A 119,976-nucleotide genomic window follows, 5' to 3' on the forward strand; every position below is an offset into this window, starting at 1 on the left:
GTAATTAGCCATTTTCCTCCCAGTATAAACATGTAACACAGAACTTCTCAAGTTAAAGAAAGTTTGAGACCTGACCTTAGAAAACGTGCTGATTTAGAAAAAAAAAAAAAAAACAAAACAAACAAAAACTAAGCTTAGAAATGGTTCCACATCACATATAATCACTATTACTCATAAAACTGAGATATTCACCATCACCAGACTGTAAAAGAACACACAGTTCACAGACATTCTCAGAAAAGCTTTGCCAGAATGATGAGTTCCAGGTTTTCTGCCATTTCCCAAGCTCCCAGAAGTATCAAGAGCCAAGAGGTTTAGAAATGCAGCAATCCCAAACACCACACTATGGATTAGGGACAGGACAAACAACATCCAGGCTGGAAAAGTGACCTATTTATCAGAGCCCATCCCTGCAGCCTGCCCCAGTCAATCCAGGCTGCTCTCTCCCCTCAACACTTCTCCTTGTGCCAGGAAGGAATGGGATGCTGTGCAGATTTGGCTTCATTTTTAATTATTATGATGATTATTAAAGCTGTGACATGGTTAGGAGTGTCAGCTCAGAGAAGGGAGCGGGGGGTGACACTTGGAGTGAGTTAAAGAAGTGACAAAGCTGCACTTTTGAGCAGCCAGGGATTCCCCAAGCTCTCCCTCCTCCCCTTCCCAGTATCTTGAAATCAAATCTGCCAAGCCAGCATTAAACCATCCATCACCAACTTCCCAAAATATGAGGGATTACTGCTCATTAAAGAGCCTCCCCACTGCAATGCACAGGAGCATCTTCTGCTTTCCAGGAAAATCCACTTTTTGTGGGCAGGATGATTTTAATTTCCTCAGTTTGCTTTTCCAAAGCAGTGTCTGAAGGACTGGGCTAAATCTCCTACACTTTGCTTTTAACAAGTTACCTCCACAAGAACTTTGACACCACTGGCTTTCACTTTCCTCTTTCCCCCACATGCTCCAGCTATTTATTATCTTCTATCAGAGCTCAGAATTTGCTGACATGACCTTGTATTTAGATTAAGTCAGACACAAATGCAGCATATTGAAAATAAGTTCTTACCAGTTTTTAGAATCAGTTCTTGAAAATCCCCACTATGTGAAGTTCTAACACACTACAAATTATATTATTTACAGACAGCCCATGCAAAAAGACAAAAATAAAAGCTACTCTGAAAGACACTGTACCACAATCTCAGTTTTCATCAGTTAAGAGTTGCTAGACTGGCACTGAGCTCTGGTTTAGTTTTTATTTTAACCCCACATTCCTCTTTAGTCGTTTTAGATGAAAAGCCACCCAGGCTGATTTAGTTAACAAAACTGTGGATAACACGATTGGTTTCTCCAGAAAGAAAATATATTTAAAAACAAACAAATGATAAACCTCACAGGGTGGCAGATGATTTGTGTTGAGATGCAAAGTGATTACAACTTTGTGAGAACAACTACATGACTTGTAACACCTCCAGAGCTCTGAAGTGATGAGGAGCATTAAATCCTGACAAAATAAAAAAAAAAAAAAAAAACCAGAACAAAAGGAGTCACTCCCATATTTCAGGTAATTTACCACCATAACAGCATTGAGCAATGCTGTTCAAACAGAAATAAATGCTGATGTTTAGAAATATGACAATCTACAGACGTCTGAAGAGCTCAGACACTCTCAGCTTCCCTCATGCAGGCTGTGACATTTCACATTAAATATTTGAGGCCACCAAAGGGGGGGGGGTGACAGTCGGGGACGTTTGTGACACACAAAAACAAATCAGCAGCGCCCAGGGTCAGCGCCGGGGAGTTCAGCCAAGTTCAGAAATCAGACACCGCGCTGCCTGTGACAGCGCACAGCTCAGCCCGAGCGCACATTGCCACCTGTCCTCGTCCGCAGAGAGCTCCTGGCTCTGCAAGTCCATGAAAACACCTCCCCGACGGACCCAGGGAGGAGAGGAGGGGAGGAAGGCACCGAGAGCCCGGAGGGGACCGGCAGGTAACTCCTGTGGGGCTGCTCACACCGGGACACGGCCGGGGGCCTCACCGAGGCAGGGGGACACACACAGGCTGTGACACACCGAACGCAGAAAGGGGCATGAAAAGAGTGGGGGCCGCTGTGGGTGGGTAAAAGCCAAAGGAGATGAGCGGAGGGGCTCGGTCCCCTGAATGTGAGGGTAGCGAGATTGCCCGGAGAAGCTGTGGCTGCCCCGTGCCTGGAAGCGCTCAAGGCCATGTTGGACAGGGCTTGGAGCAACCTGGGATAGTGGGGAGGCTTCCAGGCCGGAGGCACCGGGGAGCGGAGATGCCGGAGGGCTGCGAGGGCGATGGAGGGAGCAGAGCCCGACAGCGAGCAGGGGAGGGGAGACGCGGCCGGTGCTCGCAGGGGGTGTCAGCAGCACAGGGCGGGACACGGACCCGCGGCCTGCGATGGATCCCAGCGGGAATCCCGCGGGAAGGGGCGCGGGAGGCACCGCAGGGCGGGCAGGGCTGTGAGGGGAAGCCCCGGCGGGGCCGCGGGCCGGGCGTGTGCGGGGGGCCGGGACCGGAGCTCCCGCTCACCTCAGAGTCCTCTTTGGCCTGCGGCAGCGCGGGGAAGGCCGGTTTGGCGAGCTCCATGGCCGGGCGCTGTCCGGGCGGGGCAGGACCCGGGGCAGGGCGGCTATTTGGGCAGCGGGGCCGCGGGCTCCGGCTCGGGAGCGGCAGGAGATGGAGGCGGCGGAGGAGGAGGCGGCGGCGGCGCGCTCAGCCGCTCGCGCCCGGCCGCCATGCTGCTGCTGCTGCTGCTGCCGCCTCTTCTTCCCTCCTCCTCCTCCTCCTCCTCCTCCTCTTCCCACCTCTTCCTCCGCCCCCTCCTCCCCCTCCTCCTCCCAGCCTCCCGCCCGCCCCCGGGCCCCGCTCCCCCGGCCCCCGCCCCTCTCCGCCCCGCTCCGCCCTCAGCGCTCTGCCCTCCCCTCACGGGCAGCTGCCGCCGCCGTTCGTTTAAGGAATCTGCTCGCTAGCCCTAAATTTGGGCTAATTCACCCCAAAGTTTCAGTAATGGACGCTTCGCCTGTTAGCAGTGACCAGGGCCCGGCTGGGAGCGCCTCACGCCATGGCGCGGCCACTGACGCTCCCTGTCGCCGTCCCCTGACATTGCCGAGGGCTCCTTCTCCTCACACGCCCGCTTCCATCTTGGCTCCATCGCTCATGGGAATGACGCTGCTGCCTCACATTTTAGCTGGCAACGCCAAGGGGGTCATCTCTGAGGTTTGGAGTCCCCATCCCTGGAGGTGTCCGAGGAACACCTCAGTGGCCTCGGTGCTCTGGGCTGGGGACAAGCTGGGGATCGGTCACAGAAGGGACTCGATGATCCCAGAGCTCTCTTCCAATGAGCTCTGAATGACTCTGGGATCTCCAGTCTTCTCCTCTTGGTGTAAACGATGCCCTCAGACACCTCAGTGTTGGAGCAAGAACCTGTTTTTCTGCTTTTTGAGGTCTCATGCCCTGAGAATTCCAGGAGAGCTGGAGAGGGACTTGGGACAAGGGATGAAGGGACAGGAGCACGGAATGGCTCCCACTGCAGAGGGCAGGGATGGATTGGGAGATTGGGAATTCCCTGCTGTGAGGGCAGTGAGGCCCTGGCACAGGGTGCCCAGAGCAGCTGGGGCTGCCCCTGGATCCCTGGCAGTGCCCAAGGCCAGGCTGGACAGGGCTTGGAGCAGCCTGGGACAGTGGAAGGTGTCCCTGCCATGGCAGGGGGAGGGACTGGATGGTCCTTAAGCTCCTTTCCAACCCAAACCATTTTATGATTCTATGAGATTTCACTTTAAGCTGCACTTTTTCTTTCCTTTGCCTTTCAGTGAACCAAAATTCTACACTGGAATTTCTGAGGGAAGCTTAGACAAAGCAAGCAAACTCAATGGGTTGGTTCCTTAAATAAAATTGGAAGTGTCCTTTTGGAAATACTAGCACTGGAATTTTAGAGTCTCAATTTTTATTTCTAGTGCACCTTTCTGCTGTTTTTACTGAATAAAACTTTGAGAAACCTTCAACAATCACATTTCAGCAACCATTCCCTCAGCTAGAGGCTCAGCTCACTGTTCACATCACCATTCTGCTCAGAAATGGACTTTAATTTCATGTTCTCATTGTTCCAGGCACATGGGCTGTACGAGCTGCACTCAAAGGTTGTTAAAACTAAACCTGAGATTTGCATCTTTACATTCCTGACACAGCCACAACAAGGAGAAAGGTCTGTAACAGCCATAGAAACAGGGAAATATTGTTGTCTGCCCTGCTTTAACTGTTCTACATCTTACATCATCTGTTTGATCTGTGATGGGAAAGAAATAAAACTACAGCTGTTAAAATTGCCAGGGAGATGCTGTGTGTGTTTCCTGGGAAGTCAAGAGCTAATCTAATGTACTTGCCTGTCAGCTGAGCAGGCCCAGGATAATCCAATTAGGATAATTAGAAGTAGCCAGAAGTACAATTTAGTGCATTGCTGCTCCAGTCCCATATTCAGGTGAGCTGCACAGTGCAGTGGGTCTGTGTGCACCCCTCGGGGTGGAACTGCTTGGAAAATAAAAATAAAAGTAAAGCAGATGCCCTTAAAACCACCACCACCTTGTTTACTTCTTGTAATAAATAAACACCAGCTCAGGTAAATCCTATTTCCAGAATTCAGCAGCAAATGAGTGAGCCCAGGTGGGCAAAGAGGCCAAGGGCACCTGGCTTGTACCAGGTGTGGCCACAGGAGCAGGGCAGTGCCTGTCCCCTGTGCTGGCACTGCTGAGGCACCTCCAGCCTTGGGGACAGCTCTGGGCCCCTCAAGGGAAGGGAATGGAGCTGAGGAAGGGTCTGGAGCACCAGGAGGGGCTGAGGGAGCTGGGCAGGGGCTGCACAATCCCTGAGGGAGCTGGGCAGGGGCTGCAGAATCCCTGAGGGAGCTGGGCAGGGGCTGCAGAATCCCTGAGGGAGCCGGGCAGGGGCTGCAGAATCCCTGAGGGAGCTGGGCAGGGGCTGCAGAATCCCTGAGGGAGCTGGGCAGGGGCTGCAGAATCCCTGAGGGAGCTGGGCAGGGGCTGCAGAATCCCTGAGGGAGCTGGGCAGGGGCTCAGCCTGGAGCAAAGGAGGCTCAGGGGCCCTTGTGGCTCTGCACAGCTCCTGCCAGGAGGGCACAGCCGGGGGGGTCGGGCTCTGCTCCAGGGAACAGGGACAGGAGCAGAGGGAACGGCCTCAGGCTGGGCCAGGGCAGGTTTAGATTGGATATTAGGGAAAATTCCTTCATGGAAAGGATTTTTGTCCAGACCCCACCAGTCCCTTCTCTCTCCAAGGGTTAGGATGCCTCTGTTTGGTAGAGCAGGCGCAGGACTTCAATCCTTACACCAGAGAAAAGTTGCTCCTCCAACTCAGAAGATACAAAAATTCACCTCTCTGTGAGAGCTACACACAAAATCCACCAGGATAAACAGATTTAAACAGGTTTTATTCATAAACTGTTTGGGGAAAGGAGATTTACTGATATACAAAAAGTCAAGAAATGAACTGACTTTCTTCTGTTTGTGAATCCCTTCAGGCACGTTTATAAATTCCCACCATAATTGCTAAGAGAACAACACATCTCCACACATTTTTACTGAGCCTGGGCTGTAATGAACATTGCATTTCAGAATTGTACAGAAAACACACTCCTGTAGCCAACTTGCAACTAGCATTCCCAAAATTACTAGCTACATGCTACACAAACACCTTACAATGATAATCAAGAGGTACATTATTTCTCTCCTTTTTTTTTTATGCATAAACCCAGTAGGATGTGTACAATCAAATCACAAATTCTATGGTTAATTTACACAGGTTTGTAGTCAAGCTTGGACTCCAGCTTCTTGGAATCAGCCACTTTCCTGACAGCTTTCATGAAATCTTCCTGAACTACGAAGTCATGATCAGCACGGATCGCAAACATCCCTGCGAGGAGGAGTTAACAGTGTGAAGAGACACAAAATGAAGTTTCACTGAAATTCAAATGAAAACTGACCCAGGTTACACTACCTACATGACCTTCCCATGTCCTGGATGTTGGGAACAGGAGGGAATTCACCTTTCTGAACTAAGGGAGTACTAAAAAGAAAACTTGTTTAAACTCTGAGTGTGTATTTACTCAGCTTGCCCATGCAGGCAAACTCCAAGTGCACAAATTTTCATGTGAAAAAAGCATAAAATAACATCAACTCTGCAGGCACATGGGTACCAAGAGCCCTGAATTCTCTCCAAAAAGGAGAAAAATTGGTTGAATCCCTGTTTCTGGAATGTATCTGGTTCTAATGAGACAGTGGGACACATCAAGATCAGCCAACAAGTGGCTGGCTCAGATCAGCTCAAGTGAAATGTTCCAGCAGAACATTTCTGAGCTCCTGGGTTTAATCCACAGAGGAACAGCTCCAAGTTTCAGCATTATCCAAGATTTAGCACATCCAAATGAAGAGTTAAGGCATTACCTGCTTCAGTACAGACGTTTCTCAAGTCTGCTCCGTTGAAGCCATCTGAGAGCTTCACGATTGCTTCATAATCTGTTCACAAAACACCAGCACCCGTTAGGAATAAATCACCCTCCCCTTAGGGATGCCAATAAAGTGCACATCCAGCTACCAAACTTGGATTTCAGTGCAAACAGAGCTGCCCATTGGGCTGATAAATTAACTGGAATCAGCAGCTGTATCAGCCCTCCATTAAAACAGGAATGCGTGGCAGCCAAGAGCTCATGTTATGTAATTAAATCCCAAAGTTACCAACTTGTGGTTACAAGAATCAACATGAAGTGCAAGAGTTCCATCAAGGCAATGTTCTTATCACTGAAATGCTGTAAAAGCCCAGAAAACTTCTCTCCAAGTGGTCATAACTCAGTCCCTTTCTCTTCCAACAATCCATCTACTAAAGCCACTTAGTGTCTTAATATATTAGGCCTGATGTTTTATGCACATATATTTGCTAAAAGAGTGGCCATGGTTATAATTCAGTGGAAATCAATTTCTAAACCACTGCTGAGCCTCCAGCAAGTCCTGCTTTTTGCAAGGCTGCTTATTAAAATTATTAAGTCCCTGGAAAACTTTTCAGTTTCCCTTCTGTATAAAATTCAAAACATTTGAATTGAATGTTTTTATCTCAAGAATCCAAAAGCTCCTAAAGATGAGTAGTTTTTCAGCTGTATTTTAATTCCATGTAGTACAATGTCAAATAAAAAATTTATTTTCATAATTGGAAAGGTAAAAAATCCAAGTGAGGGGAATGAACAAGGCTGAACAGTGCAAGGTTTGTGAGTTTAGGGTTTTCAGCAGACATCAGGGTTGAAGCAGGAGAATCTCATGCTGGAACCTGAGCAAATCCTTATCTTTGGATTTTAATCCAATTTCCACCTCACCCTGCTGCTAAGTTCAGGCCTTCCTTTTGCAGTATCAAAGCTGAGCATCAGTCTTTCCACATCACCTGCAGGAATTTAGCAAGGACCTGACACCTCAGTTTGCTGAACAGCAGAAGGAATGATCCCACTGCAGTGCCAAAGACATGAGAAAAGGATGAAGGAGAATTCAGAATCCCATAATGGTTTGGGCTGGAAGAGACCTTCAAGACCATCTCCTTCCAACCCCTGCCATGGCCAGGGGCACCTTTCACTTTCTCCAAGCCTCAGCCAGCCTGGCCTGGAACACTTCCAGGGATGGAGCAGCCACAGCTTCTCTGGGAAAACTGAGCCAGGGCCTTACTGTCCTCACAGAGAAGAGTTTCCTCCCGCTATCCCATCTCTCCCTGCCCTCTGGCAGTAGGAATCCATTCCCCCTAGTGCTGTCACTCCATGCCTTGTAAGAAATTTCTCTCCAAGAACTTTACCTCAGGCTCATGATCTGCTCTGGAGCTCCTTCTCTCCTTAGCCTGCAGCCACGTGCAGGTTTAAGCCAGCAGTGCTGCTAAGAAAAGCAGTGGCCAGCCCTGGCCCTCCCCGAGCTCCCTCCTGCTGTCCCTGAGCTGAGCTGACTGGGATCAGCTCCAGGGGCTGCAGGAATCGCTGCTGTCAGCACACAGGGGTGGGGGAGCCACGGGGCCCTGCTGCGCTCCCAGGCAGCCAGAGCTGCTTTAAAGGCAAAGCCCAGCCCCAGCTTCCTCCAGGAGAGCTGCAGGAGTCACTGTGAGAGCAGGACTCTGGGCAGCTCAGAGTGACACAGACCTTAAATCAACTGTCCCCATTTCATCCTATTATTCTCCCCTTACACTCCTGAGAGAATGATCCACACCACTACCAGACAAGTTTTGCTTATGCCATCTCTAAACTCCAAGGTTTCTCCCTGATTTTTAAAGATTGTTGTTTTCAGACTCCTTCATGAGCAATATTTCTTTCATTGAGGGGTGAATGAAAACACTCTTTCCTTGCACTAAGCCATTCCATTAGAAACAGGAAACTGCCTGATGAGAACCTTGTTGCTTTTCCAGTTTCCAGCTGGGCTCAAGGGTTTATATTCAGTTTTCCTTTTCAAAGACTTAACAACAGTTTAATCAGGATGCATTTTAAAATAAAACAAGTAGAATTCCAAGAGGGGAAGTTGTGTGGGCAGTGTAAAGGTGGGAATACACTCAGAATCCCTGAACAACTCACCCTCTTCCCATCCCTACAAACAGCAGCAGGAATGACACCCAGGGAACTTCTACTTACCTATCTCACCATGTTTAGTGATAGGACCTGCGTGAATCTTCAAAATATCTAATCTGGCTTGTTCATTTGGTAGATCGATATCTAGAAAGAATTAGAGCTTCAATGAAAGCAGAAACCCACAATTCCCAGGGATTACATCCTCCTTGCAGCCACTGGGAAGCAGGAACTCACGGATTTTTCTATCCAGCCTTCCGGGCCGCAGCAGGGCAGGATCCAGGGTGTCAGGTCTGTTGGTAGCCATGATCATTTTAACTCTGTGCAGAGTGTCAAATCCATCCATCTGATTCAACAACTAACAGAGAACAGAATTTTGGTTTTCAACAACCCCAAATCTTCCCAGTCTGATTTGTTTTCCTGCCTAGGTATTCTTCCTCAAGATTAAAAGCTCTGAAGTAAAAAAAAAAAAAAAATCCTACAAGGCCTTGAGCTCCCTGAATATTCCATCCCAAGCAATGAAGAGCTTTGCCCAGAGAAAAGGACATTGAGCAAAGCTGAGCTCAAAACGTGAAACACTTGACTAAAACAATGAGGCAAAGAAAATACTGCAAGGACTGAAGGAGCCAATGGCTGCCTGACACATTTGGATTGTAGTGCACCAAGGCCAGGACATTCCAATTAGACTTGAAGAACAGCCTCAGGAATACTAATCCACACACAGGAAGGCATTTCATTGTGAACACTCAAAGCACTTGCTCTTTGATCACAGTGATTTAATTCTCTATGGAAGGCAGACACATTCTTTTGAACCAGGCAAACTGTTTGCAAACACAGGCTAAGGAAGGTTCCCATTAGCTTCAGAATTTCTAATTGTCACCAGTGGTTTTAATATTCTTTTCACACAACCCAGTTTATCAAAGCAATGAATACAGAAACAAAGAAATACAAGTGCTCCTCCTAGCTTTGAAAATCCAACTGCAACAGTTCAAAAATGTTACAGACTGTCTTTGGGACTAAAAGAGACAGAAAGGGGGGTTCTGCAAACCTTCAAACATGCAGGGAGCAGCAGTAAGCAAAAGAAAATATCCCAAATCATTTCAGCAATTTAGAAAGATTCAATTAGTCTCCACATTGAACTCATGGCTGAGTTACCAGGATGTGCAGCTGCCTTTTGTAAAAGCAGCACTGAGTTCACTTCTAGTTTATTAACCCAGAAAAGGTTCTGCAAAGCCAGATCCCAGGTAACAATTCACAGCTGTACTATTATTTAATGTGGCTGTGCAGGCCACAGTCAGGAATTGACACTCACCTCCATCAGAGTCCTCTGAATTTCTCTATCAGCTGACGTGCCTTCGGAAAAGCGGCGCCCACCTGCAGCACACCAAACCCATCAGTTCTGCTATTTGATTTCTGCCTTTTAAACGGGGGGAATTGGCTTTACAGCTGACTCCAGCCTTAAAAGGAGAGCCCAGCCACCCCCCAGGCCAGGAGCCTTACCAATAGCATCGATCTCATCCATGAAAATGATGCAGGGCTGGTGATCTCTGGCATAATTGAACATCTCTCGGATGAGCCGAGCGCTCTCGCCGATGTATTTGTCCACTATGGAACTGGACACCACCTTGGGAAGGACACAGGAGGATGAGGAGGCTGGAGAGCAAACAGAGCCCAGAGGTGTGGGGGCAGTGCCATTACACACCTTGAGGAAGTTGCAATCCAGCTGGCTGGCAACTGCTCTGGCCAAAAGGGTTTTTCCTGTGCCTGGATAGACAAGAGATTGAAGCTGTTTAATTACTGACTCAACAATGCCTGCCAGTGACTTGGGAATGAGAGAAAAAAGGGAAAGGGGAGGAAAAGGGAAAGGGGAGGAAAAGGGAAAGGGGAGGAAAAGGGAAAGGGGAGGAAAAGGGAAAGGGGAGGAAAAGGGAAAGGGGAGGAAAAGGGAAAGGGGAGGAAAAGGGAAAGGGGAGGAAAAGGGAAAGGGGAGGAAAAGGGAAAGGAAGAGGGAGAAAAATAAGAAAGGAAAAGAAAAAGAAAAAATGGAAAGGAAAACAAAAAAAAAAAAAAAAAAAGAAAAAAGGGGAAAGAAAAAAAGGGAAAGGAAAAACCAAAGATGAGATGAGAGAAAGGAGAAAGACGAGAGAGAGACGAGAGAGAGACGAGAGAGAGACGAGAGAGAGACGAGAGAGAGACGAGAGAGAGACGAGAGAGAGACGAGAGAGAGACGAGAGAGAGACAGAAGAGACAGAAGAGACAGAAGAGACAGAAGAGACAGAAGAGACAGAAGAGACAGAAGAGACAGAAGAGACAGAAGAGACAGAGGAAAGGAAAAAGAAAAAAAGAGAAAGGAAAAAGAGAAGACAGAAAATAGAAAAATGAAAAAGAAAAAAGGAAAGGAAAAAATAAAAAGGGAAAGAAGGAAAACCAAAGAAGGCTCTTGCCACAGTCTGAAAACAACAAGCAAGCACTTGTTGCCCTTTGCAGAGACTCACCAGGGGGGCCGTAGAGCAGGCAGCCTTTGGGAGGGATAATTCCCACACGCTGGAATAATTCTGGGTTTGTCAGGGGCAGTTCAATGACCTGTGAAGGGACACACAGCAACCTGAGCTCTGAGTTTTAAACAGTTAATGATGCACATGCCAGCCTGTTTTTCATCTAGCTGCATTATTTATTGGCAGCATTTTTGTGTGAGAAACAGTTTAATAAGAAAATGTGAAAGATCTTATGGATCAATTCACTCCCTTGCCTTGGCTCTGCAATTGCTGCTTCTCTCAATGCTCTTGCTCAAATCACATCCCTACTGTCCTAATTTCATTTCCCAGAGCAATCCTGATAGTTTTTGAGCAAAATTCCTGTCTGCTTTGCTGGCCCTGCCACTTGAACTTCAAGGCACTCCCACAGCCTAAAGGGTCCTGGATCCTTTAAACCCTCCTCTCTAAAGGATCATCTTCATTTTAATCCCAGTCCAAACACTTCAAATGACACATGAAAAGCACTGATCTGAGAGGATCCTTGAACAGCCCCAAGGTGGTTTTGGCCTGCAAAGCTTCACTGAGAGCATGGATCAGGATCTGATGGGGGTTTGAGGCACTGGGTACCTCCCGTAACTCTCGGATTTGTTCCGACAGGCCTCCGATCTCAGAGTAGGAAACATCTCCTGGGTCCTCATGGGACATGTTATAAACCAGTGGATCCACTTCCCTGGGCAGGTATCTGGAAAACAAGAGGTAAGAGGAGATATTTTTATTGTGTAGACACATTTATAAATTCATAAAGTTATTCCCACAAATTGTACAGCAATATGAACATTATTTCTTCTCTTCCCACCTCACGTGCTGAAAAACCAGAAAAAACCCCAAACCTAGCAAACCTTTAAAAGTTATAAAACACAGCTTAAAATATGGCTAAAAATACAGTAATTATTTTTCTAAAGAAAAACCAATTTCTTTTTAAATCATATAAAACAGATCCACAAGTCTTCCCTCAAAATAACTGTCCCTACTTAAGCGTTGCTTTGCAGAAAATGTTTACAAAACATTGCAGAAGGGATTATTCAAGCCTTTGTGTAATGTTTGACAAAAAGAGCAGAATCCTACCTCATAATAGTCAGAGTGGTCATGTCCAGAGCAACTCTTGTCCCTGGCTTCAGCTTACTCTTGTCAAGCTAGTCCCAAAAAAAGGAATGCTGTTAGAACCCCACTCCAACACAATCCCTGATTTTAGCCAAAATCTTCACTGCAATTTGCACTCCTTGCTCCATCACACACAAGAAAAACCAAGGCTACAGAGTGACACACCAAGCAGTCATTAACTTACCTCCACCTCTTTTAAAACAAAGACTGTTTTCTAGTCCATCATTAATTTTTAATTTTACTGCTGTCAATCTGACTGCAGCAGTGGGATCTAATCCTGCCCTCTGCTCCACACAGGAACAGCTGTTTCAGAATAACTAAAGAACCCTCACAAAAACTTCAACATTTTCCTGTGCCATTACTTCTCCTCTTTGAAGTCAGCTGTTCAATTATTATCTTTCACCTTGGATGCCTCCTCTCCTGCCTCAGCAGTTTTTGTCTGCTCATTCCATCTTTATGGGATCTTTCAACACATTCCAGTACACTCTACTCAATTTTGCTGGAATTAAAAGAGGATTTTGACAACCCTTTTCCAGCACTGCTGGAAGTTTCCCATTGTCCCTGCTGGAAAACGTGTATAATTTATAAGGTCCCCTGCCACGTGGGTCCTTGACCCTCTGGAAGGGTTTAGGATCAAGTTGTCCCCCCTCTCTTACTGCAGTCACTACTAAGGTCCCTTTCCAGCTTCCTTATCCAAAGAACTTTACAACACCTTGGAACTCTCTCAGATTCAACTCTGCCCAACAGACGGAAATTGTTTTGCAGTGAGAAGAAAACAAAGAGAAACCACTTGACCTTCTCAGCTAATGCACTTGAGATAGGGAAGTGATTTTTGCTCCCATTTAAACAGCCTTGCTCTCCTCCCTCCTGAGCAGCAGCAGCTCAGCCAGGAGGGCTTTGATCAAAAACTCGTCCTTCTAGTCCAGGAGAAATTGTTTGTCTTTGATATTTTGACATTTTGAAAACAATCAAGGTTTTTTTTTTTTTGGTTTTTTTTTGTTTGTTTTTTTTTTTGTTTTTTTATTTTTATTTGAGCCTCTGGTAGCAAATCAAGGATCTTTTAAGATAAAAGAGTGTTTTTAGTGAAGAATAAACCCCAAAGTGCTGGTTCATCCAAGGACAACCAATCCCTTAGGATTCAGCTCTGTTTCAACACAGAACATCAAGATTACCTCACATGCCCCAGAGTGGAATTAAGTTTACTTATGTCCCAAAATTCTGCAATGAACATCAGTTTCTCTCCAGAAAGAGGAAAAAAAAAAAAATATGGATAAAGATAATGGCTTTAGACAGACAGAGAGTAGGTTTAGATGGGATTTTCGGAAGGAATTCCTGGCTGGGATGGTGGGGAGGCCCTGGCACAGGGTGCCCAGAGCAGCTGTGGCTGCCCCTGGATCCCTGGCAGTGCCCAAGGCCAGGCTGGACTGGGGCTTGGAGCAGCCTGAGATGGTGTAAGGTGTCCATGCCATGGCAGAGCTGGAATGGGATGAACTTTGGTCTCTTCCAACCCAAACTATTCCATGATTAAGATATATGGTAAAATAATATTAAATCTAAAACTCAGCAGCATGACAGCAACAGTCACAGCACAGCAACTGTGAAATTACACAATCAGTTTTCATAATAATTAATTTTCAGAGAGTCCAAAATCAGGCAAAAGGACAGAGTTTTGACTCAATAAAAATCATAAAACACATGCAAGGTCCTGGGAATGCTGTGGATTATTTTGTCTCCACCAGAAAGTTTCACTGCTACCACTACAAAGGGAGAGGGGAGCAGATACCAGTGTAAAACAGTGGTGTGCACATTAAAGAAGGAAAAACCTCTCCACTGAGGACCCAGTGGATGAAAAACAATGCTAATATTCCACAGGAAAGCAAATTTTAAATGAATATTCACAGAGATCAATTACCTGACGGCGACAGCCAACCACGTATCTTGGTCCATTTGTGGCCTTCACAATGACTGGAGAAAGAAAATTAGAGAAAAAAACCAAATTTACTCAATTTACCCTCTGAGCTGTGATTCTAAATTATCCAGATTGTTTTTTGCCAATAATCTGATCACCAACACTTTAATTCTTTACTTCTCCATAATTTTAACAAGATTTAAAATTTAAAAGCTTATTATTTTGTGGCTGCCCCATCCCTGGAAGTGTTCCGTGCCAGGCTGGACAGGACTTGGAGCAGCCTGGGATAGTGGGAGGTTGGAATGAGATGTTCTTTAAGGTCTCTTCCAACCCAAACCATCCCATGGTTCCATGATTTTCACAATCTCAGAAAATATAAGAATTCAGTGTACTCACACTTCTCCTCTGTCAGCTGTTTAAGAACCTCACCAACAATCTGTAAGAGAGGAAATACAGCATCAGCCTCAAGAGAAATTAACATTGCAGGACTCAGACACCCTGTAGCCATCCCCAACTCATCAGTTTTACCTGGACTGTTCCCACTTTCTCTTTCTTGATGCTAAAAATGGATGTAAAGGTTACTTCAACAGGCAGCACAGGCTGCCAACACCTTGTTTGCCTCACGTACCTGCCCAACGCTCTGCAAGGCCTTGAGATCATTTTCTGACTTCTCATACTGCTTGGTGAGCTCTTTCAGCTGCTCCCTTACTAGAAGAGGAAAGAAACACAGGATTTTGGTAACCTTCAACCCCACAAGAGCACGGGACCAGACCCTTTTCCAGCAGCAAAGCTGCAGGCAGAGTGAGACTGGGAAAGCAGTAAGGACCCTTGAGCTAATGTGGAGAAAGGAATGGAGCTGGGGAAGGGGCTGGAACCCCAGGAGAGGCTGAGGGAGCTGAGAAAGGGGCTGGAGAATCCCTGAGGGAGCTGGGCAGGGGCTCAGCCTGGAGCAAAGGAGGCTCAGGGGCCCTTGTGGCTCTGCACAGCTCCTGCCAGGAGGGAACAGCCGGGGGGAATCGGGCTCTGCTCCAGGGAACAGGGACAGGACAAGGAGAAACAGCCACAAGCTGCACCAGGGTAAGTTTAAATTGGATATTTGTAAGAGTCCGTGTCTATTTAGTGCAATACAACAGATATTAGGGAAAAATTCTTCCCGGAAAGGGCGGTCAGTCACTGGGGAAAGGCTGCCTAGGAAGACAGCGGAGTCTCCATCCCTGGAAGTGCCCAAGGAACGGCTGGACGTGGCACTCAGTGCTCTGGTCCATTGACAAGGTGGTGACAGCCACAGGCGGATGTCGCTGATCCCAGAGATCTTTCCAAACCGAGATGACTCCGTGATTCTGTGACCCTCCGGAGCTCTCCCAAGGGTACCGGGACCCAGCGGCGGCGCCGGCAGCGCCCAGCCCCGTCCGCCCCCCGGGGCCCGGCCAGGCCCATGACGAAGCGCGGGCAGCGCCGCGGCCGCCGCGCTCCCTCTCGGCGCCCCGCGGGGGTCTCAGAGACGCCCACCCGCCATCCCCTCAGGGCCCGCCGTGCCCGCGCTCACACTCCTTGAGGCGGCCGTCGATCTCCTTGTGCTCCAGCAGCTTCTTGCGGTAATCCTGCAGCGCCTTGTCCCTGGGGTCCGCCATGATGAGCAGCCGCCGCTCATAGGGAATGCCGGGAAGGGCCATGGCGGCGGCGCCGGCCCTCAGCGCCGCGCAGCGCCCCCTGCCGCCGCGGAGGACTGCGGCTGTCGCGACAGGCGGCCGCTGTCGTGAGGGGCCGCGAGTGTCACGAGCATCGGCTGCGATGGGCACGGGCTGTGCCAGGCTCAGAGCGTGGGTTCAAGGGCGGCCGCGGAGTGGGGGTAGAGGAGGTGCGGGGAGACCTCATGGAGCTCCAGGAATGGTTTGGGTTGGAAGGGACCCTAAAGGTCATCCCATTTCCTGCTGGGGGCAGTTTGTGGGACGTTCCTGATAAAAACGAGAGCAGGCTCCCGGTACTAAAGTGCTTTTAGTATTTATTATAAGAAAAGGAAGCCCTGAAGCAAGGGGACCCGCGGGCCGGGCAGGAGCGATCCCTCAAGGATGGAGCAGCGCCGGCTCTGGGGCTGCTCAGCAGCGATGGCCCTGATGGAGCAGCACAATTCACTGTGTCAGAAGCTCCTTTTTATCCTGTTTTTTGGTCCCTTTGGATTGGTTTCTTTTTGGATCCTTCATTTCCATGAAGGTTTAAGGCACTTGATTGGCCCATCACAGTTCTGTCCAGGCTGGATGGTTTCGCTTGGGGGCTGGTGCACTTCACTGAGGTGTGTTATGGTACCTGGAGTACCTTATTTCTCATAACTACCCTTTTAACCCCTTCTACAATATAATAACCAAAGGAACAGTACATGCTTAACCATCTATCAACTATTTAACAACAGTTTCCAGGCTATTTTTAACAATTCCCAAGGCAGACCAACAGCTGCTGTGGTCTGGAAAATCCCACAGAGCCTCACTGGGGGTATCAGAGCAGGACAGGGCAGGCAGAGGCCAGGCTGAGAGGGCAATGGCCAGCAGAGCAAGGAGGGATGAGCAAGAGCTGAGCTCTGCAGAGAATAAAGTGACCAATGTCAGCACTGCCAGCTGGGAATGAGGGCTGGGAGGGACAAAAAGTCACCTTTGTCCATCTGGGCAAGATAATGGTCTGAGAAAAGCTAAAAGCTATCTCCTGTCACAGAATCATGGAATGGTTTGGGATGGAAGGGACCTTAAATCCCATCTCATCCTACCCCCTGCGATGGGCAGGGACAACTTCCACCATCCCAGGTTGTTCCAAGCCCTGTCCAGCCTGGCCTTGGGCACTTCAGGGATTCAGAGGCAGCCACAGCTGCTCTGGGCACCCCGTGCCAGGGCCTGCCCACCCTCACAGCCAAGAATTCCTTCCTAAAATCCCATCCATCCCTGCCCTCTGGCAAGGGGAAACCAAGAAAAACATTGGGGTTTCATTCCCATCCCCATGGCTCTGCAAGGGCCCTGAGTCACAGAGCAGCTGCTCCCCAAATCCTGCTTTACCCCTGGAGCTCATCCCAAATGGTGTGCCAGGGAAGGCTGGTGGTGCCATGGAAGGGCTGTTGGCTGGTCAGTGCCAGGCAGGGATCAGACACCTTCTCCTCACGCTCTGCCTCAGAGTGGAGCTACTCTGGGTGAAACCTGGAAGGTTTGGTGTCCTGGAATCCCAGACTGGGCTGGAAGGGACTTTAGATCCCATCTGATCCCACCCCCTGCCATGGCAGGGACACCTTCCACCATCCCAGGCTGCTCCAAGCCCTGTCCAGCCTGGCCTTGGACACTGCCAGGATGGGGCAGCCCACAAACTAATAAGCTTTTGTAATTTAAATCTGCTTAATGATTTTGAGGAGCAAAGAATTAAAGCATTGGTGATCAGATTATTGGCAGAAAAACACACTGGCTAAATCCAAACCACACCTCAGAAGATGAATGAAGTAAATTTGTTTTTTCTCTAATTTTTTCCCTCCAGTCACTGTGAAGGCAAAAAATGAACCATGATACAAATGGACCAAATGGTTGGCTGTCACTGTCAGGTAATTAATATGTGTGAATATTCATTAAAGTTGGCTTTGGTCTGGATTATTAGCATTGCTTTTCATCTTTAGTGGGGTGAAGTGTTTTTTTCTTCTGTAAAGTGAACATCCCTGTTTTATATTGGCACCTTCTCCTCTGTCCCTTGGTAGCTGTAAATTCCTGGTGGAGACAAAACAACCCACGACACAATGGGGACCTTGCATGTGCTTTATTATTTTTGCTAATAAAAATTTGGATCTGATCTTCATCTGTCAGCCCTTGGGGCTGGGGGTTGCACCCCAAATCCCCACTGTGTGACTATGAAAAATGACCAGATAATACTGGCTTTTGCATTTATGCATTAGATTTTGCATGTTGTTAGTGATTATAAGTAAATTATTGTTATTATTAAATTAATTTATTATTATTAAAATAAAAGAATTATTATAATTGGTTACAATATCAATTATAACTCTTTTTAGCTGCTTGTTAATATAATATAATCTCTATCAGTTTAAGTATGCACAAGTATTGCTCACAGAAACAGTTGTGAAATATAATATCTACGAATATAATAGAACAGAAATAGAATATCTATGTATCACTTATGGAAATAATGGTGAAATGAATGTATTGTTCTATATGTGAAAAGGCTTTTGTGTAACTAAAACCAGTGTAAGGCCATCCACTGATCAACCTGTCCAGGTGACAACCATGACACAAACCAGAGCAATTAGAGAGTACCATGTTAAATTTAATTTAATTTAATACTAAATCCTTATCAGAGAATGTGAACCAGCAGGATGGAGACAGAGAAGAAATAAAACACATTGACCTGACAGCCAGGGTGTCATGCAGATGACCCTGAGTGTGAAGAAGTCAAACAAAGGAGTTCCCAAAGCATCAGAAAGTCTGAAAGAATGTTTGAATAATGCATGAGACACATGAATATGCATGAGACACATGAATATGCATGAGACACATGAATATGCATGCACCTCAGCACGTAACAGGATAAAGATACCCTGGCTGTACACACTGCAGTGTTCTTTGGCTGTTGGCCAGGAGCACCCCAGCACTGGAAATATTGTTCTTTTACCATGTAAGAAATAGATTTGAAGAAAATTTTTAAACCTGATCAAAGGTTTTTCTATAGTATGTATTTGTATATAAATTTTAAAGTAAGAAGTATTAATTTAGAAATGTTATAGATAGGAGAGATACTCTTAAGAGAGAAATAGAAAGAAGTTTTAACAGACAGCCTTACCAAAAAAAAAATTAAACACTTTAGAAAAATAGAACTATGAAAGATACATTGTATTAAGACCCACAAAAAGTAATTTTGAATGATTAGCTTTAAAACATTTACAGGATGGTGGGGCCAAGACTGATAGGCCAAGAAATGCTTATAGTGTATTATAGAGTGTAATTAAGAAATATACACTGTAATATAATATAACATAGCATAACGTAATAGGTACATTATATATACATATAATAATACACATATATTACTTATATTATATTATATTATATTATATTATACTAGGCAATTAATATAATATAATATAATATAATATAATATAATATAATATAATATAATATAATATAATGTATGTACATTATATATATATATAATAATAGCGTATTATAGAGTGTAATTAAGAAATATACACTATAATATAATATAACATATATATTATAATAATAGCGTATTATAGAGTGTAATTAAGAAATATACACTATAATATAATATAACATAGCATAATATAATAGGTACATTATATATACATATAATAATACACATATATTACATTCTATTACATTCTATTACATATATTTTTATATATAGTAATAAATAGAATAGAATAGGACATAATATGTACATTATATGTACATATAATAATGCACATATATATTATATTATATTATATTATATTATATTATATTATATTATATTATATTATATTATATTATATTATATTATATTATATTATGCAATTAATATAATATAATATAATATATGTACATTATATATACATATAATAATAGACATATATTATATATAATATATATCAAGTATATTATATAATATATATCAAGTATATTATTTTATTATATATAGTAATTAATAGAATAATATATATAGTAATTAATATAATATGACTAATATAATATAGTATAATATGTATATTATAGTGCAATTAATAAATAAATAGCTTCTGATTGTAATAGCGCGAATTATAACATCTGCATTATCTCACCTTTCAAACGAAACTAAAAATAGAATAAAACTTTTCAAAACGCCTCTGAGTAAAAAAAAAAAAAAAACAACAACAACAACTACAAAAAAACCCCAAAAGCCTTTAATCCGACAAGGCGGATAATGATTGTCATTACCATGCCATTGTTATTACCCGTTCCAACCCGGACCGGCGGAGCGCTCCGTGTCCCGCAGGCGGCGGCTCCGTGCCCTCGCTCCGTGCGGCTCCGCGCGTCGCCGCCGGGCCGCGCCCCGGGCGGGGCGGTGCGAGCGGGGCGGCCCCGCCGAGCTGCGGCCCGGGCGCGCACGGAGATGGCGGCACCGATGGCGATCGTGCTGCCGGGGCTGCGGGCACGGCTCGTCCTGCTGGGGCTGCTGGCGCTGCCCCGCGGCGCACAGCCGAGCTGCTTCTGCCAGGTGGGCACGGGGGGGCAGCGGGATGGGGCTGGGCTCGGGCTCGGTGGGCAGGTCGGGGGTGCCCAGCGTGGGAAGGGAGTGGAGGTGCTGGGGACAGCGCGGAGGAGGGCTCGGAGATGCTCCGAGGGCTGCGGGAGCTTTCCTGGGTGGAAAGGCTGCGAGAGCTGGGCGTGTTCATATGGAGAGGGCTCCAGGGAGAGCTCAGAGCCCCTGGCAGGGCCTGAAGGGGCTCCAGGAGAGCTGGAGAGGGACTGGGGACAAGGGATGGAGGGACAGGAGCCAGGGAATGGCTCCCAGTGCCAGAGGGCAGGGATGGATGGAAGATTGGGAACTGGGAATTCCTGGCTGTGAGGGTGGGGAGGCCCTGGCACAGGGTGCCCAGAGCAGCTGTGGCTGCCCCTGGACCCCTGGAAGTGTCCAAGGCCAGGCTGGACAGGGCTTGGAGCAACCTGGGACTGTGGAAGGTGTCCCTGCCATGGCAGGGGGTGGGACTGGATCAGCTTTAAAGTCTTTCTAACCCAAACCATTCCAGGGTTCTGTGGTTCTCTTCCATGCCGCCTTAACTGTCTTCTCTCCCTGCTCCCATCAGTAGAGGGGAGTGCTCCAACTTGTTGAGCATTTCTTCCCCGGCTACCCAGGTGCCTTTCTTGAGATGTTTCAGGGATATCATTGTTATCTCTGGCAGCTGCTTCATCCCCTCTCCTGCCTTGCTGCTCTCCCAGCTCTGCTGTCCAGGATTCTCCTGCCACCCTGCCCTGCCATGCCCAGGTGGGAGCTGGGCTGCTCTGCTCCCTAAAACTCCTCTGGGGTTAATTCCTCTTGTTGTGTGCCAGGGGTGTCACTGTGCACTCAGTGCAGCTTCTGTTGAGGTACAGAAATGAGGGAACTGGGTACAAGCCTGGTTTTAAGGAAGAGATCACTCTGCAGTTCCTTCTGACAGCGCTTTGCACAAGCAAAGTGGCTGCCCCTGGATCCCTGGAAGTGCCCAAGGCCAGGTTCTTCTTCTGAACACATCTCTTCCATCCTACTCTGAGAGCAAATTAGTCCTTTAGTCATTCTGAGGAAGCACAAAAAAAAAAAAAAGTTTCTGCTCTACACGACCTGCTTGTAAGAATATTGCATCTGATTTCTTAGAGGTTATGATGTGACAGGTTGGACAGGGCTTGGAGCACCCTGGAACAGTGGAAGGTGTCCCTGCCCATGGCAGGGGGTGACATAAAATGGTTTTTGAGGTCCCTTGCAACCTGAATAATTCCTGTGATAAGCACATTTGTAAGATCAAGGAGTGAGGATGTCACAATGTCTTTAGCCCCTTTTTTTGGTTGCCTTTAAAAACAGGAAGTTTTTGTAAATGCTACTCTTGCTGTATTAAATTTCTAGTCCTTAAACATGCGTCAGGAATTGAGAGTAGAGAAAGAAAACAAATGGAATTACACTCTTGGCTTTGGCTTTGGCTTCTGGGGAGGCTCTTGACACTTTCAGCTTCCTGTGGAAATGGTAAATAAAAGCTCTGGTGATAAAGAATTGAAAAACATGCCTTTAGATTCTGGATCTCTGCAGGGTTTTTCCTTGCAGCTTCCTGTAAGCAGGGAGGTTTGAATGTTGAGTCAGGAGTGTGGAATGGGATAAGGAGCTGTAGCCACTACCTGAACTGGCATTCTGGCATGGCAGTGACTGCCAGGCTCTTTTCCTTGGGCTGGAGGAGCTGGTGTGCTGCTCTGAGCACTGCTGGGTTGCTGCAGTGCACTTTGCATTCTGTGGAGCAGCCTGGTTTTCCCTACAAATGTTTAGGGCAGGGTTTTTTATTACCTTTAGGAAAAGGTGTCATGTAGGGCAGCATTTCTCAGCCTTTGTAACCACCAACCCTTTTAAATCACACCTGAGGGCTGCCTCATCTTTTGGTTAAAAATAATCTGCTGATCCCCTTGGCCTGGTGGTTTTTATTGGCCACCAAAGAAAACACAGGGCCAGCCTTCAATGATCTGGTTTGCCCTCCTTTGTTTAGCTCCTTGAGGGCCTGGTACAGCTCTGGGTTCCTCCTGTGAACCATCTCCTGCTGTCTCATGAGATGCAGAAGCCTCAGAGTGGGTGACTGGAAGAGCTCTGACTTGTCTGCCAGCCTGTGCTGGGACAGGTGACAAGGGCCACTTCTGGGAGTGCTGCTCCAGCAATATTCCAGGTGCTGACTTCAGCAGGCTGTGATTCTGGAATGGGTGTTGCTCTCCTGTGTGCCTGCACCCAGGGCAATGCCTCACCTGCTTTTTGTCACTGTTATTTTACCTCCCTTCCTTAGAGACCAAGCAGCCCTGAAACCTTTATTAGAAACATCCATCTCTTGCTACAAACACTGGTGTTTCAAATACTGCTTTCTTGCTTCCCAAGCTCTGATTAACATTCCAATATCAAAATCCCCTCAAATTTTACAGGCAGCTCATCCCCCCCTCGAGATATTCTGTTTGCATCACAGCTTTAGTCAGCCATGGATGTCTCCTGTATATTCCTGGTAATTATTGTTCATTTGCTGTTTACAGGCTGATGCAGCTGCATTAAGGATGTGCTGCAGGTGTTTGGCAGAGGGGATTTTGTGAAGGTTTCCTGTCTGCCAGAGGGCTGGTTGCCTTTGGGAATGTTTCTGTGGGCAGGATGCTGTCATTAGGGGTGAGTCTGACCATGGAGAGTTTCCTCCCTGGGCCCTGGGCAGGTTTTCAGGCTGTCCTTGTGTTCCTGTGGGATTGGTGTTCACTCAGCAGCCTCTGGGGCAGGGATTCATTCCTAGCACAGTTCCCATTTCTCTGGGAAAGGGGAACTCTTCTCTCTTCAGGAGGAGTGTCCAGGTGGAGAGAAGCAGATCTTGGAGGTACATTCTGCCTCTGTGCTCTGGTGAGATCCCTCCTGGAATAGTGTCCTGCTCTGTGCTCCTTGCAGACAGGAGGGACATGGAGCTGTAGGAGTCCAGAGGAGGCCACCAAGATGATCAGAGCAGCTCTCCTGTGAGGAAAGGCTGGGAGAGCTGGGATTGTTCAGCCTGGAAAAGAAAAGACTTCAGGGTGGCCTAATTGTGACCTTCTTGTACCTGAAGGAGATGACAGGAAAGATGGAGAGAGAGGATGCACAAGGGATGGAGGAACAGGACACAGGGAATGGCTTCCCATTGCCAGAGGGCAGGGGTGGATGGGAGATTGGGAATTGAGAATTCCTGATGTGAGGGTGGGAGGCCCTGGCACAGGGTGCCCAGAGCAGCTGTGGCTCCCCTGGATCCCTGGAAGTGCCCAAGGCCAGGCTGGACAGGGCTTGGAGAGCCCTGAGATGATGGAAGGTGTCCCTGCCATGGCAGGGAGTGGAATTAAATGGTCTTTAGGCTCCCTTCCATCCCAAACCATTCTGGGATGCTGTGACAGCCCTTCAGGCCCTGGTTTGACCCCATCCTGAGGCTCCCACGTGAGATTTGCTGCTGTGTGAGTTCTGGGAAACCTAGTCCTTGTTTTCTGGGCAGAAGATGGGGACAGAGCACCTGGAGTGGCAGATGAAGCTTCCAGGGCAGGTGCAGGAGTGGCTGTGCTCAGCTGGCTGCCAGCAACCTGCTCCAAGTGCACTGGAAAAGATGAAATAATTTCATAGAATCTGGAAGGGACCCACAAGGATCATGGAAGTCCACTCCTTTGTGCCAGGAGACTTCTGCTGAGGGAGCAGGGAAGGCATCTGCTCACCATCAGCCTGGGACTTGTCCAGAGGAGCAGGCACTGCCAGGGAAGTTGGTACAGGCTAAACTCAACCCCTCAGCCTCTGTGACATTCCCTTCCCTGTGCCCTGTTGTGGCTGTGGTGGGAGATGCAGGAAAAGTTCTCCTTCTTTCCTGCCTGGCTGTGGTTGGAGATGCAGGGAAAGTTCTCCTTCTTTCCAGCCTGGCTGTGGTGGGAGATGCAGGGAAAAGTTCTCCTTTCCATCCTGGCTGTGGTGGGAGATGCAGGAAAAGTTCTCTTCTTTCCAGCCTGGCTGTGGTGGGAGATGCAGGAAAAGTTCTTCTTTCCAGCCTGGCTGTGGTGGGAGATACAGGAAAAGTTCTCCTTCTTTCCAGCCTGGCTGTGGTTGGAGATGCAGGAAAAGTTCTCCTTTCCTGCCTGGCTGTAGTGGGAGATGCAGGGAAAGTTCTCCTTCTTTCCTGCCTGGCTGTGGTGGGAGATGCAGGGAAAGTTCTCCTTCTTTCCTGCCTGGCTGTGGTGGGAGATGCGGGGAAAGTTCTCCTTCTTTCCTGCCTGGCTGTGCTGTGGGACACAGCGAGAAGAAATCCCAAAATCCACTGCTCAGGGGATGTTCCTGTGACACTCAGGGCAGCAGAAGGAGGTGGGAAGAGCAGCATGGAGGAGAAGGAGGCTGAAGCAGAGGCCAAACCCAGGGATTGCACAGTCCCTGCTGTTGGTATTCCCAGCACACGAGGTGGAGGTTGGATTTTGGGGTTGTGGCACCTCACCCTGGAGCTCACTCAGCACCCAGAGCCACTCCTGCTGCTCTGTCCCACTGGGACAGCCCAGCCCAGCCCAGCCCTGCCCCTCAGCCTCCTGCCAGCTTCTCACACCCAGGGCAGGTGGAGCAAACCCCTCAGCTGGGTGATTCACGGTGCCAGCAGGCTCATGGCACATGTTGGGGACTGGGTCCATCCCTGGTTTATCTCAAACAGCTGCTCTCCTTGGCACAGGCTGAGGATGTAGGTAAATATTTTGTGTGTGGGGTGGGAGGAAGTGTTTTGAGGTACCACCCACTGCAGGGCACGTTTGACACAGAGCTCAGCGGCTCTGGCAGCAGGAGGTGAAGTCCCAAACCAAGGGAGGGCTGAAAAATGGGTTCTGGGGTGGTTGTGGAGCAAGAGGGAACCTGTGAAATGAAGACAGGTCCTGCCAAATGCTCTGGCACTGCCACTGCCCTGAGTCTTAGGTTCTGGGGTGGTTGTGGAGCAAGAGGGAACCTCTGAAATGGAGACAGGTCCTGCCAAATGCTCTGGCACTGCCGCTGCCCTGGGTGTTGCAGTGGCTCAGCTTCAAGCTGTTTGCTGGGGCATCACTGGGGCTTTCACCAGGGCTCTGAGGAGCCTCAGCTCTTGGTGCTGCTTCTCTTCTGTACTCCTTTGGCTGTAGGTTGTGCACACACAGCCTGGGGAAATTGCCCATTTTTACCCATTCTGACTGAAATCCTTGGAGGAAGAAAGGTTGAGCAGATGTGGAGTTTTCCCAGCACCTTTCCCTTTGCCCCTTGCCCCCACAGGTGTGTTCAGGGTGACCCTGAGGCTGATCCCACCAATAAACTGGGGTTTGGAGTGCTCCAAAGGACAACCCCCATCCAGTCCTAAGGATTTGGGATCATCTGCAGTGCTTCCTGGTGGGGTAGAGCACAGACAACTTGTGGAAAAATACTACAGTGATCTTATCCATTAATGCATTTATTTCCAGCTCCTCTTGCACTGTTGTCCTGGTTTCTGACATCTTTTCCTACTACTAGAAGAGGACAAAGTTAGATTACAAGACTGCAGCTGAAGCCTCAAGCTCAGATCTTTCAGTGTATAACTTTCATGTAATTTCAGTCAAGAATCTTTCTTGTGTGTAGTTCCATGCAGTGTTCAGACTGCAAACTGATTTATTTAATTGCCCTGCAGGGTATGCCAACCAAATAAAATTAAGTCCACATGAGCTGCTGTCATCTCTTTTGGCTTGACAAGAAAAAAAGTGATGTTAGTTTTTCATCTCTGGATTATATTCAGGATGAGGTTGGTTCTGGCTTGAATTGGTCACCAGACATAACAAAACCAGACCTGGTCCAAATGGTGCTGCCAGAGGGAGCATTGGTGGGAGCTCCAATGTTCCCACTTTTACAGGGATGTCATTCCTTTGGATACAGAGAGCAGCTGAAGATTATCCCCAAATCTTTTTTTAGGTCACTTTTAGACCCAACCTTTAAGCTTCCTGCCTTGAAGGATATCAAGATTTCAGGAAATAAAAATGTGGTTGGTTAGTGCCTGTGGTTTGTTGTTTTGATGTGTTTTCTTAAATGTATATATAAATTTGCAACAGCTTTAAATTGGGTAACTGGATTAGCAAATTGCTGCTGTTTGTTTTTACGAGGGTGATTCAGGTGAGTGGAAATCTTAAATCACTGTTAATCTTCATTACTGTGCAAAATGCAGGACAGAATTCAGTAAATGTGTGATGGTGACACACTGAGCTGCAGTGTAAACACTGAAAATATGAGTGAGCCTCCAAATCATGCTGCCTCAACAAAACAGAGTTGTTCCAGTGGGGTGGGGAATTCTGGCTATTTTTTCCCCCACCTCCCCATTTCATGTGACTCTGTGCTCCATTTCTGCATCCTCCTCTCAGCTCCATTTCCATGGTGGTAAATATAATTTTATTTAAGTTGTTGTGTAGCTCTTGTTGAGTTATGAGGAGCAGCTGAGGGAGCTGGGCAGGGGCTCAGCCTGCAGCAAAGGAGGCTCAGGGGCCCTTGTGGCTCTGCACAGCTCCTGCCAGGAGGGCACAGCCAGGGGGGGTCGGGCTCTGCTCCAGGGAACAGGGACAGGAGCAGAGGGAACGGCCTCAAGTTGTAACAGAGGAGGTTTAAATTGGATATTGGGGAAATTTCCTTCATGGAAAGGGTTGTCCAGCTCTGGCACAGCTGCCCAGGGCAGTGGTGGAGTGCCCATCTCTGGAGGGATTGAAAATCTCTCTGGATGTGGCAGCTGGGGAATGGTCAGTGCTGGGGTAGTGGTTGAACTCAGTGATCTTTTCCATCCTGAATGATTCCAGGATTCTCTGATTTCCCCAAGGACTCACTGGGGGTGTGGGGGAAGCAAAACTACTTCTGTGTTGAGCAACTTTGTAATCTGCCAGTAATGGATGTGTCAGGAAACCACAGCTGAATTTGTGCTACTTCTTTCTTTGTTTGGTGTTTTATTTTTCCTCCTTCAGGGCTTGCACAAAGCCTGTTGAGTTGTTCAGGATGATGCAAGAAGGATCCATCAGATGTAGAACAGATGTTTTTGTGCCAAATGGCTCTCTGAGGCCAGCAGAGGGACTGCTGCACTTAATCACAGAGTCATGGAATGCTCTGGGTGGGAAGGGACCTTAAAGCTCATCCCATTCCACCCCTGCCATGGCAGGGACACCTTCCACTGTCCCAGGCTGCTCCAAGCCCTGCCCAGCCTGGCCTTGGGCACTGCCAGGGATGCAGGGGCAGCCCCAGCTGCTCTGGGCACCTGTGCCAGGGCCTCCGCAGCCTCACATCAGGAATTCCTTCCTAAAATCCATCCACCCATCCCTGCCCTCAGGCACTGGGAGCCATTCCCACTCCATCCCTTGTGAATCCTCTCTCCCTGTGTTTCCTGTCAGCTCCCTCCGGCTCTGGGGGCTGCACTTGGCTCAGCCTGGAGCCTCCTCTGCCCCAGGTGAGCACCCCAGCTCCTGTCAGCCCTTCCTGACAGCAGAGCTGCTCCATCCTCTGCTCACACTCATGGCGGTCTCCCCAAACCACACCAGACCAGACCAGACCAGACCAGACTGAACCAAACCAGACCAGACTGAACCAAACCAAACCAGACTGAACCAAACCAAACCAAACCAGACTGAACCAAACCAAACCAAACCAGACTGAACCAAACCAAACCAAACCAGACCAAACCAAACCAGACCAGACTGAACCAAACCAAACCACACCGAACCAAACTAGACCAAACCGAACCAAACCAAACCAAACCAGACTGAACCAAACCAAACCAGACCGAACCAAACCAAACCAGACCAGACTGAACCAAACCAAACCAGACCAGACTGAACCAAACCAAACCAAACCAGACCAAACCAAACCAAACCAGACTGAACCAAACCAAACCAAACCAAACCAAACCAAACCAGACCAAACCAAACCAAACCAAACCAAACCAAACCAAACCAAACCAGACTGAACCAAACCAAACCAAACCAGACCAAACCAAACCAAACCAGACCAGACCAGACCAGACCAGACTGAACCAAACCAAACCAGACCAAACCAGACCAAACCAAACCAGACCAGACCAGACCAGACCAGACTGAACCAAACCAGACCAAACCAAACCAAACCAAACCAAACCAAACCAAACCAAACCAAACCAAACCAAACCAGACCAAACCAAACCAAAGCTGATGAACCACAAGGACTTTCTGTGGGGCTGGCATTGTGGCATTGTTGCCTAGCTGGTGCCACATACAAACTGCAGCTCTAGCTCCCTGTTATCCTCCAGGAGTGGCTTCCTGAGGCTCATCCAGGAGGGCCCTGAGCTGGCAGCCTGTGGCTCTCAGCAGCCATGTCCATTCTGCTTAAACTTAACTTGGCTTGCTGGGAAAAGGAAAGAAAATGATGAATTATTTTATTCTCTGCAGTGTTAAAAAGTCCTGGCTGAGTTGCTTATATTTGTTATACGTATAGTTGTTTATATTTAGTTGTTATATTTGATGTCTTAGTTTTGGTGTTGTTGATTGTGATTTCATTGTTTTTCTCTCCCCCAGGTTACTGGTTATTTAGATGACTGCACCTGTGATGTAGAAACCATCGATGCCTTCAACAACTACAAACTTTTTCCTAGACTGAATGAACTCCTGCAAAGTGACTATTTTAGATACTACAAGGTCATTTTCTCTTGCAAGAATTGTATTTCTTTGTGTGCTGCTGTCTTTTTTTTTTTTAATTTCCTATGAACTTACTGCTGATCTTTTCAAAATCAGACACCTGCATTTTAACCCTGATCTTTTAAGAGTGCAGTCAGTCAGTTGGGGGAGAATCTCAATAAGATGCAATGTACTTTTAAGAGGATTTCAAAGATATTTTCTTATCCATTTTTGCCTCTTATGCAACACATTAATGAGAGGACTTCCTTTGGTGAGCTGTGATTTAAAGATGCTGATGAGCGGTGATCCATAATGAGAGGATTTCACATGGAAAACCTGCATTAGTTCCAGACCCTCAGGTTCATTGATGGCTGTTGCTGCCAGACATTCCATATTGGATTGGATTCCATGAGGTGGATTCTGCTCCCATTCAGTCAGATTCCCTTTATGCCCCTCTCTTCCAAACCCACCAAATCCTGTTAAATGATGATTGTTTTGGAAGAATGGTGCTTGGTACCAACTCATGAAAGAGAAAAATTTGGATTTGTTAAAGAAGCTCATGTCCTTTCTCTTTCCAGGGTTGGGATTTGTGACAGAATGACTGAGATTGGTCTGAATGAAGCCTTGAATCCTGGAATTCCAGAATGGTTTCATCCAGTGCCACCCCTGCCATGGCAGGGACACCTCCCACTGTCCCAGGTGGCTCCAAGCCCTGTCCAGCCTGGCCTTGGGCACTGCCAGGGATCCAGGGGCAGCCACAGCTGCTCTGGGCACCCTGTGCCAGGGCATAACCACCCTCACAGCCAGGAATTCCCAATTCCCAATGTCCCACCCATCCCTGCCCTCTGGCACTGGGAGCCATTCCCTGGCTCCTGTCCCTCCATCCCTTGTCCCCAGTCCCTCTCCAGCTCTCCTGGAGCCCCTTCAGGCCCTGCCAGGGGCTCTGAGCTCTCCCTGGAGCCTTCTCCCCTCCAGGGGAACATTCCCAGCTCTCCCAGCCTGGCTCCAGAGCAGAGGGAGCTCTGGCCCTCAGGACATTCTGGAATTATGGAAATGTGTGTGTGAGAAAGCCCCAGCAGAAAGACCCAAGCAAGGATTAAAAGGATTTAAACCTGTGCTGATAACAAGGTTGTGAGTGATGTTGTCAGTCTGGGTCGCCAAGGGGGTTGCTGGTTGGAACAAACAAGTGCAGAACTTGGGTTTCTCTTGGAAAAATGGGGAGTGGAAGGTTGGCTTGGCTGCAGGGGGAGATGTGTTACTGATGGGTGATGTGTTATTTGCAGGTAAACCTACAGAAGCCTTGTCCCTTTTGGGAGGACAACAGTCACTGTGGAATGAGAGACTGTGCTGTTCAGCCCTGCCCCTCTGTAAGTACCAAATCCATTCTTTTACCTTTTTTTTAATTTATTTAACTTTTGCAGAGCAAGAGGAAACAGCAGACAAGTGACTGAATCTTTATTCTACTTACAGCAAAACTGGGGCTCTGATGGATCTTTCATGGGTGCAGCAGCACTGGTGGCCATAAGAAAGGCCAAAATCTTAAATTCTGTACTAATACTAATTAAAGTTTCAAGGCAGATTTTAACAGCTGACCCTCTGCAAACAGCCAAAAACTTCTCCTGGTCTTTTTAGATTTTTTTTTCAATTAGTCATTCGTTTTTAGGGCAAATCCATTCTTGATTTTGTGTTAATTGACAGAATTTGTTGCCCATGAGCTGCTCTGTGGTTTAATTTTGGCTAATGAATTTGTCTCAGAGCTTTCCAGGCCTCTTGTAGGAGAAATGGTTCTTTGAGCATCCCATTTCCAAGGGCACTCCTGTCCCTGTATCCTGTATCCTGGACAAAAGGGTTTTGTTCCCTCAGCTGTAAGAAAACACCCTGACTGCAGATGCCTGCCCAAAACCAGGGGGTGAGAAGGTGAGGGAGTCACAGCTTGGTGGCTGGTGGCCCCTTTGGGGACATTTCATGTTTTGGTGTTGACAGCCAGCACAGACTGTCTTACTCCCTCACTCTTGGGTTCTAAAATGGAATGATGAATTTTTTATTTTTTTTTTTACACCTCAAAATAGCCCTAAATGTTGTTTAAATACTTTTTCTTCCTTAAAATAAAATCTATTTTTGGTAGTGATTATGAGTAATGTGATGGAGTTCTGTTACAATTACCTAAGTTTTAGCTGAAAGTTGTTCTAATTTTAAGAACTGACTGTCCCTGCTGTTCTTAATTATTTTGATTTAGGTCCATTTCATCCTGAAATCAATAAAAATAACTCCTATTGCTTAATTTTTCTTTTTACCATCACGGTATTTGCTCCTGTAGAAATGGTTCTATTGCCTTCCTACTCCTGGAGAAAATGAAAGTTGAGGAGAATTTTGGGGCTGGTTGTGTGGGGCTGACATTCCCTGATGGAATCAGATGGAATCATGATGGATCAGAGGGAAGTTTGGAATGTCTTGAGTCAGGGGCTGGTAGATGAAAAATATGAGGAGGCACCTGGGCTCCTTCCAGGAAGGTGATGCCAGACCTGGCTTCCCCAAACTCCTGCTTGGATAAGCAAAGCAGAACCTGATGTAGCACCTGAGGAAGGCTTCAGACCTTTGGAGAAGAGGAATCTTGCAAAAAATAAAAAAACAACAAAACAAAACAAACAAAAAAAAACAAAATCAAAATAAACAACTAGGAATGTTTCTTCTCCTTGGTCTGGGGAGGAGTGAGGAGTTGGATGTGCTGCAAGCTGGGCTGAGTGTTGTGGTCACCTTGTCACCTCTGGCAGCTGTGCTGACACCCCAGACCTTTCCCAGAGATGGGGCTGAGAGGTCTCACCAGCCCCACAGGTGGCACTTGCTTTGTTTTGTCTTTCAGGATGAAGTCCCTGATGGAATCAGAGCTGGAAGTTACAAGGTGGGTGTGGCTGAGCACAGAAGGATGAGGGGGGTTTGTTTTGTGGTCCAGTTTTGTGCCATAGAAGTGCCAAGGTTGGAAAAGACCTGGAAGGTCACGGAGCCCAGCTGTCACTGCACCAGCCCCATGTCCTCAAGTACCACATCCACGTGGGTTTTGATCACTTCCAGGGCTGGGAAGTGCCCCACCAACCTGGGCAGCTCCTTCTAATGCCTGGCAACCCTTTCCAGGAAGGAATTTTCCCTAATATCCAATCCAAACCTGCCCTGGCCCAGCCTGAGGCCGTTCCCTCTGCTCCTGTCCCTGTTCCCTGGAGCAGAGCCCGACCCCCCCGGCTGTGCCCTCCTGGCAGGAGCTGTGCAGAGCCACAAGGGCCCCTGAGCCTCCTTTGCTCCAGGCTGAGCCTCTCCTGGTGCTCCAGAGCCTTCCCCAGCTCCATTCCCTTCCCTGGACCCTCTCCAGCCCCTCAAAGTCTTTTTCTGTCATGAGGAATCGCAATCTGGCCCCAGGCTTTGAGCGTGGCTCAGTAAATGTCAGGATGTTCTTTAGGCTTGAATTTTTACTCTCTTCGAGTGCTTGGAGAGCACAGAGCCTGTGGGGTGGCTGTACTGGGGCCAGGTGTTCTGCCATCTCTCCAGGAGTTGGTGTCACCAGGCACACAAAGCTCCCAAGGCAGTGCCAGGGCTGCCCCGAGTCCCTGCAAGACTCGGCAGCATTGCACAAACCTTTGGGACATCCTGTGCAAACACAGGGGGGGCTAAATCATGAAAGGCTTTCTGGGGCTTAACCTGTGTTAATAGTGCACTGAAGGCTAACTAAAACAGAAAAAAAAAATATTTTTTAATCCTCATCCCTCCCCACCCCTTTGCTTTCCAACCCAGTATTCAGAAGAAGCCAACAGCCTCGCTGAGGAGTGTGAGGAAGCCAAGAGGCTCGGAGCCGTTGATGATTCTTTGAGGTTTGACTTCTTTTGCCATAATCCTTCCTTGTCCTGAAGGAAAGCTGGGCTCAGAGCCCTCTCTGAGAGGTTTTCCCCACGTTTTTTGCAGCAAGGAAACACGGCAGGCAGTGCTGCAGTGGGCACAGCACGACGACTCCTCGGACAGCTTCTGTGAGGCTGATGGTATGGGCACCTGGCAGGGATGGCAGGGCTGCCATGGGATTTGAGCACTTCTGCTGAGCTTTAAATCATGGAATGGTTTGGGTTGGAACCTTAAAGCCCATCTTATTCCACTCCCTACCATGGCAGGGACACCTTCCACAGTCCCAGGGTGCCCTGACCAGCCTGGCCTTGGGCACTGCCAGGGATCCAGGGGCAGCCACAGCTGCTCTGGGCAGCCCTGTGCCAGGGGCTGCCCACCCTCACATCTGGAATTCCTTCCCAATATCCCACCCATCCCTGCCCTCAGGCACTGGGAAGCCATTCCCTGTCTATCCCTACAGTTCCTGAGTGAGAGCTCCTCTCCCACTTCCTGTAGCCTGTACAGATCCTGGAATGTTGCTCTGAGGGCTCTACACAACCTCCTCTTCTCCAGCCTGAACAGCCCCAATTCCAGGCCAAAGTGCAATATTTCATCTCAACAGCATTTCTGCTCCTTTCCACCCCCCGTGACCTCAGTATTTTGAAAATAATACACCAATATTTCTGAAAAAGCTTCCTTGCTGCTCAGGGCCTTGCTGTGTCCAGCAAGGTGGGGCAGAGGTGGCTGGATCAGCTTTGGAAAATATCATTTTCCCTGAGAAAATCCTTGTCCCTGAGGCAGCTGTGCTCCACAGACATCCATTCTCCTGATGCTGAGTACGTGGATCTGCTCCTGAACCCAGAACGCTACACTGGCTACAAGGGCCCCGATGCCTGGAAGATTTGGAACAGCATTTATGAAGAAAACTGCTTCAAGTAGGTGCTTTGGGGGACCAGTTCCACAAACCTGAGGGTGCTGGATTGTGCAGAGGGGCAGAAATGAATCCTCATCCTCCTCTTTGCTCCAGTGCCTGTGCAGGGTGGGATGCACCAGGGACAAGTCATGTGGCTGGCCCAAAAGAAGAGAATTGAGTTTTCCTGCCTGTTTTTTCTAAAAAAAAAAAAGGAGAAAGCACCACCAAACCCCACAGAAACCCACATTTTGCTCTATCCTTTCCCTTCCTGAGCAAAGTTAAAGCATGGAAGAGGATTTTAGATCCCCTCAGGCTGTTTGAAGTAGCTACTTCTGCTCTGCTGCTCTGCTCTGTTTGTGCACACAAGAGACAGTAACTTATTTACATCTCTTATTTAAATTATTTTTTTTCCTCCTCCTAGGCCTCAGAATGTAAAAAGACCTTTGGCATCTGGCAGAGGTGAGTCATTTATTTATCTCACTAAGTGGGTTAGTAGTGAACTGATCCCAGCTCCAGGAGCAGTAAATGTTCCCTGGGCTCCTTCTCCTGCTGGATCAGAAATATCTTGTAGCTCTTGACCAAGTGTAGAATTTTGTGGCACCTGAAGTGGGTTTTCCTAGCATCCATTGTGAAAAAGGAATGTCTGATCTTCCAGTCCTGGAAAATGGTGAGTTTTGGAGGGGCTGGGAGCAGGACTGACCCCTGAGCTCTCCTTGGCTCCCTGGTCTCTGAATTTGGCAGTGCCAAAGCCCCTGTGATGGGTGGAAATGAGAACCTGGCTGGATCCTCCATGGAACCACCCAGAGAGCAGCTCTGCCCTGGAGCCAAGGCCAGGCAGTGTCAGTGAAAGCAGGGAGGGGGTTTGGGAGCAAGAGATCATCATCACCCTCCAGCAGCACCCTCTGCCACCAGCTCCTCATTTCCCCCTCAATTGTGGAGCTGTTCATCCCCTCCTGTGACCCTGGTGGGAGGGGTGGCTCTTCTCCTGCTGAAGGACATGTGCAATGTCCCTGGAAATGTCAGCTGTTACTTCCTTTGCAAATATTGATCCCTCCTGCACTGCTCAGGTTACTCAGCACTGTTCTCATCGGTGTCCTCAGAGCTGCACTTGGGGTTTCTGTGTTCAGAACATCTCCAAACCTCCCTGGAGAGGATCCTTCTCTTGTCAGAGCAGTGCTTGTACTCTGGAGCCTAATTTTGGTTGTGTGTAATGTTTTTATTCTCTTTTTCTCTCTCTCCCTCCACCACTTGTGCTTTTTTCCCCCAGGAGATGATGGAGGTGAGTGGCACTGTTTGTTTTTACTGCTAACAGAAACAAGTGGGCTGTCCTTATCCTGCTGTCACAGGCTGTGCATCAGATAATGCACCTGGTTAGCAAAATCATTCATCAGGCAAACCAGGAACTGCAGGCATGGCATCATAGGAAATCCTGAGTGGGATCACAAGGATCAGAGTGCAGCTGGCCCTGCACAGACCCCCCAGCAATCCCACCCTGGGATCCCTGGGAGTGGTGTCCAAGCACTCCTGGCAGCCCTGGGGTTGTTCCCATTCCCTGGGGAGCCTGGGCAGTGCCCAGCACCCTCTGGGGGAGGAACCTTTCCCTGATATCCAACCCAAACCTGCCCTGGCACAGCTCCAGCCCTTCTCTGACAGGTCCTGTCCCTGCTCAGCAGAGTGGAGATCCCTGTGAGCTCCCTGTCCCAGCCCATCCTCATGTGAAGGGTTTGAAAAGTCCAGCAGCACTTTTTTAACAGCACAAGTCCAGTCTGAAGGCAGTCACTCGAGTGTGAGCAGCCTTTGGGAACAGGAATTGTTCTGTGTTTTTTCAGTGCTCATTACTGGGAAAGCTTTGAACAGATTCATAATCCCAAATTGCCATTATCTGGAGCAGTAGGAGAGGGGTGCCCAACTCCCTCAGGCCCTGGGAAGGGCTGTTCCCTGCAGTTCTCCATTCTCCACAGCATTTTCCTGTCTCCAGACCATCCCCAAATCCTGATCTCCAGATCCCTTCCCTGCACAGAGCAGGGACAGTGAAACCCTGACTTGTGGCATTCTGCACGCTCGGTTGCACTCTGTGGTTTTTTGGTTGGTTGGTTTGTTTGTTTTATAAAAATATCCCTCTCCCCACTGTGGCCAGAAGAGGAAAGCAATCCCTGATCCTTGTTTTTCCCTGTTGTGCCCCCCCAGCCCCCTGGGGAAAGCCCACGTGCTGTTTGAGCTGCTGCTGTGCCGTGTTAGAGAAGCATCACTCACAAGGGTGGGCAGGAAAACTCTTTTCATGCTCTTTTAATGCTCCTTTCCCAATTTCTGCAAATTGGAGTGGGCTGAGGGTCCTCTGGGGCCAGCCTGGAGGTGGATTCAGGGCATCAGGCTTGGGCTGTTCCCTCACTGATGTGTTTTCATTTCTTTCCAGGGCACACATTTTACAAGTGGCTCAAAGGTAATCCTTGCTCTCAACGTGGCTGCTCCTCCTGGGATGGACAGGAAATGGGCAATGCTGGGATTAGTGGCCACTCTCAGTGGGATTCGATTCCTACCTCACAATCCAGTGAGTGCCTTCAGTGTCTTAAACTGCCCTTTTCTTTGCAGGGGTCTGTGTGGAGAAAAGAGCTTTCTACAGGCTCATCTCTGGTCTGCACGCCAGCATCAACATCCACCTGAGTGCCAGGTACCTCCTGCAAGGTAAATCCTGCTGCTTCCTGCCCCAGCTCTCCTGCCTCACTCCTCACTGACACCTCCCTGGCTCTGCCAGGTGCTGCTTGGAGCCTGTTTGTGCTCTTCCAGCAGCCAGCTGGTGTAACAGGGTTAGGGATGCAGTTGCCTCATGCTTCTGGGTCTGACAGCATGTTCTGTACCAGCCCTTCCAGCAAATATTCCCTCTGTTCTTCCTCCAAGGTTATTTTGGAGTGAGTTTCTATTGGGTGAACAAACAAATAATTAGCTATTAGTAGAAAGATAGGAATAAAATACTAATTCTAAAAGTTAATTGAACAAAATAACTTTAAAAGACCTTAAACCTTTGTGTCTTGTAACTTTTTAGTACCTTTTTCTTTGTACACTAAGTCTAGTATGTAAACAACATACTAAACTATTGATAAGAGAAAAAATAAAATTGATAAGAGAAAAAAATAAACAACAACCTAACCTGTAACTTTTTATTACCTTTCTCTTTCTACATTAAGTCTAGCATGTAAACAACATACTAAACTATTGATAAGAGAAAAAATAAACAACAACCTAAAGACCAAAAATACAAAAAGTCCCATTTGTCTCTCAGTTCTACACAGAACTTTTTAGGGATCTCCCCATCAAAGGAACCTTTGGGGGGTTCCCACAAAACCCCTGCACCTCTGATGCCTTTGGGGTTTGTTTCTGTCTCAGATTCGTGGTCGGAGAAGAAATGGGGCCCCAACGTCACGGAGTTCCAGCAGAGGTTTGATGAAGTTCTTACCAATGGGGAAGGGCCCAGAAGACTCAAAAACCTCTATTTTCTGTACCTGATTGAGCTGAGGGCCCTGTCCAAAGTGCTGCCCTTCTTTGAGCGCCCTGGGTTCCAGCTGTACACCGGCAATGAGAGCCAGGATGCAGAGATCAAACACCTGCTGCTGGAAATTCTCCATCTGGCCAAGTAATTGCACTCAGTGCCTGGGGACAGTGGCTCGGCCACCATCCCTGTGTGCTTAACCTGCCATGTAAAGCTCCTAGAAAGGCAGCTCTGGCTTCTTCCTGGAGTCATTTGTGCAGTAGGATCACAGAAACATGGAGTGGTTTGGGTTGGAAAAGGGCTTTTTAAAGGTCATCTAGCCCAGCCCCTTGCCATGAGCAGGGACATGGAACCAGTAGTGTAGTTTTGCTGGGAACACATTAATAACATCTGTATGGAAATTGCAGAATTTGGGTAATTAGTCCCACAGTTTAATTAGTCCCATGGTTTAATAGCCTTGGCTGCATTTTGGATTTAGCAGAATTGAATTTAATAACTGCCTACGTGTTAGCCCTAAAATTGGCTACCTGTGTGACTCATCTGTGGGATACCAGGCCTGGCTTCATGTTTGCAACAAAAAAAAACCATCCTAAATATCTTGGTAACAGAGGTTTGAGCTGTTGGATGGAGTTTGGAGTAAAAGGAATAGAAGATACTGGAACCAGACAGAAATGGGTGTCTCCTAAAGTGATCAATGTTTGATTTATCTCATCACCCTCCTGTGCTTCTGTCTGTCAGCACTGAAATTGCTGAAAAAGTCTCCAAGATGAGATGCCAGCTCAAATTGGAAGAGAAAGTACAATCAAATACAAATTGGAATGCAATCAATACAAATTTGAAGAGAAAATAAAATCCCAGGGTGGTTTGGGTTGGAAGGGGACCTTAAATCATCTCATTCCACTCCTTGGGAGTGGATGTCAGATTAAAACACCTCTGGGGATGTCCAGTGGCTCCCACCTGTGTTTATGCCCACCCCTGACTGCAGCCATACATCCAAGGAGGGCAGAAATCAAACTCTCAGCATTCCCTTCCAGGTCCTTCCCGCTGCATTTCGATGAAAACTCCTTCTTTGCAGGGAATAAAAAGGAAGCTGCTAAACTAAAGGTAATTCCTGCCAAGGACCCCACTGCAGGAGGCTTTTCCTACCTCAGTGCCACTGAATTCCAGGATTAATTCAGATTAATACTTGGAAGGAGCCCTAATTAGTGCACAACCATGAATGTCTTTTCCCCCCAGGAGGAATTTAGGCTGCACTTTAAGAACATTTCCAAGATCATGGACTGTGTTGGCTGCTTCAAGTGTCGGCTGTGGGGGAAGCTGCAGGTGAGATTTGTCAGCAGTATTTGGGAGCTCTGGGGCTGGGATTGGCCCTTGGATCCCAAGCAGGTCCTGGATAGAGCTGAGGGCTGCTGATTGCTCAGCTGTGCAGGGAGCAGCTGATGGGAGCCTGCTCAGCCTGGGGAGCTGGGGTGAGCCAGGAGAGGGGAGGGCTGCAGGGCCTGGCTGCAGTGGAATCCTCCTGGCCTGTCCAGAGGATGCTGCCCAGGGAGGTTTGAGTGCTGCTGTTCAAGGATCCTCTTTGATCCCTGCACAGACACAGGGCTTGGGCACAGCACTGAAGATCCTCTTCTCAGAGAACCTCATCGAGAAGATTCCTGAGAGTGGCCCTTCCTATGGGTTCCAGCTGACCAGACAAGAAATTGTGGCCTTATTTAATGCCTTTGGAAGGTGAGTTTGAGACTTTCCCCTCTGTTTTTGCATAAACTGCTGTGTACATCCAGTTTGAGCTCTAATTTCAGGCAGTTCCCAGCAGTTTTGGGAGAGACTCTTGCTCTGGTCATAGTGTGGTACCAGGTGTTGGTATGGAGTACAACAGTTGGAATGATTTAAAATATTCTTTATACTCTGCATTTCTGTAAGGAATTCAAGGAAGCATTTATGCTAAGATACAAAGAATTTAATCATTTTTAAGGAACTGTGGGACTGTTTTGGGAGCATTGTCCCAGGCAAGGGCTGCTGTCCTTAAGCCTCTCCCCCAGTTCATGATGGCATTTTTAACTGGAATCCATCAGTCCAGCCTCTCTGGATGAGGAGTTTTGGTCAGAAAAGGAGGATAATGAGGCCTTTGGGAGGGGATTTCAGGACACTCTGGTTATGCATGAGCTCTTTGTGATGTTGAGAGACCAGGAGTTTCTGGCAAAGAGGATTTTCCAAGGATGAGTTCCTTAACATCCTATTCCCCTGTGATTCCCAGTGTTTGCTTTAGAAAGAGGCAGGGGAACAGTGAAGGGCCTGGTTGTAACCTCAACCTAATTTAGCTGAATTCCAAATCTTCTCTTCCCAAGAGCTGCTTGAAGCTGTGCTGGATGCAGCCCCTTTCTCCCAGATTTTAAATAATTCACTACATGAATGTTGCTGTAACATTTCCCTTCTGCTTTCCTTGCACACAGGGTTTCAACCAGCGTGAAAGAACTGGAAAACTTTAGGAATCTCTTACAAAACATGAGATGAATTCAGTGGAGAAAGAGAGATTTGAGGACAAACACCATCATTGCACCCCTCTGACCATGGAAACCACTTGCTGGGCCTCCTGTCCCATGATTGTCTGTAACCTGCTGAGGAGATATTTTATACAAGGGAAAAAAAAAAAAAGCTATTTTTTTGGTATAAAAATGGGGACTATATGTAAATTTTATTTTATATATTGGAAGATCATTTGGAATAACTCTTTTTGAAATATTGCTGTGCTGTTTGAAGATGGATCAGACCCATGGCCTTACCTTTGGAAGCTGGAGGTGGGGCAAGAACTGTGCCATTGAATAAATTTGGGGGAAATTCCTTGTCTGCTCCATCATTCCAAGCAGCCCCTCACTCACAGTGTGCCTACACCAACTTCTGCTGCATGAAAAAACAACTTCAAGGGATTGTAGGAGCTGCTGCTGTCCCAAGGTGGAGTCCTCTTCTTCAGAATTCCTCTTCTTTTAGGAACAGGCAGTTCCTGGTGCTCCTTCCAGCCCTGGTTGCACCATCCAACAGGGAGAAAGGACAGGTTTGGGTGTGGGCAGTGCTGATGGAAAACAGCCCCCTCCAAACCTGGATCTGTGTGCAAACCCCTCTGCTTTCCACCCTGAAATGTGGGGAGAGCAGGAGAAGCAGCCTGGGCTCCAGCTGAGCTGCTGCTCCTTGGCTCAAGGCTGTGTGGGTGTGGATGAAGCTGGGGAAGGAATAAAGGAAGCTCCAGGTCTGGAGGTGCTGCTGGGTTTGGGGGAGGCAGTCCTGGAAAGGACAGAGCACAGCCCCTGGCCAGAAGTGTCAGCTGGGACGCTGGTTTGAGCACATTGCACCTCACAAGATGGAGACACAGGCTCAGGCAGAGCCTCCCTGAGCTGGGAGGGCTCCACGAGGGTCACAGAGTGCCCAGCCCAGCTCCTGGCCCTGCCCAGACCCCAACACTCCCACCCTGGGCACCCCTGGCAGCCCCGGGGCTGTGCCCATTCCCTGGGCAGTGCCAGCACCTCTGGGGGAAGAACCTTTCCCTGATTTACACCCAAACCTGTCCTGGCACAGCTCCAGCTGTTCCCTCAGGGCTGCAGCCAGAGAAACACCAGAGGATAAAAGAAACCCCCTGTGCCACCCCCAGAGCCCATCCCAGAGCAATCGGATGTGCCAGGTGCTGGCAGGGCACAGGGGATCACAGGGCCACACCTGGAGCTGGCTGGGTCACCTGGGAGCCATCCCAGCACAGAAAGTCCTTTTTTTGTTGTTGTTTTTTAAATTTATTTCAACAGAGTAGTGCTTGGTTACAATTTAGTGAAGAACAAATAGGTACATTCATTGGCCACAGCTCCTGGGGCAGCAGCTGCTACCCACCTGCAAAGCCAGAACACTGTTAAACCATACAAAAAAAAAACCAAAAAAACAAAAAACAAAACAAAACAGAAACAAAACAACCCCACCAAAAAAAAAAAAAGTTTAATGAAAGGCAACTATGCATTAAAAAAGTCCTTGTAACTTCTGAGCTATAAATGACTTCAGTAAAACACAGGACCAGCCCCAGCAGGAGCTGTCAGTCCAGACAGAGGAGAAAACCCAAACTTGGCCACTCGCTCAGGGGCCCATCAGCAACGAGGCTCACTGCCCTGACCTGCCCTCCCAAAAACCCAGGAAGATCATAGTGTGGCTGTGTGCTTCAGTGCAAGAGGAACAATGAGCCTGTAGCCCTTGGTTTTTGTAGGTTTTTTTTAATTATTCTTTTTTTTTTCTTTTTTTTTCTTTTTTTTTTTTTTTTTTGCACTACACTCCTTTCCCTCCAAAGTAAAACTTAAAGTGCTCCTAGTGCTTTGGAATTTAAGCAAGAACAGGGGCCACGAGTGTCACTTGCTGTCTTTGGAGGCTTATGGGAGCAGAGGGAAGGGTGACAGTGCCTGGCCCTTCACCAGCTTTGCCATAAGCCAAGCAGGGATTGAGATGGAGCAACCTGTTCCTGCCAGGAGACAGGGGAGCAGCTGGGGTGGACACTGGAGCAAGGGGTGTGCTCAGAGTTCCCAATCTTTGCCTTCTCCAAAAAAGAGCCAGGACTTGCTGCTTTTTCGGGCCAGCAGGAGGCGAGCAGGGAGAGCACAGGCCACACACGGGGACAGGGCAGTGGGACAGACAAGTGACACCGAGCTCAGCACAGCCCCAGGGGTGAGGGGGACAGGCTGGTGAGGAGAGGATGCCCCAGGCTGGGGTTGCTCTCACAGCTCCCAGCACAGCATTCCCTGGCTCCCAGTGTCACACTGGGGAGGTTAAAAGCAGTCCCAGGGTGGATTTGCCCCATGGTCAGAGCAGCTCCTTCCCTGCACCAGTGCCTTTATCCAAAGCTGCCCTGCTCATCCCCACAGCTCAGGGACAAGGCAGGAATAACACCAAGCCTCATCTCCAAAGAGCCCAGGCTAGGTCAAACTTGGCTATTTTGGTTAAGGAAAGACAGAGGGACCTGACCCAGCACTCCCACCCTGGGAGGCCCCAGGTCCACATGGAGGGCAGAGTAAGGAGCCCAAGGATCAGATCCCTGTGGTTTCTGCCCCTTCCTTCAGCAACAGCAACGTTCCACAGGCAGCCACACACCCCCTGCACCTCGGTGGGGACCCAGCAGTTCACATTCACTTCAGGTTAAAACTCTTGGTTATCTGCTAAATGCAATTTAATACTGAGGGGGACGAGGGGAGCCCCACTGTGGGCAAGGAGGAGGGGGAGCAGGGCTGCTCCCAGCACCCAGGGGTGCAGCAGCCCTGGATTCACACACATTCCTGCACACACACTCCTGCTGAGCCAGCTCCAGCCCTGTCCCTCTGCCGCGGGCCAGCGGGGCCATCACGAGGCCAGCAGGAACAGTGACCTCCCTCAGCTCTGAGCCACAGGCCCGGGTAGGACAGGGCAGCAGCCAGGTGGGACCAGCAGGCAGGGCAAGACCCCCCGAGCCCCAGGGCCTCACCCAGCCCTGCCAGGTGGGAATATGGCACAGAAAACTCCAGCATCCAGCACCGGGGGCCCTGCCCAGACAGAGCTCCCCGCTCCCAGGGATGCAGAGTCCTTCAGGGAACACATCTCTGCAGAAGCCAGTGCCTCTCCCAGCTCTGGATGTGCAATTAAAACAGTAACTAGAACAGTCTCAGGCCAAGCACGGCCCGAGCGAGATTCGTTCCTTCCAAGTGTGCAGATAAAAGTGCAAATATGCATTTGATGTTTCTTTTCTAGTGAGGAAGCTCTGGTGCATTTAGCTGCCAACATCTTGAAGACCAGACCAAGGAGAAAAAAAAAAAAAAAAAAAAAAGCTTCCAGAGAAGTTCAGCTTCACTTTGCTACATGGTACCTTAAAGTCACAGTTCTCTGACTGAAGTGCCTGCAGCCCCTGGGCTCGGCGCGCGCGGCTGCGGCAGGTAGTGGAATGTTTGTGTCATGAGTTAGATGCTTCAGGGGGAGAGGAGGAAAAGAGGAAAAAAACCAGGTTACAATCCTATACATGAGTGCCACTCTGGGAACAGAGAGAGGGAGCCTCCTCAGTTGTGTGGGGCAGGGTGGGAGCTGTGCTGGTGCTGGTTGATCTCCGAGCCGCCGGCGGCGCAGAGCAAGGGCGCGCTGTCCGCGGCGCCGTCGGTGCCAGCCAGGGAACCGTAGCAGCCCGAGCACTGAGGGGTGGCCAAGCTGCAGGAGAGACAGAAAAAACAGACTGAGAGGTGGCCAAGCTGCAGGAGAGGCAGAAAAAAAAAAAAAAACAGGCATGGAGGTTTTAGGGATTAATAATTTGGCTCCTCCAGATTCTGCTCCCAGCAGTGGTCAGGAGGTGGAAGTTTGAAGATACAATATCTCCGAGAAACTTGGCTTTGATGAGACAGCTACAAGCAGAAGAGCACCAGGCCCTGCTGGTCAAGAGGAGCCAGAAGCTCTGAACTGCTCTCTACACCCCTGGGCAGCAAGTGAGGTGTGGTAGACAGAAGAATTATAAATGAAAGGCCTTATGAAATCAAATTGCCAAAGCTGGCCTGTCATTTCTTCTCAGTGCAGCTAACAAGCAATTTGCAAGTTGCCATGTGAAGCTATTTTGAGAATCAGAGGTTCCTTTAACACAAATCTATTCTGAGGATGAAAAACAAATGCACCTGTGTAAATAATAAAATTTGTCCCATGAGAACCCACAAAGGAAAAATGTAAATATATGTAGAGAGAGAAAATTTGATAGACATATACAATAGCCCTTACTGATCAATGAACTGGGTTTACTGCATTGCTGACCAATTAGGTTTAACACAGTGCTGATATTTCCTACAAACATGAGCTTTGTGAATAAGGAATTGGCTTTCTGCATGAAGGAAATGGAGTCTCAGCTGATTTATTCCAACACATGGTGACCCCCAAAGATGTGACCAACGCGAGATGAACAGTTTGTCACAAAAAAGGTGAAATGAGCCAAGCTGACCCCAGGACTGGGTGGCAAGACAGGATTTAGAAATGAAACATACAAAGTCATGAAAGGAAGATGGAGCTGGCCAAGAGTATGGCTGAGGTGGGAGCAAACAGCAGTGAGAGGACACACAGCACATGGACACAGCCACCAGCAGCACCGCTGGCTGCAGGATCAGCACAAAAAGAAATTCAAGCACACACGGAACAAGCAAAGACAAGAGGCAGGGGGTGAAGTGGAACCCGGGCAAAGGGGCTGCAGAGGGTGTGGAATGCATGGAAATGAACACAACTCCTGGGAGAAAGTGTGCACCTGGTGAGAACTAAACTGCGAGTGGCAGAACACAAACGTGGTCTCCAAGCCTCGGGAGATACATGGCCCAAAGGGAGTCCTGGAAGGTGAGGCAGCCTAAGAGCTGCCAAAGAGACAAGGGCCCAGCAAATCGTGGGGACAACAGTCTCAAGAACCGTGGTGAGTGAAGTCACTGCTGAGGGGAGGGGAAACAAGTTGCAGAATAGAAAAGTGATGTGGAAATGACACGTGAGAATGGCAACTGTGTGGTAACATCACAGAAAGAAAGGCAAACTGTGAGTTAGAAGAGGCAAAGTATGTTGGGAAAAGGAGAGAGAAAGTACAATAAGTATACGCTGACAGCTTTGTTACTGTCTTGTGTGGTCATGGGGCTGGTCCCTGATTAGGTAAATGCATTTAGTGGATTGCTCTGGCTCTGGGACAGTGCCTGTGTGTGTGTCCCTGCATGCAGATGCTCAGGAGCACGCAGCCCCTGTGTCAGTCATTTCCTTCTATCCTGGAGCTGGACACAGCAGTAGGGGCAGCAAGAGTCAAACCACGTGGAGAAACCAATGAAGAACCAGGAGCCCAGAACCAGAACTTAGTGGTGTGCTTGTGCAAAATTACCTCGGTCAGGATGAAGTTACCCCCCAGATGGTGCAGACAGGCGGCCATCTGAGCAGGTCTCATCCTCCAGCAGAACTCAAACTGCAGGACCAGCAGGACCAGACAGTATTTTTGTAGCAAAGCTTCTTTCCAGACCCAGTGGTTCCACCTGGGCTGGGCCCCTCGGTTGGCAGTCCCCTGTGGAACTCACAGACTCCAAAACAGGAGAGCTGCGGGTGCTTGGTGCCTTTTGAGAATTTTCTACATTTGTAGACCAATGTAGAAAAATGCGTGCAGTTTTTAGGGTTTGTTTTCTTGCCTTTTCCCTGCCTCTTTTTCAACCACAAGTGTTTAGGGGGGAGAACAGAGGTGCAGTGGCACAGGATGATGCCACAGAGTTTTCCATTCCCTAGCTGGTGGTGGCATGGGGCAGCTCAGCCCTCCTCCCCCTGTGTGGGGCAGTGGCTGGCCATCACTTGAGATCAGCTAATCTATATTTCATTGATGTTCATCTAAGAAACCTATTATACATGGCTTGGCCACTGCACCTCTGTTCCATTTTTCCTTTTTTTTTTTTTTTTTGTTTTTGTTGTTTGTTTGGTTTTTTTTGTTTGTTTGTTATATAAAACAATGTCTAAGGGGCTTACTAGAAAGTGACTCTATAAAGTATTCTTGAAATCTATATTCATGCACATACAAAATCCAAAATCCAGACACTGAAGAAGTCAGAGCTGCTGCCAGACCCACTCTCTCTGCAGATTTTCTCTGTGATCTGGAGACACCCACAGCAGCCCTTGGCGCTTCAGGTCTTTGTGGTTCTTTTTGTTCACCACGTTCCCACTGGAATCCTCACATTCCTCCTCTGTATCAGGCTGCCACCTCTCTGAAGCCTTCTGCTGTTTCAGCTTTGCCCACAATGAGACTGCATCCTCAATCTGTGTGACCTTGGCAAAGTGTGCTGTGTGGGGAATGCCCAGGCTCCTCTTTCCACGGGCGTGTCTCCACTCTGCCAAGTGCCTCTGGAACTCCCTGGGCCCTCGGTAGGTGCAGTTACCACAAATCTCACAGCTGTAGTTGATGTTCAGACCATGGAGTTTATACAACCAGTACAGGATTGGCTTCCCATCCCAACCAAGAGGCAGATTTTTAGGGTTATAAATTATTTCATTTTCTTCATCTTCACTCTCACTGATCTGCTCTTGCTCCTCCTCCTCTCTCTCCTCCCCTGTCTGTGCCTGCTTACTCTGCACATTCTTGTGGGTGAGGTGTCTTTGTTCCCCAAGAACTTCCACATACTCATAAATCTGAGCTTCCAGGAATGCAAGATCTTTATTTTTTTCACTACCTCTCTTGCTTCCATTTGTCTTTGGATTCTTAGCAAACAAGGAAGGATCAAGTGCTTCCAGGGAAGCACTTTTAGCCTTTAGTGCTAAAAAGCCTCTGAGCACGCTCCTCCAGAGTCCCACCACACTTCAGCCCCAAAGCCAGCAAAGCTGATTTTAACCTGTCCAGTCCCAGGGAGGCCAGTTCCTCCCAGGAGGAGAAGGCTGAGAGGTCCAGGTGGGCAGCAGCATGGGTGTGGGCACTGCTGGTCTCTTTTGGCCAGCCTGGGAATGTGCCATTCTCCCACTTCTTCTCAAACTCTGCCTGAATTTTCTCAAAAAGTTCATTCTGGTCCAGTAATGGTTTCACTCGATCTGTGTAACCCTGCAGGTACTCAAGGAGCATGTCAAGATACCTCTTATATTCAGCATTTTTTCTCTCCTTGGGAATAGTGAAGAGTTGGTCAAATGTGGCTAAGTAAGTGATATAATCCAATTTCTCTGATGATTTCAGGTTAACATACTTGAGGTAACAATCATGCAAATCCAAGTATCATCCATACCCTTCCTCATCTGTGAGCTCCACCAGATCCTGAGCTTCCTCACTCAGGCTGTCTCTGGCCTTCAGCAGCTCCTCAGACTCCACTGACATAGGAACAGAGATCCTGGGTGCTTCTGGTGAAATTCCTTAATTTGCTTCAGTCTGTTGTGAAACTCCACAAATTGATTTGGCCCAGAAATGGCACTGAGCTCTTCCTCATGCAGACCATCCTCGTCATCACACAGCTCCCACAGGTTGCTGCTCACCTCCACGTACCTGTCCTGCATGGCCTGGGTGCTGTAGTCCAAGTTGATCTGGTCATGGAGCTTGGACTTCTTGGTGAGCATCTCCTTCACCCTCATGTCCATGAGCCGCTCCCGCTCCTCGTGGAGCTGCTGCTGCTGCTCTAAGATTGTCTCCATCCCGCTTCCCTGTGTGCCTGCAGCTCTCCTCTTCTCCCAAGATTATGGGCAGCAAATAATTTCTTAACCAAGTCCTATAACCTTGAATTTTATCTGCAGCAGTTCCTTAAAGTTTAGAAATAATTAGCTCACAAATAAAATGTTACTGCTGAAGCAGACAAACTCAGAATACAACCTGACACCCTGAGGGTCAGGTAGCTGTCCGAATAAATGGTGGTTGCAGTTCTCCTGGAGTGACAAACATGGCTCTGTTGAAGGGATGATCCTGCAGAAGGCTGTAGCTGTCCTCTGAAGGTCCAATGGTGTCTAGTCTTGCTCTGGGAATCCAATGGAAAAGGCTGCTGTGGTGTTCCAAGCATCAAATTATATCCAGGTAGGAATGCTTTAGCTCCTCCCCCTGGGGAGAGCATCTCCCAATGGGATGATGGAATTTTATCAGCCATGCAGGGACACTCAATGGGCCATTAACAGAAGATATCTCCTGGAGGGAGGATCCATTGTGGAAGAGATAAAGAAAACTGCCCCACCTGGTTTTAACAGCTGGCCCATTAAGAGAAGCTCTCCCCCTGGAGTTTTGAGGGGTGAGTCATGGAAGAGATAAAGAACAGTCCCCCACCTGGTTTTAACAGCTGGTGATAGAATACATCTGGTTACATCTTGCATTGCAATCTAAGACAGTTAAACATTACCTTTCTATGCTGAAAGGTATAAAGCTGTTTTTTTAAGAGATAAGATGACTGTGACTAAAACAGCTGAGATGAAACACTGACAAACAGCTGTTTGTGGATAAAGAAGATACAGTGTGTTCACCCTGGATTTTGTGAAGGTTCTGTTGCTCGTTACAATCTCTGCTGTTGTATCTTCCATAGATAACACAGAAGAGTCAGTGATGATTCTCCATTATGGCTGTTGTTGACTGTAAGCTGTTTCAGTGCTTTCCTTTGTTACATTTGCTGTCATAGGTACATGACTGTTTAGAAAGGTGTTTCTCATCTTCCTGAGAGGGTTACCACTGATATATTGATTACATGATGTGAATGTACTGATTTTATAATAGGCATCATTCATAAGATGCTATTACTGTATTTATAGCCAGCTTGTTATATGCTTTAACATCTCTTTGTGCAATTATCTAAAAGACTCATGTGGTGTCAGGATCCTTCTTTTTTGTTCTCTAGCTGCTTATGCATCTCTTAGACCAGCTTAGCTCTCTGGCTAGTCCCTGCACTGGCTCTATGGTTTGACCCAATGCTGTCCCAATAATTTTAAGTGGTTTTCAGACTTCCAAGAAAAGATACTTGAGCTTTGTTGAAAGCCTGCTCTGAACTGCTGATCTTGTGGTTTGCCACCTATTACAGAAACACTCCAGGAGTTTGCTGTGTTGGAAGCATCTCTATCCTGAAGGAAACTTTGGAGGGATCCAGCTACTGGATGGTTTGATTAGTCTTTAACCCCAAGGCCTTTACTCATAACTGCTATTCTTAAGAGCCTTGTTTTAAAATGTGTTTAGGGAATTCCCTCCCAGATGGAGCCTGGGCTGTGGCCAGGCCTTAGCTCTACCTGGAAGGAGAATCTGTCAATAAACCCAATGTTTTCTGCATCAAAACTGGATTCAGGTCACTTTGACTTGGCAATTTGACCCTTTATATATGACAGCTGAACCTATCTTTAGAGTGAGCTTGGGAATTATTATCTGGAAATAATTATCCGAGCCCTCACTAAATTGAGGTTTGTCAGCTGTTCACAGACTCTGGGATGATGGTTCAGTGTTTCAGAGATTCCTAATTACCTAATTTCACATGTATTATTAATTATGTGTATTATCTGAAGTAGTCTTAATTGTTGTACCTGGCTTATTCCTGATTGCTGTCAGTTTTTTGTTCACTACATGAATGGTTTTGCCTTGATGTTTCCTCAAGCTGATAAGCAAATACATGCATCTCATTTTGCAAAAACAAAAAGGAGAATTTAGTGCCTTAAGAACCTCTAAATAATGTAATATGTACATTAGAAATTTACACAACAAAGAATTTTGAATAGTGCAATATTTGCATTAGAAATTTGGAATAAAGATCATCAAATCTAAATCCTGATTGAGTATGCCTCAATTAGCAAAGCCTAATTGACGTACTGACTTCAAGAGAGGGCATGCTTGTGTTTTATCAGCAGCGGGTTCAAAGTGGTCACCTGTTCCTTCAATCAATCACCCATCACCTCTGGGAGAACGAGGCCCAGTGGAAAGGGAAATAACCCAATCACCCTGCAGCCCTCGTGGCCAGAACAGGAACAGAAGCAGGACTGCCAAGGCTTAGCTGTGTCTGCAAAATACAGGGGCAATTTGCCAACAAAAGCCCCATGTCATCATCACTGTATAGTGTTCCTACTAACCTTCCTCAGTTATTCCCTGACCCATGAGGACATTCAGTGATGTCAAAGATCAACATTTCCAGCTAATGGACTTTCTCCTGAGTCCCAACTATCTGGACTTCAAAACAATGGTCATTTATCTCCATATCCCTAAGAGACATTGGAGATTGTTCTTTTGTTTTCTCATGCTGTGAAATCCTGTGTCAATGACTTGATAGAATTTGATAAGCTTTGTGATTGTAATCAGTCTTTCATCTCATATCTAATAGATAACCAGTGATAACCTTAATGAGATAATACCCTCCCAAGAGCAAGCTGGTTTAGGATCAGAACAGAGCCTTTTTTAAATTAATGAAATGGGTGAGATGTTGTAGACAGGTAGAAGAATTATTAAAAAAAGGCCTTATGAAATCAAATTACCAAAGCTGGCCTGTCATTTCTTCTCAGTGCAGCTAACAAGCAATTTGCAAGTTGCCATGTGAAGCTATTTTGAGAATCAGAGGTTCCTTTAACACAACAATCTATTCTGAGGATGAAAAACAAATGCACCTGTGTAAATAATAAAATTTGTCCCATGAGAATCCACAAAGGAAAAATGTAAACATATGTAGAGAGAGAAAATTTGATAGACATATACAATAGCCCTTACTGACCAGTGAAGGGAATTTCACTGCATTGCTGACAAATTAGGTTTAATACAGTGCTGGTATTTCCTATAAATATGAGCTTTGTGAATAAGGAATTGGCTTTCTGCATGAAGGAAATGGAGTCTCAGCTGATTTATTCCAGCACTGAGGGACTTGGAAGAGAAAAGGAAGTAAAGTGTTCCATGCCAGGAGGGACAGTGCTTGGAGCAGCCTGGGATAGTGGAAGGTGGTGGAACAAGAGGGACCTTAAAGCCCATTATGTTCCACCATGGCAGGGGGTGGAACAAGATGGCTTTAAGGTTCCTTCCATCCCTAACCATTCCATGGAGACAGGTGATAGGGCTGCCAGGATGCCTTGTAAGAGTTTTGCTGGGGATACCTGACCACTGTCCTCCACACCAGCACTTCCTGTCCCCACTCCCTTCCAGAACTTCACCAGCTCTCACTCCCCAGTGGAGAAACCCCTCTGGAGATCATTTCAGAGCCCTCTGAAATGGATCCCAGCCCTCCTGTCTGCAATCACCACCTGTGAGCACCATCCACCTCTCTGAGCTGGTCACTTCTGCCCATTAAAAACAGCTCCTTGTGAGCTGCACAAGGGAACAAAAGCTCTGTCAGAGGCTTCCTGCCGCATCTACTTCACCCAAGCTGCCTCTTCCACCAAAGTTTTCCCTGGGAGCAGAAGCCAGGAGCTCTGGTGCTGCCCCAGAGGGCAGCAGAGCAGCAGCACAACCCTTCCTTACCCTCCTTCCCTGGCCCCGAGCCGTGACAAGTCATCGTCGCTGTCGTAGCGCCTGGGATTGTCAAAGAAATAGGCCCTGGAGCTGTAGCTGTGGCTGTTGACCATCCCTGCTGGAGTCTGCCAAGGAGAAAGGAGTTAGGCCAGAAGCGAAACATTCCCAAAAAGTCATGCCAGGCATTCCTCCCAGCACAGGGGGACTTGCTCAGGCCTACCAGGTTCTGGCTCAGTCTCTGAGCGCGGAAGAACAGCACCACGAAAGTGGTTGGCACCAGCTCCCAGAGGAACAGGACCACTCCAAACACCACGTACTCCTCACTGCTCACCTCCACGTGCACCTGTGGGCACAAGGCAGAGGGGTCTGTGTCATCCCAGCCACCCACAGAGCTCCCAGAAGCTGGAACTGGGAGTGCAGAGCAACCTTTCCAAAGGCAGGAGTCCCCAAAGCAGCACAGTGACCTTCACCTGGTGCTGCTGCTGGTTTGGGTGAGCTGGTTCTGCTCAGAGGGTGCCACCAGGGCACTGGGAGCTCCTGCCCACACCAGTGACTCCCCCTCACACACAGCCATGCCCGATTAAGCATTGCTGTTCTGCTCTAGTTGAGTTGTCCCTCCTCTCCCTCACAAGAAGAGTTGGCAGGCTGGAAGGGAAGAGCAGGGAATCCTTCCTGATGGAGTGGCTGGGGAGAGGAGGACTCAGATTTGCTGGGTGCAGAGAGCAAGCAGAGCAGAAAGGCAGCTCATGTGGGGGTTCAGCTACTCAGACCCCAGCCCCAGAGCCCCCTGCTCATCCTCACAGGATGAGGAGTGACTGCATCTCACTTCACTGGCTCTGCATTTGGGGGTCACACACTCACCTTGTCTGAAAGGTTGTCCCAGCCATAGTTAAAAGGACCAGGAACATCGTCTGGAGATATGGCCACAGCTACCAGGTTATAGCAAGCCCTTGAGGAATACAGGAGGGCCACTACAGATCCCACCAGAATAGCCTGGCAGACAGATGTTCCCTAGGACAGGAAGAAATAAAGAGAGTTTTAATACAGAGCTGTGATGTTCTTCCCTGCTCCCTTAAATGCATGAGCAGCTGTGCAGGCAAGAATGACCCAGAACATTTGTATGTTGTTGCTAAAATATTCAGAGCTGGCTAAGAGCTTTCTCATGTGATGAGTTCATTGCAGGAGCCACACAGCCAGAGCTGCCTGGGAGCAGGGAAGGATCTGAGGCACTGGAGTGTCCCTGGCAGGACTTTGTCAGTCAGCTCCAAACTGGGGGTCCAGGGAGATGCTGTTCCACCCCCTGCCTTCCTCTGGGAATCTCCACAAGGCCAACAACCAACCAGCAGGAAAATCAACTTCTGCTTCACAGCCCAGACCCTGCAGAGGTGTTCACCCAGCCCTTTCAGTTGCAGCCACCCAGCACCCCAACACTCCTCTAAGAAGGAAGCTCAAGCATTTGGGGTGGGCACAAAGACCCAGAGCTTGAACCCCAGTACCTGAAGGGAGCCCACAATAAAGATGGAGAGAGACCATTGACAATGGCCTGGAGGGGCAGGACACAGGGAATGGCTTCAAACAGACAGAGTGCAGGGTTAGATGGGATACTGGGAGTAAATTCTTGGTTGTGAGGGAGCTGAGGCCCTGGCACAGGGTGACAGAGCAGCTGTGGCTGCCCCTGGATCCCTGGAAGTGTCCAAGGCCAAGCTGGATGGGCTTGGAGCAATCCTGATCTAGTTAAAGGTAACCCATGGCAGGGGGTTGGAACTGGATGGGATTTAAGATCCCTTTCAACTGAAACCATTCAGGAATGCTGAGACAAACCAGGTTTTGTTAAATCCATCCGTGAATCCCTTTAATGGCTGCTGGGAGGCACCAAGTCACAGCGAGGGACAAACATCTCTCAGCAGCTGAGCTGCCTTTGTGTTTAAGCAGAGAATCTGCTGGGGAAGCTCATCCCAGTGGTCTGCTGCACATCCCAGCTCTATTTTCCTAGATCTGGAGCTCAGGACAGTGTCTTGAGAGAGTCAGCAGGAGAGAGGTGCCAACAGACAAGAGATAGCCCTGGAGCCCAGCACACATCCTGCTGCCACTGGAAGCTGAGCCTGTGGTGCTCAGGCCAGCACAATGAGGCACAAAGGCTGCAGAAGCAAATCTCCAGCTCACAAGGACCCCAGGACAGGAGCTGGCTGCAGTCCAGCCTCCTTCCCACAGCTCCAACATTCCCACCTTCAGTGTGGCAGGCAGCAGCCTCCAGCCCTGCTGTGTGCCTTTGAGTTCAGGGGCAGGACAACCTTCTGGGGCATCTGTGTAACATTTCTGCTCATCCCCAGCCTGCTTCTGCAGCAATTTCCCAAACACAACATCAGAGGATGCCCCCAAGGCAGGGGAGGGAGGCAGAGACCTTCAGCAGGCTGAGTATCCAAGTGCAGAGCAGAGGCTTCCCTGGAGCACATTGCACACAGCCCAGGGGCAGCCTCGGGCATTTGAGGAGAGGAAGGTCCTGCACTGGGGGAACTGGGTGAGTTAATGAGTGTCCAGAGGCAGCCAGAGCTGGATAGCAGGCCCAGGCCAGCAGGGATTGAGCAGCTTCTCTGCTCCTGCCTCACTGCAGAGCTGGATGCAACCTGCAGCCTCTGGACAGCTGTCACAGAGCCAGGCAGGACAGCAGACCCAGCCCACACCTCCTGCATTCCAGGAAGCCACCGATGTCCTCTGCTGCTTAAGGAGCCAGACAGTTCCTACAGACAGCCTCAGCTTCAGCTGGCTGTGCTCAGGTGCTCTGGCTTTTCCTCTGGATGTTTCCAGGCACTCAGGTGGGCACTGACTGCAGCCTCCTGCCACACTGCTGGTGGCTTTTTCCACTTTCCTATCTGCTGGAGAAGAGCTGTGTGTGTTCAGACCCTCACCTGTCCTGCTTTGGGACAGGACCTACAGCAACTTCTCCTCCCATTCCAAAATGCTCATCTCATCCTAGCCAAGCAGAGCCCACCTAAAGCTGGATTTCTGGGGGATCCCCTTTGCAGGGAATCCTGACACACCTTCTACAGGTAAAATACACAGACAAAACTGCATCTGCTGCTCTGAGAGAACCCTCTCAAGGCAAACCTGGGATTTTCTGTGCCTGAAAAGCAGAAGCAGCTCATAAATCTGTTATGCCAAAGCTGCAGACAAAGTATTCCCCTAAAACATGCAGGAAACACCACTCCCATAGCAGGAGCATGCACTTGGTGAAAGGGAGGAATCCAAGAGTTGCCACCTCCACGCTGGAAGGAGAATTTGAGCCAGAGCAGCTCAGGTGCCACCAGGCCAGCGCTGCCCTGAGTGAGCACACCCAGATCCAGCTGAGCAGTCCCAGAGGGAATTCCCAAGGCATTTACCCACCTTGGACTCGAGGTAGACATTGGCTGAAGACATCTTTCCCAGTTTGCACATGCAGCAGGCCAGGGAGATGGCACAGAGGATGAAGAGGCTGTCGTTGACCAGAGCCCGGGCCAGGACCGTCCACCTGAGCTGCTTCTCTGGGACCTCCCCGTGGATCAGCATTGCACAGGTTAAATTCACAACCAGGAACAGGAGGCTGGTGAGGATGGAGCCCAGGTACAACAGGACCCTGGAGACATGGTGAGGGGAAAAAATGGTCAGTGAGACAAGGCCAGGTTCATTGTGCACCTCCCTCCTGTCTCAGCAGAGCCTCCCAGGGCTCAGCTTGCTGGGCAGCTCAGGCATTCCAGCAAATTTCAGGGGTTGTATTGGCAGCCCAAGGCTGCAGAGGATTTGTTGGAGCTGCTCTCATAACACATGAGCAGCGTAAGCAGTCATGAGTTACAAGACTCATCTTCTGACAGTCAGGTTCTTATCTTGCAGATTTTAAGTGTTGCTCCAGCTCTGCATTAACTCCAGTCAATAAGCCATGAGTCATCACAACCACTGCAACTCCTTTCTTGAGAGCCCCTGGAGCTTGCATTTTCCACCCTGGGTTTCCCTGGGAAGCACCTGGGCTGCACAAACCTGGGGCTCCCCCATTGCCCAAGCCTTGTTCTGCTGATCTTTCCTGGGCTGGGACAGCTCAGAGTGACCCTGAGAGTCCACCCAGGGGAGCTGGGATGCTCGAGCTCCTCTGGCACCCCTGAAGCTCCCAGTCCTGCTCCAAGGTGAAACTCGGCTCCTTTCTCAGAGCACAGGTATGGAATTAGAGCTCTGGTCAGCTTTTGGGGCCTGACCCTCCCCTTCCCAGCCAGTTCCCCTGGGACCAGCTTTGGAGGGAAGGTCAGGACAGCAGCACTTACTTGTACTTGTTGAATTCAGCTGCACATTTCACTTTGAATATGACCTGGAGGAAAGATTTGCACAGGATTAATTTAGGTTTCCTTTCAAGAGATGAACAGGGAAATCAGAACCCAGCTGGACATCTCCAAGGAATCTGGGTTATTTATCAGCATTGAGTCTTGCTCTGGACCCAAAAGAATGGCACTTCCTCCTTGTACAAGCCCAGCCCAAATGCAGGTTCCCAACAACCATAAACATATTTAACACCCCATATGTGACAAGCACTTTAACACCACACCTTGAAGACTTCAAGAAAAGAAGGGAGTTTAGCACTTTAACATCCTTCAAAAATACACCTCCTTTTCCCAATGTTTTGGGCTATTTTAGGACCTCAGCCATGCTGGATTTCCATGTCAGAGGAGCAGGGACAGTTTAGGAAGGTGCAGATACTCCCAAGTCACAGCTCAGATGTGAATTCCTGCTGCAAAGGCACAGGGAACCAGTGCTCACACTGCTCAGAACTGGGTTGTGTCCAGCTCCAGGTCCAGACCCTACCAGGGAGGATCCCAGAGCTGGAGTCAGACTCAGCCACAGGTAGAGCTCATGTCCTGATTGGAGACTTTCAAGGAACTTGGGAAGAGGCACAGACACATCCAGGGTGATCCCAGCTGCACTTGTGGGATCACTGCTCAGCGGTGGAGGCTCAGTTTCCCTTCTCCCACAAGGCACCTTCCCTGTCAGCAGTGAAGGATCACTCATCTCCTCCCAGGCATCCTCAGGCACCTTTTATCCTGTTGGGATTCCTTGGCTCCTGCTTCCAAGTCAGTACTGAGGTAGAAATGGCACATGAACTTCAGGAATCAGGCTGCTGCCAAGGGGATTTCCAGAGCCATTTCAGGATCTGAGAGCTGTCTGAGCCACTGCAGTGCTTCCAAGCATTTCAAAGGACATTGGACAGCTTCAGTGATTCTCCTCCAAGAGCCACTTCCAGTGCCTGGCTCCTCTTCCTGAGAGAGGATGAGTTTGACTTAGTGAGGAATGAGATGTGGTTCTTCAGCAGAGGGAGGTATCCAGCCTCAGGAATGCTCCCTGTCCCCTTGTCCTGGCACACAGAGTGACAGGAGTGTGGCACAATCCACTCTGAGCCCTAAAACTCATCTCAGCTACAAGAAACTGGGCCTTGGGAAGGGCCACACAGGTGACTCCAAAACAGAAATATCCCTGAATCCTCCCTTGTTTGCTGTGGGTGACATTCAGGCACTTTGGAATCACTGAATCACTGAGGCTGGAAAAGCCCTCCAAGGTCACCAAGTCCAACCATTAATCCAGCAGCACCACATTCACCACTAAACCATGCCCTCAAGTGTCACATCCACGAGTTTTTTGAACACTTCCAGGCCTGGGGACTCCACCACTGCCCTGAGCAGCCAGTTCCAACACCTCACCACCCTTTCAGTGAAGAATTTTTTCCTAACATCCACTTAGGATCTAAATATTCCCTGGCACAACTTGAGGCTGTTTCCTCTTGTCCTGTCAAAACAGGCATTGGTGACATCCAGCTGGGAAACTCCTGGTTCAGCACCCATTGCAGCAGCATGGAAATCCACCGAGCAATCTGCACTCCTGCTGTAACCTCAGCCTCTGAACAGCCCTGCAGAGCCCCTGGCTTGTATTCCAGCTGGGAATGTTGTGTTCCCAGCTGAGAACAGCCCCTCAGCTGAGCAGGGAAGTGCCCCTGGCTCACAGGAGATGCTGTTTTGGGCAGGACACTCTTGCCAAACCCTCCCCTGCAGCCCCAGGGATGAAGGCACACAAAGCTGAGTCAGGGTTAAGAGTGCAACAGCAATTTGAGCCTCATGCTTGGCCTGCTGCCATGGAAAGCAGAGGGAGACCACAGCTCCAGCCTTACATTTTTATTAGCCCCTGGAAAGTTATAGGAATAAGTTCAGGAAAGGAACAGCCACCTCTGCTTTGGTGGTTTTGGTTCTTAAGGCTGATAAGTTATCTGAAGGCTGCTTTTCCTTCCCAGGGACTGGGTCAGGAGGTGCCACCAGCAGAGTGCACAGGGTGTCTCTGGGTTCTTATCCTTGAGATGAGCTCTGAGCCTCCTGCACGGGGCTCTGCTGCTCCCAGAGCCCAAGGACAGCTCAGGCAGAGGGTTCTGCTGTGAAAAACCCAGCACAGAGAGCTCAGGAGCAATTCTGTTCTTCAGAAACACAGGAAAAATAGAGCCCTGTGCTTCAGCAGGTGCATTAGGCCAAGCTGTGAGCAGCAACCCCTGCAAACTGAACAGTTCCTTCAAATCTGAGCTGAGCCCAGCTCCAGAAATCAAGCATGAAAAGAGAGACCAGAGGTCTCAGCAGCACAGAGCAGCAGGACTGGGAACATTTACTCTGAACCAATCTTTCACAGCAGTTTGGAGTACCCAGGTGCCTTTCCAGAGCCATGGATCCCTTGGGCACTCCACATCAGCCAGAAGGTGAGGCCGACATGAGCTACAGACCCCAAAGCCCTCCATGATGCTGGGGGCTTTTGGGTGGGTTTATCCCATAAAAGTGATTTTCTTGCTCACATCACATCCCAGAGAGTCCCTAGGGTGTGTTCAGAGACACACTCACCCTCAGAAGGTGCACTGCAGGTGTCACAGCTGCTAAGGGAAGAAGAGTGACACATCCCAGATCCCACAGATGAACCCAAGGACCACTCCCAGTGCCTGCAAAAGGCAGGATCTTAAACCTTAAACCTTACAGTGAGGCACTCAGGCTGGACCAAGACCAGGCTACTTTCCAGCAGATCTGCAAGATCCAGGAACTTGCTGCTGTCCACTGGAATCAAATCCTTTTTTTGCTTCATAAAAACAACATGAATTTGGGCTCTGCAGACACAAGACACAACCATGCCCTGCCCCAACACAGCTCAGCTGCAGGAGCATCCCCACACAGATCCCTCTCCTCACCACAGAATGATGGGAGCACAGCACAGATTATTCTGGGATCACACCTTGTCCCAAGTGTGCAAACCCCAGCTTCAACCCACAGAGGAAGAGCTGGAACTGTCCACGAGGATCCCTCACCACCCTCATATTAGTGCTGAGCTCATTCCATGCCATCCTGAACACAGGCTGCAATTCTGCATGTTCCCTCCTTTCCCAGAATAGCTGGTCCCCAGCAGGGCCACCTGTTCCTCTGGGAAACATGGGGAGCATCAGCTCTGGGATGGAGCAGTTTGGGGTTTCAGAGATGCCTCAGCAGCTGTCCCTCTGAGGCACAGGGCACTGCCAGGTGGCTGCTGCACAGGGAAGGTGAAAGAGGGAAATGAAGGATGGAGATTTTCCCAGTTTTCCATGTGAGGAGATCCAGGACAGTAGAGACAAACATCTCCCAGGCTGGGTGCTCTCTCCATGGCTGTCTCCAGTGCAATGAGAGCAGGGAGGGATGAAAGGGGCTGATGTCATCTCCTCACATGGAGAACTTAGAGCAAGCCAGGCAGGTGAAGGGCTCTGGCCACACCACCAGGCCAGCATTCCTTACCCATCCCTGCTGATTCCCAGGACAACCAGGAGTGCCAAAGGCTCAAGAAGCTCTTTAAGATCAAGGTTGTTGTGGCTGCACTTCACAGAATCATTTGAGTTGGAGAAGACCTCCAAGGCCATCAGGTCCAAGCTGTGCTTGATTCCCACCTTGTCACAAGCCCAGAGCTCTGAGTGCCATCTCTGGGGGTTCCTTGGACACCTCCAGGGATGGGGACTCCAAACCTCCCTGGCAGCTCCTTTCCAAGGATAAATTTTCCCTAATATCCCATTTAAACCTCCCCTGGCACAGCTTGAGGCCATTTCTCTAGTCCCTTGTCCCCTTGGGAGCAGAGCTCAAGCCCCCCTGGCTGTCCCCTCCTGTCAGGGAGTTCTGCAGAGCCACAAGGTCCCTCCTGAGCCTCCTTTTCTCCAGGCTAAATACCCTGAGCTCCTTCCATGTATTTCCATTTCCATGGTCCTGACCAAGAGCTGGGGAAAAGCAGAAGTTGCAGACTCTTGGGAAAGCTGCCATTGTTCAAGCAGCACAGGAGCTACTCCAAAGGAAAGGCAAAGGAGCATCCTAGGTTGGACATCAGAGCTATTGAGGCAAGATTGGGAATGGATCTGAGGAATTCTGACCTGATGGACTCTGAACTCCAGATTGCCAGGAAGGGACTCCTTCTGGTACAAGCTGAAGTGGAAAGGAAGAGATGCTCCCAAGCTCAAGGGATGTTCCAGGTGGAAAAAGTATCCCAAGAGAGCTGGAGAGGATGAGAGCATGGAATGAAAGGAGCCAGGGAATGGCTTCCCACTGCCAGAGGGGAGGGATGGATGGGACATTGGGAAGGAATTCCTGGCTGGGAGGGTGATGAGGCCCTGGCACAGGGTGCCCAGAGCAGCTGTGGCTGCCCCTGGATCCCTGGCAGTGTCCAAGGCCAGGTTGGAGCAAGCTGGGACAGTGGAAGGTGTCCCTGCCCATGGCAGGGGGTGGAACTGGATGAGTTTTAAGGTCCTTTCCAATCCAAACCATTCTGGGATCTCTGAAAAATAAATACACATCCCACACTGATTCTGTCAGGTCTCTGCATCCCCTCAGGGATCTCAGGGGCCAAGATGGGACAGGAAGAGGACAACCTGTCCCCACAGAAAGGAGGAACACCAGGCAGTTCAGCAAATTTGAATTTCAGCCCTGAAACAGCCTGGAGTGTTAAGTAATGCCAGTTCTCCACAGGTATCTGTTCCTGGAGCTTCTTCCCCAGCACCTTTCCATCCCCAGCCTCTGTGCTGCCTGAGGGGCTCTGTAAATCAAGCAAGAACAGCTCAAATATCAGCACAGGCCATTTTCTTGCCCAGATGCCATTTCTCCAGCATCTCCACAAAGGAGGCTCTGTGTACAGGGACAATGAGCCAGGCCCTCAGCACAGCAGCAGCTCCTGCTTTTATCTGAGGGCATCTCAGCTCAGGATGCCACCCCCAGGGCAGCAGAAGCTCAGTGTCCTTCCACAGGCTGCTGCCAAGTGGCCCTTAAAAACTGGGAATGGATGGGCACATTCTGCTGGAGTCACACCACCGAACACCCCAGTCACCTCTAGATGATGGGAGCCAGAAAAGCTCCAGGCTTTCCATCTTTTTTCTCCAAACCTCTGGAGCTTCACCAGTGAGATCTCCCAAAAAACCCCACGGAGTGATGGACACCCCTCCTGGTTGTTCCAGGGAAGTGTCAGGCCCTCCCTGGAGCTGAGCAAAGCAGACCCATTTTTATAAGTCACTTTATCCTTCCCCACTCCAGATTCAGAGCTCTTATTTCCTCAGACAGGATTTCCCTTGGCTCTAGGTCTTCAAGGAGAAAGAAATGGGATACATGCAGAGTTCACTGCAAAACAGATATCGTGGGAGGAGGAGAAGCCTGGGAATCTATGTGGATTTACTTTAAGAGGACCTTTAAACAAGCCTGCAGAGAGGCAAATCTGCTGTCAAATCCAGTGACCCAGAGGAAAACAGAAATCCAGCCACTCTGTGGAGCAGAGCACAGAATCCCTGCCTTTCAAGGGACACCAACCCCTCCTGGCTGGAGCAACTGGGAGGTCAGACTCGCTTAAGCAGACAAGATGGATTTGTGCACTCTATGCACCATTTGTTATTGCACTGCCACTTCATCAACAACACCTTTTGCAACAGGCAGCTCACCCCCAAAGCCTCCAGGTGCTTATTGAAGGGGGAAAAGAGTGGGGAAAAGCACCAGAACAGCAGAACAACCCCAGTGCTCCAAGTGTCATGTGAATGTTGGTGTCCTGGGGAAAATGAAATCATAACTCCCGTGGGTGACACACTGGAGAGATTTCTGTGTGCTAGCCATTCCTTTGTGAGGCTGGGGAACAGCTGAGAGCTGCAGAGCAAAGAATCCCAACAACAACAACAACAAAGCTGCAAGGAAAAAGTGGTGACTTGTTTCATAAATAGGCAGCGAACCGGGAGGCAGGCGAGCAAAGGGCTGCTCGAGAGAAACTGGAGCAGAAACAAAATATTCAGGAGGAGGATGGGGAGGGGAGAGCCAGGGCTTTAGGAGATAAAGGCAAGTGGAAGGACTAAGGAAAGGAGGCTAAAAATCACCACACGAGTGATGGGAAACCCAGAAAAGCAGGGACACAGCTCGGTGACAATAACAAGCGGCTCCGCACTGTCCCAGCAGCGATGCTGGCGCTGGGAAGGGGCCCCCCTCGGCTGCCCCGGGCTGTTGTGTGAGGGATCTCGGGGTTTTTTTGTCTGACAAGCTGCGGAACAACAAGCCGGGTTCGCAGCGGAGCGATGGAGGGAAGGAGGGAGCGCAGCAACAATAGCAGAAGAGGCTCTGGCTGGTGACGTAATGGTTGGCATCACTCCAGGCCAGAGCAGCCCCTGCTTGCTGCCACTTTCTGGTCCCCTTTGCAGAAGGGGAATCAATTAAAAAACAGAAAAAAGATGCAAAACAGTCCCCCAAGTGATGCCCCCCCCCTCCCCCCACACACACAAACACCCCGCGGTGGGTCTGGGTTGCAAAGAGGAAAAGCCCACCTGGGAGCAGGGCATGTCCCCGCACCCCCTAATCCCAAATTCAGGGCATGTGGCTGACCCCCCCAGGCGGGGTCTGCAGGTAGGGTACAGCCCTGCACCCCAAAGCCTTGATGCTGGGATTCTGGGCACACTTTTAGCTCACACCATCCCCCCCAAATCCCACCCCGCCCCCCCAGCTTGGATTCAGGGCACAATCCCTGTGCTTCTCCCCAAGCCTGCATTCAGGGCACAATCCTTGTGTTTCCCCCCCCCACCCCCGAGCTTGGATTCAGGGCACAACCCCTGCATCCCCCAGGCTGTCCCAAAGTCTGGACCGAGGGCTGCATTCAGGGCACAAGCCCTGTGCCTCCCTCCCAGCCGGGATTCAGGGCACAGCCCCGCATCCCCTCAGGCTGTCCCGAAGGATCGGCCCCTCAGGATCGCCCCCCACCCTCACCTGGGCGCTCACATCCCCATCGCACCCCAAAGCCTCGGCTCCAGGGCGCTCCAAGTTTGAAGAGGAGCTTCCAGCCCCGGTGTCCCGCAGGGTGGAGGTTTGGGAAAGAGAATTTTGGAGGGGTTTTGCCCAAAAGGCAAAACTTACCTCGGCGAAATAGAGGTTGAGGAGGCAGAGGCTGGAGAAGAGGAGGCAGCCGGGCAGGCAGTACAAGAGCCAGTGGGCGAAGGGTTGCTGGAGGCGGAGGGCCTGCAGGGAATTCTGCAGGTAGAAGGAGAACAGGGTGGTCCTGAGGGCTGCCCAGAGCAGGCAGAGGAAGAGGCAGAGCGTGTGGTAACTCAGCCGCCGCTCGCGGTAGTAGAGCAGCAGCCAGAGCTGCAGGTAGGCGAAGAGGAAGAGCGCGGCGTAGAGCGCCGTGTGGAGCACGGTGAGCCCCAGCTCCACGGCGTAGGGCACGGCCGCCCCCTCAGCGAGGGCCATGGGGCAGCGGGAGGCACCGACCCCCTCCCTGCCTTCCCTCAGCCCCGGCTGGACACCCCCATGCAACAAAGGGGAGACCTCCTCCCCCCCCCGCCTTTTCCCCTTCTTCTTCTTCTTCTTCTTCTCCTTCTCCTCCTCCCGCCCGCCCGGCTGCACCGCCCGCCCGCCCGCCGCCAAACAACTCCGTGCCGGGGACAGCCGGCTGAGCCCGCTGATTTGAGGGGCGGCGGCGCGCGCTCCCCATTGGCCGTCCACCGGCCACGCCCCCCGCCGCGCCCACCCGCCGCGCCCACTGGCCGGCGCCGCCTGTCAATCACTCGCGCGACGCCCCCGCCGCGCCGCCGCTTTGCTTGTTGGGTTGGCGGCGCCGCCCGCCCGCCATCCCTCCTTCCCTGAGAACCGGTAAGGGATGAGAGACGGACGGGGAGAGGGGAGAAAGGGATGAGAAGGATGAGAGAGGGGAGCGAAGGGTTGAGAGGGGCCGTGAGGAGAGCGCTGAGGGGCCTTACGGAGAACCGGGGGGAACCGGGCATCCCCGCAGGCAGAGTCGGGGTGCGGGACCATCCCCGCTTCAGGCTCTGTGGCGATATCGGGGTGTCCCTCACGGACCGAGACCATCCCCGTTCCAGGTTGAGGATGTCCGGGTGTCCCTCACGGACTGGGAACATCCCCGTTCCAGGCTCAGGATGTCCGGGTGTCCCTCACGGACCGGGACCATCCCCGTTCCAGGCTGGGGCTGTCCGGGTGTCCCTCACGGACCGTCTGTTCCTTCCGTGCAGGCGGCCATCCCTGTGGATGCCGGCACAGCTCAGCTGCGATCAGCTCCCGGCTCCGGTGGGTACCGAGAGGCCTCGCTGGGCTCAGGGATCGCTTCCCCCGGCTGGCACAGACCCAGCCGCGCTGGTTTTAGCCCATCCCGGCTTTTCCAGCCGTGCAGCCGGGGCCGGGGGACGCCTCGGTGCTGTCCCAATATCGCGGAGCAGGGATGAGGACATCGGCCTGAACGCTCGGGACACCGGGTAGGTGAGAGCCCCGAGCCGCCCGCAGCTTGCTCGGTGATGTGCACCCAGTGCCGGCTGCTTTCCAGGGATTTCGGGGGGCTGGTTCCCAAGGACAGATTGAACGGGGCAGCAGCAGCAGCAGCAGCAGTGGGTGATGCTGGTTCTAGCAGGGAGGTGTTGGAATTCAGCAGGTGGAGATTCCAGCAGATGGTGATTCCAGCGTGCGGTGATGCTGACAGGGAAGCGGTGGATTCACTTCCTTGAGAGTGTTCACAAACCGCTTGAGGACGTGGGTTAGCGGTGGGTTTGGCAGTGCTGGGGGAATGGTTGGACTCCTTTTAGAGGTTTTCTCCATTCCGTGCTGCAGGGTGTCTGCTGTGCACGGGGAATCAAAGCCCTCCTCTCCTGGTGTGGGCAGAGACAAAGGCTGCTCTCTGTCCCTGTCCTGCAGCCTTGGATAGCAAGTGAGACTCAGCTGCTGGGAAGTTGGACCTGGAAATGAAAATGAAAGTGAAACTCTTCTGGAAGTGGCAGGATAAAGGGCAGCATGGGAGCATCAAAAATCCAGGCAAAAAAATCAGCAAAAATCCAGGCAAAGCACACTGGACAACAGGCTGGGGTGCACTTGGATGTTCCCAGAAAAGGATCCCTGTGCTTCAAGATGCTCCTACAGCTGCCCCTGGAGGAGGTAGGGAGATGCAGTGAGTGCAAAGGGCCAGTGGTTATTTCAGTCCCATAATTGCAGGCTCATCCCAAAACTCTGGAGAAGCATCTCACTATTATTCCAACTCCAGATGCTGGGGAATTGCAGCTCTACCACTCTACTCAAATCAGTTGTGTCCAAGAACTTGCCTTTGGAAAATTTGAAAGGATTTGGGTTGAGCTCTGTGCCAGCTAATTGTGTGATGATAATGAACCTGTGATAATTATCATGGGTTTGTGATAATGAACGTGTTGGCTGTGTAGGAAAAGTCTGGAGCAAGGAAGGGACATGTGTAGTGAAAAATACAAAAAGCTAATATAATTCCAGGCAAGAAATCATGGGTTGGGTTGGAAGGGACCTTAAAACTCATCCAGTTCCACATCTGCCACGGCAGGGACACCTTCCACCATCCCAGGTGGCTCCAAGCCCCATCCAGCCTGGCCTTGGGCACTGCCAGGGATCCAGGGGCAGCCCCAGCTGCTCTGGGCACCCTGTGCCAGGACCTCCCATCCTCCCAGGCAAGAATTCCTTCCCAATATTCCATCCCACCCTGCCCTCTGGCAGTGGGAAGCCATTTCCCTTGGGGAATGGTTGGACTCAATGATCTTAAAGGGCTTTTCCAACCTTAAGGATTCTGTCATTTTTCTGGATCACCTATAGGAAACCTGTTTGCATGGACAAAACTGCAGCAAGAGCTGTCAGTGTTCCTCTCTGCCTCACATTTTGGAGCAGCAGCAGGAGGGATGTTTGTGCTGGGACATGCAGGTGAGCTGGAGAGAGAACTTCAGCCTGTCCATCCTGCTGGAGCTAAGGGATTGAGGCAGCCCCACGTGGCTTTGGAGTCTGGTTTGAGCCTTCCCTGCCAGGAAATTTGGGAGAGCAGCTCCTTGGTTAAGTGCTCCCAGAAGGGCATGGAGGGCAGGTGAGAATCCTGCCAAAAATCTGTGCCAGCAGGGTGTGGGATGAATGTCCTGCTGCAAAGAGAGCCCTGACTGGGGTCAATCAGCACAGGAGAGCCTGAAGTGACTCCTTTTAGGAGCATCCTAAATGCTCCTGGTTTAGGAACATCTACTTAGGGAGTTAAAACTTAGCAGCTGAGGCCTCTGCAGGCTGGGAGAGGATGGAATGGGATTAAAATAACAAGGGTGGTGCATTTCTGGGGAGACACTGGCACAGGGTGCCCAGAGCAGCTGGGGCTGCCCCTGGATCCCTGGCAGTGCCCAAGGCCAGGCTGGACAGGGCTTGGAGCACCCCGGGATGGTGGAAGGTGTCCCTGCCCATGACAAGATTGGAACTTTGGTTTTTAAGGTCCCTTCCAGCCCAAACCATTCTGGGATTCTGTGATGATATTTGGACAAGACCAAGTGTGGATTTTCCATCACTGCCATTAAAGTCCAGGCTGGTGGTGTTTCTGCTGAATCCAAGGAAGGCTATGGGTGGTGGAGGGGGTTCCAGCTGGCTCTGCAGGCCATAATTCCAGCAGCTCTTCCTTCTCCTGTGACTCTTAAATCCCACCCCACAACACCCTCCTGTGGGATTTTGGTTTTTTCTGACTTAGAGATGTGATAATTGAGAGGTGTTTTAAAAACTTTCATTTTATTTTTAGTTATATGTGAAGGGTGTAATAGCAGATGTTATAATTTCCATTATTATAATTAGAAGTGAACTATTCATTATTTATAACAGATGTTATAATTTACATCATTATAATTAGAAGTGAACTATTTCTTAATTATAAGTGGTTTTTAGCTTATTAGTTTTTGTTACATTGTGTTGTAAATGTTTTAAAGTTAATTATTTAAAATTACCCCTTGTGGGTCTTTCTACAATGCATTTTTTATAGTTTTATTTTTCTAAAGTACTTAGTCTTATTTGTAAGGTTGTTTCTTTTTTAATAAGGTTTCTTTTTTAATAAGGTTTCTTTTTTAATAATGTTTCTTTTTTAATAATGTTTGCTTTATTTTATGGTATTTCTTTTTAAATAATGTTTGCTTTATTTTATGGTATTTTTAAGTTAGTATTTATTATTTTCTAACATATATTATATAAACCTTCTCTCAAACTTTGAAAATTTTTTATAAATTTATTTCTTTCTTACACCCTCCCCTGAGGAAGCTCAGCTTCCTCAGTGATAAATCTTGGCAGCTGAGGAGGAAAAGTGTCATGGAAAGCAGCTGGGATCAGAGGTGATCCCAGCCCTTGGATTCCACTGCAGGATTCCCAAACAGAACTGATGTGGCACCAGCAATTTCTGCCCCCACAAGAGTTTGGGCTGGATATTTCTGCTGGGTTTGGTTTCACTTCAGGTCACCTCCAGTGACCTCAGGCACCTTGCCTGGCTCTGCCTTGGAATGATGACAGTGGGAACATGAGCCAGGCCTGGCATTCCCTCAGTGCTGAGCCAGGCTGTCCCCTGTCCATGGGCTGAAGGTTTCCCAGCAGTGACACAGAGCTGCTTCACACATCCCTGGTGTTTTCACACATCCCTGGCAATCCTGAAGGTGTCAGAGGTGCAGGGCTCTGGCTGTTCCCAGCCCTAGGGGGTTAATTTTCCATTGATGGCAAAGAGGTGACAGAGGAAATGGCCTAAAAGCTGAATATTCATGGCTGGGTTGATGGGGAGCAGAGGGAAGCTGCTGGGCAGGAGGGAGTGGTGAGGAGGTGAGAGGGCTTGAGCAGGGAAGGGGTGAGCACACATTTTTCACTGGAGCCCAGAATGGTTTGGGTTGGAGGGGACCTTAAATCCCATCTCATTCCAGCCCCTGCCATGGCAGGGACACCTTCCACTGTCCCAGGCTGCTCCAAGCTCTGCCAGCCTGGCCTTGGGCACTGCCAGGGATCCAGGGGCAGCCACAGCTGCTCTGGGCACCCTGTGCCAGGGCGTCCCACCCTCACATCAGGAATTCCCAATTCCCAATCTCCCATCCATCCCTGCCATTGGGAGCCATTCCCTGGCTCCTGTCCCTCCATCCCTTGTCCCAAGTCACTCTCCTGGAGCCCCCTTGGGCACTGCAAGGGGTTCTCATGTCTCCTTGGGGGCTGGAGTTTTGTTTTAAACTGCTGACCCTCTCCCCCAGATAGAATCCTGTGATTTCTTTGAGTCCTTGGAGGCTGCTCCTCTTCCTTCCTTGACAGTGAGCTCTCCCATTTGACCTGGGTGGTTCCCACGTGCCAGGATTGTGTTTATTTTTCCATCCTGCAGTAGCCAAGTTTGTCATTTAATAAACATCACCCCCCCAGCCTGATCCTTGTCCCCTCTGTCAGCCAGGGGAACAGATGGGAGGGCACGGGACCAGAAATGCCTGACACTGCCCAAAGCTGGAAAGGAGACAACAGGAGATTTTGAGATGAAAAGAAAAAAATTAATGTATTTCCAGCTCTGTTGTGCCTTCAGGCCTGATCCAAGCCCCTCAGCTCCTGGAGAAGGAGCCTGTGGAGGCTGAGTGTGCCTGGCAGTAGCTCCTCACTCCTGGAGCATGGCACAGGACCTTTCCCTGCTTGTTTTTGGAGTGTTGGAGCTTGGGTTGATCCCAGGGCAGCCGTGGTGAGCTGCCAGCCTCTGCCAGGGTGTTGGAGGAGTGACAGCCCATGGACACAGGGGTGTTTGTTGAGGGAAGCAGCTGCAGCTCATGATGTAAATTCTGCATGGATTCAGTCCCAGCTTTGTCCCTTTGTTGAGCAGGGAGCAGCCACGCTCCAGCAGCAGAGAGCAATCCCTGAGGAGCAGGCTGGGAAGGAATGGAGTGGGAGGAAGGTGGCTTCTCATCCTTTAACCTCCTCACATCATCTGCCATGGCCTGGAGTGAGCAGAATCCCAAAATCCCAGATTGGTTTTGATTGGGAGGGACCTTAAAGATCATCTTGTTCCATCCCAGGGGCAGGGACACTTCCCACCAAAATCAATCTGTTCAGGAAAATTCACACTTAATTCTCTGGGGAAGTCCAGGTGGCTGCTGAGAAGTGGCAAAATCAGTAGCCAAAGCAGAAAAGATTTTACAGAATTCTTCTCTGACTTATTGCTACACATATTTTAGGTCAAGGGTAATCTGATTTTTTAATTAATCCTTTAAAGGTTAAATTGTATAGAACGTCTGATCACAGAGTAAAGAAAAAACCCAGCAGTATATACAAAAATAGCATCCATTTAAGTTACATAAATCCTTATAAATATAAGAGAGAAATCAGTTATTCTATAAAAAAAAATAATTTGGAACATGTGTTCTTGAAGCACCAGCAGAACATCCTCATGCTGAGGACTTCAGCTAGAAAATCTTTATAAATATACCTGCAAAATTCTTCCTCACTCTGACCAGAAACAAGTGCCAGAAGATGCACATTTCTATTTTGCACTGAAACAGGAGCTCTCCTATTTGAATCTCAAATGGCCATTGGGTTTTTGGCAACCACAACACGTCCCATCCCTTTGCAAACACCTTTCAGGGCCACATAAATTCTACTGGCACCCTGGAAGCTTTGTAGCAGGAATGGAGACAGTTTGGGCGGGGGTTTGTGGATGATGCTGTCACTGCTTTGATGCCTGTGCATGGAATTTTTGTTTGACTCAAAAGAAATAAAAAAGGAGGGAGGAAAAGCAGCCCTAAGCTGAAAGCACTGAGGGTCTGTGCACTTGAAGGGGCCACTCAGAGGGAATGGAGTGGCCTCTGCTGTCCTCTTTGCAGTTGTCTGAGTCACCTGTGGATTGAGTGACTAATTCATAATATCCTCAAGATGTTTGTGTCATATTAATAATCATTTCCACAGCTGGAAATTGCAGTCATGTAACAGAGACTAAAACAGAGAGACACTCATATATGTGTTTGTGTGTGTTTATGTATTTTTTATTATTATTTTTCCTCCAGCTGTGACTCTCCTGTGCCTGTAGCTGGGAACAGCCATGCCAGCCCAAAAGGACAGATGGGTTTCTTCCTTGGTTTTCCTTCTCTTCTGTGCTTCCTCCATCCCAAAATGTGGAAGTGCCAGCCTGCAGCAGGAGCCAAGCCCCCAGCACTATTTCAGTGGCTTGGAGGCTGGAAAAACATCCTTGGCTTTTTTCAGCCCCAGTGGTACGTGTTTAATGTGAGTTTCCATCAGCCTGGGGGCTCAGCAAGGCTTGGTGGGAGTGGAACAATCTCAGAATCATGGAATGCTTGGAGTTGGAAGGATCTTAAATCCCATCCAGTCCCACCTCCTGCCATGGCAGGGACACCTTCCACTGTCCCAGGTGCTCCAAGCCCTGTCCAGCCTGGCCTTGGGCACTGCCAGGGATCCAGGGGCAGCCACAGCTGCTCTGAGAATTCTATCCCAGCCAGGAATTCCTTCCCAGTATCCCATCCATCCCTGCCCTCTGGCAGTGGGAGCCATTCCCTGGCTCCTGTCCCTCCATCCCTTGTAGAGAGTCTCTCTTCATCTTCCTCATTGGCTCCTTCAGGCACTGGAAGGCTGCAATTAATTCACCCCAGAGCCTTTTCTATTTTCCAACTCTCCTAGAGCCTTTCCTCTAGCAGAACTGCTCCATCCCTCTGACCAACTTGTGGCCCTCCTCAGAGAAGGGGCAGTTCCTGAGATTTTTAAACCCAAAGGGGTTTTGAAGAACTGGTCAAAGCACAGTTCCAAGTGCTCCTGACCTCTTGGGATGGGTTCTTTCCTGGCTGTGTCCTCAGGCACAGTCCCTCAAACATCTTCATTCATTTTCTGGATTATTTTCTGGAGGTACTCTGGAGGAGAAAGCAAATTTCCTAAGGAATTTCCCCTCTTCCATAATACCAGCTAGAAAAAGCAGGAATCCCTTTCATGAAGGAGAACTCAAGGCTGTCATGGATTAGGAGAAGATCCTTGACCTTCCTTTTGTTCTTCATGATCCCCTGGGTGTGATTTCCCAAAGACATTGGCATGGGCTGAGGAACATCTCCCATATTTCATGTTCCCACACAGGAACATCTCCCTCTGTGGCAGGAGGATGCTCTTCACCCTGAGGACTTGCAGAGCATTTTTTTGGTGTGTTTTTCAGTTTCTCCTGGTGCCCAGCCCTTCTTGGAGCACATTGAGAGCTCAGCTGAGGCCCTCCAGGACTATGGTGTTTCTGTGGTGAAGGTAAATGGGCTCAGGGAAGCTGCTGGGTGGGATGGATGAGTAGGAGATGAGCAAGGAAAGGATGAACACAGACTTTTCATAGGATCATGGACTCACAGAGCAGCTTTGGCTTTCAGGGACCTTAAAGCTCATCTCTTTCCACCTCACCTTCCATGGACAGGGGCACCTTCCACTACCCTGGGTTGCTCCAAGCATTTCATTTTCCATCCCTGGAAATGTTCAACCTGGCCTTGGACATTTCCAGGGATGGAAAATCCCCATTTTCTCTGTGCAGTTCCAGTGTCCATGTCCATGATGGATGAGGTCGGTCAACTTCTTTTCAGCTCAGTGCAATAAATATTTCAAACAAAGGAGTTTTTAGCTGAAATTTTATGCAGATTCACGTGAGGGAATTACAAATTCAGGCACATATAATTAGACTCTAAGAAATGCTTATATATTTCTATTTGGATTTATTTAGTTTCTTCCAGCTATAGACCAAGGTCAGTAAGGAAGCACTGATCTGTCACTTTGAATATGCTGGGCAGATCATGGGGTCTTTTGATCCCATCTGACCCAAATCAGCAGGCTAAGCTGAAAAACTGAAGTACAAACTCCCCTCTCCATCTCTGGTCTCCATTTTGGTGGATTTTCCCTCCCAGAAGGTTTGGAAAGGCTGGATTTACACTCTTGAATGGAAGAAAGCTGTAGGGGGTGTGTGGGGTCATTGTGGGGCTGAATCTGTAATTACATGTATTTGCTGTCCAGGTGAATTGTCCCAAGGAAGATGTCTCAAGATACTGTGGAAAAGAAAATGCATTAAGGAAAGCCTTCCTGTTCAGGTGAGGGGCATTTCTGGGCTCTGCACTGGGATTTCTTCCCAGTTTGAAGGAAAGATTTGAAGGAAGCACTGTCAGCAGTCAGAGATGTCTGTGGAGGAATGAGAGGAGCCATGAGGACAGCAGTGACCTGCATAGTTCAGCCAAAGGGCCCCCAAAATTCCAGCACAGGCAGAGAAGGTGCTTTGTCCTCTGTGTGAATTGTCCCATCCTGCCCCAAATTCCTTGGAGCAGCAGAGGGATGAGCTGTGGAATGCAACCACAGGAGAAACCCTCCATCAGTGTTCTGCTGTTCCTCTGGCCTCCCACCCCCAGAGCTATATTCAGGCCACAAGATTTTGGGTCTAGTCCAAGAAAGAAACACTTTTTGGTGCTCTCTTTGTTGGTGGGGTTAACTCTTCTGCCCTGGGTGGGAAGGTTCAGATCCTGGTCTCTCCAAGGGTTGTGACATGGAAGCTTTTCCATGTATCAGCTCAGTTCTCATTGACCGTTGTACTGATAATCATGGAATAATTAAGGTTGGAAAAGACCTTTAAGGTCATCAAGTGCAACCATTCCAAGGACCTTTAGGATCATCAAGTGCAACCATTCTAAAGACCTTTAAGGTCATCAAGTGCAACCATTCTAAAGACCTTTAGGATCATCAAGTGCAACCATTCTAAAGACCTTTAAGGTCATCAAGTGCAACCATTCTAAAGACCTTTAAGGTCATCAAGTGCAACCATTCCAAAGACCTTTAAGGTCATCAAGTGCAACCATTCCAAAGACCTTGAAGATCATCAAGTGCAACCATTCCAAAGACTTTTAAGGTCATCAAGTGCAACCGTTCCAAAGACCTTTAGGATCATCAAGTACAACCATTCCAAAGACCTTTAACATCATCAAGTGCAACCATTCCAAGGACCTTTAAGATCATTGAATCCAAACCTTCCCCCAGCTCTGCCAAGGCCACCATGTCCCCAAGTGCAGCAGGAACCTGCTCAACCGGGCTTGAAAGATTCTCAAATCAGATCAAAGACATCTCAAGTGTGTTCTGCCATTTCTCCATCATCCTCCCTATCCTTCTGTGCCTGCCTTGGCTCCCTTTTCCCATGGATCCATGCAGTGAATCTCCCTCAGTTCCTTTGGTGACTCTCTCTTCCCTCTGCAGAGGGAACCGACTGATCCGAGAGTTCCCCACCGACGCCCTGTTCGACGTGAACTCCATCGTCGCCAACGTTCTGTTGTAAGTCCAGACCACATCCCTGAAAGTCCATCCCCACGTCCCCAGACCACATCACCCTCTGGAATCCTTTTCCTTTCCAGTCCCACTAAATGCCAACCCCAGGCTGATGCCTTGTGTCGCATCTGGGTCACCAGAAACTGATGCCTTGTGCAGGCTGCCCTAGAGCAGAGGCTGGATGGAGTTCCAGAATAAAGCAGGGATTGATTCAAAGCATCTCCTCCATGCATCCACCTTGGGCAGCACAAGAGCCCAGCCAGGCCTGCACCCAAAATGAACCAAAACGGCCCCAAAATGCACAGCCGGGCACGGGGTCTGTCCCTGGGATCAGTTCTGCTCCATTTGCATCTTGCAGTTCATTGTCCCATTTCAGCTTTAGCCCCTGCAGTCCCACCCTGCTTGTTTTTCTCTCTCCAGCCCACGGGGTTTGTGCTCTGGGGCTGAGGTTTGGATCATTTGTCCTTGGTGCCCAGCTGGAGCAGGAATTGTTTTGTCTCCCTGCTCTGTGCACAGAGCTCAGCATCCCCTGATATGGAGCCCAGACCCACACACTAAAGCAGCACAAAATCTGAAAAATAGAAAAGCTCAAACCTGAGGCATCAAGGTACTCCAGAGGATGGTCTCAGTCAAGCTTCTCTCTTTATAATGGTTTGATCCTGTTAAACTTTTTCCCTTGAGACAACTCACCAGCACACACCTGGGCACCTCAAGTTGTCTGTGAATCCTTAATCTGTTAGCAAGAAACTGGAATTTTACCCTGTTTTTCCCATCATGCTTGTGTGGCTGCAAATTTACTCTTCAACCAGTTGCTAATGAGGTTTTCTCTGCCTCCTCAGTGCCCTGCTCTTTAATGAAGTTAAATATGTTGAAACACTGGCAGACCTTGAGAACATTGAAAATGTGTTGAAAGGGAAGTCCAACATGGTCTTTGCCTATGTACCAGCTACTGGGACAGCAGGTATGGATGCTCATTTCCATCTTTCCTCTCTTCCCCCAGCCTTTTTTTTTGGTAGAATATCCAGGACCTGAGTTTCTGACCCAAAATCCTGCAGATGAAAACCTGAAAGGGCCACCCAGCCACAAGATCTCTACTTCCATATGTATTGCTTTGTTTCCAAAGGGATCAGTTGCACCAGAAAACTTTTGCTGGGAGCATAAACCTTGAGAGATGGACTTGGAGAGGGAAAGCAAGCCAGTGGTTGCTGTCTTAAAAATAATAAATCCTGGCTCTGCAGTGGAATGGATTCTCACACAGCACCTGTTTGGGATCAGGAATGGGATCCAGCTCCAGTTGCTCGCTTATCTTCACAGGGTGTTTTCAGACAGGCTCTGTGACATTGTACCAAGAGTTTCTGAAAGTCTGGGATTTGATATTTGCACCTGGGATTTGATATTTGCACCTGGGAATTAATATTTACACCTGGCAAGGATGAAACAGGAGATGTGGAGGAAACAGAGCTGAGTTCACCTTGCCTTTCCCTTTCCAGAGCACAGAGCTGTGATGGAGGCAGCTTTTGTCTATGGGACCATCCACCAGTTTGTCCTGACAACTGAGGCAGCACTGCTGAAAGCCACCAGGTATGTCCAGAGACACCCCCACCATGGAGAGCTGCTGCCATGCACTGTTTGCCTCACTCCTGGTGTCTCAGATTCCCAAAGCAATGAGGATGCTGTGCCAAGGGTGGACAAATCTGTTTTCCAAAAGCTGCTGGTTGTGTTCCTGGCCTTGCTGTTTGTGGCTGTGTTTGGTGGGATTTCACAGAAGAGCCCTCTGTCTCCTTTCCATGGCTGGTGGATCAAACCTCAGCCATGGGTTTCCAGGAGAGTTGATGTTTAAATCCTAAAGCACTCCCCCCTTGTGATATCCAAGAGCAAGAACTGTAGCACTGCTCATGGATTTGGGAATTCCCATCCCATGGCCTCACTGGCCACCCACTTCCACTGCAGGAGGACGTGCTTTAGAATGGCAGATCCTTCCTTGTGACTGCTGATGTGACCTCCTGCAGTCAGGAGTGTGAGGGAGGAGCTGGGAACATCACATGGGGCGTTGTTTCCTCAGCCCACAGAGTGCCCATCTGGCCAAGAGGCACCTGGCTGGTACCAGCCTGTGGCTACAAGCCCAGGGCAGAGATTGTCCCCTGTGCTGGCACTGCTGAGGCCACACCTCAGATCCTGAGGTCAGCTCTGGGCCCCTCATGACAAGAAACACTGAGGGGCTGGAGTGTGTCCAGAGAAGGAAACAGAGCTGGGAGGGGTCTGGAGCACCAGGAGAGGCTGAGGGAGCTGGGCAGGGGCTGCAGAATCCCTGAGGGAGCTGGGCAGGGGCTGCAGAATCCCTGAGGGAGCCGGGCAGGGGCTGCAGAATCCCTGAGGGAGCTGGGCAGGGGCTGCAGAATCCCTGAGGGAGCTGGGCAGGGGCTGCAGAATCCCTGAGGGAGCTGGGCAGGGGCTGGGGCTGGAGCAAAGGAGGCTCAGGGGCCCTTGTGGCTCTGCACAGCTCCTGCCAGGAGGGCACAGCCGGGGCAGGGACAGGCTCTGCTCCAAGGGAACAGGGACAGGACAAGGAGAAACAGCCACAAGCTGCACCAGGGTAAGTTTAAATTGGATATTAGGGAAACATCCTTCATGGAAAGGGTTTTCGTGTCAGAACAGGCTGCGCAATGTAGTGGTGGAGCCCCCATCCCTGGAGGAATTTAAAATCCATGTGGATGTGGCACTTGGGGACACGGCTCAGTGATGGCCTTGGCAGTGCTGGGGGAACTTTTGGACTCTGTGATCTTGGAGGGCTTTTCCAACATTAATAACTCCACCATGAGTTACCTGGGATTTTGTCACAGGCACCGGGGTGGCCCTTGCCGAGGTGCCATTCCCTCCTTGCAGGGTTTCGGGAGTTGTGCTGTGGCTCCCGCTAGGTGGCACGGTTGTCATTGCACAGGAATCGCCTGAATTCTCCTTAAAGCAGCGCCGCCCCCTCCCGAGCTGCTGAAATGGTGGGAGCTTCTCCAACAGGAACAGCTTCCAGCCAACCCCGGGCAGCAGGATTTGAGGTCTTAATAATGCACTTTGCTCTTCTATGGAGAGCTCTTAAATCCTTACCCAAAGAAGGTGATCCCTGTTTTAGGGGTAGGGAATGGGTGCATCAGAAAAGGAAACTTCCCAAAGTTACCTACAGACCAACAGCAGTGAAGGTGTCACAGCTAACCAGGGACACCTTCCACTCTCCCAGGGTGCTCCAAGCTCTGGCCAGCCTGGCCTTGGACACTTCCAGGGATTCAGGGAAAGCCACAGCTTCTCTGGGCACCCTGTGCCAGGGCCTGCCCACCCTCACAGCCAGGAATCCTCCCCAGTATCCCACCCATCCCTGCCCTCTGGCAGTGGGAGCCATTCCCTGGCTCCTGTCCCTCCATCCCTTGTCCCCAGTCCCTCTCCAGCTCTCCTGGAGCCCCTTCAGGCCCTGCCAGGGGCTCTGAGCTCTCCCTGGAGCCTTCTCCTGTCCAGGTGAGCACCCCCAGCTCTCCCAGCCTGTTCCACAACCCTGCCAAACCCTGGGCTTGAGGATAATCTGTGCAACACATCAGCAAACCTGCTCCTTCTCTCAGGGCACTTGGAACCCCTGCTCAGGGTGGGTTTTGTTTCCTCTCTCACAGCCATGATGACCCTGATGTCTCCTCTGCCTGGCTCTTGTTCTGCCACTGCCAGCAGGTGACAGAGCCAGCCCAGGCCTGCAGGAGGACAGCCCTGGCACAGCCCCTGACCCTGCTCAACATCCACAGGCACCTCAAGCTGATGGGAGCTCCACTGGTGGTAGGACTGGGAAGGAGGAGCTCCCTGGGTGGGAGGGCAGGGAGGGATGTGAGGATGAGGGAGGTGAGAGAAGAGAGAAAGGCTGAGGGTGAGAATCTGCCCCTTCCAGGGTGGCTCCAGGCAAGGAGCAGGAATCACCTGGTGCAGCTGCCTCACCAATTCAGGCCTGGCCAAAACATAAATAAATTATTGAGGGCATTTTCCAAATGACTCTTGAGCAGTGCCCAACTCAATATGAAGCTTGTTCCAGTGCTCTTGGTAAAGAAACCTTCCTGATGTTCTGTGTAAACCTCCCCTGATGCAGCTTTGAACCATTTCCACATGTTCTATCCCTGGATACTCTGGAGACATCAGTGTTTCCTTCTCCACATCCCCTCAGGAAGCTGTGGAGAGCAGTGGGGTCATCCCTCAACCTCCTTTTCTTTAAACCAGACAAGCCCAAAGTCCTCAGCTGCTCCTGTAGGCTCGGGAGCATCCCCTCAGGAAGCTGTGGAGAGCAATGGGGTCATCCCTCAGCCTCCTTTTCTGCAAACCAGACAACCCCAAAGTCCTCAGCTGCTCCTGTAGGCTCCCTGCAGGAGTTTCAGCACCCTCTGGAATTTGATGTCAGTCCTTCTCACCTCGGTGATCACAAGGAACAGGAGGTTCCCTCCTATTTCCTCCTTCCAAGGGGCAGAGAACTTCAGCAGCCTCCTGATCCCAGTGGTCATCCCTGCCCATCCAGAAGGATGAGTGGATGAGCTGGGAATGCTCCTTCAGCCATTTTCCTGGATCAGGCCCATGGAGCTTCATCAAGCAGCTCTCATGTGCTGTCATGAAGTAGCACGTCCAAGGCAGGAAGGGAAAGATTCCAGCTCTTGCATGTTGTGGCTGGGATTTTTCAAACTGCTTCAGGGAGTGATGCCAGGTAAATAAAAATGAGTGGAAGTTTGACATCTGGAATTGCTAAACCACAAAAAAAACCCCCACAAAATAAAGCCCAGGTTTTTAACAGGGAAGGTCGTGACATGTTGGAACAGCTTAACTGGAGTTGTGTGAGTTCTGCTTCATGGATGTTTTAGAATTGGGGTTGGAGGCTTTTTCCTGAGGATTTCTGTGGCTGAGGTACCTTCAACTTGTGGAGCTGTGCTGCAGCATAACCCTGGCTGTTCTTCAGACAGAGGTTGCTGAGGACCCAGAGAAGATCTCCACTGTTCACCTGCAGCTCGGGCTGCCCCTGGTGTTCATCCTGAGCCAGAAAGAGACCTATGAGGCTGACAGGAGGACAGCAGAGTTTGTGGCCTGGCAGCTCTTGGGGAAAGCAGGAGTTGCCCTTTTGTCCAGGTATTTCTCTCAGGTGTTTCTGGTATTTCTGGTGTTTCTCTGGTATTTCTGATGTTTTTGGGGTTCTCCTTGCTTTTTGTGGGGTTTCTGAGCTGGGTTACCCCAACACCAGGATGACAGTCAGTGGACTCAATCACACTTGGATGAGAGGCAGTAAAACCAGGCTACATCCTCGGACAGAGTGTTTCATATTTAAGGATTTGTCCAGAATTGTATTCATTTGGAAGTTTTGCTGGCTTAGGGGTGGAAAAATGTTCAGATTAAGAGAGATTTTGGAGAGGAAACTTAGCAGTGATGGGATTGGGGCAGAAAGAGGAGGGGTGACCTTCTGTGTCACACCATCTAATGTCCACTTTGTGTTTTGGAAGGGACCTCGTAGAGCTGAATGTTCTGCAGCGGTCAAACGTGGCCCTCAAGACACCAGATGAGGTTGGATGCTGGATTTCTTCATTGGACACCTCTGAGCTCTGGAGAGGGTGGTGGGATGGTACTCATCTCTGGGATTGATTTAACAGCATTCCCTGAAGCTCAAGGGGAAGTGTCTTTCCCAGGTTATCCAGAGAATCTGTGGATTTCCCATCCCTGGAAGTGTTCCAGGCCAGGTTGGACAGGGCTTGGAGCAACCTGGGGTAGTGGAAGGTGTCCCTGCTCATGACAGGGGTGGAACTGGGTGATCTTTAATGTCCCTTTCATGATTCCATGATTTGGGTGCTGCAGAGCCACTGTGCCTGCTGGGAAAGAGAAAACAGTGAGTTTATTTTGGGTTCAAGACATTGAGTGACATCTCCACTATCCCTTAAGGCAACACAAGGTTGTGAACTCCATCCAAGTGCAAATTCCCCAAAAGATTTGGACTTCTGAAGGCCTTAAGGAAAGGTGTCAAAAGATGGGAGAGGGACTGATGTGAAACAAAGAGCAAACAACCAAAGCTCTGTGCTGGTCTGATCACTGTAAGCCAGTGCCTCTGGCAGGGAGCTGGGAGAAGGGCAGGGTGGGAGTTAAATGAGGCTGATCAAGATGAATTCAACTCTGCAGGGACCTGACCCAGCTTGTGAGGCAGGCTGGAATGGGCTGCTGGCAGATGCCAGGGAACACAGATGCCCCAGATTACCTGAAGTGTCCCACTGGTGGTTTCAGGTGCAGGATCAGACCTGAGCATCCCCTGAGGGCTTCCTGTGGCCTGCTGAGAGATGTGCACTTGGGTGGCTCTGGGAGCCCGTGGGAGGTGCCAGCACTTTGTCATTTCTCTCAGCTCCTGATCAACTTTCCATTTTCTCTCCAGTGCCTTTGTCTGAGCTGGTGCCAGCACTGGTTTTAAGCTGACAAGGTCTCATTTCTGAGAAATTCATGTTGCTTTCTTGCTTCTTTCCACGGGTGGCCAGCCCCTGTACACTTGGGAACATTTCTCCTGGCTGAGCTCCATGAGATAAAGGATTTTTTGAGCTGGTTTCCCAGGCTGTGATGGGCTCCTTGGACCCAGCCTGAACCTTCTAATGAGGGGACATCCAAGTGGCCCCTGTACTTCCCTGCTCTCCTTTCCTGTTTGGCCACTGGGATTTTTCCTGCAGTGCTGGACCTGAGTTAAGTTGCTGGGAGATGGGGCTGGTGTTCACTTTCACCACAAGATCCCTCATAGCCACATTTACTTACATAGCCAATTTTCCTTACATTTACAAGGAAACATCAGCCTGGAGTGAGAAAAACTCAAGCACAGGAGAAATTGAGTCAAAGAAATGTAACTCAGGCATTTCCTCTGTTTGGCAGCTTCAGGGATCTGTGACATATCCCAAAAATAAGGAGTTGGGAGATGGTTCCCATCAACCTTGAGTCTGGTCTGCAGACAAAATAAGCAGAGGGGGATGTTGTGCTCCCACTGATGTATTGTTTTCCTCAGGGAATGCCAATCCAATACCTGGTCTTGGAAGACACTGATGAAGTTATAACCCTGGTGGAAGATAAGAGCAAGGTGAAACAAATTCAGGAGGATGAGCAGGAGGAAGAGGAAGATGAGGATGAGAAAGAGAATAACAATCAAGGTGTGCAATTAATCTAGTGAAAAGCTGATTGTCATCAGACAGAAGGTGCAATCAGCAATGGCAGAACATTGCTTTGAGCATTGCTCATTGCCAAAGAGAACAACACTTGCAAACCATCACAGTCACTTCATGGTGGCCACAAAGTGGCTCTTTCATTCTCTGAGGTCACAGGACTATGACAGACAGGTCTGATTTTTAGTGGAAACACCAGAGAGAAAAATCAGAGCTGTTAGAGGAACAGCTGCTGTGTGAGGGACAGGAATGTGCTTGGATGCTCAAAGGGTGGGGGGGTTCAGGTGCACCCAACACTGTGTCCTCTACAAGCATCTGAAAATCATCCATCCCTTTGGAAGGGTTTGAGACACGTTTTTGTAAGAGCAGATCCAGACTTGCTTCCTCCAGGGAGAAAACTCTGGTCCCTGCAATGTAGAATTGAAAACTAATTGCAAAATTGGAGGTGTTTTCTTAAAAAAAAGGGGGGCAGGATCCTAGAGGAGCTTAGAGTATTGTTCCCTTCAAGGGCAGGGCTGGTGTGAGATGGGATTGGGGCATTCTGGGGGGGTTTGTCTGGGTGGCTGTGCCTGCTCTCCCCATACAAGATTTCACTCACCCCATGTCTCTGCTGAGAGGTTCTGGATTACAAAATCATGCACTGGGCTGGCCCAGGGGCTGCAGTTCCCCCTGCCCTGGACACACCTGGGGTTTTGGGGTTTTTTTTTGCAGATATTCAGGATGACCAGGTGGTGGAAGCAGTTTCCAGGGACAAGAAGAGAGAGCTGCCCCTGGAGCAGATCCTTGTCCTGACAGAGGAGAATTTCCACTCTTCCCTCTCAGAGGCTGCCAGGACAGTGGTGCTGTTTTATGCCAGCTGTGAGTATGAATTGTGGCCTGGCTGTCCCTTCTGTAACTTTGGGATGTTCTCTGTGCTTTCCATGATCCTGGAGAGATCCTGGAGACAAGTTTTGACCATTAATCTGTGCCACATCCTGTCCCATGGGCAGGGATTAAATACAGTTAATTAAATACAATGAAAAACAATCAGATTAAATCAGTTCTTCTCATTGGCTGATAATAGCAGATATTATTCTGATATTAAGAGATTTTTAACCTTTATTTTATAAGAAAAAAATGTGGGACAAGAGGGGAAATTAATGTAGCATAGACTCATGGGCTGGCCTAGACATAGGCAGAGACATGAAGCATGAAGTTAAATTTTCCTCATTTATTTCAAATCTTCCAGAGCTTAAAGCACCTCAGGATGCAGAGATTGATAATGTGACATTGTCAGGGAGCAGGGTGGGGCTGGCTGTCCCCTGGCTGTCCCTCAGGGCTGTGTTTCCCCTCTGCTGTGTTTCAGGGGAAGCTGTGTCCCTGGCAGTGCTGCGCTCTTACTCCGAGGTGGCCGCTCACCTGCAGGGTAAGGAACCCCTGTTCTCAGGCTTTCACCTGCTCCTCTTGGCAGGAGGAACCAAGGCATTGGAGGCACCTCATTCCCTGGAATACACTCATTTCCCCCCCTCAGACTCCTAAGGAAACTCATATCCACACCGGGTTGTTTAGGAATCTTTGTGGCTGATTTAGGGATCTTTGCAGAGTCTCTGCTCCCAGAGGAAAAAAACACAAGACAGGAGGAAATGGCCTCAAGATGCACCAGGAGAGGTTTAGGATGGATATTAGGGAAAATTTATTCATGGAAAGGGTTGTCCAGCCCTGGCACAGCTGCCCAGGGCAGTGCTGGAGTTCTTATCCCTGGAGGGATTTAAAAGCCATGTCACTTGTGGACATGGGACAGTGGTGGCCTTGGCAGTGCTGGGGGAACAGTTACATTTGGTGATCTTGGAGGGCTTTTCCAAGCTATTCCATGATTTTATGATCCTGGAAACATTGAAGGCCAGGTTGGATGGGGCTTGAAGCAATCTGGGATAGTGGAAAATGTCCCTGCCCCTTGCAATCCAAATGACTCTGTGATCCCATTTGCTGGGCACAGTGACTGCATGAGGGAGAATTTGGGAAGGACCAGAGGGTGACACAGAGCAGCAAAGAGCAGGAACTGTGGCCTGGAACATGGAAATAGGGTCCTGTCCTGCCCAGGCCCAGGAGATGCCCTACACATCAATGTGCTGGGTGGCACCTCAGCTCTGCTGGAAAAAGGAGCTGTGATTTTCCCTGGCTTTGGAGGAAAATGGGACAGAGAGGTGTGGGCAGGCCCAGGACACAGGGCAGGACAATGTCACATTTACAGGGATGGTGCCTCCAGGGTTTGCAGTCTGGCTCAGTTGTGGGAATTCTCCCTGGTGGCCACAGAACTCCATAAATAACACAGGGATGGTGAACAATCAGCACTTAGAGACAGCACATCAGGGAATCTGGGAACAAAGGCAGGAGGGGGGGGATCCTTCAGGAGGGTCTGTGCAGGGTGAGCCCCACAATCAGGCCACCAAGCCCATCCCACTCTGGTTTGTGGAGAGAGGTGGGTTCTTACATGGGCTGAATCTCTTCCAGAGGTGCCTTTTTTCTCCCCTTGGCTGCAGGGAACACTGAGGTGGCTTCATCCCACTGTGGCACAGTGGGGAAGCCACATGGATCTTGGCAAGAGCTATTCCAGCACCTCTGGAGGTGGCTGGTGCCTTCTCCTGGTTTTTTTTCTCCATCAAGGCTCATTTTCCCTGGTGCTGGCAGCCCCCTGGGACTGGGCACTGTGTCCTGCAGGATTCAGCAGTGGGGACATGAATGGAGTGTGCAGAGGACCCCCAGTTTTCTGGGAAGCAGCTGCAGTGGGAGTTGCTTACAAGAAGCTGTTCCTGGGAATGCTGCAGGCAGTGCTGAGGGCTGGAGGAAAGCAGCTCTGCATTCATGGTCTGCATGGAGGGAAAGTCACCAGCAGCTTTGATCTGGACTGAAATCCCAGCAATAAACAGGAAGGGACAGCAGAGGTGGTTGTTGTGGGACTGGTGGTGGTTTGGGGTTTCCCTTGGACGTCCCCAGCAGCCAGACCAGCTAAAGGAGCAGCACAGGAGGGTCTGTGGGTAAAACCAGCCCCTGTGGATAAAACCAGCCCCTTCCCAAGCACACAGGGTCTGTGGGTAAAACCAGCCCCTTCCCAAGCAGCACAGGAGGGTCTGTGGGTAAAACCAGCCCCTTCCCAAGCACACAGGGTCTGTGGGTAAAACCAGCCCCTTCCCAAGCACAGAGGGTCTGTGGGTAAAACCAGCCCCTTCCCAAGCACACAGGGTCTGTGGATAAAACCAGCCCCTTCCCAAGGAGCACAGGGTCTGTGGGTAAAACCAGCCCCTTCCCAAGCACACAGAGTCTGTGGGTAAAACCAGCCCCATCCCAAGCAACTGGAGAGTCTGTGGGTAAAACCAGCCCCATCCCAAGCAACAGGAGAGTCTGTGGGTAAAACCAGCCCCTTCCCAAGCCAGTGGCCAACCCTTGGTGGGTTCTGCATGGCCAGGATTTCACCATGTGTGTTCTGAATCACTTGATAGCAATCTCAGGGCAGGGAAGCAGCCACAGACAGATTCTCAGCAGAGATCATGAACTGCCTGGGGTCAGGGCCTTTCCTCTGTGATAACTGAGGTCCCTCTCAAGCCTCCCAGGCCAGATGTGACCCTGTGGAATGACTCCAGTCTGGCTTCCCTGCCATGACCTGGGAGCAGACACAGAACAGCTGCATTGGTGGATCTGGAGATCCTTTTTCCCTGCTGCTGAAGGTGCCTCAGGGAACTGGGAGAACCAGCTACCAGAGGAGCTGGAAAACCTCAGAGGATGCTGTTCCCTGGGCTCTCAGTGATGGCTGGAGCAGGAAGATGTCAAGCTGTGCAGAACTGAGAATAGGACGTGGGGTATGGCTTGGGGCACTCTCAGTTCCCCAGAATTGGTATTCCTGGTATTCCTGCCTGCTCCGGGGTGGAGCTTCCTTCCCAAGGGCTGGGAATCCACAAGCAGCTGTCTGAGGAGTGAATCAGCCGTGCTGGAGGCACTTTTTGAGTTGCAGGAGCAGGTCCTGCTCCCCATGCCAATTCTTTGTGCACAATGGCACTGAGAATAGGCCGTGTGTGATCAAACACAGGGGAGTGGAGGAGGCTGGAGACTGCAATGACCCCGTGAGTCATCCCATTCCAGATGCTCAGCAGATCCTCACCAAGGGAAGTTTCCAGTCCTCAAGTGTTTTCCATTTGTTGAGAGATCCAGTTTAGCAGGAGACAAAGAGGAGCATCTCTGCCTTGCTGAACTGAGCAGGTTTTCTACCCTTGGAGCAAGAATTTCCCAGTCCCCCTGGGGCTCACTGCTGCACCTCTGGCTTGCTTTTGCAAGATGGGAATTTTGGAAGCAGCAGGGTTAAGAGTAGAGGATGTGAAGGTGAGACAGTGCTGAGCATTTCTTGGGTGGGTTATTGGCCTTTTTTTGCAAAGAAGAGAGGAAATGAGTATCTAAGAGGAGCAATATATTGTGATGAAAAATGGTTCTGCTTCTCTCTTCTGTGCTCCTGGAGTCTTCTTGACCAGGGATTTACAAAGACAAGGTGAAATTGTAGCTCAAAGGCAGGAAAATCAGCTGCGTGATTTAGCAATTTATATCCATGGAGCCTAAAACTGGAGTGAGGATTTCAGGGTTCATTCTGTGATTTTTTCCAGGTAGTTGTTCCCATTCTGTATTGGATTCTTCCTCTGGGAGTGAAGCACTTTGTACATAACTTCTCTTTCATGTTGTAGCCTTTGGACCAGCTCTTCAAGTGAGCTGTTTTTTAATACAATCATGGAATTGTTTAGGTTGGAAAAGCCTTCCAAAATCGAGTCCAACCAGCACTGCCAAGGCCACCACTGTTCCATGTCCCCACGTGCCACATCCACACAGCTTTTTAATCCCTCCAGGATGGGATTTAAAATTTCCTGGGCAGCTGTGCCAGGGCTGGACAGCCCTTTCCATGAAGGAATTTTCCCTGATATCCAGCCTAAACCTCCCCTGGTGCAACCTGAGGCCGTTCCCTCTGCTCCTGTCCCTGTTCCCTGGAGCAGAGCCCGACCCCCCCGGCTGTGCCCTCCTGGCAGGAGCTGTGCAGAGCCACAAGGGCCCCCTGAGCCTCCTTTGCTCCAGGCTGAGCCCCTGCCCAGCTCCCTCAGCCTCTCCTGGTGCTCCATTCCCTTCCCCATCTCTGTTCCTTTCCCTGAACATGCTCATGCGCCATGCCAGTCCTGCCTTCCAAATAATTATAAGTTCAAGTGATTGTAAATTCAAGGGATTCCTGATTTTTCTTGTTCCCTATGGCATTGATGGTTTGTCTTGTCCTGGTTTTCTAAGACCTCTAGGACAGAGGTTTTTGCTGTTGCTGGGTTTAGTAGCTCCTAAAACCACAGGGGAGGATTTTGTGTTCCTCTTTCACCTTTCCTCCCCCTCAGCAGTGGCCACAGAGCTGGACAGTCCTTTGCTGAGTTACTCAGTTCCTGAAAGTTCTGCTTGTTCAGTCATTAATGAAGTGGTGCAGGTTGGGATGGGAGAGGGACCATCCTGTACCAGATGTTTTTCAGGCCAGATGGGGCTCCTTCAGAGCACATGGTAAATAATTCCCTGAGCTAATATCCAAAATTCATCTTTGAGAAAGCTTCAAGCAGCTTCAAAACTCGATTTTAACAGGACATCAAAGCTCCATTTCCATGGAATTATTTTCCAGAGTTAGGCAAGACACAAGATGACGTGGTAAGAGATAATGAGAACCAGCTATACTGGCTCAGAGGTGTGAAACAAATCTGAGCTCAGGCTTTCAGTTTGAGATCTTCCTGCAGAGTCTGGGAATGACACGAACCATTTCTGCTCTTGTGGAGTGTTTGGACAGTTCTTGTCTGAGGGGATTTGCAGGCCCTTCACTTCCTGCTTTTTCTGCACAAGAGTTTGACACAAGGCAGAACAGCAAACTCCTGATGTGAGCTGCAGTGCAGAACCTCAAATGAAGGTTGCAGAACATGGTCCTGTGGGAGGCCAAGGGCACAGGGATAAGGAGTAGGAATTCCTGCTGAGGTCACCTCTGCCTTCACCCCCATCTACAGAAATCCTCATGGAATCCCAGAAGGGTTTGAGTTGGGAGGGACCTTAAATCTCCATCCCATTCTACCCCTACCATGGGCAGGGACACCTTCCACTATCCCAGGCTGCTCCAAGCCCTGTCCAGCCTGGCCTGGAACTCTCCCAGGGGTCAGGGGCTCCACAGCTCCTCTGCACAACATTTGTGCAACACTCAGCTGGCCTCAGTTCTCAGGAACTCGTTTCAATATTTGGTCAGCCCTCCCCACCTTGGCATGGGCTGCTGCTTGACCCTGCCCAGTGCTCCCACAGCCCCTCAGAGCACCCCTGACGTGTTGTTGGATTTTATTGTTTCTCTCTCACTGGTGATCTCCAGGCCAAACTTGGTTGGGTTTTTCTTCAGGAGGAAAATCTTTCAAACTGCTCCAGATTCTCATTTGCTTAAACCTTTCCAAAAATGTTTCCCAGGCTGGCTTCAGCAAGTCTGGCAAGTTCTTCTTCTGCTGGGCTCTGCAGGAGTTTCACCAGGACAGAAGAACTTCATTTTCTTCCCATGGGCTGCAGATGCTGTTGAGTGTCCATCCCCTTCCTGCATCCTGCTTCTCCTCATGGATTGCTGCTGTCCTCACACTTTGCCCTTCAAATTGCTTCCTGCCCCTCTAGGCTTGAGATCAAAACCAGATTGGATGTGTTTTATTCCATCAGCCAGGCCTTTAATGAAAATAGTGATCAGAATCAGACCCAGGACAGGGAGAGAAGAAAGCTTGGCTGATTTCTCTTGAGAAACCCTCATCATCTGCCCCAAGCCTGGTTTCTGGAGGATTCTTTGCCATGGTCTGCCTCCATGTGTGTACTTGTCTCTAGGTTTTATCCCATCTTTCCCAGGCAACTTTTGAGTCTTGTTCAAAGAAGGATTTGGGGAAGGAATGAAGATTTCTGAGACTGGGCATGGACAAGTGGACACTGTCCTTGGTCAAGGCCCTGAGGCAGCTCAGGTGAGGCTGGAAGCCAAGGGAGAGGAGGGAGTGAAGCTGGTCAGGATTTAAGTCAGGCTTAGCCATGGATCAACAGCAGCCTGTGCTGGGCTTCACCCAGCCCAAAGATGAAAGAAAGGCTGATCAGGTCCCTGGAAGTGCTCCAGGCCAGGCTGGACAGGCCTTGGAACAACCTGGGATAGTGGAAAGGTCCCTGCCCATGGCAGGGGGTGGAATTAAATGAGCTTTAAGGTCCCTTCCCACCCAAACATTCTGTGACTCCATGGTCCTTTGCTGAAGGAAATGCTGGAGTTGCACAAATCTTGGGCTCATAGAGAGCACTCAAGGAGCCAACTTTTTATTTGTTTCACTTCTTACCAACCTCTTGAGTTTCTTGTGTTGGTGAGACCCATAAAAAGCCTTTTTAGAACATTTCCCAGGACCCACAGTTGGACTGACTGCTCTGTAATTCCCAGATGCTTTTCCTTTCCCACTCCCTTACTTGTGAGACCCCTTTCTTAAGGTGGCTTGGGTGGGATCACAGAAAATCCTGACTTCCACAAGAATCATCAAGCCCAACTCCTGGCTCTCAGGACAGCCCCAAGAATCCCACCCTGTGCCTGAGGACAGTGCATGGGACATCTCTCTCCCATCCCCTTTAACTCCATGTGCATTTGGCTTCATGCTTGAGGTAGAACAGAGATTTTTCAGTATTGAACAACTTAATAAATGCAAAAACCTTGGCTGCATCCTCCTCCTCCATCTTGCCAAGCTTTATCTTCCCTCTTTCCTGTTAGTGAGTGCCTGCATTATTTCTTTCTCTTGGCCTTATTCCTAAGGTATTTCCAATGCCTTTCCCTACTGTCTTGTAAGCTCCTGGACAGATGTCTCAGGATTTTGTGGTGTTGCTTGGAGTTACCAGTCAGAGGTGGATGTTTCTGGGAATGAGTGATTTCAAGAGGGAAATGGGCTGTACTCAAAGGGATTTTGGTAGATTTCTGCCAGCATTAATACAAATATAGACAATAATATCCACTGAGCTAATAAAAAGCTTTATTTTCCAACCAGCTGATTGTTGGTTTTAGGTTTTCATATCATTCATGAGTATTTTTTTCCCCACTCTAGGAACCCCAGGGGTTTTGCTGTCCCGGGTGAACTGCTGGGACTGGCCTGGCCTCTGCTCCCAGGAGAATGTCACCCAGTTCCCCACCCTCAGGATTTACCAGGGGGGACAGCAGTCAGTGACATATGGTGGCATGTGGGGGACCGAAGAGCTGAGCAGCTTCATCCTGCTGTGAGTGACAAATCCCCAGTGGGACATCTGCCACATCTTCTGTCACCATCCCTGTCTTTCTGCTGGAATTCCTTCTCTGTTATTTTTAGTGGGGATCCCAAGGCTCTCAGTTTGGCTCAGGCTGTTTTCTCTTTGCTGTCACCAGCTCCAGCACCTCTCTGGTGATAATTATCACCATGCCAAATGATAATTTTTGTCCCTAATGAGGTGTCACACTTGTCCCATTGTGATGGGCCCTTGTTGGGTTGAGGTTGCCCTGTTGTCTCTTCGTCCCAAAAGCAAAAAAAAACAACAGCCCAGGTTCTTTCTCTGCCTTTCCACAGGAGCCAAGTTTCCTGCCCACTGAAGCTGGCCACCATGGATGAAGCAGAAGGATATTTAAGAGGGGAATTTCCATCTGAGCTCCCATCCCACCACCACACCTCACTGCTGGGAGTTTTTAGCTCAGCCACCAGCAAAGGTTTGTTGGGATTGGGGGTTAAACACTGTCCAGCTTCATTCCTGGTGGGACAGGGATGCTTCCAGCTGCTGGAAGTTCACAACACACCTGGCACTGCCTTTTCCAGTTGTACAGTGGGAGGCTTGCAGATGGTTCCAGGTGTGGGATTTCAGATCCATCCCTGGCTCAGAGGACATTCAGCTGCCAGCTGGGTTTGCTATGCCCACTGTGGGAGTAGAAACTTCCCAAGCTTGTGTTCCTGTTGTGCCTCCTGCCCCTTACCCTGAGGAGTTTGGCTCTGTCCTCTTTATGAGTCCCTTCAAAGTAGCTGTAGGCTGGCACTAAATTCCCTTTAAGCCTCTGGTTTAGCCCAGATCCATCAGTCTCTTCCTGGAGCCCATGTGCAACTTGTCCCAGCATATTCTTCCTTAAAAAAGGAAGAGATCCACTCTTGGATCTTGCTGGCTTCTCCTGAAGAAGCAGTAGCCCACAATCCAAAAACTTGATTTTTTTTTTAAAAAAAGCACAGCAATAGGATAAACCAGAAGTGTCCTGTATCAGAAGGAAGGAAATGTGAACAACTCAATGAAATCCACTTGTGGGTTTTGGAATAGATGGACACAGAAATGCAATGTGTTACCAGGGGAGAGGGAATAAAGCCAGTCTGGAGAGGGAAGATCAGGCAAATCACAGAATCATGGAGTGCTCTGGGTGGGAAGGGACCTTAAAGCACATCCAGTTCCACCCCTGCCATGGCAGGGACACTTCCACCATCCCAGGGTGCTCCAAGCCCTGTCCAGCCTGGCCTTGGGCACTGCCAGGGATCCAGGGGCAGCCACAGCTGCTCTGGGCACCTGTGCCAGGGCCTCACAGTTGGGAGCTGAGATCTTCCAACCCCACAGACTCTCAGTTGCCAGCTCCTCCTGGGAATTGCTGCCTTAAAAATAGGAGAACTTCCTGATCTTGCTTAAGATCAAACTTTCAGACTATTTTTCATTTTAGAGCTCCCTTGTGCCTCTAAACTTTGGTTTAATGCAAACCAAGCTACTTTCTCACATGAGAAGGTCCAGAGGGAAGAGGTAAAAGCAAGACAGGATGCCTGGAACCAACTAGAAAACACTTGGGCTGTGTTCCCTGAGCCAGCTGAGAATCAAATCTCTGCCTTCCTCTGGAGATCTAATCTGGTAAATACAACAGGAAACTCTACTGATCCCAAAAAACCTTTAATCCAGCCCAGAGCAGCTGTGGCTGCCCCTGGAAGTGCCCAAGGCCAGGCTGGACAGGGCTTGGAGCAGCCTGGGATGGTGGAAGGTGTCCCTGCCCATGGCAGGGGTTTGGAACTGGGTGAGCTTTGGGGTCCCTTCCAACCCAAACCATTCTGGGATCCTACAGAGAAGTTTTTCATTTCATTCCATGCAAACAAGAACCTTGAGAGGTTCCAGACAGCTTTTGTGGATCCTGTAGGATTGTCTCTTCCCTCAGGGCACATTCCAGTCCAGAATGGCATCCTCAGCCTGGGGTAGCTCAGCCACAGGGAGATGAAATTTGGGATGTCTTCTCCACCCACTTCCTGAGGGTGCTGGAGCTGTGATGCAGAACAGCCTGAGGGAGCAGGAACCTGGAGCAGCTGTGCTGGCATCAAACCAGGCTGGAGTCAGGAGAACCACATTGTTCTCTTACCAACCTGCAGATTGATCTGGATTTCCCAACCATTTTCTCCTGGCAGAATTCCTGCTCTAACCCCGAGCAGCAGCGAGTGGGGGTCATTGTCATTTCTGGTCACCTGAAACAGAGCAATGAGATGTCCTGCTAAAAACATCCTGGAGCTTTACCAACCCTTAGCATCAGGACTATGTTAAGAAGCCCTTTGTGGGGTCTGAGCTAAAAGAGGCTTGGTGGAAAAATCCTAAATAAAATTTTCTAGGAAGAGGTGAATGTATTGTGAGGTTTTTCTGGAAACTCAGAGAACTTTTAGGACAGAAATTTGGTTTTGATGCAGAAACTGGAAGCATCCTAGGAAGTAAAACTGTCCTAAACCCTCAAGAATATTTAAAAATATTGAAATGTTTGAAAATATTTAAAAATATCCCTGAGCTCTGGTGCCTCACTGGGCTTGGCAGCATCAGTGAGGAGGGCAGGGGAGATGCAGCAGGAGCTGCTGTGCTGGAGAGCACACTCAGAAGATGCCTCCTTCTAGAAGGATAAAAAGTGAGGCTCAGATCCTGCTTCCCAAAACTCTGCAGGGATTTTAGACCCTTCCTCATCAGGCAGTTTGAGCCCTTGTCCCCAAAGCAGTGAAGTTGTGCTTGTGCAATTCAGGGCAGCTGGGATTCCAGCTCAAGGATTGTGCTGCAGAGCATGGTCAGCCTCCTCAGGGGATGAAAATCGTGTTTTCAGGGGGGAATCATTTCCTAGGAAATATTTAAATGGATTTTTTTTTTAAGTGCTTCCTGTCTGCAGTGGAGCTGTGTGAATTTAGGGGGTTTTGGGTACAAAGCAAAGAACCTGGAGAAATATGGGCTGGTGAGTGGCTCTGGGTCTAGAACAGAATTAGGGAAAAATTTGGAAGTGTGATGGGGAGGGAGGACATAATCAGGTCAAAAAATAAGCCTGGTATTGCTGGAGGTTATTCTGACTTAGGAGGGAATTCCTGCAGCCAGGGCTGACCCAGGGCAGCACTTCAAGACAAGTTCATATCTCAAGTGGGGATTTAAAGCTTGGTGGAGGAACTTGGGATGGGAACTTTTCCTTCAGCACTGATAAAATCAAGTAACCAAACAACCAGAAGAGCTGGAAAGCAACATCCAAGAATGGTTTCTCTGTAGCAGCTGGAAAGGGGCTTTGGACAATGGCCTGGAGTGACAGGAGCCAGGGAATGGCTCCCACTGCCAGAGGGCAGGGATGGATGGGACACTGAGAACTGGGAATTCCCTGCTGGAAGGGTGGGCAGGCCCTGGCACAGGGTGCCCAGAGCAGCTGTGGCTGCCCCTGGATCCCTGGAAGTGCCCAAGGCCAGGGCTTGGAGCAGCCTGGGACAGTGGAAGGTGTCCCTGCCCATGGCAGGGGTGGCACTGGCTGGTCTTTAATGTCCCTTCCCACCCAGCCCATTCAGAGATTCTATGATAATGACTGAGCCCTCAGTGAGCCACTCCTTAAGGAACTCCTTCCATTTCAAAAGGAAAGCAGTTTAAATGAAAGTTTATGGGCCACATGGGAAACGGTGGAAAACACAGCTTTGAGTGTAGCTGCAAAACAGGAATCAAAGAACCAAAAAGTCACCAATTGAGAGGCAGCTCCATCTACTGAGCTCTGAGTCACTGCTCCCAGGAGCTTGGGCTGGCCTCTGCTGTGACAGTGAAGGTTCTGAGGAGCAGTCACTGGTGTGTGACAGCGATTTATATCCTGGCTATGTCTGAGATACCCCCTTAATTCTCAGGAAAAACCTGGCTTCTCCAAAAAGTGACATTTCTCCCTCTCCTTGGGTCAGAAGAACTGGTTTTGTTGCTTTCAGTTGCTCAGTGCAGAGGAGGAGGGGGGTGGTGGTGTTGAAATCCTCCCTGTTCTCCCCCCACCTTTGGCGGCAGCTGTCTGGAGCTCTGATCTCTGCATTTCACAAGTTCCTCACCGTGCCTTGCATGTTCCCACAAAACTTGGCTTTCCCTGGATCCACTGCCTGAAGCCACAGCCAGGCTGGACAAGGCTTGGAGCAACCTGGTCTGATGGAAGGAGTGCCTACCCATGGCAGGGGGTGGAGCAAGATGAGCTTAAGGTCTTTTCCAACCTAAATCATTCTGGAATTCTGTGGAATTGGAGGCTTTTTATAAGGGAATGAAGCAGCTCTGCAGCCAGCTTTGTTTTGGAGCTGTGCTCTCAGTCTCAGCTGTGATCAAGAGAGCCCAGCCTGGTTTTTCCTTATCCTGCAACAGCCCCAGTCTGCTGGGAAGAGCTGGATAAACCAAGAGACACTTGAGGGAAAGGTTGGTTTATCTCCAGGCTCTTAGCCCTACTCCAGTAAAGCCACCATCCATCATTTCTCAAAGGTCACTGGGATTTATAAGATTTTTGTTTAGACTTATAATTGGTCTCCTGTTTCCAAGAATACTTACAGACTCTAAGTCCTTAAAGACATTTCATTTTCCAGCAGTGCCTGTGTCCTGCAGATCCTGGAGGCTCAGTGCTGGTAGCTGAAGGGCAAACACTGTTCTCATAATGGGAATTTTGCCCTAATCCTTGCTCTCTGCCTGCTCCTCCTCCCATGGCCTGCAGCTCTGAGCTGCAGTAATTTTTTGGGAGCCTCTAATCCTAGTTTAATTCCTGAAAATCTGCTCTGGCAGGATGTTATGTGTGCAGGCATCAATCAGGTTTCCAGGAAAAAACCTCAACACCTCTCTTTGTGTTGTTTATTCTTGTGTCTTTGTCTTTTTTACAGCCAGGGAAGCTTTTGAAGAGGCAGGAAACATCCTAAGTGGCCACGTAAGGATGGGGATGTATTTTGAAGATGATGCCTTGGCTTTGTAAGTGGTTTCTCTTTTTCTTTGGGAAGAATTCGAGCTGATCTGCACTTAGTGAAAGGCAGTGCCTGGAGCAAGTGTCATTGTGCTGAGGGACAGCTACAAGTGACTTTTTCCTGCAGGGAGATGGCTCAGGACTCATCCAAAGGGAATTGTTACCTTGGCTCTGCCACTGGTTCTCAGCCTGTCCATGGTCACCTTCCTGCTGTTCATACTCACTTTCATTGTCAGTCCTTCAGCCCCCATGGATGTGGTTGTGTTCCTCACACAAACAGGAGCAAACCTTTCTGAAAATAAAAACAAACAAACAAACAAAAAAAAACAGGCTGGAAAAATTACACCACCAGTGTGTGAGGGAGGAAAAAATGATGGATAGCCCCTGCAGTGCCTTCCCTTGCTCTGGTGGTTGCTCCCAGTTGCCAAGAACAGGCAGAAAAGAAGCTGCTTATGACTACTTGGGCTAGGAGTGGAGTGGACATTAAGTCTGGGTGCTGGAAAAGGCTTTGGAAGCTGGGAAAGAATTGTTGTCTTGCCATGGAGCTGCATTCCTGCTGGAATTGCATCCCTGACTCGAAGCCAGGTGGGAGGTAATGGGATCTTACCTGTGTCATTAACACTCAGCAAGGGACAAAGTCCTTTGGGTTGGAGTGTGAGAGGTGCTTCAATGCCTAGAAATGCAGTTGGATCCAGGGGGAATCTCCAGCCTGCCCTGGCATCTCATTTCCATCAGGAATTAGCTATCAAGGCAGAGTTAAAAATCCCAGGAGGTCCTTGGCCTGTTTTCCAGGTGTGGGTTTAACAGCTACAGTGCAGCAGAGAATTATTTGCATTAGTTCCTCAGAGGTGTGATGCATTCCTGATGACACACGGGCATTTTCGTGGTGAGCACGGAGAATAAAAATGCAAATACCTTGGGAATACATCTTTATTAACCAAACTGCTCCAGGCATCAGTTAAGACTTCTCTTTCCTGAGGATTTCAGCCCAGCTGATAGAAGGAAAAAAAAAAGCAGAGGACAGGGTGATCTCTCAAGGTATCAGTAGAAGAAGAAGCCTTTGTTCTCTCAGAGCTGACACATGCAAGAATCCACCTCCCTGCTCCTGCTCCTGGAGTCTGCAGCCTGCTCCTGTTTAGCAGGAATATTTAGTGCTGTTTATATTGATAGTCCTTCTGCCAAATTTGGATTTTGGCTGTGATTTGTGGGTGAAGCTACTGTAGCTGATGGACTTCTCCACTGTAAGCAGAAAGTAAACACTTACAGGAATTCCTTATGCAAGAGCCAGGCTCACTTCCCTTCTTCAGAAAATGAAAAGCCATTCTTGAGCTCAGTGCTCAGGGAGAAAATATTTATGGTTCCCAGGTCACAGAAAGCTGATTCCCCTTTTGTGCATCCTGTAGACCTTTTCCAGAGTAAAAAGGGCTGCAGGATACACAAAGGCTGTTGTGAGCAAAGCTGTTTGCCCAGCAGGCACCTGCTGGGCTGGTCACTAATGAAGGGGAAAAAGGCATTGAGGAAGAAATGCTTTGCACGAGGTCTCATTGTCAGAGATTGCTGCCAAGTATTTGTTTGCGGATGGTTTTGATTGAAATGCAAGACTCGTGTTACCCACTCAATGGTCCTGCTGTATAAATAGAAAGCTGTGGTGAGCAACAGCACAACCCCTCAGTACCAGGAAGAGGAGAAGGCATTTCAGGATAGAGTGTAGCTGGGGAATTTGGTGATTTTCTGACAGTCTATAAGATATTTCCTTATAGAATCATAGAATAGAACCCCAGAATGGTTTAGATTGGAAGAAATCTTTAAGCCCATCCAGTTCCACCCCCTGCCGTGGGCAGGGACACCTTCCACTGTCCCAGGTTGCTCCAAGCCCTGTCCAGCCTGGCCTTGGACACTTCCAGGGATCCAGGAGCATCTTCTCTGGAATCCTCTTCCAGTGCCTCACCACCCTCACAGATGCTTATCAAAGGCTGCTGAATATATCAAAGGTGATGTATTTTTACAGGGAACAAGAATCCTCACTCCTCTGAGCCATGACCAAGCCAAAGAATCTCTTTAAAACCCATAGAAGTTTAATAAGTTCAGCATCCCTGAATTAAATATTTTTTAGGGTTTTGCCAGACTTAATCAACTGTAAATACATCAGCTCACAGTGAGGTTTGCAGTTGTTGTGTTAGTCCCAGAGAGATAAATGCTCTGATGGAGGAAGGGAAAGGCCTCCACAAGAGTTGGACATCATGGAAATGAATTATCTGCAGTTCCCTCCACTTGTTGTGTCATTGATGACCTAAAGAAATTCCTCCCTGTGAGGGTGGTGAGGCCCTGGCACGCAGCCGTGGCTGCCCCTGGATCCCTGGCAGTGTCCAAGTCTACGTTGGACAGGGCTTGGAGCAGCCTGGGACTGTAGAAGGTGTCCCTGTCATGGCAGGGGAATGAAACTGGCTGAGCTTTAAGGTCCCTTCCAACCCAAACCATTCTGGGATTCTTTGGTGTCACAGCCTTTGAAAAACTTCCAGGAGCCTTTGAAAAACAAACCAGACTTGACTCCAAAAACTGCAGAGGCAGCTGATTTCCCCTGTCACACCCTTCCTCTAGGCAGTGCCATCTGGAGCCTCCAGGGCTGAAGTTCCTCAAACTTCTAGAAAATTGCTGTCCTGGCTTGGTGTTGGTGTCCCCCCTGCCCTTTCTTTGCTCAGACTTCTCCTATTTTTGCTTTTCCCACTTTCTCAGCTTTTCTTTGAGTACTTTAACCCCTCTTACCAGAAGGGATTTGTGGGACAAAGCATCATCTGACTACTCCACCAAGAATGGGTGGGTGCAGCCTGTGTGTGTTGCTCCAACGTGGGGCTTGGACTTCACCAGCATTTTTGGGTTTGTTTGCTGAGGCAAAAACTGGATCAACTCCTGGAGGTTGTTTTGGGTGGGTGGTTGTGTCCCTTGGATGGAATCTGAGACCTGTGTTTGCCTTGCCTGGGGAGGCAGAGTGAAGCCCTGGGTGGGTTTTTGCATCACCCAACCATGGGTGTGAAAATGAAGGAGAAGTAGGAATAAAATCCCAGAATTCCTGTATGGTTTGGGTTGGAAGGGACCTTAAAGCTCATCCCATTCCACCCCCTGCTATGGGCAGGGACACCTTCCACTATCCCAGGGTGCTCCAAGCCCCGTCCAACCTGGCCTTGGACACTTCCAGGGATGGGACATGTCTCCAGGAGGACACCAGCTCTGTGTGCAGCACATTTGGGGTTGTCTTGGTTTGGAAAGCCAGGTGTCTGCTAAGGAAGGCAGGAGCCTCCCCTGAAATGGAAAAATGCAAACTCCCTCCCTCTGAATTGTTATAAATTTGAAATTAAGGGGCTCTCAGGCAAAAATATGAGAGCAGGAATAACAGTTCTTTATTAGGGAAGAAAAATTAAAAGATAAAATGTGGCATTCACATTCTCTGAAATAATTCCTTTGCCCAGGATTTTTCTCCTGGGAAGCCTCAGAGAAAAAGAAAACAATTCTTATCTCATTTGCTTCTCTTGTGTTGTGCTCACGTGGAATGTGTTTGGAGATTGTTTACCCACAGGTGATTGTTCCATTGGATTCTGCTGTGAGTTGTTTTCACTTTTTGACCAATTGGGGCCAAGCTGTCTTAAGACTCTGAAGAGTCACAAGTTTTCATTGTTATCTTTTTAGCCTTCTGTAAGTATCCTTTCTGTATTCTTTAGTATAGTTTAGTATTCTTTAACAGTATTATAAAGTAATAAATCAGCCTTCTGAGAACATGGAGTCAGATTCACCATTCCTGCCTTCATCAGGGCAGATTCCCAGCAAATACAATAATAAAATAAACAATGCAGGAAACCAAAACAGCACTGGCAGAGTCAGAACCCAGCCTGACACCCTGTGGGTCAGGGTGCTGGCAGCAGCCCCATTGGAATTGTGGCTCAGCCCTCCTGCAGTGCCAGGGGTGGCTCTGCTGGAGCAGGGATCCTGGAGAAGGGTGGAGTCTTCCTCTGCAGATCCAGGGGAAGGAGAGGCAGCTGCTGCTCCTCTGGGCAATCCAGTGCAGAAGCTGTGCTGGTGTTCCAGAATCTCCAGATTATATCCAGGCAGGAATGCTTGGCTCCTCCCTCTGGGCTCACATCTCCCAATGGGATGCTGTAGTTCTTATCAGCCATGCAGGGACATTCCATGGCTCTTATCAGCAGGTGTCTCCCCGAGGGAGGAGTGAGTGTGGAAGAGATAAAAAAACCTGCCCAATGAACAGAAGACAACTGCCACACAGATGGCAAATAGAAAACATATTGCCTGGCAATGTGGGTCAGGGTGTGTCCTAAGCCCTGTGCCCATCCCTGTTTTTCAGATCCCAGAAATACTCAGTGTCCCCCCCTGCCCTCCTCCTGGCCCGGAGCGGCAGCCAGAGCGTGGAAGGCATCGCTCTGTCCCAACACAGCGTGCAGGACATGGTGCAGATGATCAGATATGAACTGCTGGACATTTTTGTGAGTAAAAATAAAATCAAAATGCCTTTTTTCCATTGCAGTCATTTGCAGAGCCCTGATTATAGCGTGGAGTTCTGCGGAACGGCCGTGTCCGCTTGTTATTTTTATCGTGCCAAGTTTGTTTTCAAATTTTATGGCTTGGAGCAGGGAGTCAGGACAGAAATCTGCTCTTTGCTGTGTGGTCTTGGAGTAGGAGACCCTGGAGTTGAGGGACTTGCCTCAGAGTCACTCACCTGCTAATTGCCACAGTTATTATTGGGTCTATTCCCTGTTCCCAGGGCTTTTTCCATGTGCCTTTTGGAGCCTCTGCCTGCTCTGCTCACATCCCCATCTCCAAGCTCACAGCTGCTCCCACGAACTTGGTGCACTTGGGTTGGGCAAAGACATCCCCAAGTGCACCAAAATCCCAGCCTTCTTCCTGCTTCCCACATTCCACACAGACACTGGAGCTTTGCTTAGTAGAAATTGGAATTTCTCCTGTTTTCTTCTCCCCATAACCCCCAATTTCTTGTTTGTGACGTCCTGCAGCCAGAAATCACCGTGCCAAATCTGCCCCAGTACCTGCAGCTGGGAAAACCCTTCCTCATCCTGTTCAGTGCTGGTGACATCAGTCAGGTGGAAAGCAAGGAAATGCTGAAGCTGGCAAAAGGAAGACCCCAGCAGACATTTGTGGTTTGCTGGTTGAACCTGTGAGTGTTTGAAAATCTCTTCTTTCCATTAACTCACTCTGAGCCTTGCAGAAAAAACCCCTGAGGCTGCAATTGCTGAGAAGACAAGCTGGTAATGTATTTGGTCTGAAATCATCAGGAATTGGAGGTCAAACCATTGAGCAATGGTTCACTCAGTGTTCTGGGCAACTGTAAAAATTGCCTGACAAAGTAAAATTAGTAAATATTTAATTGATTGCAGAAATAGTTTTTTTCAATAGAGGAAAATGTTCTCTAGTGCTTGTAGTAGCTTGACCCTGGGTCTGGTGTTATTTGCATTTTTGTTGGGATGGGATAAAGTGCATATGGGAAAAAAAATATGGAAATTTGCCCTCCTGGAATGTCTTATGGTGATTTTCCACCAGCAATTAGAGGGAATGACTGGTCATTGACTGGGGAAAGAAAGCTTTCACAAAAAGGTTCAACCAGAAGCCCCATAAATTAAATTTAAAAAATATTGAGGCAACAAAATTAATTTAAGACCTAAATAATAAAAGATTGATTGTAGGAAAGGGGATTTTTTAAAATCCTCCTCTTCTTAGTTGCATTTTGAATTTTTTGGCCTCTGTTTGTTGTGCCCAAGCCCAGAGAAGCTTCAGTGGTTTAATCATAACTTGCTTTGAAGTCTGGGAAGCCGTGACCAGCGTGGGCTGGAGCTTAGCTGAGGGGGAAATGCACATGTGCTCAGGGAGAAGGGGATTGGGCTGCCAGTAATGCACCAGAAATGAGAGTCCTGGAACTTCCCCACCTACACATCTGCCTTTGCTCTGCCTTGCTGAGACACAAAAAGCCTTCTTGTGCCAGAGCAGAATGGCACTGCCACAAAACAGGGCAGAACCCCAGAAGGGTTTGGAGTGGAAGGAGCATTAAAGATCATCTCATTCCAACCCCTGACATGGGCAGGGACACCTTCCACTGTCCAAGATATCCCATCCAGCCTGGCCTTGGACACTTCCAGGGATCCAGGGGCAACCACAGCTGCTCTGGGCACCTTTCCAGCCTCCCAGCCAGGAATTCCCAATCTCCCATCCATCCCTGCCCTCTGGCAGTGGGAAGGCACTCCCTGTGTCCTGTCACTTCATGTCCTTGTCAAAAGTCCCTCATCCTAGAAAGAAGCCTTCATTCCCAGGGCAAGAGCCAGCTCAGACCTGAAGCCTTGAAACAGTGCAGGAATGTCTCAGCACCTCTGTGGGCTTGCTGTCCCTCTGGCTCAGTGTCCTGTTTTCACTCTCTGTGTGTCACCTGAGCAATTTGCCTTTCAGTCCCTGTGGAATTGCAGCAGCAGCAGCTGGAAGGGGCTGGAAGGAGCTCTCAGCTGTCCCTGCAGACAGGGCCTGACCTGGGGGGCTACAGGACCTGTCCCACTCTTGAACCAGCTCTCCTTAAAATCTTAAGGTGGAAAACATCTCCCACCTTCCTACAGAGTTTGTCCTGCTCAAGGATTTCTTCACACATCCAGGCTGTTGTCTGCTCTCTCCCTCTTGGATCCTAACAGGTTCCTTAAGCACCAGGCTTATTTACAGTGCTTAGAATCACAGAATCCTGGAATGGTTTGGGCTGGAAGGGACCTTAAAGCCCATCTTTGGGCAGGGACACCTTCCACAGTCCCAGCTTGCTCCAAGCCCTGTCCAGCCTGGCTTTGAACACTTCCAAGGATGCTGCTGCTGCAGTCCCACCAAACTCTGCTTTGGTGGTTTTTTTTTTGGCTCTCAGTCCTGTTGTGCTGCCAAACCTGAATCTCCTTTTTCCCAACAGGAAGAAGACTCCAGTGGGATATGGGATCCTGAGGACATACTTCTCCACCACTCCTCCCTTGCCCCTTCTCCTCTGGGTGAATCTCCATGCTGGGGGTCAGGTGTTCAAGTTCCCCTCAGAGCAGTCCATCACTGAGATGAACATCTTGTCGTGGCTGGAGCAGCTCCAAGCAGGACTGGAGATTCCCAGCAGTAAGTGGACACAGGTTTACAACGTTCCCAAGCACACACTGTGAGCTCCAGTGTGTTTATGAGAAGATTCTACGTGCAATAAATTGTCTGCCCTGGAATTTAACGATGGAAAAAGCAGCTCTGCTTGTTAGAGCTGCAGAAGTACAAATAGTCCAGCCAAGAGAGAATGCCCACACTCACAAGTTTGCTTTGGGACTGTTTAATGCTCAGAGCCAAACGTGGATAGTTTGGAATTGACATCTTTTCTCTGTGATAATCCCCAAATCTGGCTGTGTTTTCCTATTCCCAACCACAGCTTGCTCATAAAAAACCTCCCAGCTCCCAGTTGACAGTGTAAGAAGTAGCTGCTCTTCAGGCACCTTCCTGCATTTCTTTTTGGATGGGAAGGGATGAGGGAGCTGGTGTTTTACTGCAGGCTTTAGGACATAAAGGGTTGGCTTGTGCTGTGAAGCTTTCACTGCATCCCTCCGGTCTTGCTCAGCCTGATGAGGCTTTGGAAGAAGTCAGGATGGATCTGCCTTCCTCAAGAGAGCTGGAGAGGGACTGGGGACAGGGATGGAGGGACAGGGCACAGGGAATGGCTGCCAGAGGGCAGGGATGGATGGGAGATTGGGAAGGAATTCCTGGCTGTGAGGGTGGGCAGGCCCTGGCACAGGGTGCCCAGAGCAGCTGTGGCTGCCCCTGGATCCCTGGCAGTGTCCCAGGCCAGGCTGGGCAGGGCTTGGAGCCACCTGGGACAGTGGAAGGTGTCCCTGCCATGGCAGGGGCTGGAATGAGCTGGGCTTTAAGGTCCCTTCCAGCCCAGATTGTTCTGTGGTTCTCTGGTTCTGTGGTTCTCTGATCTTTCAGAAAAGATTTTTAATTTTGTATTCATTAGAATGGGGGCGGGGGGGGCGGAAGCCATAATTCCTCAAAAAGGGAAATATCCATGGAGGTGGGAGATAACTCTTCACCTACTGACTGGGGCTGTATTTGCTGCTCAGGTACCTTGTCTGAGGAGGACTGGAAGCCACCACTCCCTGCTTACGACTTCCTCCAGATGATGGAGCCATCCGTGCCTGAGCTGTCCCCTCAGCCCGGGGCCTCCCCGGCACAGCACCCGCCCCAAAACCCCGGAGGGGACAGCGCCGGAGGGGACAGTGGCAGCCGGGAGGAGCCGTCCCCGGAGAGCACAGCAGAGGCAGTCGGTGTCCCTGGGAGGGGCCTGCGGGGGACGGCCCCGAGGCTGGCAGCGAGGGACAAGCCGGGCAGGAGGCACAGCGAGCTCTGAGAGCCGGGCTGGGGAAAGGTGTGGGACTGCCCTGGAACGCCTGGCACTGTCCCAGCCTGTTCTCCAAGGACAGAAGAGGTTTAACTGTCAAGGAATGGTGAAAGGAAAGGCCACTCCCTGTTGCTGGGTGCTTGGGGGGTTCTGATGCCGCGGAGGTGTCTGTACATCCCACTTGTTGTGCCCTGGATGATCTTGGGAGCTCATCAAGCAACAAGCTACACTGGAAAAGACAATTCTGCCCTGCTGCCCTGCTCTGTAGATTCCCCAAGTCCCAGAGTCACTTCAGTTGCCTCTGAGCAGGAAGGGGTGAGTGATTCCAAGATAAAAAGCCCACTTCTCTCCTACCTGGTTGCCAGAGAAGCTCTACTGATGTGTGACAGAAAATCCTACAATTCCATCTGCATTGGAACCATGTGGAGCCAGCATTCCACCACTCCAGGGCTGCTCCAACCAGCCCCCAGTTGTGTTAACACCTGACTTGTGACCCAAATTCATGAGCTTGTTCATCCTCACAGGGGGAGAAGAGGAGGATCTGGTCAAAGCAGATTTATTCCAGAAGCCAGAGCTCAGGTCACACAACAGTCCTGAATAGCTGGGACAAAACTCTGCCAGCAAATCCCAAGGGTGGGCAGGTTGGGAGATGGCTTTGCTCACTGCTGGCATTTTCTTGGTCACGAGCCCAGGGGCTATTTGCAGCCTCCATTTGTCTTTGCTCTCGGTGACAGCAGCAAGGTTGGTGCCTCCTGAGCTGGGAATGGTGCAGGGAGCAAGGTCTGTGGAAAGCTGAGTGCTGTGCAAGAGTGGAGAGAGATGAAGGGCAAGGCTGGACCCTTCCAAGGTGGGATGGAGCTGCTTCACATCCAAAACTTAACTGGGGAGATGCAAAACCTGGGCAAGTGGATTTCCAGCCTCTGCACATCTTCTGGGGACAAGAAATAGCAGGAGGTTGAAAGCAGATGGTCCAGGATTCCATGACCATCCCTTGAATGAACTTGATCTCCCTCCCAGAGAGATGTGCTGAGACAGTCAGATCCTCTTCCTACTCTTTAAGGCTCTGAAATTACTGGGAAGAGGAAAAAATCCTGGTAAAGGACCGCTGAGAGCATTGCAAACTCAGTATTTGTCATCCTGCAAGCAGCACACGTGGCTGTGAGTCTTTTGAAATACCCAGAAATAGATTATTAGTCCTGGGCTGTCCTGGGAGGCCTTAATTGAGAGTGACCATTTTTGGACTAAGTGACAGGCTTGGAGCCAAAATGTATGTATTTAAAGGAATAAACTGCAGCCTGCTGATCAAAGGCATGATTCCCAAGGGAAGGGTGTGAACAGATCCTTCGTGTGTTCCCGTCATTCCTCTGCTCCATGAGGTCCTCACGCTGCTGAATTCCATACACTGAACATTGCTCATTTCCCCTGCTGGCCCTGATCATCAGCATTGAATCCCAGAATGGGTTGGGTTGCAAAGGACCTTAAATCCCATCTAATTCCACCCTTGCCATGGGCAGGGACACCTTCCACCATCCCAGGGTGCTCCAAGCCCTGTCCAACCTGGTCTTGGGCACTTCCAGGGATCCAGGGGCAGCCACAGCTGCTCTGGGTACCCTGTGCAAGGGCCTGCCCACCCTCCCAGCCAGGAATTTCTTTCAATTATCCCATCCATCCTTGCCCACTGGCGGTTTGAAGTGCAATAATTGGATTTTTCATTGCATCTTAAATAAACTCCATCTCCAGTATGCTCCTCTGCATGTTTTGGGTGGTGGGAGCAGGGGCCTGGGCAGGTCCCTCATCAGCAGCAGGATCCTTTCCTTCCACAGGGTTTCTGAGGAGCATTCCCACATCCCTGCTCTTATCCACGTGGCCTTTTCCAGGCACAGCCGTTCTCCGGTGCAGGGCTGGGGCAGGAGTTGTCAGCAGGGGTCAGTGCCACATCTCCGTTGGGGCTTTGCAAATCCCCGCCTCTCCCGGTGCTGCTGGAGAGAGGCTGGACTGAGGCTGGAGTGAGGCTGGAGTGAGGCTGGAGCGTCACCAGCGAGCGCTGGAGGTCGGGAGCAGCTTCCCAGTGGGATCCTGTGGGGATGCTGCTGCATGAGGAGCCGAGCCTGCTCTGCTGGCTTCATCCCCAGCATCACCAGTGGGATCCATCAGCTCCAGCCCTGAGCTGAGTCCACCTTGCAGGTGCCAGCACAGAGACTTGGGAAGGGATGTGCTTATCCAGCATGCCAGAATCCAGCTGGACTGCCAGCTCTGGATGCAGGTCATGCTCCTGGACCACATCAGCTGGCTTGGAGTTTATTGGGGTTTTATTTCTCAATATAAAATGTCTTTTCCACTGTGTAGCCCAAACAGGCACTCGGGGAAATCCGTGGAGGCAGAAATGTGCCAGGTTTTGTATAGACAGGAGGAAAATGTTAGGGATACTGAAGGCAGTTTGATGGGGGTCTGCATCCCAAAATTTCCTCATCCACCAGAGGAAATGCTCCAGCACTTGGCTGTTTCCAACAACTCCAGCTCTGGGGGCAAAGCAGGTGGAAAGAAACACTCTGAGGGTGTTTATGGAATCAGAGCCACAGAGTGGTTTTGGCTGAAAGGGACCTTTGGAGGGCATCCAGTCCCACCCTGCCATGGGCAGGGACACCTTCCCCTGGACAAGGCTGCTCTGATTCCCATCCAGCATGGCCTAGAATTCCAGCCTTGGGTGAGAAGTGAGGCAGAGAAGGCAGAGCTTGTGTTCTGGGGGGCAGCTGTGAGGGACAGAGTGATTCCCTCTGGAGTGGGATCTGTCCTGTCCCAGGAGGCTGGAGGAGAAGGATCTGTCCTGTCCCAGGGGGCTGGAGGAGAAGGATCTGTCCTGTCCCAGGAGGATGGAGGAGCAGGATCTGTCCTGTCCCAGGAGGATGGAGGAGCAGGATCTGTCCTGTCCCAGGAGGATGGAGGAGCAGGGTCTGTCCTGTCCCAGGAGGCTGGAGGAGCAGGGTCTGTCCTGTCCCAGGAGGATGGAGGAGCAGGATCTCTCCACACAGAAGCCAGCAGGGTCTTCCTGCTCATCAACCTCTCTGTGTCAAAGCTGCTGCTGAAGTGAGGTGAGATCACCAGGGACTCTGATGTTATCAGCTCCCTCTTCGACCATTTAACAATAAATGTCGTGTTTGGATAAACCACAGCTCTGCCTTCCTTGGGGGTGCAGGCTCAGCTCAAGATTTCCTGGCTGATATGGATCAAGTGCAGCTTCAGACCAAACTTTTCTTCTGGTGGGACTTCATTTCAGCAGCTATTTGGATGTGCTTCAGGAGCCTTTCAAGGGGTGTTTAAATTATCAGAAGATAAAACAAAGATACACACACACACCCAAAAAAGGATTATGTGCTTGCCCTGAAAGCAAAACAATTTATTGTCCAAAACAACAGGAAATTGTCCTTGTTGGCCTCTTCCAGCTCAGGATATTCTGTGATTCTCTGATCTGTCCCCATCCTTAAGGAATCCCACAAAGCCAGGCTGGCAGCAGTGCTCACTACAGGGCAGAGGGAATATTTAAAGTGCCTGTTGTGTTTTCCACATTAAAAGATTTTAGAGGTCTCAAAACTGTGGGACATTGGAAGCAGTCATGGCATTCCTTCCATGTTTTCCACCCTTTGAGCAGAACCTGGGTGCTGAGAGACAAGCCCTTCTCTTGGAATGTGGATTTTTCAAATTGGCTGAGAATTTCCAAATTCCCAGCCCATCCTGGAGCAGGGATGGGCAGCCCCAGCCCCTCCTGGGGAGCCTCATTCCATGGCCAGGCTCTGCTCTGGGATACAGCTGCAGGATGGCAGGAGAGGTGGCAGCAGCAGGGAGGAGGCAGGACAGGACCTGGTCCCCAGAAGGGAGATGCTGCCCGGAAGGACAGATCTGCCTGGACAGATTCCAGCAGGATGTGGAGCAGGACAAGACCTGGTGAGCTGGCTCATGTCCCCTGGGTGGGGACAGGGAGGCTGGCAGGGCTGGGGGACAGTGAGAACCAGTCCCTCCATCCCATCGGGTGGCTCAGCCTGGCAGAGATGCTTTCCCTGCGGGGCAGGGTCCTCTCCAGCACGGCTTGGCCCTGATCCCTGCCCTGGAGCTCCCTCCCTCCCTCCCTCCCCTGCCTCTGGCTCCAGGAATGTTTGTCCGGAGCTGAGGCTGAGGCTGGGCAGCTGCCGAGGGTGTCTGGAACAGCCTCCTCCAGACCGCGGCCCACCCCTGGGGACATCCAGGGTGATGCAATGCATCCTGGTGCCCTGCACGTGTTCCCTGTGCCCTTGGCATCGCCCGAGGGGATGGAGAAGGATCCCGCAGCTGCCTGGTGTGTCCATCACAGGCAGCGTGTCCCCTCCCCAGCGTGTCCCCACCCCAGTGTGTCCTCTCCCCAGTGTGTCCATCACTGGCAGCGTGTCCCCACCCCAGTGTGTCCATCACTGGCAGCGTGTCCTCACCCCAGTGTGTCCCCACCCCAGCGTGTCCATCACTGGCAGCGTGTCCCACCCCAGTGTGTCCCCTCCCCAGCGTGTCCATCACTGGCAGCGTGTCCCCACCCCAGTGTGTCCCCACCCCAGCGTGTCCATCAGGGGACAGACAGACAGATGTTGGTCCAGGGGTGGGATGGGAGGCAATTGGTGCCATAGAGGCGGGGTTGGAGGTGGCTGAGGAGCTGAGCTGGGGACAGGAGGGTGCAGGTGCAGGGTGGAGCTGGGATGTGGGATAAGGGGTGCTGGCTGAGCAGGATGGGGTTCCTCACAACACAGGGTGGCTCTTCCACCTGGCACTTCCATTGCTAAAAATACAAATGGCCCAGGAAGGTACCCCCAGCCCCCAGCCTGTTGTTTGATGGGGTGTCCATCCCTTCTGCCCCATGCCCAACATGGGCAGGAGTTGGGTCTCAAGGACACCACTGGCTCCATCCTCCTGGATGGGGGCTGGGATGGAGCTGGGAAGGTCAATCCAAACCAGCTCCTCACAGAACACCTCCTGTCTGTATTTTCATTCCCACAGACGTGCTCCACCTCCAGCCTGTCCTGGCACTGCACCCACAGCTCTGCTCTCCTGCTCCATTCCCAAACCAGGTCCTTGCAGGTTCTCACTGCTCCTGGCTCACAGGCTGGGCTTGAAGTCAAAGTCCAGGCTGGAAGAGCAGCACCCACCACGGACCATCCCACAGTAACCCCTTCCCAGTGCTTTTCCTGCTGTTCCCATGAAGCAGGAGCCCCCAGGGCTCCGTGGAGGGAGCAGGAGTGGCACGTCCCCTTGGGGACATTGCTGTTCTTTGTCCATTGTTCCCTCTTGGCTCAGCAGAGGGAGCGATAAGTGGGGAGAGGGCAGCGCTCGGTTCCTGCTCCCCGACAGGTTATTTCCCGACCTCTCCTTAGGTAAACTCAGCCCTTCATCTCCCTCAGAGTTTGCTTTGCTCTCCCTCACCCCTCCAGCACGGCGTGGGGCCCAGGAGAGCAGCCTGGCTCTATTAATAGCCCCTGGAATTGCCAAATCCCTCCTGTGTGTTGAAAGAGTGGCTGCGAGCCCATGATTCAGCTCCGTGGTAACGCACGGGACGGTTCCCCAGCGTGGCCGTGGTGGGAAAGCTCCCAGCTCTGCTCCAGCCCTGCAGGGTGAGCTGGGCTCTGCACTGGGGAGGGGAGATGGGGAAGAGCCCATCAGCTGGCATTTCTTGGCTTGCTGGCAGCACAGATGGTCTTTGTTGCTAAACTTGGTGGTGTTCTCTGCACTGGCCGCTGCCCGAGCTCGCTCTGCACAGGGATCCACACAGAGTAAAATCCAGGAGCCTCAGAGAGGGCAAAGCCATGGAATCATGGAGTCCTGGGACCATTTCAGTTGGAAAAGACCTCTAAGATCATCAAGTCCATTCCCCCAGCACTGCAAAGTCCCACCCAATCATGTCCCCAAGTGAATCCACACAGCTTCTAAATCCTTCTGGGGATGGTGGCTCCATCACTGCCATGGGCAGCTCTGCCAGTGCTTGGCAACCCTTTCCACGAAGAAATTTTCCCAATATCCAATCTAAACCTCCTCTGGAGTGACTTGAGGCTGTTTTTCCTTGTCCTCAGGGCTGAAGCAGGCTCTTGGGGTTGAAATCCATGGTGCCTCTATCCCAACCTTGCTCCATGAGCAATCCTGCCTGGAGGAGAGGGGAGAGCATCTCCTCAGGCTCCTGCTGGGTTTGAAGTCTTGGACTTGCCTTAAGTTTGGCTTGTGAGTGACTCACATTGCAGGGCTGAGTCCCTGTGGATCGTGGATCCTGGACCTGCTGTGGGGACATGGCTGGGAGAAGTGACCCGTGGGGAGAGGTGGGATCCTGGGTATGGAAGTGCAAGGGATGCTGCAGCTGGGAGAGTTCAGCTTAGCACAGCAGGGAGCAGGCAGGGAGCCCCAGCTGTGAGCAGGGCCAGGCACCAGCACCAAGGCAAATATTTGGAAAGGCATTTGCTGCCCAAAAATAGCTGGAAAAGCTTTCAGGAGCAAAGTTGGAACTGTGTCTGTGGGCAGCAGCCACAGTCCCCCAGCCTAGGGCAGCTCTCAGACACAGGGGACAGAGATGGGAAAGGGGAATGACCAACATCTGTCCATTAATTACCCTTTCTATGGCAGAGGGGGAATCTGTGGGGCTTCTTTTGGAGACATCCCATCCCATGGACCTGGAAAGTGAATAGGGGAAAAGTAGCATCATCCTCCTTGTCAACACAGGGGTGCTGAAATGTGGGAACCAACAATCAAATAATCTCATTTTACCCCAGGAGTCAGCACCTGTGGATTCAAAGGGGCTGTGTGCTTTTGGAGGGCACAAGGTGACAGAGGGATGGAGCAGATTCCCCACTCCAGACACCCAGCTTGGAAAACACCAGCTCAGAAACACCCACTCACTCTTGGACACCCAGATCAGAAACCTCAACATGAGCCAGAGCTGGGTGTAAATCCAAGCAGGCAGCAGGGACAGGCACCAGGAACCTCTGGGTGGGATTCCTTGCCAGGTGAATGTGTCCAGAGTCAAATCCTGCCTCTTCCTGAACCATCCCTGGCATCCTGCATTTCCCTCCTGCTCAATCTCTCCCCAGATCCCTACACACTCCCCAGGAAGGGCACAGCCCCCAAAAGGACCCAGGGTGGGTGACAACACCCATCTCCAGGTGTTGGCAGTGAGCTGTGAGGACAACCAGGGTGGGAACAACCGTTTTGAGTCACTTGGCCAATGTCCCCTCCTGGGTCCCCACCCTGGTGACACTCATCCTTCCTCCTCCTTTCCAGAGGAACACGATAAATCTGAGCTGGCAACTCTGCCGTGCCATCCTCAGGGATTCTGGCTCTGGAGGGACACCAGCTGAGGACCCCAGAGGGACAAATCCCAAAAGCTCCAGGTCTCTTGGCTCTCTGCAGCCCCTTGCTCTCCCCCTGGGGCTGGGGAGGAGGCAGCAGTGAGGCTCCAGGTGCAGCAGGATCCTGTTTCATTCCTTCTCCTGCTCTGAGGCCAGGCCGAGCTCCTCAGCAGGGTCCTCCCTACCAGGGATGCACTCAAAGTGCTTTTGGAGCTTAATTAAGTGCTGGCTTAATTATAGAGCTGGCTGTGACATTCCTGTGTCCCCACCTGGCAGTGCTCCATGTTCCCACTCATCCCCATCCCTGGGACATCAGCAAAACCATAAATAAAAAAGCCACCAAACCCCAACCTGTCTGTTTGTCCTCACTCCATGATTTCCAGTGGTGTTGGAGACAGGAGTTGGGAATGCCTGTGGCTTCCAGCTCAGACTGGATGCCGCAACCTTGGGTTGTTGGGTGTTGGAGCAGGGTGGGAGATTGGTCCCAAAAGGTTTGGAGGTCCCAGCACCAATGCTGGGAATGTGTCACCTCCTGTGTGGCACCTTCGCCATCCCCAAGGACACCAGGGTGGCCGTCCTGAGGGACACTTGCAGCAGAGACCCCCAGGGTCAGGGTGGCACCCAACCTTCCCTCTGTCCATCCAGAGGGACACCCAGCCCTTTCTCCCAGCCTGGAATTGCTGTGTGCAGCTTCCTGCACTGGGGACAGATGTGTCCCTCACTCCACCAGGACTGGGACGCCCAGCAGGGACTGTCCCCACTGCTGGGAGTGGCAGACAGGGATCTCTGTGCCTGGGAGTGAAGCAGCTCAGGAGAAAGCCATGGAGAGTGAAATGGGAGGGTGGGAATGTGACTCAGGCTGTGTCAGCCCAGGGCAGCGCTGCCCTGGCCAGAGGAAATCCCTCCTGAATCATCCCCTGTGGCTTTTGGGGACCTCAGTGACCCAGGGATGCCACCCCACAGCAGGGAGGGCTCTGGGTGCTGGGGCACTGCCAGGTGCCAGCGTTGCTCCCTGCTGGGCAGCCTGGCCATGGAGGATGCAGGAGGGCAGGGACATTCCAGGGATGACACACAGGTCACCAAAATGCTGCCTGGGCTGAGTAAGAGACAAAGCTGGAATTTTCCCCAGCAGGGATTTCTCTCTTCCTTGCTCACAGCCAGCAGCTTGGCTTTAAGGAGTCTGCTCCAGCTGGGACAGGTCTCACGTGTTTTATTTTATCTGACTTGACTTTACTGTGCAGTCTGATTCCCAGGGAAAGGCTTCCCAACACAGCCCAGCCTGGCTCCTGATGGCAGAGCTTCAACTATTCCTCATGTCCTGCCTTGTCAGAGGGGCCAGCTGGCTGCAATTCCCAGCTTTTCCCCCTGAGAGGGCACCCCCAGACCCTTTGGTGTGTTCCCCACCCACGGCTGAATCCCTGGATAGCCCCCAGGTGCCTTGGGGGTGGGGGTCCCTTCAGGAAGGGGCTGGGTTGGCTTTTGGGAATCACCAGCTGAGGTTGTTCTGGCTTCCCTTGTCCCTGGACTTGTTCCCTAAATCCCAGCTCATGTCTGCTGCTGGAGATGAGCTACAAAGACACTTTCAGTGTGAGCCAGCAAGGCCAACCCTACACATTCCTGTCCCCAGGCAGCTCCCCAAGCAGATCTCTGCCTTTAGGATGTGAGCTAAAGCCATTTAATCACAAGCCTCCTGTTGGCCATTTCATTTGGACATCCTCAGCTTTCCATGATTTTTTATTCTCTCTTGAGCAACATCCCTCTGAGATCCTGGGGATGGCTGGGAGTTGAGTCACCAGATGCAAGGACTCTGTAACTCTGCTCTGCTCTCTCCCACTCCCTGCATCTTCCCTGATCCATCACAGTCCAAACTCCCCTGTGCTCCCACCCTCCTGTGCAGGAACATCCAGCGGTGCTGGGAACATCCTTGAGATCCAGGATATGGAGCCAGGCTGGGAGAGCTGGGGGTGCTCACCTGGACAGGAGAAGGCTCCAGGGAGAGCTCAGAGCCCCTGGCAGGGCCTGAAGGGGCTCCAGGAGAGCTGGAGAGGGACTGGGGACAAGGGATGGAGGGACAGGAGCCAGGGAATGGCTCCCAGTGCCAGAGGGCAGGGATGGGTGGGAGATTGGGAATTGGGAATTCCTGATGTGAGGGTGGGCAGGCCCTGGCACAGGGTGCCCAGAGCAGCTGGGGCTGCCCCTGGAAGTGCCCAAGGCCAGGCTGGACAGGGCTTGGAGCACCTGGGACAGTGGGAGGTGTCCCTGCCATAGCAGGGGTAGAATGGGATGGGATTTAAGGTCCCTTCCATCCCAAACCATTCCATGATTCTGTGACAGGAGATAGCTTTTCTTGGATTTACAGCCAGGTCCATTTTCTTGCCCAGATGGACAAAGGTGACTTTTTGTCCCTCCCAGCCCTCATTCCCAGCTGGCAGTGCTGACATTGGTCACTTTATTCTCTGCAGAGCTCAGCTCTTGCTCATCCCTCCTTGCTCTGCTGGCCATTGCCCTCTCAGCCTGGCCTCTGCCTGCCCTGTCCTGCTCTGATACCCCCAGTGAGGCTCTGTGGGATTTTCCAGACCACAGCAGCTGTTGGTCTGTCCCACAAACTGGATTTTCAGCCTTGTCCCCTTCCACCCTGGCTGTTGTCCCTGGAATGTGGCTCCCTGTGGGAGACACCCAGCTCCCCTCAGCTCTGCCATCCCCTACAGAGGGACAGTGACCTCAGAGCAGGACAAGGACACTCCCAAAGGGGTTTGGATCCTCTGTGAGGATGAGAACTCCACAATGAATCCCTACAAGGACAGGGATCACCCACAGGAGAACAGGGACCCTCCTGTTAAGGTTTAGGGTCCTGGTGCCAGGACAAGGATCCCACAGTGACTCCCTAAGGTCTCCCTTGCAAGGATGGGGACCCCAAAAGTGTCCCCTGTTAGTTATGGCCCTGTGGACTGCCAGCAGCCTTCCAGTCTCAGGAAGGAATCAAAGAATCCAAGCAGGGGTGAAAGGGCAATTAAGTAGGATTTTAAAAATGCTCTGGGCACTGCTGTGTGAAGGAAAGTCTGAGAGAAAACATGCCCTCAAAAAGAAATCCTCCCTGGCTTAGCACTTCCTTCTAAAAACACACAATGACTTCAGAAAAATGTCAGAAAACACATTTTGTCTCCCCAGAGGGAGAGAGGAAAAATAGAGAAAAGCAGCAATGTGATGTTGTTTGGTGACTGGACCTCAATCCCTGTCGTGGCAGGGGTGGGGAATTTGCTCCAAGGGCTTTGGGTGGGCAGGCTGGAGGTGTGGGGGCACTGGCAGCAGATTTCCCTGGGAGCACCTCTGCAATGCCCAGGCAGAGCTGATCCCCCTCAAAAACTCCTCCAGCGCTCAATATTTGCTCCCAAACAGAAGGGATGTGCCACCCCTGGGCCCTGCAGCCCCTTCTCAAAGGAGATTATTGATTATAAACCTTGGAAATCCTGATTGATTCCAACAACATTCATCCCAGCCATGAATAATTTGGGGAATAGCTCTTGTGAAGCTCTCAGAAGTGTTTGGCAGTGCTGGCTGCTTGAAGCTGAGCCCAGTTTGTCCCTGCTGCAGCTGGAAATGGCACCATGGCAGGAAAATGCTGTGCCCAGGGAGGCAGAACTGGCCTGGATTGAGCAGAAACTCCAAAAGAAGGAGGGAAGTGCTGAGCAAACCACTTGGGGAAGGACCTCTCTGAGGGGGAAAGAGCTGCTTGAAGCAGAGGATGTCCTGCCCTGGATGTGCTGGTGGCTGGCTTTGATCCCTGAACCCTCTCAGGCCCGTCAGATTTCTGAGTTTTGCTGTCCTGGGATGCTCCCAAAGCCCTCAGCAGCACCAAGGCTCCAGTTCCAGAGCATCCTGCAGGGAATGCTGAGGTTTCCAGGGCTGATTGGCTGCTAAAATTGGGGAATGCAAAAGGTAATGAATGGAGGGATGATGGCAAAATGCCACACACTGAGAAACCAGCCAGGCACAGCAGTTCCAGCGGCCAGACACACCAGGACAGAGCCTGGAAGCTTTTCCCTGGTCCTCTTTCCCCTTTTCCCTTTGCCCTTTCCCCTTTGGTCTTCCCCTCTCCCATTCCCTTCCCCTTTTCCTTGTCCCCTGTCCCCTGCCCCCTCTTCCTTTCTCTTTTCTCTTGCCCCCATTCCCTTTTATCTTCCATCCCCCTGATCTCCTTCCCCTTTTCTTTGTTCCTTGTCCCTTGTTCCCTTTCCACCTTCTCTTGCCCCCTTTCCCCTTACCCATTTCTCTTCCCCTTTTCCTTCCCCCCCTTTCTCTTTGCCCTTCCCCTGTCCCCTTTTCCTTTCCCTTTTCTCTTCCCTTTCCCCCATCCCCTTCTCCTTTCCCTTGTTCCCTGTCCCTTATTCCCCTTCCCTTTCCTCCTGTCCTTTTGTCCCTGTCCCCTTTTCCTTCCCCATTTCTCTTTCCCTTTCCCTCATTCCTGTCCCCTTTTCCTTCCCCATTTCTCTTTCCCTTTCCCTCATTCCTGTCCCCTTTTCCTTCCCCATTTCTCTTTGCCTTTCTCTTGTCCCTGTCCCCTTTTCCTTTCCCTTTTCTCTTCCCTTTCCCCATCCCCTTCCCCTTTCCCTTGTTCCCTGTCCCTTATCCCCTTCCCTTTTCTCCTGCCCCCTTTCCTCTGTTCCCATCCCTATTTGAAGAGCTGCAAACAGGGAGGTTTGCAGAGGCTCCTCATCCTCCTCAGGGCCAGGAGGGATTCCAGGAACAGCCCCAGGGGTCCCCAGATGCCCGGGATGAGGATGAGGATGACCCTGGAGGAAGCAAGAACACTCCACAGCTTTCCAAAACCAGTGCCTGATGTGATCATTCCAAGGTGATGAGCAGCTTCCTCCAGCAGCCCAGGGAGCTTTGGCAGAGCCCCTCAGCAGGGCAGGGGCTGCTCCTGCCTTCCCCAGGCTCTGATCTGCTGGGAAGGCTCATCCTGACGGATCTGTGGCTCAATCCAGCCTCTGCAGGGCCCTCAGAGAGACCTCCCAGCTCAATTAGCTCAATTCCCAGCCCCAGTTGCATGGAAAAGGTCTGGAGCAGAGGAAGCAGCAGCTGCTCATGACAAATAAATGTTGTGTCATGTACACATCCCCTCCCATGACAAACCCCATTGCTGTGCAGGGCCAGAGCTCTCTGGTAGCACGAATGTCCAGGGGTAAACAGGCTCCAAACCACTCTGGAACAGCTTCTTGTAAACAGAGACTTTTCTTTTTAACTCTGTTCAAAACTCTGTCTGCTTTGATGTTTCACATCTGGGCTGGCCCTGACCATTTCCTCCTGCCCCCACAAGAGCAGATTGGTAAATCCTTGTCCCTGCTGTGGTGTTTGGGATAGGGGGCTCCCAATAAAAGGCACCCATGGTGGATTTATCCATCCCAGTTCTGCCAACCACTGCTGTGCTGCTTGTCCAGCACCCTCCAGGTGCAGAGGGAGGAGGGTGGTGAGGAGGGTGGTGCTGGAATGGGTTTGGGGAGGGTGATGTGCTCAAGGAGCTTTGGGGGCTTCTCCCAACCCCATTTCCAGCACCACAGAGGGGAAACTGAGGCAGAGCAACCATAGAATCCCAGAATGGTTTGGGGTGGAAGGAATCTTAAAGCTCATCCCATTCCACCCCCTGCCATAGGCAGAGACCCTTTCCACAATCCCAGGGTGCTCCAAGCCCTGTCCAGCCTGGCCTGGAACACTGCCAGGGATGGGATGTGCCAGACCTGAGGGCTGGAATTTTGCCTATGGCAGGAGCTCACTCACAACCCAGCTGCTGAGAAAAGCAAGATTTCCAGGTGGTTTTTCACAGAGTTTTTAATTCAGCCACAAAATGGCACCTTCTGCATCTGGGGCAGCCCAGTGGGAACCACATTGAAACCACAGCCCCAGCAAATCCTACAAGGATTTATGGCCTGACTTGCTTGGTAACCCCAGGACCTTTGCTCTCCTCCTCACATGAGCTCAGCTCACAAGGCTGCTGATGGGGTCCTGCTTTATCCTAATAAGTGTGGGGTTTTTTTGGGAGAGGTCAGAGGTCCATCCCACAGGGCAGGATGGTGAGAGATCCACCCTGCTCCACGATGCCTCGAAGCTTTTATGGCCCCTATAAAATCCAGATGCTCCATGTGAGTTTGACACTGTTTAGTCTCTTGCTTTGGGAGATTTAGGTCACTTTGGGAGCAGCAGATGGGCAGCATTTCCCTGCGGATTTGATGGACTTGGATGTTTGCACATTGCAGGGAAAGCCAGTTAAAATAAAAGCAGCCTGGCATGGGAAAGCCTGGCGATACCCAGGAGTGTCCCCAGCACATTCCCCGCCTCAGGCTGCCAAACAGGGACACGAGGTGCCCCTTCCAGAGCTCGGGAAAAGCCCGAGGGCACGGGGGAAGTGTGATCCCGCCCTCCCTGCCGGGTGCATGGGGAACAAGGACATAAATTCCCTGACACCTCATCGGGATGCTCCTAAGGGACAGGACTTTCTCCGGGGGCGGGTGCACAGGCCAGCGGTGCCTGGAGAGCCGCTCCCTCCCCGAGGGAGGGCTGGAGTTTTAGCTCCACGTTCCAGTCAGGCTTGGAAAACTTTCCCTTCTTCTGTTTTCAGAAGCTTGTGGATCATGTGGGAGCTCTGGCTGGGCTTTTCCCTGTCCCTCTGGTTGGGTTTCTGGTTGGATGTCCCCAGGCTGGGGACGGGGGGGGGCTCTGGGGGGCTCTGATCCATCCAGGCCTTTGCCTGGGTGTGTGTTTGGGATCAAGGGTGGAGCAGGGAATAGCAGGGATGTAGGAGTACAGGGATACAGGGATTCAGGAATTCAGGGATTCAGGGATACAGGGGTACAGGGGTACAGAGATGCAGGGATTCAGGGATACAGAGGTACAGGGATGCAGGGATTTAGAGATTTAGGGATACAGGGATTTGAGGATACAGGGATTCAGAAATTCAGGGATACAGGGATTCAGGAATTTAGGGGCACAGGGATACAGGGATTTAGAGATTCAGGGATACAGGGGTACAGGGATACAGGGGTACAGAAATTCAGGGATTCAGGGATACAGGGACACAGGGGTACAGGGATTCAGGGGTACAGAAATTCAGGGATTCAGGGATTCTAGAATTCAGGAATTCGAGGATACAGGGATACAGGGGTTCAGGGATACAGAGGCACAGGGATGAAGGGATTTAGAGATTTAGGGATACAGGGATTTGGGGATACAGGGATTCAGAAATTCAGGGATACAGGGATTCAGGGATTTAGGGGTACAGAGGTACAGGGATACAGGGATTCAGAAATTCAGGGATTCAGGGATACAGGGACACAGGGATACAGAAATTCAGGAACTCAGGGATACAGGGACACAGGGGTCCAGGGATTCAGGGACATAGAGATACAGGGATTCAGGGGTACAGGGATACAGGTATTCATAGAGGGATCCAGGGATTCAGGGATCCAGGAATTCAGGGATTCAGGGATTCTAGAATTCAGGAATTCAAGGATACAGGGTTTCAGGGATACAGGGGTACAGGGATACAGAAATTCAAGGATACAGGGGTACAGGGATTCAGGGATACAGGGATACAGGGATTCAGGGATTCAGAAATTTGGGAATTCCGTGATACAGGAATTCAGGGCTACAGGGATTCAGGGACACAGGATCCAGCCCCATCCCAAGATGCTCCAGCTCACCCCCCCAGCACACCCAGCTCCATCTGTGAGGAAAAATGAGCAGCAGGAGGGCTGCAGCTCCATGGAATTGTGGAATATTTAGGTTGGAAGAGACCTTAAAGCCCATCTTGTTCCAAGTCCTGCCATGGGCAGGGACACCTTGCACTGAACCAGGATGTTCACGTTGTTGTTTTCGTGTCAGAGGAAGAGAAAAACAGAATTACATGAGAAAATGTCTGGGCACAGCCCTTCTGAGTGAGGAGGTCACACCCACAGCTAAAATAAATCTGGTAGGCTTGAGAAATGGACAGTTTATGGTAGTCTGGGGAAAAGTCACGTGGGACCTTCACCCCCCTGCAATGCTGAACCCAAAAGCCAGAATGAAAATTGTTATTACTCATATATTGTAAAAAAGCTTTAAAATGCAAGGCTCTGCTGGGAGAGCTGGGAGTGTTCACATGGAGGAGGCACCAGGGAGCCTTTAGAGCCCTTGCAGGGCTTGAAGGGGCTCCAGGAGAGCTGGAGAGGGACTGGGGACAAGGGATGGAGGGACAGGAGCCAGGGAATGGCTCCCAGTGCCAGAGGGCAGGGATGGGTGGGACATTGGGAATTCCTGATGTGAGGGTGGTGGGGCTGATGCAGGGATCCCAGCCCGTGGATTCCACTGCAGGATTCCCAAGTGAAGCTGATGTGGCACAAGGAATTCATGCCCCCACAAAAATTTGTTCTGGATCTCTCAGGTGTATTTGGTTTTACTTTAGGTAATTCTGCCCAGCCCTGCTGCTTCCAAGGTCTCATAACCCCTCACAATGACAGGGAAAAGCCACAATTCCTCATTTTGGGTCTCAGTGTTGGGCACCAGGCTCTGATTTTAAGCCTATGAAGTTTGGGATGCCGCAAAAAATCCCTGGAAAAGGCTGATCCCTCTTTCAGAACAGGATCATTCTGATGTGGGGTGACCTGAAGGACTCAGAGGAAAGGTTTCACATGAATATGTGGGGATGCAGAGGTGCAAAACCAGCTGTAAAAGCAGAAGGCAGCTGTGGCAAAGCCAAATGTGACATTTTCCTGTGGCATGGGAAGCCCTGGAAGCACTGCAGAGCCAGATGGGAAGCCCAGCCATGCCATGTCCCCATAAGTCACTTCCTTGTCTAATTAATTTAGTCCAATTTAACATGGATCACACCCTCTGGAGCCCAGGGAGGGTTCCTGTGCCTGGAAACGCAGCTCTGCTTTGCTTCCAGCATCCCAAAGGTCTGGAGCAGAAATTCCAGAAGTGCTATGCAGGAATGCTGGGCTTGGACACACCACTGCACCCATCCCATGGATCCCATCCCATGGATCCCATCCCATCGCATGGATCCGATCCCATCCCATCCCATCTCCATCCCATCCTATCCCATAGATCCCATCTCCATCCCATCCCATCTCCATCCTATCCTATCCCATCCCATTCCATGGATCCCATCCCATTGATCCTATCCCATTTTATGGATCCCATTTTATGCATCCCATCCCATCTCATCCCAATCTCAATCCCAATCCCATCCCATCCCATTCTATCCCATCCCATGGATCCCATCCCATGGATCCCATCCCATCCCATGGATCCCATCCCATCCCCACCTTTGTAGGGTGTTCCCAAATGTTCCCCACATTCCCCAATCCTCCTGAATGGGATTGAGGGGCTTTTGTGGCCCCCATAAACCACAACCAGAACAGCCCCAAAATGAGCATTTCCTCCCTGCTGACAGCACAGGAATGTGGGGGAGATGTTCCAAACAAGCCAGGAAAGGAGGGAGCAGGAGGGAAGTGCTTTTCCTTTCTTCTCTACTCTCCCAAAATGCCTTTTTTCCAAAACCATTGTGTGGCATCAGCATCACTTGGGAATTGAGAGGGATTGTTTCCAAGGGGCTGAAGTGCCAGAATAAAGGAGCTTTCCACTGCCAGAGGTCAGATGGGACATTGGTGTCCTGGATTGCCAAGCAAATTGTTTTCTATTTGCCATCTGTGTGGCAGTTGTCCTCTGTCCATTGGGCAGTTTTTCCTTATCTCTTCCACAACTGGGGAGACACCTGCTGATAACAGCCATGGAATGTCCCTGCATGGCTGATAAGAACTACAGCATCCCATTGGGAGATGTGAGCCCAGAGGGAGGAGCCAAGCATTCCTGCCTGGATATAATCTGGAGATTCTGGAACACCAGCACGGCTTCTGCACTGGATCGCCCAGAGGAGCAGCAGCTGCCTCTCCTTCCCCTGGATCTGCAGAGGAAGACTCCCCCCTTCTCCAGGATCCCTGCTCCAGCAGAGCCACCCCTGGCACTGCAGGAGGGCTGAGCCACAATTCCAATGGGGCTGCTGCCAGCACCCTGACCCACAGGGTGTCAGGCTGGGCTCTGACTCTGGCACTGTTGGTTTGGTCACTGCATTGTTTATTTTATCCTTTTATTTTGTTCCCTATTAAAGAACTGTTATTCCTGCTCCCATATTTTTGCCTGAGAGCCCCTTAATTTCAAATTTATAGCAATTCAGAGGGAGGGGGTTCACATTTTCCATTTCAGGGTTGGCTCCTGCCTTTCTTAGCAGGCACCTGGCTTTCCAAACCCAGACTATTGGGAAGAAATTCTTCCCTGTGAGGGTGGGCAGGCCCTGGCACAGGGTGCCCAGAGCAGCTGTGGCTGCCCCTGGATCCCTGGAAGTGCCCAAGGCCAGGCTGGACATGGCTTGGAGGCACCCAGGACAGTGGAAGGTGTGGATAGGGGGTGGAACTGGATGGGATTTAAGGTCCCTTCCCACCCAACCCATCCCATGATTCTATGGCAGATTTTGGACAAGATCCCTGCTCCCTGCACCCCTCAGGCACTGGGGAAAGTCTCACCATTTTTAGGAAGCCTGAGGGGCAGCTGATGCCCTCTGTTGTCTCCAAGGAATGGCTTCTCCTTCCCCTGCTGTCCAGCAGCAGATTCCCAGATGGAAATGCAGGGTTAAAGACCTGCCTGGAGCTTCCCTGTGCCAGCAGGTTTCCGGTGTGGGAATAAAAAAGTCATTAAGGGCCAGCACAGACAATGAAATGAAACTTTGTCATCGTGGATTTGAGCTGAGCAGACGCTGAGGGAGCTGATGAGAGGCAAATTAATTTGCTTTTTCTGAAGGCTCCTGCGTGATGTTAATAAAAGCAGCATTTTGTGCAGGCTCATGGCTCAGGATGCAGAGAGTCACAGTCCTCCCTGGCCTTCCAGAGCTCTGCTGAAGGCTCTTTTCTCCTTTGGAAGCAGTAAAAGGAGGAGTTTTTGGATTCCAGAGCTTGGGTGTAATCCCTGGCCAGCAGCTCAGGATGTGTCCTGGCAAAGGGACTCAGGTTTAAGAGGTTCCTCTCCTTGCAATTTCCCTTTTATTCTGGCATTGAATTTGATCCAAATCATTTCCCTGAGCCTGCTTGCCAGGATTGCTGCC

The 119,976-nt window shown here is 50.1% G+C and overlaps 5 protein-coding genes and 1 pseudogene across 7 annotated transcripts in view; 2 read left to right on the top strand and 4 right to left on the bottom strand.

Moving 5' to 3' along the window:
• The window catches only part of STYX (serine/threonine/tyrosine interacting protein), a 15,483-nt gene extending 12,708 nt beyond the window's left edge, over nucleotides 1–2,775 (bottom strand). The window contains exon 1 of the mRNA XM_036384810.2: nucleotides 2,545–2,775. Coding sequence (XP_036240703.1) covers nucleotides 2,545–2,601 — 57 coding nt within the window. The 5' untranslated portion in view covers nucleotides 2,602–2,775. The remainder of the gene's footprint in view (nucleotides 1–2,544) is intronic.
• Nucleotides 2,776–5,433: 2,658 nt separating this feature from the next.
• On the bottom strand, nucleotides 5,434–15,810 carry PSMC6 (proteasome 26S subunit, ATPase 6). Its single transcript, XM_036384497.2, has 14 exons — nucleotides 15,690–15,810; nucleotides 14,772–14,851; nucleotides 14,540–14,579; nucleotides 14,147–14,199; nucleotides 12,199–12,266; nucleotides 11,701–11,815; nucleotides 11,095–11,182; nucleotides 10,302–10,363; nucleotides 10,100–10,223; nucleotides 9,912–9,973; nucleotides 8,837–8,957; nucleotides 8,666–8,746; nucleotides 6,465–6,536; nucleotides 5,434–5,934 (listed from the first exon to the last, which is right to left on the bottom strand). Exons 1-14 carry the CDS (start codon nucleotides 15,772–15,774, stop codon nucleotides 5,816–5,818), a joined length of 1,170 nt encoding a protein of 389 aa, XP_036240390.1. The 5' UTR covers nucleotides 15,775–15,810; the 3' UTR covers nucleotides 5,434–5,815.
• Nucleotides 15,811–20,267: 4,457 nt separating this feature from the next.
• Nucleotides 20,268–40,094, top strand: ERO1A (endoplasmic reticulum oxidoreductase 1 alpha). Its single transcript, XM_036383896.1, has 16 exons — nucleotides 20,268–20,371; nucleotides 28,900–29,019; nucleotides 30,282–30,365; nucleotides 31,859–31,897; nucleotides 32,779–32,855; nucleotides 32,947–33,020; nucleotides 33,674–33,794; nucleotides 34,194–34,231; nucleotides 35,040–35,051; nucleotides 36,186–36,212; nucleotides 36,362–36,454; nucleotides 37,154–37,400; nucleotides 38,291–38,360; nucleotides 38,493–38,579; nucleotides 38,851–38,984; nucleotides 39,707–40,094. Exons 1-16 carry the CDS (start codon nucleotides 20,279–20,281, stop codon nucleotides 39,765–39,767), a joined length of 1,377 nt encoding a protein of 458 aa, XP_036239789.1. The 5' UTR covers nucleotides 20,268–20,278; the 3' UTR covers nucleotides 39,768–40,094.
• Nucleotides 40,095–42,423: 2,329 nt separating this feature from the next.
• On the bottom strand, nucleotides 42,424–62,873 carry GPR137C (G protein-coupled receptor 137C). The gene is made up of 7 exons (XM_036383908.2): nucleotides 62,541–62,873; nucleotides 55,416–55,459; nucleotides 54,511–54,739; nucleotides 51,991–52,140; nucleotides 51,350–51,472; nucleotides 51,139–51,254; nucleotides 42,424–43,442 (listed from the first exon to the last, which is right to left on the bottom strand). The coding sequence occupies exons 1-7, from the start codon at nucleotides 62,871–62,873 to the stop codon at nucleotides 43,298–43,300; spliced, it is 1,140 nt and encodes a 379-aa protein (XP_036239801.1). The 3' UTR covers nucleotides 42,424–43,297.
• LOC118687155 (splicing factor 3A subunit 3-like) lies at nucleotides 45,766–49,876 on the bottom strand (annotated as a pseudogene).
• A 324-nt stretch (nucleotides 62,874–63,197) lies between the features above and the next one.
• Nucleotides 63,198–103,247, top strand: TXNDC16 (thioredoxin domain containing 16). Of its 3 annotated transcripts, XM_036383901.2 has the most exons (22): nucleotides 63,227–63,275; nucleotides 63,653–63,892; nucleotides 64,326–64,562; nucleotides 69,437–69,640; nucleotides 70,585–70,667; nucleotides 71,415–71,488; nucleotides 72,636–72,710; nucleotides 73,544–73,665; nucleotides 74,195–74,285; nucleotides 76,355–76,511; nucleotides 77,668–77,834; nucleotides 78,203–78,263; nucleotides 79,729–79,870; nucleotides 80,594–80,740; nucleotides 81,228–81,287; nucleotides 87,988–88,156; nucleotides 88,480–88,616; nucleotides 93,025–93,109; nucleotides 97,453–97,591; nucleotides 98,120–98,280; nucleotides 100,054–100,244; nucleotides 101,228–103,247. In XM_036383901.2, exons 4-22 carry the CDS (start codon nucleotides 69,472–69,474, stop codon nucleotides 101,512–101,514), a joined length of 2,517 nt encoding a protein of 838 aa, XP_036239794.1. In that variant the 5' UTR covers nucleotides 63,227–63,275; nucleotides 63,653–63,892; nucleotides 64,326–64,562; nucleotides 69,437–69,471; the 3' UTR covers nucleotides 101,515–103,247. The 3 variants fall into 3 exon arrangements, with proteins under 3 accessions (XP_036239795.1, XP_036239794.1, XP_036239793.1); XM_036383900.2 differs by lacking the exon at nucleotides 64,326–64,562; XM_036383902.2 differs by lacking the exons at nucleotides 63,653–63,892; nucleotides 64,326–64,562 and having other exon boundaries at nucleotides 63,198–63,275.
• The last annotated feature ends 16,729 nt before the right edge of the window (nucleotides 103,248–119,976 follow it).

Source organism: Molothrus ater, chromosome 6 (genome assembly GCF_012460135.2).
Source record: "Molothrus ater isolate BHLD 08-10-18 breed brown headed cowbird chromosome 6, BPBGC_Mater_1.1, whole genome shotgun sequence".
NCBI lineage: Eukaryota > Metazoa > Chordata > Aves > Passeriformes > Icteridae > Molothrus > Molothrus ater.

Coding starts and splice junctions, on each gene's coding strand:
- PSMC6 (XM_036384497.2), bottom strand. CDS start 15,774: ATGGCGGACCCCAGGGACAAGGCGCTGCAGGATTACCGCAAGAAGCTG. Junction 12,267..14,146: donor TGGTTGGCTGTCGCCGTCAG/GTAATTGATCTC, acceptor TTTTGGGACTAG/CTTGACAAGAGTAAGCTGAA. Junction 9,974..10,099: donor GGATGAGATCGATGCTATTG/GTAAGGCTCCTG, acceptor GGTGTGCTGCAG/GTGGGCGCCGCTTTTCCGAA.
- ERO1A (XM_036383896.1), top strand. CDS start 20,279: ATGGCGATCGTGCTGCCGGGGCTGCGGGCACGGCTCGTCCTGCTGGGG. Junction 38,580..38,850: donor GGCTGTGGGGGAAGCTGCAG/GTGAGATTTGTC, acceptor ATCCCTGCACAG/ACACAGGGCTTGGGCACAGC. Junction 38,985..39,706: donor TTATTTAATGCCTTTGGAAG/GTGAGTTTGAGA, acceptor CCTTGCACACAG/GGTTTCAACCAGCGTGAAAG.
- GPR137C (XM_036383908.2), bottom strand. CDS start 62,873: ATGGCCCTCGCTGAGGGGGCGGCCGTGCCCTACGCCGTGGAGCTGGGG. Junction 52,141..54,510: donor ATGTCTACCTCGAGTCCAAG/GTGGGTAAATGC, acceptor TTCCTGTCCTAG/GGAACATCTGTCTGCCAGGC. Junction 43,443..51,138: donor CTCGGGGCCAGGGAAGGAGG/GTAAGGAAGGGT, acceptor TCTCTCCTGCAG/CTTGGCCACCCCTCAGTGCT.
- TXNDC16 (XM_036383902.2), top strand. CDS start 69,472: ATGCCAGCCCAAAAGGACAGATGGGTTTCTTCCTTGGTTTTCCTTCTC. Junction 71,489..72,635: donor AGGAAAGCCTTCCTGTTCAG/GTGAGGGGCATT, acceptor TTCCCTCTGCAG/AGGGAACCGACTGATCCGAG. Junction 72,711..73,543: donor ATCGTCGCCAACGTTCTGTT/GTAAGTCCAGAC, acceptor CTGCCTCCTCAG/TGCCCTGCTCTTTAATGAAG.